This window comes from Siphateles boraxobius, unplaced genomic scaffold (genome assembly GCF_051911475.1).
Source record: "Siphateles boraxobius isolate OS27281-9 unplaced genomic scaffold, OSU_SipBor_1 19, whole genome shotgun sequence".
NCBI classification, from domain to species: Eukaryota; Metazoa; Chordata; class Actinopteri; order Cypriniformes; family Leuciscidae; genus Siphateles; species Siphateles boraxobius.
This window is the reverse complement of record NW_027508799.1, coordinates 8,612,501-8,749,684: the sequence shown is the minus strand read 5'-3', so window position 1 is coordinate 8,749,684 and position 137,184 is coordinate 8,612,501. Positions and strand designations below refer to the sequence as shown.

Here is a 137,184-nt window from a genome sequence, read left to right as displayed (position 1 = left end):
CGTGACCAAGCAAATAAATATAGTCAATAGGATAAAAAAGAAAACTATTTCAATGTTTTTGCCACAAAATTACGTTTTATTATGCATAGATAAGACACGCTCTCTCTCCCAGCCAAACGCGCACACATACGGACACACACTCACACATAAACGTGTTGTCAGCGCTGTAAAATGTAGAAACTTAAAAGCTACAAGACATTTATCCTTGGAGGAACGGCTAAACTAGAAAACCGCTGCTGCCGAACACTGTTGAAAGACACTTATCGTAGCCTACACCTCTCTCTCTATCTCTCTCTCTATTAATAACAGCATTAATCTGCTAATAATTCAACGGCCTGTCATGAATTATTCCTTACTTATTGCCGTATTCTCTGATAAAATTAGCGAGTTGAGTGAAGCGCGACAGCACCACCTGCGTCTCAATGTTGTAATTGTCACAGAGGTATATTTAAACAGCGCACGGGCCACATTAAATTGATCACCAGAATTTGTTGGCGGGCCTGATTAAAAGTCGTGGCAGGCCGTGTTTGGCCCGCGGGCCTTGTAATTGACACATGTGCCTTAGGCCAACAGAGATGTTTTGTCCCGTGTGGTCCTCGGGGAAGTAGGAAGTCTGAAGGCATTTGCGTAATATAGTGCACAGTGAGACTTTATGTACGGTTCCGTAGTGCGGCTGGACCACAGGTCGGTCGTGGATGAAAAATATTCGATCTTTCCGACTCCAAACTCTGCCTGCACCGCCTTTCTGCACTGTTCATAAAGTTCTGGGATAGCTATCTGTGAGAATAAGTTACAGGATGGGATTTGGTACCGTTTGTCTAGTACATCCAGAAGCTTCTTGATGCCTTTTTTTTCCACTGCCTGGATGGACATCATATCTTTGGCTAAATAGTACGTTAAAGCATTGGTGATTTCGGTATGTCTCTTTGAGCTTTTGTCGTACTTTGTGCCACTAGCAAAAGCACTCGCTAGGGAGGCTTGTTTGGCTAGCTGTGGTTTTTTGAGGGGTAACGTTAGTTTTTTATGCACTCATCGTAAAGTGGCTTGTGGTGGTTCTTAAGATGCGAATATAGGTTTGTTGAATTGTCTTTTGTGCGGCTTACCACCATTCTACACATTTTGCATAGTGCATTAGCCTGTGCAACATCTGTTGGCTTAAAGCCAAAGTATTTCCAAGCTACCGAGGAGGAGGCATTACTTTTGGCCACTAAAGTTTCCTGTTCAACCCCTGTTATTTCGTCTTCTCCCTGAGCAACACTCATTTTCTTACTTTTGTGTTCTTTCTTTTGCTCCCTTCGCTCTCTCTTTAGGTCCTTTCGTTTCTTTCGCTTCGTTTTGTTGTCTCTCTCTATTTCTTCACTGATTTATGTTCCCGCGGAGGCTCCACGCTATAGCTTGGCTCCGCCCTCCTACGTACTTCCGCTCAATTTTCATTTTCCTTCAGTACTCCGTCTGCATGTCGGACGGGACGCATAAAAAAAAATATTGCATAATTATTGCGAGACTTTCGATAATGACTTTCGATTATTCCTGTAGCCTCTTGGCCAGGTCATGTTTGTAAATGAGAAGTGGTTCTCAACAGGAAAAGTCTGGCAAATCCACTGTTGCCTCTGAGCCACTAATGGTGCGTTCACACCGGACGCGAATAGCGCGTCAGGCGCGAGTGATTTCAATGTTAAGTCAATGCAAAGACCCGTTACGCGTGTAAAAAATTCCTGCGGCGCGAATGAGGCGTAGAGCGCGGCGCGGTAGACGCGAATTTGCCTCATTCGCGCATCAAGTTCGCGCGAATGGCGTGAATTAAGCGTCTGGTGCGTTAAGCGCGTTACGCGTGAATGATTTAGTTAGTGCTATTTGTGCATTCACGCGTTTGACGCGAATTCGCGTCTGCCGCCCGAGGTGAAAAATCTGAACTTCTGCGTCAATTTGCGCCGCGTTAACCAATCAGGAGCCTGCTTGCTTCACGTGGCATAAAGTGACATAGCATAACAAACTCCCGCTCGAAAGTCATTCATTCCAAATGGAGAAGAAACTAATTTTAGCTGTGAGTGGTCACCCGGAGTTATTTGACTCAAGTTCTTACTTTTATAGAGACAGGAACAAAAAGGACCTCGCTTGGAAGAAGATTAGTGAGGAGATTGTACAACCTGGTACGTTGCAAAATATACAAATTTCACTTTTGAGTCATGTTATTGAGCTAACGTTACTAATCAGTTAGCAAGCTGCCGTGCTGCTAGTTTACAACTATTTTCCCGCAAATATACAACTGATTTTCAATAACAAGATAATGTGTTTATTCAGATGATGTCTGCCGTAAAAAGCGGAAAAGCCTCAGGGACACGTACCTGAAGGAGAAGAGGAAGGAGATGGAGAAGAGGAGTGGGTCAGCAGCAGGGTCTGGGAAGAGGTGGAAGTTTTCTCAGATCTTGGGATTCCTCGACCCCTTCGTCACTCCACGAGAAACGACAAGTAACATGGAGGGGGTCGAGGCCCGGATCGGAGAGGACAACCACCTCGAGGACCAGGGACAACCCGAACAATCAGAGGAGACAGTGACAGGTGTGTTTCTAATATAGACACATTACGAGGCATATATGTTGTCATGTTTACAGATGAAAAAATTTAATCTCTCTGAGTATTGTTACCAATGTGTCGTATTAACAGTTAATATTGTCTTGACAGAGCCATATCAGAGTGAGGATGGGCAAAAAACCCCATCTTCTACTCCTGTCTCCCCAGTCCCTGGTCCCTCAGCCCCTGTAGCTGAACCTCTTGGTGTGTGTAGGCAATAGTACAAACAATATTTCAACATGTTACATGCACGTTTTTTGTGATTGCAGACACAAATCCATTGCAGTGTATGCAACCAATCATCTGCATACATTTTAACTACTGTTCATTTGAATGTTTATCTACGTATATGTCTGAAGTATAACTTTAATTACTTAATATATGTTAAAGCAAGTTCAAAACAATATCACACTTGCATTTAAGCACTGCCTGTCACTCACAGGCACAGACATTATTCGCACAATATCTAGACAATTTTGTCGTTTAAATGCAATTTTTGAAACCTTCACTGTGAGAATGAAAATCAGGTATCATCTTTCTGCCTTCTCATTGCACCATGTGTTGTATTTTTTTATTTTCACAGGCCAACAGAGGAGGAGAGTTCGTCGGCGGGCCCGTGAGCGGTCACCGGATGCTCCGTCGGAGGTGGAGCAGCGACTTCTTGCGCTCCTGTCGCAACCTCCGACGCGACCTCCAACACCCCCCCACCGTCACCGCCACTGCCACTTACCACAGACGAGCACTTCCTCCTATCCCTTCTGCCTTTTGTACAGAGCATGCCGCCTCATCTTAAGGAAAATTTTAAATATAAATTATATACTTATGCAATGGAAAATAGCTATACTGTGCTAAATTTGGAACAATATGACCCCCGTCCCCCCCAGAGTAGTAAAAAAAAAAAGAGGCAGCAGGCCTGCAGGAAACGCAGAAGGCCCTCCTTCCTCTTCCCCTACATGCTGTTCCCTGGGGCTTTTCCAGCTTCCAAGCGAGGTCCTTTTTATTCCTGTTTTTACATTTTTTTTCCTGTACGTATTATTTCTTTTATATAATTGCCCTTAATAAATGATTTTACAATCTGACTAAATGCCTGTTGTGGTTCAATGCACAACAAAGCAAATCTTGTATCACATAACTTGATTTTTAATATACAAGATGTATTAATTTAGTATTTAATGTTATTTATTCCATATCTAAATATAGATTATATGAAACATCATTGTAATGTAAAGACAACCAACAACAAAAAAATAGAAAGGTTCGTTACTTTTTGGAGGCTGGCTCCATTTATTTATAAAAAAAATAAATAAATCATTTTACCTTGTATACAAACATGGAAAACCTGTAATTTTGTAAAGGTTAGTCAGAGTTTAAACTTAAAACATGTGCATGTTGTGGACCTGACAGCCTGGAACTGAGGCTGACAACCTGGAAAAAAAAAATACAAAATATTATAATGGAGGAAAACTGTTTTTAGAAAGACATGCTCTTTATAGGTTTGTGGGTGGCTCTTAAAAGAGCCGTTGTGGGGAAGTCATGAGGAGGACTTCAAATGCTACTCCGTCGGCTGCCATGGTACTGCTCCCTCCGCCGAGAAGTGTTCCATGAAGACGTCCCTCACCTGGAGTGCCTCTCTGGAGGAGTTGTTGGCTGCAACTCGACCCAGACCTGTCAGTGGCTCTTCTCCAGCATGCCCCGCGCCCCTCACAGCAGGTGCCTCTCTCCCTTCCGAATACCGCATGAAGTTGTGGAGAACACACGTCGCCTTCACACACTTCTCCGCAACTTCAGGGTGGACCTCGATGAGGCAGCGGTACATCCTCCATTGTGAGCCTGGCTCTGGAGAGGCGGTAATTGAAGACACGCCTCTCTGGAGGAAGCGTGCGTCCAGGGAAGGGCCGCATGAGGTTCCTCCGCAGCGGGAACGCCTCATCAGCCACGAAGACATGAGGCTGGGGTCCTCTGTCTTCAGCACCAGGTAGAGGGTGGTCAGGAGGCAGATGAAGAGTGCCAGCCCGGAGAGCCTGTCCAAAGGGGGAGTTTGCCAGAATCCCACCGTCACTGGTCCTGCCGTACCCCCCAACATCGATCACCCGGAAGGGATACTTCGCATCCACAACTGCAAGCAGAACGATGGAGAACGTTCCCTTGTAGTTGTGGAACTGGGATCCTGAGTTGGGGGGTGCCTTCAGCACCACATGCTTCCCATCCACCGCTCCAACGCACAGAGGGAAGTTCCAACGCTCCTGAAATCCCTCTGCGATGGACCTTCAGTCATCGGTGGTGGGCAAAGCCATGTAGTCCTCCACAAGGCAGTCCCAGATGGCAGTCACTACCTGGGCGACGATCTGGCACACTGTGGAGACACCAACCCTGTAGCTGGACGCTATCGTCCTGAATGAGTCCCCAGTGGCAAGAAACCTAGAAAACATTGTTATAAATATTATTACAAGTACACTTGTAGTTACATATTAAACTATACAATCAACAGGTATACTATTAAATGGTTTATGGTATATTAAAATGGCAATAATCAAGCATGACATATAGACAATAATCAAGAACTACATATTGCTTACAGATAGAGATATTTAATTTCTAGGTTAATGTCTTGGTTATAGCAGTTAACTCAGTATCACTAGAAAGATTACTGTTTATACAGATAAACATGACAGTATCACGTATGCCAAGAATATTTTATTGTCTAGGTTATAGCAGTTAACTCAGAATCACTATAAAGATCACTGTGTTTGTATCACATCTGCCAAGAGAATATTTTAATTTCTAGGTTCAGTATCACTAGAAAGATTACTGTGTTTATACAGAGAAACATGACAGTATCACGTATGCCAAGAATATTTTAATGTCTAGGTTATAGCAGTTAACTCAGAATCACTATAAAGATCACTGTGTTTATACAGAGAAACATGACAGTATCACGTCTGCCAAGAGAATATTTATGTCAGTTAACTGAGTATCACTAGAAAGAGCGGCAACCGTACCACAGTTTAAAAAAAACATTGATAGCATATGTTAGCATATTGAATATACTGTATTTAAAATATCATATACATTTACTAACCGAAGACAGATGGACAGGCGCTCCGCAGCCGGGATAGAGCACCTGTAGTTGGTGTCCTGGAGGGTGATCCTCGCTCCGATGCGGGACAACAGGTCATCAAACTGGGCGCGGGACAGGCGGAAGTACCGCTGAAAGCGGCCGTCATCCAGGCGTAGCTCCTGGAGCAAATGGTGAAGCTCGCCGAACTGGGTTCGCCTCCGAAGGGGTCTGGTGGACCCAAATACGGCGATGATGATCCCTATGCCGCTGTTCTGTTCTCCAGAGCAAATACAGAGCGGTGACTCTCTCGATAAATGACCGATTTTGAAACTTTCGCCTCTGACGCGCGTAAATTTCGCTTCAAACTTTAGTTTTTAACGCTCGTCAGTTTCACTCTTGACACGCGAATTAACACAAAGTGGTCAAGCGTCAAACTAGACGCGGTAGACGCGAATTTGGCGCGCTATTCGCGTCCGGTGTGAACGCACAGTAAGGCATGCAAAATTAGATTATTAGTTAATGACAAAGAATACAAATGCAATACAATAAATACAATAATGAAATGACAGATGTAGACGTTGTAGGAATTGAGGGCGAACCAAACACATATGAATCTTCCAGGTGATTTGTTCAAATATAACTCCACACAAAACTCAACATTCCAGACCCCCAGAACACCAGTCTAATCTCGGGCCATAAATGGAGTGGGCTCCAGCCAGTCCCAGCTAAGAACTTTACGACCATGAAAGTTTCAAAGAGATGTGCTCAGCTAAAGGAAGAACGTTGTCACGTTAGATAGTTTGGAAAAGACTGATTGGTTCAGAGATGGCACGGCTCGGGACCCACCAAGATAACGGAGGAGGTTGTTTGATCCCAAGTGTAACGAGTGGCACGGATTCTATATCTCACAAGTTCAGACTCAGAAGATTTCCGGATCGACTCACTGAAGCAAAACTAGCAAAAGTCAATATTATAATAAATTAACATGAGTAAATCACTCAGACTACTGTAATGCAATCTGCTAAATAAAAGGTAAGTATATTTTCTCTTTGTTGGCAATTTGAATAATTATGGAAATGAAAATAAAACAAAGCAATTAAATGACAGAAAAATACAGTACTTCAATTGAATTACATATACCAGGAAACAATGAAAATTCTCAATGTCACTTTTCGAAATCTCAGCCTCAATATTTAAATTCCAAATTCAACAATTGTATTCTCAATTTCAAAAATAAGAAATAAGAATGTTCATCGAAATGGAAAAACAGTTCAGTCCATGAGGAGAAAAAAAACTCAAATTCTTGTCTTCAGGAAAATCCAGGTAAAGTGAAAAATGGAAAAAAATACCATGTGTGTAGTTCTGTCCTACCCACTCTGAAACTTTGTTTCTCACACTCTTTTACAGGTTTCCAGGGACGAAATGATGGGATGGCTCGCCAGTCCAACCAGGAATAGAAAATCCACAGCAGGACAGAAATCAGAATCTCGGCAGCAATTCAGGAACTCTCAACAGAGAATTTACAGGAAAAATATACCAAAACAAAAAAAACCCGGCCTTGGAAACAAAGCCAAACACAATTATTAGTACATCATCCAAATAAAACTTTTTAAACAATCAATCAACATTCTCTTCAATTATTTAAATACATATGCATGCTAATCACCATGTGCTTGATTGACACACTTGAGTCTATGTACAGAGCTAGCAAAGCTAGCACCGCATGGCACACAATTTTCAATAAAGAAACACAATCTCAACAAATAATACATCTCTGCATTATTTAACGCAACTATATACCATTACATAGTATATAATGAAACATTTCCAACATTTTTTCATATAACAATCCACTTTACTGATGCATTGTTCATATTACTACTACAAAAAAAAAAACGATATTCTCATTAATTAAACACTTTTCATAAAGAAAATTGTACTCACCAAGGAGAAATATAGATCACAGAACAAAAAACAATTTTCCAAAGAAAAAATTAGAAAATTTCTCCTATCTCTTCAGTATGGGTTCAGCACGACGCGGTGAGTTTTCACAAAGCAGTTTCTCACGTGCAAGCTCTCTAAAGAACTAAAGCCTCATAAATCTACTGTGCTTCTTTATAATTTATCGCAAAATTATCACTGTTCCTTCTTTCTTAACTCATTCAATCGATTTAATATCACTTTCGTGTCGTTCAGAATCTCTTGCAATCTTTCATCTCTGGTCTCGTCTCAGCTTGATAACCGATAGATCTGGAAATTATTTTCTCAACGGTGGGCGGAGTTAACCCTTCACCTACCAATCGGAAATTCACTCAAAACGTTTTTTTTATCCTTTAATTATTTATTATGAAATAAATACATTTTATTTATAATTTTTCACTCACTATTAGTTTCATATCGATACGAATAAACCAATACTAATTATAAACACTAGTGACCCAAATTAATGTACTGGGTTACACTCTCCCTGCCTGAATATATGCAGGTCCCTCTGCATACTCACACTAAAATCATTTCTATCAGAGTCACTTCAAAGGGTCTTCCAAAGAGGTAGTTATCGCAGTACTCAGGCTTGATAGTAAAGATTGGATAACTAAACTAAGGGGATTACCCAATTGCGGGTACTGAAGTCTTTTGGGGGGTTCACATTGTCTCTTTGAACGTCGAAGACCTCCTCCAGTTTCAGTTAATCCACTCTGATTATCTTGAGAGTCACAAGGAGTGGCAGTTTCTTCTTGAGGGGAAAGGATACTTCTTTCTTTGTGGAAATTTCCAGATGATTGTCCACCCTCAGCATTAAATTTCTCACAATTCCTCACTGTTTCAATTTCTTTTCCAGACTCCTCAACTGAACTTTCGTCAAGAACTTCAACTTCAGGCAGATCTGCTCGGCTCCCTTCCACCAACTCCTCTGAAGTAGGATGATCAGCATTCTGCACATTGGAGGATTCCACATCAGGCAAGTTCCCATTTTTTCCAGCGGGTTCTTTCGGGATAAAACATCCTTCCTCCTTTTCAGCCTCATCTTCAGCTCTAGGTAAGTGGACTGTTCTCCCATCTCCAGTGAAAGATATGAATCCTGAATTTGGAAGAATCCTGGTTTCAACCTCAAAAAACCTTTCGGGAACATAATGGTCTACTGGGTCACAGTCTGACTCTGAACACTCATTTACACTCTCAAACTCTTCAGATTCTTCAGCACGTCTGGCTCTGGTTCTGGGTTTGTGAAGTACTTTCCTCTCAACAGGCTCATCAGGTGTTGACAGGAATCCACAGGGCAACAGCAGATCCCTGTGCAGAGTCCTCGGAGGTCCATTCTTTTTTTCTGGAGTCACCGTGTAAACAGGTAAGTCTCCTGCCTTCTTGATCACAAGGTAAACATCAGATTCCCACTTATCCGCTAACTTATGTTTTCCTTTCAAGCGAACATTTTTCACCAATACTCTGTCACCAACTTCCAAGGTAGAGGCAGTAACACGCTTGTCATACCTCTTCTTGTTTCGTCCTGCTACCTTTTCAGCATTTGTAATTGCCACCTTGTAGCTTTCTTCAAGTCGCTTCTTGAGACCTTGTACGTACTGAGAATGGGATTCAGATGAGCCATCAACTGGCAACCCAAAAGCCAGGTCAACCGGTAGTCGAGGTTGTCTCCCAAACATTAGTTCGTACGGGGAGAATCCAGTCACGTCACTCTTAGTGCAATTATAGGCATGGACAAGTGGTTTGACATAATCTTTCCATTTTGCCTTTTCTTTGTTGCTCAAAGTTCCCAACATTTGTAGCAGCGTTCGATTGAAACGTTCAACTGGATTACCTCTCGGGTGATATGGGGTAGTTCTAGTTTTGGATATCCCAGCACATTTACACAGTTCCTTAATTGTTCGAGACTCAAAATCAGTGCCTTGATCGCTGTGAAGCCTTTCTGGGAACCCGTAATGCACCAGAAAATTGTCCCATAAACACTTGGCCACTGTCTGAGCTTTCTGGTTCCGCGTTGGCACAGCGACAGCATATTTAGTGAAATGGTCAGTGATCACCAGGATATCTTTTGTGTTACTCAGATCAGGTTCTACTGACAGAAAATCCATGCAAACTAGCTCTAACGGTCTACTAGTCTTGATGTTCACCAATGGAGCAGCTTTTTCTGGCAGAGTCTTTCGTCGAACACAACGCTCACAGGTTTTGACCTTCTTTTCTACTGCTGCAGCCATTTTAGGCCAGAAGAACCTTGTCCGTACAAGATCGAGAGTCCGTTCGATTCCCATGTGACCCATGTCATCGTGGAGCTCCCTTAAGACAGTAGAACGAAAACAAGCAGGTAATGCTAGCTGGTATGACGAAACTCCCTGCTTTTGAATTCTCCTGAAAAGTACTCCATTTCTCAACTCCAACCAGCTCCACTCTTTGAACCATGGAATTAATTCAGGTGGGCTGGTCTTGAAACAGGGCTTGTCATTTAATTCCAACTGTCTGATAATTGCTCCAATTTCCGAGTCCATTCTCTGTCTTTTTCTCAGTTCTTCTTCAGACAAATGGGAAATCTCTGTACGTTGGGAAGTATTTTCTTGTTGGAAAGCTTGTGGTAAAGCATCCACATCTATGGCAAGGGATTCTACTAAAGTCACTGGAAGATGAAAGGATTCAGGCTGACCGTTTGATTGACCAAGATGATGACGTTCACAGATAGCTTCTACGGCTTCGGCAGAAACGACCTGCGACGTGTCTTCAGTTAAGTGTTGGTGAGTAAATTTTCTAATCCTTTCCATTTCTTTTTGTGTTTCCAGGTCGTCTGGAACTTCCTCCTGTGGTCTGCGGGATAACCCGTCTGCATCCTGGTTTCTACTCCCAGCTCTGTACTTTATCTTAAACGTGAATGTTGACAGACTTGACAACCACCTATAACTGGTGGCATCTAACTTGGCGGAAGACAAGATGTAAGTCAATGGGTTGCTGTCTGTTATCACAGTAAAAGTAGCCCCATACAAATAATCATTGAATTTCGCGGTCACAGCCCATTTCAATGCTAAAAACTCCAATTTGTGGGCGGGGTACCTTACTTCACCCCTGGTAAGTCCTCGACTTGCATATGCGATGACTCGCATCTGTCCGTCTTGCTCTTGGCATAATGCTGCACCAAGCCCGGTGGTACTGGCATCCGTGTGGAGCACATACGGGAGTTTGGGGTCGGCAAATCCCAGTACTGGAGCAGAAGTGAGTTTCGTAATGACATCATCAAAGGCCCTTTGACATTCTGGTGTCCATCTTTCGCCAAACTCTTCTTTTGGACTGAAATACTGCTTTGTTTCCTCTGTTTTTTTCTTGCGACCTTTCTGTAACGGAGGATACCCAGCAGTGAGATCTTTAAGAGGCTTCACAATTTTTGAATAATCTTGCACAAACCTTCGATAATAACCAGAGAATCCAAGGAAAGCTCTGAGCTCCTTAAGCGTTTTCGGCCTTGGCCAGGTTTTAAGGGCCTCCACTTTTGCTGGATCAGTTTCAACTCCACTCTGCGAAACTATGTGGCCTAAATACTTGACAGAGGTTTGGCAAAACTTGCACTTCTCAGGTGAAAGCTTTAGCTTGAACTCACACAACCTTTTGAGAACCTCTTTCAGACGAGCTTCGTGTTCTTCCAAAGTTCTTGAAAAAACTATTAAATCGTCAATGAACACCAGCACTTCTTTCCGATTGAGATCTCCCATACAACGTTCCATCAACCTTTGAAACGTACTAGGTGCATTTGTTATCCCTTGTGGCATCCTGTTAAACTCCCAGAATCCTAATGGGCATACAAAAGCGGTCTTATGTTTATCAGACTCTTCCATTTCAATTTGATAGTAGCCTGACTTTAGGTCGAGGACTGAAAACCATCTTGAGCCGGTCAAGACTGAAAAAGCTTCTTCCAGGTTAGGAAGGGCGTATGCATCCTTGATCGTCTGAGAGTTTAATTTCCTGAAATCTATACATAATCGCACAGAGTTGTTTTTTTTCCGTACCACAACTATGGGAGATGAGAATGGGGATTCTGATTCTCTGATAACGCCAGCTTCAAGAAGTTCTTGCAGGTGTTTCCTGACCGCATCCACGTCTTGAGGGTGAATTGGCCTGGCTCGGTGCTTGAATGGTGTCTCATCACTGAGCTTTATTCTGTGTTTCACATGGTCGGTATGTCCGTAATCCAGATCGTGTAATGCAAACACGTCAGGCATCGAATTCAGCAGTGATGTTATTCTCGCTCTCCACTCAGGCGTTAATGGAGACTCTCCAAAATCAATTGGAATCTCTGACAGAGGTGACTCAGCCTTCTCACTTCCAGTATCTGCTTTCAAAGAATCTTTTTCTATTACTCGCTGGACTGCATGGATTTCAGCTATCACAGCCTTTGAGGGAATTACAAGATCAGTTTGGGTGTCATTCTTCACTACTACTGGCAACTGAGCAAAGCGTTGCTTTGAAGGTAGGCTGTGCAGACAACTTGCCACCATAAGACCACCAGGTAAGGAAACCATGGTAGGCGGCTCCACTACCACCCATTTTTCAAAAAGTGGACCTCTCACCTGGACTAGTCCATCCAGAACAACAGTACACCCTGCCGGAACAACTTCTTGTTGATTCCCTTTCAACTTCACACATCCTACAGTTCCACTGGAAGCGTGCAATTTCCTCTTCTGCAGCACGTTTATCACTGCTTTGTAACCATAAGAAAGAGACTTGATAGCACCCGTGCCCCCTTCAGTGCAATTGGCATATAGCACGTCGAGCGAGTTGGTACCAATTAGAATCTGTGGTATGTTTGTCAGGTCTGGGACTATCAGAGCTAACGTCGGGACCTCAGCTTCGACTCCCAGGAAACTTTCTGGAAACTTCAAGTTGAGCTCGACATAACCCAAATAGGGTACAGCTTGTCCGTTGGCTCCCTCCACTTCAAGAAGATAGTCCAAGGATTTCATGGGGTGCTTACACAGGTATTTATCATAGTAGGACTTGGGAATGGTTGTCACCTGCGATCCAGTGTCCAGAAGGCAGTTCACTTCTCTCCCCTCTATTCGAATCCTGGTGGTGCACCTGGTCCCTACTAATCCGGTAGGTAATTCACGACATAGAGATTCATGTGCCTGCTGCTGCAACAGATATTCATTCTTCTTAGGGCATTGTTCTTGTCTTCCCGTCTCTGTTCGCCCTCCAACTGAGACGGATTTCAGTTTAACTGCACAGGATGAGAGAGGTTCTGCAGATCCCATTTGATTTGTCGCTCTCTTAACTCACGGCGCTTCTCTTCGACCTTGCGAGGGTTTGGGTCATTTCCGCAGTTAACAGCAAGGTGTCCATCCTCTCCACAATGGAAACAGTAACCAGGACGGGGTCTGCTGTGCGGTTGCCATGTGTGCCTTGAATTTCTATCCATCTCTGGTTCCATCGGCTTGGGTCGATACTTTTCAGGAAAAGTGCTCAAACCTGGAGACTCTCGATATTCCCTCTGCACTTTTGGGACAAGATGAGCTTGAAGTTCAGCTATCTTCTGCCTCAATTCAGAGAATTCCTCAACCGTAGGACTGATCTTTTCTTTACGAACTGGTTGTGGTTTCATCGCAGAGATCTGAGCTTGGAGTTTTGCAACCTCCTTCTTCAGGGTTTCGACTTCAGACTTTTCAGCTTTGCTTTTGGACTTGGCTGACTTCGGCTTTTCACTTGACTGGCCTGGCACCTCATCAGTGGAATCTTCAGATACATCACTGCAGCACACAACCTGTTGATGGGTCGCTGTTCGTAACTTAACTGGAACTGTAGAATGTCTGGTTAGTCCGAGATGCTTCCTCATCCTTTCTTCTTTTAAAGTCTGTTTGTCCTCTGCAGTACGAATGAGAACTACCAGCTCAGCGAAAGAAGGGGATGTGACTCTTTTTCCTTCCAGCTGCAACTCAGTGATTAGGCTGTTGTCCCAGCAACCTCTGCAAAATTGCTTGAGAAGGCAACGGTTCCGTTCAGCTTCAGCAACACCACCTCGTCTGATTGCAACACTGAGCATTACATGAAGACGGTGAAGATAGGTGGAGGATTTTTCCCCTTGATTTTGCAAGGTGCCAATGAACTTTGCAAACAATTCATCTCCATCTTCCACTGAACCATACACAGACTCCAACAGTTCCAAACACTGTAGTGGTAGGGCATATGGGCCGATGTGCTTGACAACATCCGAGGCTGGAGGCAGTAGGCTATCGAGAATCTTCCCAGTCTTGTGCAGTTCAGAGAGAGACTTGTCATTCAGTAGGAAATCCACACTTGTACGCCAGGTGTCGAAGTCTGGTTCATGGCTAGGGCGAGGGATTCTTCCTGAAAAAGATTTCAGTCGAAAAGTAGCATTCGAAGAGGACAAGGATTCACTGGTCTTTACCACATGCTCCATTACTACTCGTTGGATTCCTGGTGGACTCAGAGCACTAACAGGTAGATTCAAGGACATAGTCTTTGCAACGCTGGCGCCAGTACTCTGTATGTTATGAGAGGACTGTGCCAGGGTGCTCCCCTTGGCTGGGTTTTCAGGTTTTTGGGTTGGAACACTCAGTAGTGGTGAGATCCTTGGTGAGGACATTACTGTTGTTTCTACTTCCCTTGTTGCACATTAGCAGATGGTTGGTATTCTTGATTCAAGTGTGGAGGGGTATTCGCATGCATACTGCTGTCATCTGCAGGCTGTTCAATTTCTTGCTCAAGTCTTGTGGATTCATTTTCTTGTGGAAACATCATTGCAGAGATCTTTTGCAGCTCACATTGAAGCACTTCCTGAACGGTTATTCCACTGTCTCTGGCGATGGCCTTCAGTTCTTCCAGATACCCCTCAGTAATGTTGTCACTCGTTGCAGAAGTATACACACTCCACAAGCTGCGTACATGGAATACAACATTAGCATCTAGTGTGCTTCTGATAGTCAAGGGCAGTGAGGCTTCCAAATTGTGCATGGCAGACTCATGTGAGAATTCCACAATAGCACTGTTGTAATACTCTGACTTGGGATCGTCAATGATTAAATTGCGTTTGATGGATCCATATTTTAGCAGGCAGTCTTCTATCTCTGAATCTGGGTCAGAAAGGGTTAAACCACTTACAATGACTGCTCTCCGCACGTTAATGTCTTCACGTTTCACTACTTCCATTTTTGTCTGTTTTAACTGTTATTTTATGGAGCAAACTGGCTCAAATTGTTTTTTCTTCTTACTTTTCTCTTAAACTCTTTATTGTCTACTTGTGATTATTAAGTAGTTTTAGATGTACACTTTGCTATAATTTTGCTCCTGGCTGGCTCTGCCAAAATTTTGTGTAACGAGTGGCACGGATTCTATATCTCACAAGTTCAGACTCAGAAGATTTCCGGATCGACTCACTGAAGCAAAACTAGCAAAAGTCAATATTATAATAAATTAACATGAGTAAATCACTCAGACTACTGTAAAGCAATCTGCTAAATAAAAGGTAAGTATATTTTCTCTTTGTTGGCAATTTGAATAATTATGGAAATGAAAATAAAACAAAGCAATTAAATGACAGAAAAATACAGTACTTCAATTGAATTACATATACCAGGAAACAATGAAAATTCTCAATGTCACTTTTCGAAATCTCAGCCTCAATATTTAAATTCCAAATTCAACAATTGTATTCTCAATTTCAAAAATAAGAAATAAGAATGTTCATCAAAATGGAAAAACAGTTCAGTCCATGAGGAGAAAAAAAACTCAAATTCTTGTCTTCAGGAAAATCCAGGTAAAGTGAAAAATGGAAAAAAATACCATGTGTGTAGTTCTGTCCTACCCACTCTGAAACTTTGTTTCTCACACTCTTTTACAGGTTTCCAGGGACGAAATGATGGGATGGCTCGCCAGTCCAACCAGGAATAGAAAATCCACAGCAGGACAGAAATCAGAATCTCGGCAGCAATTCAGGAACTCTCAACAGAGAATTTACAGGAAAAATATACCAAAACAAAAAAAACCCGGCCTTGGAAACAAAGCCAAACACAATTATTAGTACATCATCCAAATAAAACTTTTTAAACAATCAATCAACATTCTCTTCAATTATTTAAATACATATGCATGCTAATCACCATGTGCTTGATTGACACACTTGAGTCTATGTACAGAGCTGGCAAATCTAGCACCGCATGGCACACAATTTTCAATAAAGAAACACAATCTCAACAAATAATACATCTCTGCATTATTTAACGCAACTATATACCATTACATAGTATATAATGAAACATTTCCAACATTTTTTCATATAACAATCCACTTTACTGATGCATTGTTCATATTACTACTACAAAAAAAAAAAAAACGATATTCTCATTAATTAAACACTTTTCATAAAGAAAATTGTACTCACCAAGGAGAAATATAGATCACAGAACAAAAAACAATTTTCCACAGAAAAAATTAGAAAATTTCTCCTATCTCTTCAGTATGGGTTCAGCACGACGCGGTGAGTTTTCACAAAGCAGTTTCTCACGTGCAAGCTCTCTAAAGAACTAAAGCCTCATAAATCTACTGTGCTTCTTTATAATTTATCGCAAAATTATCACTGTTCCTTCTTTCTTAATTCATTCAATCGATTTTATATCACTTTCGTGTCGTTCAGAATCTCTTGCAATCTTTCATCTCTGGTCTCGTCTCAGCTTGATAACCGATAGATCTGGAAATTATTTTCTCAACGGTGGGCGGAGTTAACCCTTCACCTACCAATCGGAAATTCACTCAAAACGTTTTTTTTATCCTTTAATTATTTATAATGAAATAAATACATTTTATTTATAATTTTTCACTCACTATTAGTTTCATATCGATACGAATAAACCAATACTAATTATAAACACTAGTGACCCAAATTAATGTACTGGGTTACACAAGACAGAGGATTGAAAACAGACCTCCTCCTCTGAATGACCCCATGGTTGAAATCTCTTAAAAACAGAGAGACTGAGACTTTACATATAAAATTACATAAAATCATCCCACAACAATTCTTGACAGACTTATAATCAAACATTGTTCAACTACATAATCAAACATTGTTCAACTACATAATTCTATATTGTATCTACAACCTCTGTATGTGTCTATTATGCTTAGATCACATACAAGTCATGTAATTGTTATAACTATTAGATGTTTGAATGAAAGTGTCTTGTTTCCTATCAGTACGATCATATGTTCTTAGTTCAGAAGATGGCTTGATTGAAATCTGTGTAAAATGTTTTGTGTTCTTATAATAGGAATCATGTCTAAACTGTATACTTTTGTACTCTGCTAAAGCCGGAGAGTAAAGAGATCACAGATAACGCATGATTTACGATGAAAGGTGAAGAGAATGCCACCTCTAAAATAAAGACAAAAGAACCCAAACAAGATCAGAAGAACATCCATGGGTTAAACAGCTTCATTCAAGCCATCTATAACTACTCTCGTCTCATTTTTCTTTCTGTTCTTAGCTTTATCTTTCTTTTCCGTTGAGAGTCTCGATTCTAAGTTAAGTTTTGCTGTAGAGTTTCGTTTAAACGATTCGACTGCAAAGACCGCTTTCCAACTTCAAAGACTTTTTCATCCATCGCCAACACACCATGCCATTGGCCGCCCAAGACATCTATCCAGGCACGAGGACGAGAAGACCACCAGCCAGTCGACGAACCCGGGAAACACCTTTTTACGCCGACAAAAGGAATCCCAAAAGGAATGCAAAGACAAGCAAGTAGCCTCCAGACTATTAACTGAACAGGTGCTTTGATATAACATTTAATAACCCCGCCTAAGAAACGATAGAAGGGTTAAATTAATGATTGATGGTTCGTTCAGGTCATGTCTTATAAGTGCATATAGAAACTTGGGATTTCATCATCTCACTCTTAAAACTCATGCTTTCCTCACTCTTTCTTTCTACAACTCGTATGAATGTGTGTGTGCGTTTGATTGTGTTAGATATTAGTTTTATGTGTTAGAATAATCAATAAAGTCTTCTTTGTATTTTAAAGATAATTGTTCTTGTGTTATGTGCTTACGAATTTAATGTCTTAAACTGCTGATCTAAGTTACCTTGCTAATAAATAGTGTTTCACTATAGTTTGGATATTTATATCCGCTGCAGAGGTTATAATTACGGCACGTTAGGATGAACACTGGACGAGTCATTTGCTCGGCCGTATAACTGATTCTTTTAAGATTCCCTATAAATTAATTCATAATTCATTTTGAGTTAAATTGACCTAAAGTTGGGAGGATGAGGGCGCATGCTCATGCAGCGACCAGCAGCGAGGCACAGGTTTAATGTTTATGTTTTGTTCATCGTTTTGTTTTTATTTATTTATTTCTTGAATGAAATAGAGACGACCTGAGAGAGTGAGAAGAAATATATTGACCCTATGCTGTTTTTGTTGGGACACAAGTAGTATGGAGTGGATCGCTTTGTTTTTGTTGTGGACGGCGTTCCACTTTGTGGAGACTTGCTCAATGAGTTGCTCAACCCAACGCACATTCGATACAGCAGAGAGTTTCTCTTAAAATGGAGTAACTTTCAAGTCAACAACCCTCCTTCGGATTTAAATTTCCCTAATTTAAGTTGTTTCGCCTATCAATCGAGAGGAAAGGGGGAATTTACCGATGAGCCACCCCGCAAGGTAAGCGAGGTGGCGTACTTCATGGTCTGAGAAAACAATCTCTTTCCCGGTTCCCCCTGCCTTCTATCATTCTATCAAATGCTCAATCAGTTCAAAATAAAACAGATGAGCTACAAGCCAATGTACGTTTCCAGCATGAATTTAGAGATGCGTGTTTACTGGCGATTACAGAGACATGGCTTTCAGAAAGTGATTTGAACTCGGAGTTGGTCATTGATGGTTTTGGGGCACATGTCTGTCTGGACCGAGATGCGAGTGTTACTGGAAGGTCGCGAGGTGGGGGGGTTTGCCTATAAGTGAATCAAAGATATTGTAAAAATGTACTTGTCAGAGAAAGTTTATGCACTAAGGATGTTGAACTATTGTCAGTGTCCTTGCGCCCTCCATATTTGCCCCGGGAGTTTCCCCAAATATTTGTGACAGCTGTGTATATTGATCCAAGAGCAAATGCGGATAAAGCCGCGGAGTCGATATCTCAAGTAACCCAAAAACTGCAAGGAATATCACCCGAAGCACCTGTCTTCGTTCTTGGTGATTTTAACCATTGTTCGCTGAAGAAATGTCTGAGAGACTTTCACCAACATGTTACGTGCCCGACCAGACAAAATAAGACATTGGACTTGTATTACGGTTCTATCAAAGACGCATACAAAGCTCTCCCGCTCCCCCCGCTGGGCGGGGCTGACCATAACTGCGTCCAGCTCATCCCGTCATACCGCACGGCCTTAAGGAGGGGAAAATCCCTAAACGCGTTAAGAACTGGACTGAGGAAGCAGTTATGAGTTTACAGGGTTGTTTTGATTGCACCGATTGGGGCATGTTTAAGGAGTCCTGTACCAATATAAATGATCTTACAGATGTTGTTAGTTGTTATGTCTCCTACTGTGTTGAAAATAAAATTCCTGATAAAATTGTACAGGTATATCCAAATAACAAGCCATGGGTAAGGAAATCAGTTAAGCTGTTACTAAACAAAAAGAGGCAGGCATTTAGGCAAGGGAATTGAATAAGTTGGAAAAGGAAATAAGAAGTGAAATAAGGAGGGCAAAGCAGGGTTACAAAGAAAAAATAGAGAAAGACTTTGGTGTCCACTAATTGGTGATACCACTAATTTTAGTAATGTTATTTCAGAGCAGAAATCCCATTTGACTGGAAATGGTTTTGTCCCCTTCTTTGACGAACAAGCTGTGGTCAATATGTTTAAGCACTCCAGATCAGGAAAAAGCCCTGGGCCTGACAATATAAGCAGTCGCCTGCTCATCTCTTGTGCAGAGCAGTTAGGCCCAATTTTTCATTATATTTTGCAAATGTCCCTAGAGCAACAGAGAGTGCCGAAGATATGGAAACAGTCAACAGTTATTCCAGTGGCCAAACTAAATCATCCAAAATTATTGAATGACTTTAGGCCAGTAGCTCTGACCTCCTTAGTCATGAAGAGTTTTGAAAAACTGGTTAAAAAAGTCATACTCACAAAAATAGAGAATCTCCTAGATCCACTACAGTTCGCTTATAGGGTTAAGCGAGGGGTAGATGATGCCACCACTACCTTGTTAAACTTACTATTCAAACATCTTGAAGGTAGCAAAACACACGCAAGGATTTTATTTGTTGATTTTTCATCCGCTTTTAATACAATCCAACCACACATTTTAGTTGATAAGCTCTTAAAGAACTTTGACCTTGATTTTAATATTGTGGGATGGATTCTTGATTTTTTAACCGACAGGACTCAGAGAGTGATGGTGAATGGTTGCTTGTCTGGGGAGATGTCATCATCCACTGGGTCTCCTCAGGGGTGTGTCCTTTCACCTCTCCTTTATATTCTTTATTCTGACGTCCGCCGCAGCCAGCATGAAAATAGACACATTTTAAAATTTGCAGATGATTCTGCTATTGTCAGTCTCCTCTCCAATGAGGAAAGTGATCATGGTCCTGTTATGGATGATTTTGCACTTTGGTGTGATAGGCCATTCCTTCAACTAAATGTTGAAAAGACAAAGGATATGCAGATTGATTTTAGGCGTAAGTCATCAACTCCTCAGACCACTATTATAAATGGGAAGACGGTGGAATTTGTTGAAACATATAAGTATCTAGGCAGTTTGATTGACAATAAGTTAAATTTTAATTCGAACACTGAAATGCTTTGCAAAAGAGGCCACCAAAGACTGTTTTGTGTTCACAAACTGTCAAAATTTCGTGCAGATAAGACTCTCATGACCCTTTTTTATAAATCATACATTGAGTCTGTTTTAACATTCTCATTAATTTGCTGGTATGGTAGTCTCACTGTCAAGGCCAAAACGGCTCTCTCCAATATAGTGAAGGTCAGCAGTAAAATTATAGATGTCCGGCAGAGGAGCCTCTCTGACCTGTATGATAGACAGGTAGTTAGGAAGGCCAATGCAGTTATCTCTGATAGCTCCCACCCCCTTCATTCTGAGTTCCAGATATTGCCTTCCGGGTCTCGGTACAGATTACCTCCAGTGAAGAATAACAGATACAAGCATTCATTTGTCCCGAGAGCCATCTTGTTCATTAATTCAGCCCGGAGGAGTAGACAGACTATAACTATTAAATAGTGATGGGGTTATTACTATTATGATATGTATAGAATTGCCTGTTTTTGATGATGTTGCTGCTGAAATAGCGATGGTTATGGAAATGTTGCTTTATTATGAATTGTCAGATGTTATTTTAACAATGTTTTTATTGGTCACTTTTTTTTTTTTCAATACTCTGTTTTATATCCAGGGCCTGTTTTTGTCTTGTATTTGTGCATCTGTGACTGTCCTGTGTTTATCTTGCTGCAAAACCAATTGCCCTATGGGGACAGATAAAGTCTAAATTCTTGACCTGTTTAACCCAGACAGTCAATAAAATCAAGTACAGTGTATATCAGACTTTGATATAAAAGGGTTAATTGATGAGTTTGATATTAAAAGATGATATAATATTTGACCACATGCAAATAAGGAAACATTACATTGTACTTCGCAATGCTTATCAATAACAGACTAAACAAGTGTAAAGTGGCTTGATCCTCTACTGTGTTACTTACTGGTCACTTGGCGAACGTCTGTTGCACCAGATTGAGTAGAGGACTTTGAAACAGCTTAATTGGATAGCACAAAATATTGGTACATGACAACATCTGTAAAAGTAATGTTTAGAACCAATTCTAAAGTGGTATGGCAGTAATTCAAACATTACCAAGAACAGCCTGGTGGTTGATGTTCAGCACCACTTCTGTCCCATAGACTTTTTTGAAGGCCTCTAGTCTTCTCATATTCTTCTGACTGTTGTGGTGGTCCATGATAGTTCTTATGAGGAAGGCGTGGGTTGATGGAAGGGTCATATTTAGAAAATAGTTATTTTTCTTTAATTTGCTAAAGAACTGTTCCGCAACCTGGCTATTCACTTTACAAGCAAGTTGGGCTACAAGACCAATCTTGCGGAGAGCATCCTGTTCGTCTTTTGAATTATCTTCATGAAATTTTTCATTTAGGGCATAGTGCTCTGGTGAGCTTGTAATTGGGTGGCTGTCTGGGACTTGTTTTTTATACTAAGCCATGGCAAGGAGAACTTCAGCTTTTCCTCCTTTGCCATCTTTATGTTGCCATCTGTTGGGTCAGCTAGACGACCTTCGTGTGGCGTGAAGGTTAACGTCTCTGGATAACGAAGATTGGTGTGTGTGGCCAGTCCCCTTGCGAAATCATAGATGACTACACTGGGCATGTGTTTCCATGAGAGGAGGACATCTGCAAAGTCTCTCGGACTCTCTGCGCACAAACAGCATTTGATGCTGTACACAATTCCACAAGGGCACATGACCACAGCCCATCCTCCTGGAAAAAAAACAAACAGCAGATATATAAGTATAAGGCCTACGAAGGTAAAGTTTCAGTCACAAAGATACCAAAACACAAGCATTTGTTTCTTACCAGAGGCACCCCAAATCTTTTTGAATACTTTGCCATAAGTCTGTCTAGATTTCATCTCAGAAGAAAGCCTCTCTAGAAGGTCACTTTTTGAGCCAATGGAATCAACACCACATTCCTTGCACAGTTTCCTTATCACCGATGCCTAAAAAACAAATCAAAACACAGTTACCAAAGAAACACTAAATGCTAGTCGCAGAATTTAGAAATGAAATCAATTTGACCTTTTTCTTATATAGCTCTTTTTAAGTCTATCTTCAGAGACAGTTATTTCGCAAAGCTCAGCTTCTTTAGGTTGGTGGATTTTTTGGAAGTCTGTGTTGAGGTACTGACTGGACTTGCATGTATTTCTTCCAATCCATGGTGCCCAAAGGTGGTAATTGGGGTGGACAGTGAAGGGATTGTCGCTCTGTTCTAATATAACAACAGAAAATGTACCGGCGTTACAATAACATATACCGGCGTTACGTATTCAGAATACAAATTATGAGTAACTGTATTTCATTACTGTTACAATTTAAATAGTTACATTGTTGAAATCAATGGATTACATGACGATACTTTATCAAGTTTATTCACTCTCTAAATAAATTAAGGCAACTCTATGCATTTCCCAGAAGCCCCAATATGAAAACGAAAAAATGCGCAGCTTGCGTGATCAGTCACAATGGAATTGGAAGAATAGCAGCGGGAGCTAGAGGTAGAGATGGAGCCGAAACAACAGAGCCAGGGCAAGAATGCATTTCTATCTTGGAAATTCAAATAGCATTTCACATTAAAGAAAGAGAAGGGAGAACGAAATACAACTGTGCAGTGCAACCTCTGCTTGCAAGCAACCAACCTCCTTTCAGCATCCAAAGACTCCACCTCCAATCTGAAGAAGCATCTTAAAGTTTTTTTATTTTTTATTAGCCAGGGGTAGTCATCTGCTGTAGTTTTAATGGTCACTGTCACGGGTGTGGTGCAGGCAGATCCATCTTAATATCGCCTCGAGATACCATTCAATGGTCTCACCGGGACGTCCGGGTGGAATCAGCGCATAAAATTGTGGATCCAAACCTCTCCAAAATAGATCCATCAACTGCTGATCGGTAAGGGAGGTTTGATGGCTAAACTTAATAAAGTCCTCAATGTAAGATTCAATCTTACAGCCATCTTGGTAGAGAGAGCAAAAGATCAGCCCGGCTTCGTCCATCTTTTGTTAGGTCGGTCGTTCTGTCACGGGTGTGGTGCAGGCAGATGAAGAGGCAGAATCCAAATTCCAAACAATATAACTTTACTTACAAAATATCTAGCACGGATACAGGCAGGCAGAAGGTTTTCGAACAAATGCTAACACAACGTAACATAAGACAACGACCGACAAGGACAGGCTGAACAGAAGCAAACTAAATACAAGCATGAATCAAACATAACAAGGTGAAGACAGGTGACACTGATGAAGATAACGATAAACAGGCTGGTAAGTGAGGGAGTGAGTTCAGGTGTGGAGACAAGGAGGATTCTGGGAGGTGTAGTGCAAACAAGACAAAACAGAGCAGACGAAGACTGTGACAGTCACCTTGCTATTTTATAGTTGTATCAGGTAGCTACCAGGGCTGTAACGATATGCAATATCAAACCGAAATCGTGACACTCAGATCCGGATTCCGGGCAGAATCGCGACACACCCCTTTCAACTCCCAGAGTTATCCTTCCCAACCAGATCCAATGCTACCACATCTTTAAAGTACTATTAGTATTATTTGAAGTTAATATTATAAAATACGTAGACCTAAACCACAAAACTAGTTGAGGAATAATTATTTAAAATTGAGCAATTCCAGCATTATGGACAAGACATTTGCAGTCAAAACTTGAAATATAAATTCTCAGAAAATGCATTTAATACCAATATATTGAAACGTCTCTTTATATATCCATACTCCTTTAATAAAAGAATCTAGACATTAGAAAAATATCTGTCAACACATGCATTTTATATTTAATATGAGGGATTAAACATGCGTGACATTCACAGAGACCTCAAACAGAAGCACAAAGCCTTTCTTTAAAGTGAATTTCGTTTTGTATTAATTGTATCTTAATTTGGTCCCACTTTATATTAAGTGGCAACTAGTAATTTGATACAATGGACTTATTGTGTAGATATATGTTTTTACATTGTACTTATATTTTAAAAATACCTCCATGTAATTACAGCTGTAATTAATGTATGTAATTACATTTGTAATTACACTGTTGACCCTTCCCTTACACCTTAACCTTAAACCTACTTATACCACCACACCAGCCCCTAACCTTACCCGTATTACACCTCAATAGCAGCAAAAGTTTAATCAATGTTTCATCTATCAATTGCCTGGATTTAATGAATAAGAAGTCAATATAGCAAACAATAGAATTCATGACACGGAGGCGCCGGCGCATGAACTGGAGCTCGTCTCATAAATGAACCGAAACTTACCTTATAAGGTAGCATACTTGCCTCACAGACATGTCTACTTTTAAACAGAACAATTCAAAAATGAAAGTAAACAGACTGCTCTCTGCTTATGTAATCCGTATGAAATTTGCATTTCTCTCTTGCCCGTTCACTATCCTGCTGCAAAGATCGCGAGTAAGGATCATCAATTTAATCTCTGCAGCCGACACTGACACAGAAAACACTTGTTTATTAACATACAATTAAAATATCTCCTTGCTATATTTAACATATTCATAAGCATTACTTTTGCTGATTCTTTGTGACAACTTTTAGGAACTTTATTGGCAGCACCACCCTTACATGTTACATGAAAGCATCACCACCGCATCACCGCACCGGTGACCGCAACATACCCTTATAGTCTTTGTTCTTCTATAGCAAATTATAACTTTTTATTGCACTTTCAGTGAGACATGGGCCTAACACATTCAGCCAGTTGGAACAGAAAAATACACCAGAATAGGCCTGTTTAGTGAGCAGGATTTGATGGCCGCATCCCACACTTATAAAATGCAATTCAATGTGGAAGTAATCCAAGTATTCAGAATACGTTACTCAGATTGAGTAATGTAACGGAATACATTACAAATTACATTTTTGGCCATGTATTCTGTATTCCGTAATAAAATATGTTTTAAAAGTATCCTTCCCAACACTGCTCACTAACAACATACAGAAAGCAAAAATATTAATAAGACAATCTGTATAATGGGAAACATTAGGTATAAAGCCTGCTGTGGCTAAATATGCACAAGCAGTGTCAAATCACCCATAATGTATTATTTGCTCAAAGCACAGAATATCAATATGGTCTATGCCAACACACCTACAAGACAGGTTGAATGCTCCTTTTCTGTGGAGATCCATGATGACAATGGGTGGATGATCCCCACATGTCACACAAGGCATGGAACACTGTTTTGGCTGGAGGAAACTGTTCCCCTATGGTGACCTCCAGACACTCTCCCGACAGCAGTGTGGGCCTATGATTTAAGATAACACAAAAAGTAATTACTATCCACTTCTTGAAAAACCTTGCAATGCACTACTTTTACTAGAGGTAATGGTAAATTAGGGGGCTTTTACACTGGGCTCGTTTGCTGCGGTCCGAGCCCGGGCGCGATTGTTCCCGGCGCCCCCCGCAGCGTTGGTCTGGTTTCACACTCAACTTGATTCTATCGAACTCTGGTGCATTTACGTGCATCTTACGTAATTGCAAACGTGCACGGCGCATGATAGAAAACACGACGTGGGTCAATATATTGTGTTTTTTTATTAATTTGGTGCTATTATTCATAGCTGAGTAAACAACGCAGGTTAACTGTGTGTGTGTTTCACATAGTCTGTCTTTCCGCTGCTTGCAAATGGACTCTTTTGAGGAGACAGTGGATTTCCATTAATTTGTTGCCCTGATTGCACGCACTATGCGCGAATACACTGCAGACTCACTCTTGCTCGTATCCAGGGTAAATCTTCATCCCTTACGTGTGTTTTATTTAACTTAATACATCATAATCGGCTAAAACGCATGCGCAGGACACTTTACTTCCTGAACAAGTGCGCATCCGAGTCCATGTTGTTTTCACATACACGCGAATCGCATCACGGTTCGGGAGCAACCGAACTCAGACCACCTCCTCCAGGCAGTCTCGAGTTCGATACCCCAGTGCGCACCTGGGTTCCATGACAGCGTTCACATTAGCGATTTTTCATGCGAACCGTGCCCCGTTCCGAACTAAACTGACAGTGTGAAAGTCCCCTTATTTAAGATAACCTGACTGTCATTAAAATTGTGCAGGCCATCTTTCCACTCTTTTTTTTTCCATTGTCTTTTTATTGATTTTTAACATTTTATTAACATAAGAGAGAGAAGAAAAAAAAGTAAATAATAATAATAATAAATTAAAAAAAATTAAAAATCAGTCCATGGTCACAGTTCATCCTTTGTGCGTTGTTCCAGTCTTAAAGTTTCGTTGAGGATCTGTTTAAACAGATTAAATGATGGGGGTCTTTGTTGATTCCAATTGAGCAAGATACATTTCTTTGCTATATAACACATTATGATAATCCTCTTCCTGCATGTGGTGTCCAGTGTCTTGTCCAATTTCGTACCAAAGAGGTACCGTGTTGGTGTAATGTCCAGCGGGGTTTTCACAATCTTAACAGTTAGATCATGTACCGCCTTCCAGAAGTATTTTAATTTCCTGCATTCCCAAAAAACATGCATAATTGACCCTTTACATGTTTTACAACGATGACATCTGGGGGACGAGTTAGGAAACATTTTACTTAAGCGGAGTGGAGTAAGGTACATCCTGTGCATGAATTTATAATTTTGTTCGATTATTTTATTACAGGACAGTGAGGAAAAAACATTCTGACATACTGCACGTCCCATATCCTTCTGCCATATGTTCCTAAGTGGAGTCAAGGAAGAGCTATAATGGTCCAACAAAGCACTATAAATTACAGATATTGTTCCTTTTAATGATGTTGAGATTACCAAAATCTCCTCAAGATTTGTTAGCCCCGAAGACAGGCGTTTTTCCCCTTTCAGGGTGTTTATTAAATGGCGAATTTGTAAGTATTTATAGAAGTCCTGTTTCGGAATTCCATTCTCTGACATTAGAACAGCAAAGGACTTGAGTGTATCCCCGTCAAACAATTGTTGGAATTGCTGTACACCATTTCCTCTCCACTTTGCGAACAAGGAACCACCAATAGACGGTGGCAGATCTGGGTTTAAGGATATGGGGGAAAGCCTGGAAATTTTACCAAAATTCCCACAGAACTTATTTATATCTTGCCAAGCCCGAAGAGTGTTGTAAACTACATATGTTTTTGTTATTTGATGTAGTGCATTCATATTGTTAATGAATGGTAGCAAGGTTGTAGATATAGGAGTACAACGTTCTTCTTCTATATCTATCCAGTGTGTATTATTACGTTTTTGCACCCAACTAATAAGGCCCTTTGTCTGGGCTGCCCAGTAGTACATCTGTAAGTCTGGTAATGTCAGTCCCCCTTTCTCTCTAGATTTTGTTAAAGTTTTGAAAGCTATTCTTGGTAAGGAGTTTTTCCAGATGAAAGAGGTTAACATTTTGTTTATAGATTTAAAGAATGTTTTATCCAAGTAACAGGGCAGTGACTGAAATAAATAACTAAAACGGAGCAGAACATTCATTTTAATTACATTAATTCGTCCAAGAAATGAGATGGGGAGCATTTTCCAATGTTCTAATTCCTCCTTAATCTTTTTAAGCAATGGAATGTAATTTATGGGGTAAAGATCCTTGAGTTTTAGAGCCACATTCACCCCAAGATATTTAAAGCTGTTTTGGGCCCAGGTGAACGGTAAGATTGCCCTAAGGCTATTAGAGACTGATGAGTTAATTAATAATGCATTGGATTTTGTACAATTGATTTTATAGCCTGATATTGTTCCAAATTTAGCGATAAGGTCTAATACTGCTGGGATTGATCGGTCGGGGCTAGTTAAGTATAGAATTCTATCATCAGCATAAAGTGAAATTTTGTTCTTTGTTTTCCCGATATTGATACCAGCAATCTCTTCATTAGCCCGTATGGCTTCTGCGAGTGGTTCAATTGCCAAATTAAATAAAAATGGAGATAGAGGGCATCGCTGTCGGCAGCCTCTAAACAAATCAAATTTTTCAGTGAGGTTACCATTTATACATATTTGGGCGTGTGGGTTGCTATACATAGTTCTGACCCACCCAATACATTTTTTACCAAGATTAAATTTCAAATATGACCACTCGACCCTGTCAAACGTTTTTTCTGCATCAAGCGAAAGTAGTAGGGCTGTTCTGTTGTGTAGGGCCAAGTGGTCAATTATATTTAATAGCCTCCCGATATTGTCAGATGCATAGCGTGCCTTCACAAAACCGGACTGATCAGGATTAATAATCTGGGGCAACAGGTCTTCCAGCCTGCGTGCAATTAATTTAGATAATATCTGGAAGTCAACTGGAATTAATGAAATTGGGCGAAAAGATGCGCATTCGGCAGCGTCCTTGTCCTTCTTGTGTATTAAAGATATTATTGCGGTCTTCATAGTGTCAGGAAGAATGCCCTTTTCAAAAAAATCAGTAACCATGGGCATGAAAAGTGGCTCGATTTGCACCCAGAAAGCCTTATAGAATTCTACAGAATATCCGTCCAAACCTGGAGTTTTTTAGAGGAGGGCATTGACTGGATTGCTTGTAACACCTCATCTGGGGTAAATGGAGCACTCAACTGCTCCTTCTCATCCTCTGAGATAGAGGGTAGGGATATTTTTTCCAAAAATCTGTGAATATCTGTTGCGGAGGGATTTTCTGACGCGTAGAGCTATGTATAAAAATCAAGAAATGAGGACTTAATTGATTGAGTATCATATTTCAACTGACCTGCCGCATTACGTGTACACTTTATTGTACTTTCTGCACGTTCATCTTTCCACTCTTGATACCTGTAGTGGATTCCACATTGGTGGCAACATTTTGAGTAGGTGGCAACGTCTTAAAAATACCATGTTAGAAAATTAAGCCATACAACAATACCATTTAAGACACATTCAGAACTGATCTTGACCTGGCACAAGGTCAATGCCAGGAGTTCTGCTTTACATCATATGTGACCATTATTCTTCCAAGTTGGGCATAATATGATTCATGTGGCTCATATACTGAAATGCACTTCTTTAAAGAGGGCATTGTTGCCTCTGTTGCCACAAACAAGGGTTTGTTGTCTTGGGTGGCCAAGCTTTGTCTTTCTAGGGAATCTCTCTTTCTTTCACTGCCAAACCATTTTAGCTTGACCATTTCTGTCAGAGTACTTTCTGAAAGAGTGACAGTGACCTGAGGTAATGGCATTTGTAGTGGCTTAGTCCACTCTCCGTTAGCTTGGTCTATGCAGTCAGAATAAAGGTGATGACTTGATGTAATGTCGTCCCTAGATTTTGTGTGATTCCTCTCCAGATGTTTTCTTAATTTTTTTAAAGAGTAATGTGACAATGAGGGCATTTTGTTTTAACTCTTCGGGGTCGCCGATCACGCCGGCGTGATCAAGTTACATGACCAGTTTAAGACGTCGAAGCATAAAAACAAAGTCACGTTGAGCGCTGCCGTCCACTTCTGTCGAAAGTGCTGGCTTGAAATTCTATTTTACTTTTTGTTTTGTGTTGATAGACCAAGTAAAAACGGAGATATGATCATTTAAACTTTATATAAAAAAATACTGACGCGTTCGTAAAAGAACGCAAGATGGGATGCGACAGGCGTTGCATTTATTCTAATAACTTCGTCGGTTTTTGTCATAAAACAAAACGGAGAAAAATGTGTGAATCTGCTGACTCTGCTCTTCAGGCTGCACATTTTAGGAAATGGAGGAGGAGCCAACTGAGCTAAGACGCAAAATTGAAAGGCAGAGGATTTTACGGAGTTGATAAAGAGAGACATATTTACGTTATATATATAGAGAGAGATTATTGCTAGTTTTTGGAAGAGTTTGAGTAGATTTTGAGAGTAGTTTAGGAGTAGTGTAGATAGTTTAGGTAGTTTAGGAGTAGATTTAGATAAACTGTTTTGAGGAGAGGCACAGATAAAAAATAAAAATAAAAAACACCTGATATTTGTTGTAAATAGTTGTATGTATAATTTGATTTTGTGTTCATTTTACCTTTTGTATGGTATATTTGCAGTATTGAGGAACCCCTCTTACTCAAGGAATGAAATCCCTGTAATGTAGCTATCTGTGTAATTGTACATGAAGTGTTTTGTAGAGTTTCTAAGCAAAAAGGAAAAGAAAAAACGCCTATTGCCACACCTGCTTTTTGCTGCATATAGTTTAATTTTATCTCAATTTTACATTTTTGATGTTGTATTTGCACTATTTGCGAACCCTGATACTCTGGGAACGCAAGGCCTTAAATATAGCTCTCTGAATAATTGTGTGCACAACATTTTTTAAAAAGTGGCTGAGCTAAAAAGAAAGAAAAAAAGCCTATGGCTACACCCGCTTTTTTTTTGTAAATCATATTTTTTTTGTATATAGGTTGATTATATCTGAATTGTACCTGTATATGTTGACATTTACAACTTGTGTTTACATTTTAAACCTTTTAAAATGCTTCATTGAGCATGTTTGTGTTTTTTGAAGTAGAAAAGCTATAATTTTTCTATTCGGATTTTGTGTTTTTTGTGTGATTTTGGGTCCAGTATGTTGATAGAGTACATCAAAGTGAAAAACTAATTGTCTGATCATATAAGTGATGTTGTGCTGAAAAAAATTATACCAAACATTGGTATGCTAAACATTTGTTTATGTTGCAAAATTTAAAAAAAATAAAAGTACTCAAAAACGGCCAAAATAGCCCAAGACTCCGAAGGGTTAATAACTACGCTGTTTCGTAGTTGTGATTTTATGAAGGACCTACTGGCAGTCAGGGGAGGCATATCAGGAATGGTGGTTGATGTACTGGCAGTCAGGGGAGGCACATCAGGAATGGTGGTTGATATTCTGGCAGTCAGGGGAGGCGCATCAGGAATGGTGGTTGATGTACTGGCAGTCAGGGAAGGGGTAGTGCTACGTCACACGTAGGCTCACTATTGGCCGACGCTGGTCATGTGTGTGATGCGTGTGACGTACAACACAGAAGCAGTACGCTATTACACTACGTGAACTCACTCGAGGCCCACAGAGAAGGAAATGAATAGTTGAATTAAAGTCGTTATTTTATTTATTTTTGCGCACAAAAAGTATTATCGTCATATGATAAACTTAAGTTTGAGCCACTGTAGTCACTTGGACTATTTTAATAATGTCTTTAATAACTTTTTGGGGAACAAGTTTCAATCCCTTAGAAGCCTATGGAGGACTGATCCAGCTCTTAGATTTAATCAATATTATCTTAATTTGTGTTCCGAAGATGAACGAAGGTCTTTTACGGGGTTGGAACAACATGAGGGTGAGTAAATACTGACAGAATTTTCATTTTTGCGTAAACTATCCCTTTAACATACCTCAATTTGTGTCGCTTCTAGAAGGTCTGCTGCTATAAAGTCTGTTATGATATAGGACTAGGCTCATATTCTATTTTCATTTTGTACTGATTTAATTGTAGCCTACACAGCAAAGTTGACATTTATTTGACAATAAAAATTTAAAATTTCGGTAGAATAAGATTCTACATTTTTATTTTTCCTCGCAAAGGGAAAAACACTCCATCCTACCTTGTTTTAAATAAATAAACAAACTGTCCTGACTCTTTATTTAAACCTTGAAATGTATGATAGGGTTATAATTTCATTGGTTTTTATATTTAAAGCAATACTATTTAGTTAGTTTATAATGTTTGTTGCCAAGTCAATAAATGTTGAGTCTTTTTCTGAGTTGTTTAATGTAGGCCTATGGATCTGTTTTGAAAAATTAATTTCGTTGCTATGGGTATCACTGTCAGTCATCTCAATTTCGTCAATGATTCACAAAACAATAATTTAGCAGATTAAAGACGAGCTTCATAATCTTCATTTTCTGGTGTGATTTTCTGGACTGACTATCTTCCTTCAACAGCACCTTCAGGTTTTGTCGTCTGTGCAGTGAAACAGAGGCTCTGCTGGAATCTAGCAAATTGATGTTGTATTGTGCCATTAATAATTAAAGCTGTTGTTTTGTGCCATTAATAATTAAAGCTGCAGTTTGTAACTTTTTTGGGTTAAAAATTATCCAAAATAAATTTTTGAGCAAGTACATAACCAGCCAGTGTTCAAAAATATCGGCTTGCCTTAGCTTGATTCAAAACGGTAAGCTTGTAATAATGTTTTTAACTCCAGTGGTACTGGTGGATTTCCGCGGGAAATTCAAGCATATCTTTGCGTTATTATGTCACATCTACCTCTAACTTTTCTGTCAAAGATACTAGAAAAGGCAGTATCTTCACAACTATGTTCCTCTTTAGAAAGAAATGGTATCTGTGAGAATTTTCAATCAAGTCACAAAATGATTTGCTCTTATCATCCGATCGTGATTGTATCTCTCTATTAGTGCTACTCGATCTTAGTGCTGCATTTGACACCATCGACCACAACATTATTTTAAATAGACTCGAAAATCATGTTGGCATTAGTGGAATTGCACTAGCATGGTTTAAATCATACATATCTGACCGTTTTCAGTTTGTAGCAGTAAATGAATAGATGTCTTATCTGTCAAAAGTTCAGTATGGTGTACCACAAGGCTCAGTATTAGGACCGTTGCTGTTCACTCTGTACATGCTAACCTTAGGGGATATACATTAGGAAGCATGGCATTAGTTTTCACTGTTATGCTAATGATACTCAGCTCTATATTTCTTCACGCCCTGACGAAATTTAACAATCCACAAAATGAATGGAATGTATAGCGGATATAAAAGACTGGATGACTAGTAATTTCCTACTATTTAATTCTGAAAAAAACAGAGATTCTAATTATTGGACAAAAAACTTCCTCACGTAATAACCTAGAATACTGTCTAACACTTGATGGCTGCCCTGTCAAGCCTGCGTCGTTGGTTAGGAACCTGAGTGTGCTCTTTGATAGCAAACTTTCATTTGAAAGTCACGTGTCTACTATCTGTAAAACTGCATTTTTTCATCGTAAAAATATATCTAAATTACGTCATATGCTCTCAATGAAAAATGCAGAACAATTGGTTCATGCGTTCATGACATCAAGGCTAGATTATTGTAATGCTCTACTGGGTGGTTGCCCTGCACGTTTAATACATAAACTACAACTGGTCCAAAATGCAGCCGCTAGAGTTCTTACCAGACCCAGGAAATATGACCATATTAGCCCGGTTCTGTCAACACTGCATTGGCTCCCTATTAAACATCGTATAAATTTTAAAATATTGCTGATTACTTACAAAGCACTAAATGGTTTAGCTCCCCTGTACTTGAGCGAGCTCTTAGCGCATAATAGTCCTTCAAGTCTCAAAATTCTGGCCAGTTGATAATACCTAGAATATCAAAATCAACTGCTGGCGGTAGATGCTTTTCCTATTTAGCACCAAAACTTTGGAACAATCTTCCTAACATTGTCCAGGAAGCAAACACAGTCTGTCAGTTCAAATCTAGACTAAAGACACATCTCTTTGGCCTAGCATACACATAACACATTCAATGTTGGGCTGCATAGATTAGATCAGCTAGAACCGGGAACACTTCCCATAAATCATGATGTACTTTGTACATCATAAGAAGGATGGCGTCTACGCTAACATTAGTCTCTCTGTTTATCCGGAGGTTTACCGGAGTCCGCCGGATCCAGGCCATATCTGGATCTGATGAAGGACCTGGGCCTGGACACGACGACAACACAGTCCTGAAGTGTCAACTAGTCCTGGAGTCTAATTTGCAGACACACCTCCTCTCTTCATGGACTGTGACACAAAGCAGATGTCATGGGACCTTTAATTAAGTTAATGATTCTCTAACAATGAAACAAAGAAGTGCTTTGTCCCCCCCCCCCCCCATTGTACTCCGTGTTAAACTCATTAACTCAAAAAAGACGCACACACACAGAATTCCCAGAGGAAACGCTGACTGAACTCTGATACAAACACACACACACACACACACACACACACACACACACACACACACACACACACACACACACACACACACACACACACACACACAAACACACACACACATAAGGACTTTTCTCCAATCTCCTCATTGAGAGACTTGTACTATGATATATTCAATATGATTTTATGTTTGCCCATGTTCCATTGGGGTTAGATGTGATCGTATTGTAATTCTAAATGAACAGAGGTGCCTTTAGATGCATTTTTAATGTAACTGTGTTTTCCTATAAGGTTTATATGTCGTTCGTCATACATTTAGAATCCTCTTGATCTGACAAAACCATATATATATATGGGCACAAACCGTAAAATTCATATATAGAAAAAAGAGGCCGCACTTTGCATAGACAGTTTATTTTTACACTACCAGAGTTTCCATCCACCCTCTCTTAAACGTAGTCTACCTTATAGTCAACTGCTTAGAGTGCGGCGCATTTGTAGTTATGATGAGGATTTTGAGCGACAAGCGGGGGAGTTGTGCCAAAGATTAATTGATAGGGGTTATACACACAATTTAGTGCGTGACTGTGTTGAGCGCGCGCGCAGTTTACAGCGCGCTGACTTGATGACCAAACGTACTGATCAGGTAAAATCAAACAACACTCCAGTTACCTTTGTATCGACTTATGGTCATATCTCAAAGAGTTTAAAGAACATCGTGCAACGTCATTGGCATATTCTAAGTAGCGACCCTCACATAGGACACACGTTCCAAGATCTACCGCGTTCTTGCTATAAACGAGCACCTAGCCTGAGAGATCGATTAGTGCGCTCGCACCTTCCTGCGCATCCCCAGTCGTCTTTCCCCTTCAAAATTCCTCACGGTAATTTTTAGTGCTTGAACTGTGCGGCATGTAATTTTATGCTGACAGAAAATATGTTGACACATCCAAAAACAAGCAGAACTTATAAAGTTAAGGGCAGAATCACATGTCTTTCCACCTTTATAGTTTATTTATTGACGTGTCCCTGTGGGCTCTTTTATGTGGGCAAAACGAAGCGACAACTGAAGACCCGAATTTTTGAGCATAAGTGTGCTATTAGAAAGAATGATGAGAAATCATCGGTCGCAAGATATTTTAACTCTGAGGGACATAATGCTAATATGCTCAAATTTATGGGTCTGGAGTGTGTCGGTCGGCTTTCAAGAGGGGGAGACCGTGAGAACCGCCTCCTTCAAAGGGAGGCTTGGTACATTTTTAATTTAAACACATGTATCCCCAATGGAATGAATGAGGACCTGTCTTTAAGCTGTTTCCTGTAAACATATTACGAGTATTATGCTGTATCAAATATGTGTCTTTGTCTTTCATTAATGGACTCATTGAAACATTGGTAACATGTGCATCATTTTAAAATTATTGGTTGATGTGATTATGGGTGTCAACTGGTGTGGGTATATAAGATTGGGTAAAGTATGATTCTTTGCACACTGAAGAAGGCACACGCCGAAACGCGTTTGTGTAAAATAAACTGTCTATGCAAAGTGCGGCCTCTTTTTTCTATATATGAACTCTACTCATTAGGCCAGCACTCTTAAAATTTAAGTGTAATTATTGAGTGAAACCTGCTCCATCCTCCATTCACAAACCGTAAAATGTATGTTACTATGTTTTATCATCTCTGGAGTAAAATTGAACGCATTTTTACATCACTGTCATGAAACATGCAAAGTCGGTCTCGAGGGAACAAAGGAACACTTATCCGCACACTTTTCTCCCAGCTGATTGGTGCATTCACGCCAGAGGAGGCGTGAACAGAAGTGTCTTTAAAGAAGACGCACCAAGCACCTCATCAGGCTCTTCTCTCTTACCTCCTTCGATCAGATGTAACCTTCATACTCGTGATCCCCCGCCCCCTGGGATCTTTCCTCTTCTTTTTTCCTTTTGCTTAAGTTTGTTTTCCTTTGTTCATTTACCCAGAAATGAACTTAGTCTTAATTATTTATCTGGTAATTTACGTCAAAGACCATTAAGCCTTCTTTGAAACTGCGCGCTCCAGACATTTGTGACGCAAACCACGTGACGCTCCAAAGGAACACACAGAGACTAGCCGCTCACACATGCAATAGGGCTCAGACACATGAGAACTATGCAAGTATATTTTAGTTACCAAGATTTTAGAGCATTAAGACTGTGTTTTTCCGTGTTGTCTCTTGAAGGTTCAAATGTCCAGGTGAATTTTGCCATTCTGTGATCCTACGGATCTCTCTCTTTCTCTCTCTCTCTCACTCACTCTCTCTCTCTCTCTCTCTTCACAACTCTCTCTCTCTCCCTCTCATTTTTATCTTACGCTCTCATCCTATTTTAATTCGTGTTTGTAATGTTTTTCGTTTTGTTTGTTTCGGGTGTATACACATATTTATTCTGTGTGAATTGTAGGTTGATGTATTATTAGTCCAATTATTAAAACCATTATATTCTTGATTGCTTCTGTCTAAAATGCTAAATTTTACCAAGTCAATGAGATGTTGATCCTAGCTACAAAAGCTTGTATTTTTGACTACGTTGAGTAGTCTATTTTTATAAACAAAGGAAAATTAATCTATGCAAGTGTGATTACTTTTTGTTAAAATAACCAATGTCACAGTTGTTCAGAGCAACACATTCACTATACTACTTAAAATCAATAGTATATTCCTGCACAATCGGAGGCTGCAGCTTTAGGACCCCGGTTACAGTTTACAGGTTAGTTTGTACATAAATAGTTCGAAAGACATTTAATCTCAGGAGCATTTTTATAAAATGTGTTTTTTTATTCAAAATGCATCAGAGGCATTTTGAAAAATTCAAATTTACACAAAACAAATTAAAAATGTATATCAATCTTTAAACAACTGAAAAAGTGGAGTGAGTCTTAAGTTTCTTGAATTATACTGTATATTGATTAACCTCCTTAAGTTTAACTAATTTGCTCATTATCAGGTAAAATAACGATGGAATCAGCATATGCAGTCACTAAATGATATGGCCAGATATCAGAAGGCAAAACTTGAGAATGATTCAAGCATGAATTTATTTATATATACACATGTATTTATTTGTATTATACGAAAGAACAAAATTATTTGTGCTAGAACAAAAGCACCAAAAAGATCCCCTTTTCCACCAGTTGCTGCAAGAATGGCTTCAACTCTGAGAGAGAGAGAGAGAGAGAGAGAGAGAGAGAGAGAGAGAGAGAGAGAGAGAGAGAGAGAGAGAGAGAGAAATAGAAATTTGTTTAACATGTTCAACTGAAATATATATTTCTGATTTAACACTTAACACTTATGAAATGTTGGAGTTGTAGAGAGAGAAAGTCAAATAGAATATTCATATTACTGACGTCTAATTCCAAACTCCAAATGTGTAAATGTAAGAGCAACACCCACCAATTGAATGATCTCCCTTCTTTCCTCAATTGTTTGTCAATTTGTCGGTTAAAATCTTCCACTTCACTGAAATAGTTATCAGAGAACAGTCACTGTTGTGTTAACAGAAATATCATTAACAAAAGGGTGCATTGTGCAAAAATAATTAATAATCTACTCTGACCTGCAATGATAATCCGGACCAGAAAGGAAGACCTGCTCAGCCTCCTGTAAGGAGATATCCCGGAGGACAGCCAGGGCATTTATGATGGCCTATGAAAAATGTTAATATAAATATACAATAATATCACTCATATTCTTTACAAGCAGTATAAGATTTACAGGATGTAACGTCACACATAAGCACTGAAATAATATATTTTTCATATTTACCCTTATTATAATCCAAATAACAACATGAAATTGTTGATATAATAATGCAGTTAGTATAGTATAATAGTAATAGTATACAAAACACGTTACTGATACGAAATTCACTCAGCCAAATGTAACACACAACTCAGTTAAGAGACATCACAGGGGAGTTAAATGACCAAATATGTAAGTTGAAGATTATTCATAGCTCTAAAACAACATCAAACCTTATTGATTCGAATTACATCGATATTTTGACAATTTATTACATATCGCGGGCTTTCGAGCTGATTGCCGAGCAGGCATGCTAGTCAAGTGATCAGCCGCACCGCACTGACCTCATTACAAACTATTATTAAAGTGATAAGAACTGCTTTCAACAGGTAACATCTCATTCTCATACAACTCATTCGTATTATGTTGAAAAGTGTTTATAGTAAAACCGCAAGTGTGTTTTGTGCATTTTGTTTCGCAGTTACCTTCGTCTTCTACTCTTCTCTTCTCGATGCTTCTTCCTGTTTTTAAATGTTAACGTTAATGAGAATGTGTCCAATTTGGGCATGGGCGTGGTGGCTTCTGACGTCACAGTTGGATGTGGCCGGTTGGATGTCCACCGCAGGATGCAGCGAGAGGCTACTCAACTGTCTGCACATGTTCTTAATTCTTAATTTAAAAAAAAAATTTTGAGTGAGTGAGTGAGTGTGTTAGTGGATGTGTGTGTTGTGAGTATTGTTTTATGTATTTAATTCATACTTTGTCTGTTTTTTATTATGTTTATTGTGTGCTGCTACCTTGGCCAGGGCTCACTTGTAAATGAGATCTCAATGTGATTTTCTTCCCTGGTTAAATAAAGGTATAAAAAAAAATTTAGCTGGACAATAACTTTATTCTAGAGCTGCTGTAAGGCCAAAACAATCTATGTTACTTTAATTTCATATTTTCACTGTAAAACTGCTTTGAAACAGTCCATATTGTTAAAAGTACTATATATAAATGAAGGTGACTTGACTTGGCTTGACATCTGTACACATAAAGAAGGTGTCTCGGCTAGTAGGCTATGATTGTGAGGATGTTGGAGGTGGAGATTTATAGCCTTTTCTCACAGCACTTGATATAATTAAATGTAGTAATTTGCTGGCGGACCCAGAAAGGTTCAAACGACCATCACCAGTGACAACTGGAGATTCACCCGTTGTAAAATGCAAAAGACTTTGGACTTCGGAGTGGTTACAGAAAAAAAGAGACTGCAACTGGCCCATGCGAAGACAAGGATAATATCGGAGGGGCATTAAATGTAGTCATGCAATGCTAATGTTGTTAACATGAACAATTTGAGAACAAAGTATAATTTGCACGGTTTGACGTGATATGCTAAGCGATCGTTAGATTTAATCCCCATGATTTACTGCAATGTTTTTTTCCCTTAGTTGGTCAGAACAAAAGTTGATGTTACTTACTTGTTCAGATGACATTTTCTGGTGCTTATGTTGGTCATACTTCCAAAAGGTAGAATCTGCAATTGCGAATGACAGTACCCACACCGGCGGCGACTGACAGCCGCACATTCTCCTCAAAACATTAATTCATCCGCGCTGTGCCGTGTCGAGGCACAACCCACGTAAAGTTGATAATTCCGGGTATAACTGCAATTGCAGATTTCGAACAGAGATGGCGACAAAGAGGACAAAATACGGACTGCAGCTTTAAACAAAACGCTTGACATTAATAAACTGTTATCTATTTAAGCATCAAGAACGGTAAAACATTAACGCTGTCGTCCAACATCGGTTAAAAGCATGTAGGCTTCAATGTTATCATCTAAACGCCTATTAATAAAAATGACAGACAATGAATTACAAAGCTCTGAAAAGTGTTTCAAATCAATAAATGCACATTTCAAAAGTTTTTATTTTTGACAAATATTAAACTAGAGACAAAATAAATCTGTTTATAGAGCAGAGTTTAAAACTCGGAACTATTGAAGCCCCGCGAGGAACATGTTGAAGCTTTGACCACACAGCTATCATCTGAACGCTTAACATCTTACGCTCATGCAAAGCCTTATAGATTAAAATTTTTTTTACATTTTGTGTTGAAATATTTTCATTATTTATAAAATAAAATAAGCCTATTTAATTCTTAAAATAATAAAGAATGCTAAAACAGAACTGATGCCGACTAACATCGGTTAGAAAGTCCTGACAATGTTTAAATTATTAAACAATCATTTTGTTCAGGACTAATTTATTTCACCGTTATTTTAATTTGTTAGTAGATTTATTATCTGAAACAAAGTATAATAGCCTACCTATTATATTGACGCATAACCTGAGATTCGCCTATGGAAAAACTGGGCACACAATGTTATCGTTTATCCTACTTTGCTTAAATTTGATGCAATAATAGAAGCCTACATTTGTTTCAAGTCAAGTCACCTGTAACGAGTCAGCTCAGAGGGGAAATATTAATAATCAAAAATAACTGGTTATGATTAATTATGTGTCACGTGTAGGAGAGAGGACCCAAAAGCAAAGGGCAGTTTGACAAAGTTTATTAGTTCAGGCAAAATAACACAGGTGGCACATAAGGCGAATAAATCCAACTGAAGAAAGTCTCATCCAAAGGAAAACGGAAAGTCTCTCAGTAATAGAACAGAAATGTACGGTCAGGACCGGCAACGGGAAATCCCCGGAGGATGAGACAGGCTGGGTCCGTAGAGAGCACGGGAACGCCAATCCTTGACCACTCACGTTAGCTGAAGAAGTAACAAAGCAGAGACGAGGTAACACGGTAGACAGATTGAGGCACGCACCAGACAGGACACGACACGACAGGGCTTGGTTCAGCAGGTACACAGGTACGTAACCTATGGCAATAATCTGACAAAGAACAAAGGACAGGGAAGACTAGAAATAGAGAGTCTAATCAGAGAAAGAGGGAACCAGCTGGGGAGGAGAAGAGGGAGAGTGATGAGGTGATGAGAGACAGCTGAGAGCGGCAGAGATAATGAATGGGAATGTGTGTGTGTAAATGGATGTAATAAAGAGTGTGACCAGGAGAGGGTGGTAGAGTGTAAGAGAAGGATACCGGGATCATGACAGTACCCCCCCCCTCAAGGAGCGCCTCCTGGCGCAACGGAGGAGGAGGACTGGCGGGAGCGGTAGAAGTCATCGATCAACGAGCGGTCCACGACGTCCCGGGAAGGAATCCAACTTCTCTCCTCAGGACCGTATCCCTCCCAATCAACCAGAAACTGATGACCCCGACCCCGGGGGCGCACGTCGAGAAGTTTGCGAACCCTGTAGATGGGAGCGCCTTCAACACGGATAGGGGTAGTGACAGGACGGGGAGGAACACGAGTAACGGGTTTAATACATGATACGTGAAAAACCGGGTGAACGCGTCGAAGATTGGCAGACAATTTGAGTCTGACTGAGACAGGACTGAGTATCTTAAGGACGCGGAAAGGCCCGATGAATTTAGGGGCCAGTTTACGCGAAGAGGATTGGAGAGGAAGATTAAGGGTAGACAGCCAAACCCTCTGCCCAACGGAATAACGGGGGCTTTTGACACGACGTCTATTAGCGGCCCGCCGGGTGCGAGCACGAGACTTCAATAGAGCAGACCTGACCCCTCTCCAAGTACGCTTAGCACGTTGAATGAAGGCTTGTACCGACGGCATCTTAGAGTCTGTATCTTGTGACGAAAAAAGCGGAGGCTGGTAGCCGAGACAACACTGAAAAGGGGATAGACCAGTGGCAGAAGACGGAGCGGAATTAAGTGCGTACTCCGCCCAGGGGAGCTGCTCTGACCAGGAAGCCGGATTGCGGAAAGCGAGGCTACGGAGAATGCGACCGATTATCTGGTTTGCTCGTTCGGCTTGGCCATTGGTCTGTGGGTGAAAGCCGGAGGAGAGACTAGCCGACGCTCCAATAAGGCGACAAAACTCCCTCCAGAACAGGGAAGAGAACTGGGGACCCCTATCGGAAACGACGTCGGAGGGAAGACCATGTATCTTAAAGATCTTGTCGACGACAATCTGGGCGGTCTCCCTAGCAGACGGGAGTTTAGGTAAAGGAATAAAGCGGGCGGTCTTAGAAAAACGATCAACGACAGTAAGTATCACGGTGTTCCCCTCAGAGGAGGGGAGACCCGTGATAAAGTCCATGGCGACGTGAGACCATGGGCGAGACGGTAACGGAAGGGGACGCAGCAACCCGGCCGGGGGAGAATTACCAGATTTAGTCTGAGCGCAAACGGCACACGAAGCGACGAAACGGCGAATGTCGCGCTCACGAGAGGGCCACCAGAATCTTTGGCGGACCGCGGCGAGCGTGCCCCTAACGCCGGGATGGGCAAACAGTTTGGATGAATGGCCCCACTGAAAGACCGCGAGACGAGCAGAAGGAGGAACGTACAAAAGACCCTTAGGACAAAGACGAGGAGTAACGGCGTGGGCCAGAGAGCGCTTGACCAAACGTTCTATTCCCCAGACAGCTGCGCCCACCACCACGCCCTGAGGAAGGATCTCCTCCTTATTGGGAACAACCTCTGGGGAAGCAAACTGTCGCGAAAGAGCATCAGGCTTGAGGTTCTTAGACCCGGGGCGGAAGGAGATGGAAAAATCGAAACGCGTAAAGAAAAGTGCCCAACGAGCCTGACGAGCGCAGAGCCTCTTCGCAGAACGAATGTACTCTAAATTTCTATGGTCCGTCCAGACAACGAACGGGACTGAGGCACCCTCAAGCCAGTGACGCCACTCTCCGAGAGCTAAACGGATGGCCAATAACTCGCGATTGCCAACATCATAATTTCGTTCGGCGGGCGAAAGACGATGCGAATAGTAGGCGCAGGGATGAACCTTCTCATCAGAAGATGAGCGTTGGGAGAGAATAGCTCCAACGCCCACCTCTGATGCATCAACTTCAACAATGAACTGTCTAGAGATATCAGGAGTTCGTAAGATCGGGGCGGAGGAAAAAAGGGACTTGAGGCGATCAAAAGCTGTCTGAGCTCCCTCCGACCAGGAAAATCGGACCCTGGCGGACGTGAGGGCAGATAGAGGGGCGGCGATCTGACTAAAGTTACGGATAAACCGACGATAAAAATTTGCAAAGCCTAAAAAACGTTGAAGAGCAACGCGCGACTCAGGCACTGGCCATTCCGTGACCGCACGGACCTTGGAGGAATCCATGCTAACGCCCTCAGCGGAAATTACCGAACCAAGAAATGAGATGGACTGCGCGTGGAAGGTACATTTCTCGGCCTTAACAAACAGTCGGTTCTCGAGGAGACGTTGGAGAACTTGTCGAACGTGTAGAGTGTGTACTTGGAGAGAGGGAGAGAAAATTAAAATATCGTCAAGGTAGACAAAAACGAAAATGTTCAACATGTCTCTGAGCACGTCGTTAATTAACGCCTGGAACACGGCGGGAGCGTTGACCAGCCCGAAAGGAAGAACGCGATATTCAAAGTGTCCTAAGGGGGTGTTAAACGCCGTCTTCCACTCGTCCCCCTCCCTAATGCGGACAAGGTGGTAAGCATTACGAAGATCTAGTTTAGAAAAGATCTTGGCCCCCTGCAAGATTTCGAAGGCAGAAGACATGAGAGGCAAGGGATAACGGTTCTTGACCGTGATGTCATTCAAGCCTCGATAATCTATGCAGGGGCGTAATGTACCATCCTTCTTTTTAACGAAGAAAAAACCCGCACCGGCAGGGGAGGAGGAAGACACAATGGTACCAGCTTCGAGCGAGTCAGAAAGATACTTCTCTAGAGCTTCGCGTTCGGGGGCGGAGAGAGAGTAAAGTCTACCCCGGGGAGGGGTGGTGCCAGGAAGGAGGTCGATAGCGCAGTCATACGGTCGATGGGGAGGAAGAGAAGTGGCCCTGGAACGACTGAAGACCGCTCGAAGATCATGGTACTCCCGCGGGACCCCGGACAAATCACCCGGCTCCTCCTGAAAGACAGAGACAGAAGAGACAGGAGAAACAGCAGACATCAAACACTTGACATGACACGACAAATTCCATGAAAGAATTGAACCTCTAGACCAGTTAATCTGAGGATTATGCTCGACTAACCAGGGATGTCCTAAAACAACAGGGTTAAAAGGAGAATGCAAAACTAGAAAAGAAATTGTCTCTTGATGATTACCAGAGATGGTGAGACTCACCGGAGCAGTGGCAAAGCGCACTCTAGAGAGGATACTACCATCAAGGGCGTGGACAGGGGTGGAGTCTTTACGTTCAATGAGGGCAATCCCCTGTTCTCGAGCCCAAGTCTCATCCACAAAATTTCCCTCGGCTCCCGAATCGATCAAAACCGGACAGGAGGTGGAAAACCCTGGCCAGCGGAGAAGAGCAGAGAAAGTAGTGCGTGCGCGTGACGGAGGGTCTAGGGTTGAAGCGCTCACCAGTAACCCTCTCTCTACTGGTGAGCCTTGGCTTTTACCGGGCAGGAGGCGACACGATGGGAGGCGGAAGCGCAGTACATGCAGAGACGAGCCGTTATACGGCGCTGGCGTTCGGCCGCGGAGATTCGTAAACCACCCAGCTGCATAGGCTCGGAGTCAGTGAAAGGCGGCGGTGTAGAAGAGCGAGCCGGGGTAGAGAAAAGTGCCCTCTCAAGGCTGCGGCTGCGGCGGCGCATGTCGAAGCGCCTCTCCACACGAATGGCCATATCAATAAGAGGATCCAGTCGAGTGGGTGATTCACGGGCGAGGATCTCATCCTTAATGTCAGCATTGAGCCCTTCGAGGAAACGGGCTACTAAGGCAGGCTCGTTCCAGTCACATGAAGCAGATAAGGTACGAAATTCAATCGAAAAATCTGCTGCTGACCTTCTCCCTTGACGAAGCGTAGACAAAAGACGGGAAGCCTCCGCTCCGAATGCAGAACGGTCAAAAACCCGCAGCATCTCCTCCTTGAAGGAGGAATAACGGCTGAGACAGTCAGCCTCCGAACTCCACACAGCTGTTCCCCACTCCCGCGCCCGGCCAGCCAGCAAGGAGATGACGAAGGCGATGCGAGAGCGATCCTCAGCGTATGTGGAAGTCTGTAGTGAAAAGACAACCTCACACTGAGTCAAAAAGGATCTACATTCCTTGGGCTCACCGGAATAGCACGGCGGGTTGTTCACTCTCGGCTCAGGCGTGTCACGGCTTCTAGAGGTGGAGGATTCCACTCGGAGGTGATTAAGCTGTTGTGAGATATCGGTCATGCGAGTAGCAAGAGAATCCATGGCATGGTGAGCGGCGGCCAGTTCATCCTCATGACGGCCCAGCATGGCTCCCTGGATCTCAAGTGCAGATTGAAGAGGACTCTCCCTTGCTGGGTCCATTTCTGGTCAGATTATTCTGTCACGTGTAGGAGAGAGGACCCAAAAGCAAAGGGCAGTTTGACAAAGTTTATTAGTTCAGGCAAAATAACACAGGTGGCACATAAGGCGAATAAATCCAACTGAAGAAAGTCTCATCCAAAGGAAAACGGAAAGTCTCTCAGTAATAGAACAGAAATGTACGGTCAGGACCGGCAACGGGAAATCCCCGGAGGATGAGACAGGCTGGGTCCGTAGAGAGCACGGGAACGCCAATCCTTGACCACTCACGTTAGCTGAAGAAGTAACAAAGCAGAGACGAGGTAACACGGTAGACAGATTGAGGCACGCACCAGACAGGACACGACACGACAGGGCTTGGTTCAGCAGGTACACAGGTACGTAACCTATGGCAATAATCTGACAAAGAACAAAGGACAGGGAAGACTAGAAATAGAGAGTCTAATCAGAGAAAGAGGGAACCAGCTGGGGAGGAGAAGAGGGAGAGTGATGAGGTGATGAGAGACAGCTGAGAGCGGCAGAGATAATGAATGGGAATGTGTGTGTGTAAATGGATGTAATAAAGAGTGTGACCAGGAGAGGGTGGTAGAGTGTAAGAGAAGGATACCGGGATCATGACATTATGAATATTTGGGTCAGTTAATTGTATTAACTTGATGTAGCTAACTTAATATTACAATTAATGAATCAGTTTGTCCAACAAACTCTTTTGATTATTCATTTATTCTAAGAAAAGGGTATCTTCCATGGCCATGGAAGAATAATTTTTCTTAGCATGTACAGCGCTTTGAGCATGTAACAAGATCATAAATCATATAAGAGACTTTGTTTTGCAAGCAGTGAAGTCGAACCAAATACATATTGTGCACAAGTTTTATTAACTAAATCACGAACATAACTAAACTAAACAAACATATATACATGTATACATAAATAGGTGAGTGTTAGGAGGAAATTGGAAACCGGAAATGGAACTATGGAGAAGATCCATGTAACTATGAAAAGAACCATCAGCTTATCATTTTCAAAGTACCTCATTAAATGTATATACTTGCATGGCATTTGCAGTGGACACATTTCTTGAAGAACGTGGAAAAGGATGAAGATGTTTCCTTTGAATGTCAAACATTGAAGTTGCAATCGTATTCTTCTCCGTTGGATGAAGATAAGATGAACTTGCATGGGTAGTTCGACTCAGTTCTGTATGAAGGTTTTCTCTCTCTCCGTAAAGCACATGGCTGAGCACATGCAGATCGTGGCCTGCTGGCCCTGGGCCTGAGAGGACATGCAGAGCAAATGGTTGGAGTTGCGATGGACTTCATCTGCTTTGAATGAAGACGTTAGCCAAACTCCTGAGGTTGTCCTTGATGCTGTTGTGGTTGAGAGAGTCATCTCTCCTTTGAAGGAGCACATGGCTGGTTGTGAGTCAAGGCCTGCTGCCCTGGGGCCTGGTGGGGCCCCGCAGTACAGCAACCTGAATGTACGAGAGAAGGCCAAGAGAGCATAAGTTGGGTGTAGATGCAATATAAAGCCTTAGGCATGTCCCACCCCTCAGGGTTGGCTCGGCCAATAAGAACGGTGGAAGTTCCAGGCAGGAGAATTTGGTTTATGGCTCTATGTTTCAAACGTGCTCATTTGCATGTGCACCCTGGATGCCTGGTAGCTGTGACGAACTGTGAAAGATTCTTGTAATACTTATATGTTGTTGTTGTCGACATATCATGTACACAGTCATTTCTATCTTCAAAGTACCAAGTTATAGAGATCAAACATGCCACACATATGATTTTGGTTAACCATGGTTGCAAAGTCTGAAACATTAAAGGGGTGGTAAAACACATTTTTTCGAAGGCTTGATTGTGTTTGTGGGGTGCACTGTAACATGTGTTCATGCTTCGTTTTTTAAAAATTGCATTATTTTTCATATATTTTACCTTTATTCTACACTGCTCTTCCCCTCCTTGTAAAAACGGTTTGATGGTTTCCTGGTTCTATGAAGCCAGTCCCTCAAAACTACGCAATGGGCTCAGATTGGTTAGCTGGTCCAGTGTGTTGTGATTCGCTAACCGTCTAGTGCAGGTTTTCGGAAACGTCAAGCCCCTTGCCTTTACCGGTAGTTTGCTATCATGGTAGTTTGTGCTTTGGTGTATTATAAACAATGGCGTCAGTCGGAGAATGTTAGTGAAGAGGATCGAGCAGAACCTGTTCAAGAACGGCTGTTAAACGACGTTTCAGAAAGGTTTGTTTTTTGTTGTTCTCTCACTACTTTTTAGATACGCTGTTATTTAATTGTACTAATTATTATAGAATTACAAAAAAATAAGCTTCATAAACAAGATTTTCATATAATCGATCTAACAAATTATACTACAGTCCTCAAAAGGACTTTTTTTGAGTAAAGACTGCGGATCCATAGTGATCGTTTCTGACTGTATGATCTGTATGACAGAATGGTCTAAAATTATGTCACTGTCTAAGAGTGGGGAGCCACTTAACATGACAATAGATGAGGTTTACCACTATTTTGGTGCCTGTATTTTGATGTCCTGCATCCGATACCCTACCATTAGGATGTACTGGTCCAAAGTCTTGAAAATCACTCCCATCACTGACAAATTCACACGTGCCAGATTCTTCAAACTGAGGGGAGCAATAAAAGTGGTTATTGATCATGATGTGCCAGAAGACCTGAGAATGTCGGACAAATTCTGGAAGGTGAGGCCTTTTCTGGATCGTATTCTGCGAGGCTGCTTGTCTCTGAATCGACCTGATTGCGCATCTATTGATGAGCAGATGATTCCTTGATTCCACAGGAGCCTGTCCGTGCAGACAATATCTGCCAATGAAGCCAAAACCAGTTGGCATAAAGAACTTTGTTTGTGCTACAGCAGATGGCATTGTGCTTGACTCTGAGCTGTATCAGCTCCCCCTGATACACCCCCCCCAAATGTTGACAGGTATTGTTCAAGGCAGAAATAAAGAGTTTTTCATTCTATTACACAAAGGTGACTTTATTGTGTGTTATGGAAATTGGGACCATGAATCCACATATGTGGACATCATTTTTCTCTAAAAGTACATCATATCAAAAGATGATACTTAGTTTTTATTCTAATTAGGTTCCAATAAGCCCAAATAGCAAAGAGAAATAAAAAATGCATATAAAAAAAAAAAACAGATGGGGCCTTAAGAGGTTAAAGTTATAATGGGAAAATTATGCAGGTATAACGCTTCTCTCCGGTGTGAATTCTCGTGTTTTTTAAGGTTTCCTTTTTGATTGAAACACTTTCCACACAGTTGGCAGGTGAAAGAGCTCTCTCCCGTGTGAAGTTGCATGTGCCTGTTAAGGGTTCCTTTTTGAGTGAAACTATTTCCACACTGATGACAGGTGAAAGGCTTCTTTCCAGTGTGAATTCCCATGTGTATTTTAAGGTTTCCTTTTTGAGTGAAGCTCTTTCCACACAGTTGGCAGGTGAAAGGCTTCTCTCCAGTGTGATTTCTCATGTGGGCATCAAGGGATTTTTTATATGTGAAACTCTTTCCACACTGAGTGCATGTGTAAGGCTTCTCTCCAGTGTGAAGTCTCATGTGGATTTTAAGGTTTCCTTTGTCTGGGAAACTTTTTCCACACCGATGACATACAAAACAGTTCTCTCTTGAGTGAATCTTCATGTGGTTTTTAAAGTGTTCTTTACGTGTGAATCTCTTTTCACACTGATCACATCTGAATGGCTTTTCTCCACTGTGACTGTTCATGTGATACCTAAGATTTAGTGCTACTGTGAAACTCTTTCCACACAGTCTGCAGGTATAAGGCTTCTCTCCACTGTGAATTCTCATGTGTTTTTTAAGGTTTCCTTTTTGAGCAAAACTCTTTCCACACTGTTGGCAGGTGAAAGAGCTCTCACCACTGTGAATTCTCATGTGCCTGTTAAGGCTTCCTTTTTGAGTAAATCCTTTTCCACACTGTTGGCAGGTAAAAGAGCTCTCTTCAGTGTGAATTCCCATGTGGACTCTAAGGTTTTCATGTTGATTGAAACTCCTTCCACAATGAAAGCAGGTGAAATTAGTTTCAGTTTTTTGTGAGGACATCTCAGTCTGTGAGCAACTAAATGATTTTTCTTGAGTCATGAAAGCATGATGATTCTGATACAGATCTTTTTCTTCCATTTCATTCAGTACTTCACTCTCCTCTTTCAGTGGCATCAGGTCTAAGCAAAAAAAGACAAATAAAAGTTAACCACATTTTTTTGTCACAAAAGTTTTCTGTTACATTTAGACATGTAAACTAAAGCAACAAAACCAAAAACATGTATGCTAGATCCCATAACTATTAAGCTACTGAAAAAAGGTGTTTCCTGTTATCTCAAAACAATATTGTCAAATCTTTGCTTTGTTTTGGACACATCCCAAAAACTTTAAAACTAGCAGTTATCAAACCCCTTATCCAAAAAACCTTCATGACTACAATTAACGTTGATGACAGTTAGTAGACAACAAAATGTTCAAAGGGGACCATCAAAATAAAGTGTAAAAACACACACACACACACACACACACACACACACACACACACACACACACACACACACACACACACACACACACACACACACACACACACACACACACACACACACACACACACGCACACACACACACGTCCAGGGGAACTGGTTAATTATAGACCAATCTCAAATCTGACATTCATGTCAACAATGTTAGAAAAATATTGTCCTATCAACAATAATCACTCATGCAGAGTAAAGCTATCTGTAAAAAAAAAACACACACAAAAAACCCATCAGCTAGGAATTAAACATTGTAGCACAGAAACTGTGCTTAATAAAGTTATATCTTTCATTACATCATTCATCAACACAGATCACAGCATTCTCTTGGACAGCTTGAGAATTATGTTTACATTTGTGGACAAGCATCAGCATGGTTCAGGTCCCATCTATTCGACTGTTACAACTTAGCTTGTGCAAATTAAGAGATATGTTATCAAACACAAGTATTGGTGTGCCACAGGGCTCAGTATTAGGTCCTCTGCTTTTCTCATTATTTTATGCAGATGATATTCAGTTTTAAAATCCCCCACAACCTAACAAAATGTCATAACTCTGTAGCAGAATGTATTAATGTTATAAAAGATGGGATGTCGAGTTAATTTCTTCTAATTCCTACCAAAACTGAAGAATTAATTATTCAAAAACCTCTGCACACAATATTGTAGATCTCAATGGATATACTGTTATGTGGTTTTCTAGAGTTAAGAATCCAAGTGTTGTGTTGACAGACAATTGTCCTCTGATTTCTAACATTTGTTGAACAGCCTACTTCCACCTTTAAAAAGTTGCAGGGTCAATAAATCAATGGAGAATTTAAAAAAAATCAGTTGTGTTCAGTTAAATATTAATAATAAAAGGTAAGATCCAATTTTTATCAGGCTATTATAAGGTGTCCAAGCACAAAGTGCTGAAACCCTACTGTTAATATAAGGATTTTTATTAGGGGGTTCAAGCACGAAGTGTTGAAACCCCATTGTAATTGTAAGGATTTTTATTAGGGAAACCTTATTGTCATTGTAAGGATTTTAGGGGTTCAAGCACATAGCACTAAAACCCTATTGTTATTGTTAGGATTATTATTATTATAATTTTTCTGCCTTAAACCTGATCATGCAGACCAAACTGTAAGGCCTAGAGATTTGAAACTTTACCAGATAGTAGAGCTCAATTTTGGGAGACAATGACACTATTTTAGTGCTACAGCACTAAAAAAATAAAAGTAAAAAAAAAAATGCCATAACTACTGAACCGTTAGTCACAGAATCAAGGTATACCTTTGAAATTTTTGCCTTTTTTGTCTCAGATTTCACTTATATCTCTCCAGAACACAAGGGGGGCCCAGATAGTCAAGTCAAATCACCTTCATTTATATAGCGCTTTTAACAACATAGATTGTTTCAAAGCAGCTTTACAGTGATAATAGAACATTAAATTAACATATTGTTTTGGCTTTACAGCAGCTCTAGAATAAAGTTATTGTCTAGCTAAAGTTAATTTTGATTGATTCACTAACGTCACAACGATCATTAGTTATTAACTTAGAGGACGCTAACACAACACCATTCTAACAGAAAACCCCTTAATGCGATCCGGCCGCTCATTTGCACAAAACAGTGCCTGGTGGCTAGAGAACGCAAACCATGAAATAGGTTCCAAGGTACAAGCCTTGAAAAATTACTAATACAGAATTTTTTATCGCTTCCGCGTAGCCACGTGAACCACAATTATCCCGACAACTTTAATCTGTACAGAGGTAAAGGGAAGGAGGCCTTCAAAGTGGAGAGACTAGTTGACACTTCAGGACTACTTTGTCGTCGTGTCCAGGTGCAGGTCTTTCATCAGATCCGGATACGGCCTGGATCCGACGAACTGTGTTAAACCTCGGAATAAACAGAGAGAGTACTATTAGCGTAGACGCCATCCTTCTTATGATGTAACAAGTACATCAGGATTTAAGGGAAATGTTACCAGTTCCGCTTGACCTAATCTATGCAGCCTAGCATTGAATTATAGAGGTCTATAATGTGTCATGTGTATGGTAGGCCAAAGAGATGTGTTTTTAGTCTAGATTTGAACTGACAGAGTGTGTCTGCTTCCCGGACAATGTAAGGAAGACTATTCAAAAGTTTTGGTGCTAATTAGGAAAAGGATCTACCACCAGCAGTCGATTTTGATATTCTAGGTATTATCAACTGGCCGGAATTTATGAGATCGCAATAGACGGACTATAGGACTATAATGCGTTAAGAGCTAGCTCAAGTACTGGGGAGCTAAACCATTTAGTGCTTTGTAAGTAATCAGCAATATTTTAAAATGTATACAATGTTTAATAGGGAGCCAATGCAGTGTTCACAGAACGGGGCTAATATGGTCATACTTCCTGGCTCTGGTAAGTACTCTAGCAGCTGCATTTTGAACCAGCTGTAGTTTGTTTATTAAGCGTGCAGGGTAGGGCTGGGACAACGCGTCGATGTCATCGATTACGTCGACGCAAAAATTGACGTTGACGTTGAAATATGCGATTCGTCAGACCCAAAATAAAGATGTCGGCGCCGGATAGTAGTAGCAACACGAGTGGCTCCTCAGACTATCAGAAGTGCAAGGCGGCATGATCGTTCCTCTAAAGTACACGCATACACACACACACTAGGGATGTGACGGTGAGGATATTTTCCCACCGGTTAATACCGGTATCACCGGCGGGGGCTTTTAAATCACTAATTTAAAGGCTAACGTAAAATGCGCGCGTTTGCACAGACATGCATATTGGTGCGGTTGTTCGGACCAGCACTGTTTTGTTATTGTACCCTGAATTGGCGTTCATTTGAAAACTAAACTAATTTTTTTTAACAGCGCTTATAAAAAGCTGGTGCGGCAGTGCGCACTTCACTTTAACTTTTAAATTAGCGTCAATTCATCCATCGCAGGGAGTTTGATTGAACATGCGATCTGACCAAACAAAATCCACAATTTTTGTCCGACAAAGCAGTCAGGAGTGGATTTGAACTTGGCTTTAACTGAGGTCACAACACATTAAAGAGCCACAAAACGGTAGGCATATTTATTGTTTCATTTTCTTTGACTGACCAAATTTGAAAGTTGAGACTTTGTTCCATAATATTACCTGCTTGGTCCTGTCTCTCAGCGCGTTGTCAGTGTCCTCTATTTTTCAGTGCTTGAGAACATGGGTTGAATCCGAAATCGCCGCCTAAACCCTCTTTCACTAAGTAAGGCCTATTCCCTACGTTAGTCCACTAATACTTTTCACTTGAAGGAGTGAATGAAAACGAGTGAGCGAATTCGGACAGCCGTTGAGCGTACATAAGCTGTACACTCGTTAATGTAGTGCAATGTGGGATTGAATAAGTGCACTCAATAACGTCCACTATGGTTCCTCACAAATCTCTACGTTCATTTAAGACTTATTTAAATCATTTAAGACTCTTATGAGGACACTCAACAAAACAGACATTTTGGCATAATTTGTGTGTCATGGTTTGTTCAAGACCGAAAGAGAACTCGATACTGACGCGCTTCTTTTCTGTGGGTCGTCTATGTGTGTGGGTGCGTGCAGGACTTAACAGATACTGCGTAATTGCATAAAATCTTTTTAACGCTTTAAAAAAAAATTTTTTTGGGGGGTGTCGCGGTGGGCAAGTGATGAAACCGGTGTTGCGACTGAACACAGAGTAACACCGGTAACACCGACTACCGTAGCAAGCCTAACACACACGCACAACCCACATAAAAATGTGCGTCAGTACCTTTCGGGCTTGAACGACCCATAACACAAATTTTGCCAAACTGTCCGTTTTGTCGAGTGTCCCTATAAGAGCAGTCTTAAATGAGTAAAATAAAGTATTTTATTTTAAATAGTAAATGACTCACTCAGACCCGGCGCCAGGATGATTATTATACCGGCAGCCTAATAATCATGAATGCACTCCGCTATCTTTTAACACATCTCTGGCTAACGGCTCCTTCGCGCAAAAGAAAAAACTGTCACAAAGCGCAGTGAAATGCATCGACCTATGTGGCGTTTCCTGATGGATCGAGGTTGTTCCTTAACTTCATTTTATACGTGCAATTCACACAAGCTCTAAGCTCTAAGCTCACGAGACTGCTGCAAGTATGCGCTTATAGCTATTAATGTTGTGAAAAATACATAGAGGACAACTATGTATGCAGCACTGACAACGCGCTGACAGACAGGACCAAGAAGGTAACTTTTAATAAAGTCTCAACTTTCAAATTTGGTCAAAGAAAATTAAACCATAAATAGGCCTACTATTTTGTGGCTCTTTAAAGTGTTGTGACAGATTGCACTTTTTTCAGTAAGCTAGGCCCAGGTGTTTTCAAGGCTTCAAGGTTTTATTGAATGCTACCTCTGACTAAGAATGCATGACTTTGTACTTGTTTAGTCTTTTATTTTGGAATTTTAAGGGCAATAAACATATATTTTAATGTTAAGAAATTCATGTTTTTTTCATTCAGATATGTAAATCAACATGTATAAATTGCTATTAGCCTGAAAAAATGAATCGTTAGGTTAATCGATGCATCGAAAAAATTATCGCTAGATTAATCGTTTTAAAATAATCGTTTATCCCAGCCCTAGTGCAGGGAAAACCACCCATAATAGCAATACAATAATCTAGCCCTGATGTCACGAATGCATTAACTAACTGTTCCGCATTTGTCATTGAGAGCATATGAAGTAATTAAGATATATTTTTAAGATGGAAAAATGCGGTTTTACAGATACTAGACACGTGACTTAAAATGAAACATCGGTATCAAAGAGCACACCCAGGTACCTAACCGACGACTTGACAGAGCAGCCATCAAGTGTTAGACAGTATTCTAGGTTAGTATGTAAGGAAGTTTTTTGTCCAATAATTGGAATATCTGTTTTTTCAGAATTAAGTAGTAGGAAACTAGCAGTCATCCATTTTTTCATATCAGCTATGCATTCCGTTAATTTTGTAAATCAGGGCGTGAAGAAATATAGAGCTGAGTATCATCACCATAAGAGTAAAAACCAATGTCATGCTTCTTAATGATATCTCCTATGGGTTGCATGTACAGAGTGAACAGCAACGGTCCTAGTACTGAGCCTTGTGGTACGCCATACTGAACTTTTGATTGATAAGACCAGGGTGGGAATTATGTAATTTTAGGGGCAAGGGCATTTGGCCTCCACCTTTTATTTTTTTGGGGGGGCACCAAGGCCATATGACAGGGCACAAAGGCCATTGAGTACAATTCGATGGTTTTCCCATTCAGATTGATACCATAACATGGTAATTCCCTGTGCATCATGGTGAGCCTGACTGGCCTTACTGCAATGGATTCAGAGAAATAAAATTGTGCAATTTACAAAAACACAATTGCATCGGGAAATGCACATGTGCTGATCTGCAATGTATTGTCTAATGTCTATGGAGGCCCATACGATTGTACAAATAAGAAAATTCAGCTTGAGATCAGGGCTTGTCAAATTCAGCAACCCTTGAATGTGTTGAAAGAGTTCTCTGTTTCCAAATACAACCTGTTAAAGCTGCAACCCCACTTTTGAAAAATCCCCAGAAATGGCATACCCAAACTGAAACAGATACAGTTCATGAACCCTTTGTACTAAAAGCACAAGTATGATCTCATTTGAAAGCTGACACCTGGTAGCTAATTGTAAATGTAGAATTAATTATTGTCATAAGGAAAAAAAATAGTTATAAATAGATTAAAAAAAATAAAGTTATGAGATTTTTTTATGAAACATCTTCATGAAAATAAAATTGAAGTTGACATTGTATAAATCTAGAAATGCACTGCAGCTTAAGCCACATGTCTGACCATGTTATACTTAAAATCTGAAGATGATATGTCTAAAACCCTGTATTTAGGTAAATGTTTTTCAAGATCATGTCATATGACTTTATTTATTAGCTTAGCATACCATCAATACACGACAATTTATGAGATTAAACCATGTTTGTGCTCCAAACTTACTTTATAACTCAAGTCGAGTGTTCTAAATAACCTTCTGTGATCTGATTTGGCTTCAGATAAAAAAAAAAATCTGACAATATAATATTTTATGTATAATGCAACGATGATAAAGTCTATCGATTAGCATAACATTATACATATATTATTATGAAAATGCCTGACATGGCTCGAAGAACACAGGTAAGTCAAATATCATAGCAAAAATGTTTATTGTCTTCAAAACGACATAATCTGCATGTTACCGCAATCTGTTAGCGCTGTTTGTGGTCGTGGATTTGGGATTTCCTGCATTGTCGAACGCTCTTCTTCATGTGTTTCAAATATGGACTATAATGTTCAGTAGAGCGCCTTCAGGCTGCTGGTATGAATTGAAAACACAGCACATCAGTATACAGCGCTCATAATGATTACATCGACGCATTGGCGCTTTATACATGGAACTTGGACAGGGCCAGGGCACATAGGCCACTGTGGCCGTACGATGATTTTTTTTTCACGGGGCATGAAGGCCAAAGTGTAGGGCAACAGCGGCCATGGCCGCGGTACAATTCCCACGCTGGATAAGACATCTCTTCATTTACTGCTACAAACTGATAACGGTCAGATAAGTATGATTTAAACCATGCTAATGCAATTCCACTAATGCCAACATCATTTTCGAGTCTATTTAAAAGAATGTTGTGGTCAATGGAATCAAATGCAGCACTAAGATCAAGTAACACTAATAGAGCGATACAACCACGATCGGATAAGAGCAAATAATTTGTGACTCTAATGAGAGCTGTCTCAGTACTATGATACGGTCTAAATCTCGACTGAAAATCCTCGCAGATACCATTTCTTTCTAAAAAGGAACATAGTTGTGAGTATACTGCCCTTTCTAGTATATTTGACAGAAAAGATAGATTCGAGATCGTCCTGTAATTGACTAATTCTGTAGGATCAAGTTATGTTTTTTTAACAAGCGGTTCAATCATAGCCAGCTTAAAAGCTTTTGTTCATCATTTGTTCATCATTTCATCCGTATTATATCTGCTTTTTATTTTTTGAACAATTCATTTTTTATCCTTAAATGGGTTTAGTGGGTTTTGTGTGTCCTAATTCGGGGAACAGACCCATCTCTATTTGATGATATCTAGGTGAAAGAGCCTCTATGTGATGGGATTTATCTGACCTCAGTGACGTGAGACAGCATGCAGACGGTCGGTTTAGCCAGTCTTTCTGCTTCCTGACCTGAGCCCCAGATTGTCATGTTTTAGCTCCAAGACTATGTGCCATATTACTAGAGAGAAGATCAGCACCATCCCAGGAGGGATGAATACCATCTCTTTTCAACAGGTCAGGTCTGCCCCAAACACTTTTCCAATTGTCTATGAATTCTATATTATTTTTCAGACACCACTTAGACAGCCAGCCATTGAGTGAGCACAGTCTACTAACTATCTCATCACTCCTGCGAACAGGAAGGGGGCCAGAGCAAATTACAGTGCCTGACATCGTACTGGCGAGTTCACACACCTCTTTAACGTTAATTTTGGTGATCTCCGAATGGCGAAATCGACCATCATTAGTGCCGACGTGAATAATTATCATAGAGAATTTACGATTAGCATTAGCCAAAACTTTTAAAATTGCTTTGATGTCAGATGCTCTGGGTCCCGGCAAACATGTGACTATGGTGGCTGGTGTCTCTATTTTCACGTTCCGTGTAATAGAATCGCCAATAATTAGGGCACTTTCAACAGGATTCTCAGTGGGTGTTTCACTGAGAGGGGAGAACCTGTTTAATGTTGTTATCAGAACGGAAGAGTGGTGTTTTACAATGGATTGAATACCCAATCTTTTGCCTTGCCTCTATAAAAGTTAAAAAGTACAATATTCCTATGGTAGGGGTTATGCAGGGCTCGACATAAGCAATGGCCTGATGGCCAGTAAAAGAGTATGTCGGGCAAGGTGATTGGCCAGTCACTGGCCCGCGCGGGCCAGTGACTGGCCATTAGCAAAACAAATCGCAAACGTCATATACAGTGGCGCAAAATATGTAAATGTTACTTCAGGTTAACGTGTTAAAATGTCAAAGAACTACGAGGCAGATATGAGAAAGAGGAAATTCCAAGAGTCATGGAAAACACAGTGCACCTGGGTGGAGAAAGGTGATGATGGAATGTACTGTTTCGTTTGCCAGAATTTTCCAGCAAAAGCCGACCGAGCCGGGACATTTTTCAAGGGGACCCAGAACTACAGAAAACAGGCCTTAGATGCACACGAAAAAAGCCGCCAGCATTTGCAGTGTGTGTTTGCAAAGCGGGTGGCGGACAACCCATCAGCTGGGCCACTTCATTACTGGATACAACGGGCCAACAACGACACAATCCAGCGGACGATGAAGCTAATCAACACTGCTTACCATATCGTGAAGAGTGAGCTCCCCTTTACTGCTTACGAGAGAACGGTCGCTCTTCTCAAGAAGAATGGCGAAGACGTTGTTAAGTGTAAGCTACACAAATTCGTGTTCGCTTCAGTCTTGTTATAATCAGATTCAGATTTTTCTTCATTGACAGTTTTTTAGGTCATAAATGTTAAACGAATGACAAAAATAATAAGGCAAACTACTATACTTTTTTCTAATTTCACCATTTTAAAGTGAAAATAGGCCTATGTAACGTTACTCATCATTCATGTAATGTAATAATTAGTTTACTGTCATTGTGAGGGGACAAGAAACATAAACAAAGCCGTTTTCATCATGTTAGGCACAAGATTTATAACGAATGTGTACATGTTGAGAATATAATACAATTTGTAGCCTTCAGTAAATTAAAAAAGTTCAGCTTTGGGCGGGGGGGGGTGCAAGATGAGGAGACTGAGAGAAAAAGAAAGATTGATGGAGATGAGGAGAGGGCAGGTATTGACAAATAATCTACTGCACGCTGACATGGTTTTAAAGCTATTTCTTATCCTTTTTTTGGTATTCAAAACATCTTAAAATGCTCATATGTAGATCAGAGAAATCAAAAAATAACCTTAATATTGTAGTTGTCCTAACATTTCTTTTGTTTATTTTTAGGTTTGTCGATGTTATTTATAGAGAGCTGTGGGAGGGCTGTGTTTGCAGAAAATAAAGCAGGAAATGTTTTAAGTGTTCTGTCAGACTCATCTACTGACGTGAGTGGCAGAGACCTGGAAGGGTTTTTTGTCCGTATATTGAGCTGTGGACATCCAAAGAACATCTTTATTGGTGTAGAGGAGCTCCAACATGCCACAGCACCTGGTCATTTTGCTGCAATGAGCGCTGGTAAGCCTGGCTATTGAATCTGTCTGTGTTGCTTGCTGTGTTTTCACTTGTTGAGTAACGTTACATCAATAAGTATTTCTCGGTCTACAGCATTGGATAAGGCGGACATATCCCAGTGGAAGGATAAGGTAGTGGGCTTGGGTACTGATGGAGCTGCTGTGATGGTTGGGAGAATTGGGGGTGTTGCCACACTTCTTCGTGCTGAAGTTCCCCACCTGATAAATATCCAGTGCCTAAGCCATGGCCTGGAGTTGGCTGCCATGGATGCTATGAAAGACCAAGAAAGAATAAGAAAGGCAAGTAACAAGGTAGTAAAAAGCCAACCTTCAGCAACTTCTGTATAGTAAGTAGGGACGGGACGGTATGAAAATTTCATATCACGATTATAGTGACCAAAATTATCGTGATTATCAGTATTATCACGGTTTTGTTAAAAAGAGATGAAATTGTTAAAAAAAAACATGCTCACACTGAAAACATTTCAACAAGTTTTATATTTGAAAATCAACAAACAAAATAAAACAAGCAGCTCTATGCACTTTTTAAAGCAAGATTCTGTGGCATTTCCTTCCTTATAATGACCATCGTCAATAGCTACACATTATAACACAGCCCACATCTATGTATCACAACGGACGCGCGCTCTCATTTCATTCAAATACAACTTGCCGTCTTGCCTCACCATTTTTGATTGTTTTGAAAATGAAATCGGAGTTGATTTATTGTTTACAGAGTTTCAGTTTGATAATAATGTTTTTATATATTGAATATTGAACTTTTCTTCGCGGAAGCTTCACGTTTAAGTCAAGTGAGTGAGATAAAATATTTCAACTCAAAACAACATTTTGTGCCCAATTATTTCCCAGACGTAGTTTTGGTATTGAGGTCAAACTTAACTTGCCTTGCGTTCGCTATACAACAGTGATGGTCACACAAGACGACTCGGCAGATTTGAAGTGTTTCCCCGACTTTTTTGTGCATGTTCTGCAGACAGGGTGACCATCCTCGATTAAGTTTCCCTCAGGACTTTTGTAAAAGCCAAAATATGACCACACCTAAGATTTGGTCCTCTTAAAAAGCTGAAAAATCTCCCGAGCACGGTCACTGCCTTCCGCCATTTCTTCTTGAATAAAAAAAAACCCAACATTGCGCACCTGCGTCAAACTGTTGCTGGCTGGACAGGATTTATGTTATTAAAATCGCGATAATCAAACACGGTCTTAATGATAATTGAATTTTAAACAATAATACTAACCGTCAGTACATTTTATCGTGGTTTATAGTGAAACCGGTAATTGTCCCATCCCTAATAGTAAACTGAGAAAATCATGTCCTACATAAACCCAACATGTTATGTGCTACTTAAGCTAGTTTGTATAATTATCATACTCCTATATTTCTAATTCAGGTGATGGACATACTGAAGGGGCTGTATAAACAGTATCATCACTCTCCAAAAGCGTGGAGAGAGTTGAAAGATCTTGCAGATGTGTTCAACCAAAAGGTCTGGAAGATGACCAACTTGGGAGGGACAAGGTGGCTCCCACACACGGAGAGGGCACTCAAGGTCTTGTTGAAAAACTACCCAGTATTGCTTGCCCAGATGGAAAACACAGTGGAAGCAAGGCTAGGATTACATTCCTGTTTCCTAGGTAATCATACTTCATCTCGGTCAATGTGAATTCTTTTTTGGTTGTTTACATCAAACAGATCAGCAAGTGCTGAAATGATTGGACGAGCCCAGCACTGCCTTCAGGTGTTGAAAGATTTTCAACACCTTCTCTTCATCATGCTGGTCCAAGACATCATAGAAGTCTTGAGTTGGCAAGTTTCTATTAAATTTAATCTGTCTGATCCTTTTTTTTTTAAGTTGCAGTGTAGCCTGAGTTGAGTCATGTTTTCATTCTTGTAGTCTGAGTCTGAAGCTGCAAGAGGATGGGCTTACCCTGCCAGAGGCACTCTATGCCTTTGAAACAGCAGTGTTGAGGCTGACAGCCATGGAGATAGAGGCAGGAAAGTGTGTGGAGGGCTACCTAGCTGAAACCAAGAATGGAACCTATCAAAATGTTGAGCTGTTGAGGTTCAGGGACAGCAGAGAAGAGTTTTCCAAGTATATATTTAAACAAGAAGGATGACATAATGTATTTTTAAGGTGTTAAATTCTGAGACATTATAATTAATTATTAGTATTTTTTTCTCCAGTGTGAAACGGACGCTCCTGCACAGTGTGATTGCCAGGCTACAGTCCCGATTCAAGGGGGTTGAGTCTCATCAGGTGCTGCAGGCTGCAGCAAAACTGATGGATCCTCGCGAGTGGGCTGCTGACCATCAAGAACTAGCATGCTATGGCAGGGACCACCTTGGCACGGTCTGTGATCACTTTGCTAATGTCCTTGACCGGGACAAAGCACAGCATGTGGAGTGGCCTGCTGCTAAGGTGCTGATCAAGTCCTTATCACAGAGCCTACAAAAGAATGCTTGGCAAGACTTTTTCCTGGATAATGAGCGAAGGAGTAGCTTCCCCAACCTCCTCCTCATTGTGGAGCTCATCTTGGTCTTGCCTCTGTCCACGGCAACAGTCGAGAGGGGCTTCAGTGCCATGAAGCGTACAAAGACTGACTGGAGGAACAGCTTGAGTGTTGAAATGCTGAAGAGCTTGCTCTTCATTAGCTTGGAGGGTCCCAACTTGGAGCACTTCAACCCCATGCCAATAGTGAAGAGGTGGCTCATGGAGGCGGACAGAAGAAGTTTCCAGTGAATAAAATGGACCACTGAGGGAGAGAAAGGGAGGGGCCCATGAAGATGTCACATTGTGTTGGAGGTTAGGGTTTTCTTTCAACTCTGACCTGTCCTGGTTCCTGAAGTGGGCATTCTTCTTTCAGAGTTACCATGCATAAAAATTAATTATTTTCTAAAATAACATACTTTTATGCTTACCTTATATGGGAGTTCACTTTTATTTTATTTTAACAATTTAAATGTTTGTCATTAACTGTTGGAAATGAATTATTTTAATTTCAGTAAGGCAACTGAGTTGAAAACCACATTCTCTCCATGTTGGCGAGCCTATGTTCATTGTAAGAAAATAGTTACAATGACAATTTGGTTATTTTTGCATGTCTCCAGGGGCTCTCTCTTAATTCCTGTACTCCCTTTGATGTATTGATTAATCCTTATGTATACAATAAATACAGTTAATGGAAAAGTGCTTTTCCTTATATTTCTTTCAGGGCCAGTAAAAATATAGAAGGGGCCAGCAAAACTCTGATCTACTGGCCCGGGGGGGCCAGTGGGGATTTTTTTTCATGTTTAGCCCTGGGTTATGGCCTTCGAAGTGCACGAAGCAGGCATGGAAATCAGCTACAGAAAAAAAAAAGGAAAACCCACAATCTCAACCCCTCCATAGAACCCTTCAATATGACAATAAAATAAAAATAATAGTAATAATAGTAACCAATATTATTCAAAGTATTATTTTTATTAAATTATAAAAAGTAACCAAAATCAAATAAATATTTTTCCATTGCAAAAAATACTAGCATACAGTAAAATAAAAAATTAAATTCATTATTATTAATAATGTATTTTCAGAATAACAGTTTGGTATGTTTGTTTGTTTTTACCAGCATCTATGGCTATTTGTATGGCAAGATCAATGCATTTTTAAAGAAACAAATAGTAGTAACATGCAGTACTAATGGAAAACAACAACTGACAACCAACTCACATCATTATAACAAAGACTATACGATTTTTCACTTCAATAATTGATCAAAAGAATTACGATTATTCCTGGTGAAAACTTCCATTATAGAACTTTGAGTATAAACACAGCCTAGTGGCATTTAAAGCAGTACATTCCAACAAAAAATGCTTTATAGTCAGAGTCTGACAAAATCCACTCAATAAGAAAACATGGCAAAACACATTTTTTTTTGGTGATTGGATTGACTTCATATAGCTCATTAACGCAGCAGTCCCATTCCATTTGCCAATTTTTTGTATACAATTTTAGTACAGGTTTAATATCTGATGGAGGAATTTGAAATTCTTTATTTCTAAAGGGCCGTACACACTGGGACGAATATCGGCGCGCGTTATTCGCCAGCGTTTTTCAACACGTTTTTTGTGTTCACATCCAAGCGATTTTCGCTGACGATGAGCCGAGTGAACAGGCAAATTCATTCCCTGACATTAGATGGTGTTGCAAGAGTTAAAAGTTACAAGCCTATGGACATGAAAGACAATTAAGTGAAATGAAACTCACCATCAAGGCCCATCTCCGCTGCAATACCACTCCATAACAGTTCTCTTTTATCAATATTTTTGTAGTCGCTGTCGCGTTTGTCATACAGTTCCTTATGTTCCGACACCAACGAGACCAGCTGCTCTACATTTATCTTGGCTTGCATCTTCCTCGTCTTCTTCCCGGCACTGTGTAGACACTACTTGGCGTATATCTTCTTCGCCGTTAAATATGTGTGCTCGGTTTAGCACCAATCTCATTGGTCGGATAGTTTTTGACGTGGCGCGTCAAACCAAAAAAACGAACCTGAGGCGGTTTTTAAAAAAAATTTATGCGTTTTTCGCGTCGGTGTGCACACTCACATTGGCGCCCTGTTTAATCATGAGGCGCTAAACATAGGCGAATACCGCGCGCGAAATGTCACTGTTATCACAAATACGCATTTGTATAATTCACATGAAGACAATAACAGTATAGTTTTCAAAAGCTTGCACTTAGAAACACGTTTTCAAAAGTCTGCATTTTCAAGCCCCCTAAATGCCGTTGTCATGTAAATAAATGCCCAAACGCATACGTTTTCCATTTTTAGTTGAAAGCAGTCTCATTTAAACAGCATTTAATGCCAGGAGCAATGCACAGGCTTCAGCAGAAAAATTGACCCTTCTCCTGGTATACGGATTCTAAATATATTTTGTTCAAAAAATGTCACTGCAGATACACTGTTCTGTTTTAGCCATTTTGGTACTTGAAAGTCACAAGATGGATGTTTGAGAGAAGGGAGAAGGCTTTAAGTGTCAGCCACTTATATAGATCACATATAAGCACATATGAGCCGAGTGTGTGAGGTGGCGGGTGTGTCAATTTACTTTCCAGTTTGTATAAGGCATCAAAACGTACTCGGTTACGTACGTAACCTCGGTTCTCTCTAGAAGAGGGAACGAGTATTGCGTAAGTTGCTTACGCTACGGGTAAAGTCATCTTTTCTTGAGATATTGAAGCCAAAAATTATCCTTAATTTTCCATTTATTGTCAACGCAGTGCAGCAGCCAGCAGACCTAGAACAGGCTATCTTGCGTGCTCAATGGCTGCCCTGCGGCAACTGCTGCAGCATACAACTGAGCCTCACGCTTGACGTCGCGCCCTCTACGCGTCACAGCCCGCCAAAATGGGGGTGGCTTAGCGTATAAAAGTCAGGCTCGGAGGCCGCGTCACTGGTTTCAACAGCTGAAGCGAAAATCGCCCGTGGCGCCTGCACGGTCCAGTTGTGCAATACTCGTTCCCTCTTCTAGAGAGAACCGAGGTTACGTATGTAACCAAGTACGTTCTCTTACGAGAGGTTCTCTCGTATTGCATAAGTTTCTTACGCTACGGGAACCCATTGTCAACGCCGTGCGCACCAAGCATCCACCATGAGACCCTGAACTTTCAGGGGAACCCCATAAGTGGAAAAATAAGGTGGCCAGCCACGCGGGCCATCACTTGTACATAAGCACACATGGGGAATACAGAGCAGCGCGCCGGTCTGTATAGGCACATGGCACATACCCTACTTAGTGCAGCTCAAGAATGGCCAAGCAATCACATCAAAACGATACTCGGTTACTAACGTAACCTCGGTTCTCTCTAGAGAGGGAACGAGTATTGCGTAAGTTTAGCTTACGCTACGGGAAAGATTCATCTTCTCGAGATACTGAAGCCAAAAAATTATCCTTAATTTTTTATTCCTTGTCAATGCAGTGCAGCAGATAGCAGACCTAGAGCAGGCCATCTCACGTGCTCATTGGCTGCCCTGCGGGCAACTGTTGCAGCCTACCAGTGAGCCCGGCGTGACGTCACGCCCAATGAAGGGCGCCCGCGCCTTCATAGCGTCACAGCCTGCCAGAATGGGCGTGGCTTAACGTATAAAAGTAGGGGATGTAGGCTGACTTCACTGGTATTTCGTCGACTGAAGCGAAGTTGCTCGTGGCGCGAGCACGGCCGGTTACGCAATACTCGTTCCCTCTCTAGAGAGAACTGAGGTTACGTTAGTAACAGAGTATCGTTCTCTTACGAGAGGTTCTCTCGTATTGCGTAAGTTTAGCTTACGCTACGGGAACACTTTGTCAACGCCGTGCGCGCCAAGCATCTACCATGAGACCCCGAACTTTCAGGGGAACCCCATAAGTGGAAAAATAAGGTGGCCTGCCACACGGGCCATCACTTGTACATAAACAAACATAGGGAATACATAGCAGCGCGCCGGTCTGTATAGGCACATGGCACATACCCTACTTAGTGCAGCTCAACCAGGAGAGCTGAGTCATGTGAGAGTGATCTGAGCAGGAGATCTGGGCAGAATACACCTCTCCTTCAAACTGACAACAGTTTAGCCTGCAAGGCAGGAACTTCTAGGTTCTAAAACCTGGCAAAGGTAGACGGGGAGCTCCAGCCCGTCGCTACACATATGTCATGGATAGAAATTCCACTGGACCATGCCCGAGAAGAGGCCACGCCTCTCGTGGAATGAGCCCTGATGCCCAGAGGGCATTGCAGACCTTTTGACACGTAAGCTGCTGCTATAGCGTGCACTATCCACCTGGACAGGCTCTGTTTCGAGGAGGCGAGAACCTTGGTGCGCCCACCAAACGAAACAAAAAGCTGTTCCGAACGCCTGAAGGAGGCGGAGCGCGTAATGTAAAACCTCAGCGCTCTGACAGGGCAGAGGAGATTCACATCACTTTCGCTGTCAGATGATGGGAGAGCTGACAACGAAATAACTTGCGCTCTGAATGGAGTGCCCATCACTTTAGGGACATAGCCATGTCTAGGTCTGAGGATGACTTTAGAGTCATTCTGCCCGAACTCAAGACACGGCGCGCTGATAGACAGCGCATGCAGGTCCCCCTCACGTTTTACTGACGACAGTGCAGTCAGAAAGACGGTTTTCAGTGATAGATATTTCAACCCCACGGAGTCTAGTGGTTCAAATGGAAAAGCTTTCAGGGCCTCGAGGACCAACGAAAGATCCCACATGGGAACCGATGGGGGGCACGGCGGATTCATCCTTCTAACTCCTCTAAGGAAGCGGATGACCAACTCATGTCTTCCCAGTGACTGGCCGTGCGTCGATTCTGCGACCGCTGCCACGGCCGCCACGTATACTTTGAGCGTGGATGGGGACCTTCCCTTATCCAACAGCTCTTGTAGGAAGGTGAGCAGATGCGCCACCCCGCATGTCCGCGGGTCCAGACCTCTGTCGGTGCACCATCCAGAGAACACCGACCATTTAGACGCGTAGAGCCTTCTCGTGGAAGGGGTTCTAGACTGAGTGATCGTGTTCATCACTCCTTCTGGCAGGGCAACGAGTACCCGTTGATCAACCATGCATGCAAAGACCAGCACTCTTGATGGGGATGCCAGATCGTCCCGCGAGCCTGAGAGAGGAGATCTGCCCTCACCGGAATCGGCCACGGAGCTGTATGTTACAGCCGTGCTAGTTCCGGGAACCATATCTGTTTCTCCCAACGACCGTGAGACCCAAGCTTTCCAGAGGACTGAGAAGCATTCACTATCGTCGCGGTCCGGGCTTGAAAGCGCGGGGGACGGCGAACGAATTGAAGTGTATAGCCCTGCTTTATTGTGCTCAACACCCATTCTGAAATCCCTGGGATAGTTTCCCACGCAGCTATGTGAGGCGCTAGGGGGCGAATGGCCTCCGGGTTCAGACCGCCGCCATTTGCAGGCTTGTGAAACTGAACCGGAGCCGAAAGCGCGGCGCGCGCGCTCTCGGTTCTGGGCAATGGCTGCTCGCTGACAGCCGAAACCGGCTGACTTATGTGAGATGTCCCAATCATAAGGGATGGGGAATATACTTTTACCACACTTTGACGCGCGAGCAGCGTTCCGGGTGGAAAAGCTTTCTGTAAGCGTGAGCGTGTGTACGCGGGCACGAGACTTACAACTGTATCTGACGCCCCGATATTAATGGATGGGGAGCGTTTTATTAACGCCCTGCGTTTTGTGATAACACTTAAACGCGCGGGCGGGGTCCGGGGGGAGGTTTGTGTTAGCAAGCGTGAGCGCTCTCTGGCGGGCACGAGACTTACATTCATAACCTGCTTTTTTGATCGTGTAACAGAGCGGGCAGATAGTGGGCACAGACCTGTGGACACACTTCTTACATTCAACACTCGAGCGGCTTTTCTGCGCTTTATGAGAGTGTGCTCTGTGAGTGACATGGGATTCGGAGTGTTTATGTGTAGGGGTGAACACTGGGGCGTGGGCACTTTCACTACACTCAAAACACTGACGGCGTGAGCCGGACCAGACATTGTACTCTTTTTGAGATTTCTCTGGGTCGCCGTGAAAACGGCGTTTGTGTGCAGGCGAGAGGGTGAATAAACCGGCTCGTTGGCTGCTAATTGAACCACTGCAGTAGCCTGTTTGAAGGGGACTGACAGGGAAATGAATTTTGACGGCGGTCCGGCCGCAGCGGGACACTCGCGTCTTTTCTCTCTCTCTGTTAGGAGGGCTTCGCGTGCTTAGACTTCAGCGTAGTTCTTTGCCGAGGCCCTCTGGGGGGTGGCGGTCTGTGACGACTGTCTGAGCCGTCACATCCAGGGCGGCCGCCATGACGTCGCTGCGAAGGCTGAGGCTGTTCTGGACGCTGGGTGCTGGTTCCGCACAGGAGGCTGGCTTTGTCTCTCGCGAGAGCGGCCTGTGGCGGAACTCGAGCGTCGCGGCAGGAAGAGGTTCATGGCCTGGGTGGTCTTCTGCACCTCAGAGAAGCGGTCAACGATCCCGTTCACCACTGGGCCGAAGAGACCAGTGGGGGAGAGCGGCGCGGTCAGGAAGGTGGCTCGCTCAGTTTACCTCATATCCGCGAGCGTTAACCAGAGGTGCCTCTCTGTCACAGTTAACGCGGCCATGGCTCGTCCGATGGCTTGGGCTGCAGCTTTGATGGCGCGGAGAGAGAGATCCGTCGCACTTCTCAGATCCGTAACCGCAGCTGGATCCCTGCCCTTCTCATCCCATTCACGGAGGAGGTCGGCTTGCAGGATCAGTAGTACAGCCATTGATTGTAGAGCAGACGCGGCCTGGCCGGAGGCGGCATAAGCGCGGCCGACCAAGGCGGACGTGGCTCTGCAGGCTTTAGACGGGAGGACTGACTGTGACCGCCATCTCGCAGAGGGTAGGCAAAGGTGCGCTGCGACCGCCTCTTCCACAGGGGGAATAGCCGTGTACCCCTTTCTCGGCGGCGCCGTCCACTTGGGAGAACGACGCGGAGGCCTGTCACTGAAGTCTCGAAGAAAAAGGTGTATTCCACGACTTCGTCAGCTCCGCATGAAGTTCCGGCAGGAATGGAGCGGGCCTAGTTGCAGAAGCTGCGCAGCGGCGACTCTGAAGGAAACAGCCGTCAAGCCTGTTCGGCGCGGGTTCCTTTGGCAGCGACCACTCGAGCCCGAGACGGTCAACAGCCTGTGTCAGCAGGCACATCAGTGGCGCATCAGTTCCGCATCAGCTCCAGCCCGGGTACGGGTGGATTCCTGGATCGACGAGGTGGCGGAATGAAGCGACCATTCCTCGCTGTCCGATGCCAGGATGGAACAGCAGTCTCTCGTAGCGTGTCCCTCGGCCTCATCCTCCGATGTGACGGCAGTGAGGCTCGTAAGCGGCAGCTGCGTGTCAGTGAGGAGAGGCGGGGAAGGCGAAAACAAGGCTCGAGGGAGGTTCTCCGGCGAGCGCGTCGCTGTGGCCACAGGTTCCGTCTGTCTCAGGGAACGGCGCTTCTTCCTGCGCAGTCCCACAGAGGGCTGAGAGACTGCTGCGGTGTTAAAAGCCTCGAGTCGAGCCCGCAGGGTCGACAGCGGAAGCTCCTCACAGAGCTCGCAGCCCCCGGACGCGAGGGCGAGCTCTGCATGTTCCAGGCCCAGGCAGAGAGCACAGATCAGGTGGCTGTCTCCGGCGCTGAGCGGGGCTCTACACGAGCCGCAGGAAGTGCGAGGCATCTTGAAAAAGACGCTCGCTGCTCTTTTAGAATAATTCTTTTAGCAAGGGAAAAAGGATACGTCGCCGGATAGCGTAGCTCGCAAGGATGACTGAAGGTGGCGAAGACGGCCGGCTTCCTCCGCGCTGTCCTAAGCTGGCTGTTCGCTGTTCGACGGCGGCGTACTTTTATACGCTAAGCCACACCCATTCTGGCGGGCTGTGACGCTATGAAGGCGCGTGCGCTCTTCATTGGGCGTGACGTCACGCCGGGCTCACTGGTAGGCTGCAGCAGTTGCCCGCAGGGCAGCCAATGAGCACGCGAGATGGCCTGTTCTAGGTCTGCTAGCTGCTGCACTGCGTTGACAAGGAATACAAAATTAAGGATAATTTTTTGGCTTTAGTATCTCGAGAAGATGCAATACGAGAGAACCTCTCGTAAGAGAACCAAACAGCAGTCGACTGAGGAAAGATAGCTGTCCATCACCGCATTCACGATAGGGTTGTGCCGATAGACGATAGTATCGTGTATCGACTATAGTCAGAGATATCGCTGATGGCAGCTGCCTTTGACGATATTGTAAGACTGAAAAAGACTGTAATAGAGGATTATTCTCTAAAAGAACAAAGGAAATTACCATTTGAACTCACTCTTGTGCACCATTCGAGACGCAAATCTCACCCCAGAATCATTCTAATCTACATCTTTTACCTTGACACCCCCCATTCTCACCACACTTCTTTTCCCTCATGCTGATATCATCTGAAATTCATGCAAAATATATAGGGTTTTAATGTGAACAATTATCATGCAGTTTTATACATGTTTAGTATCATTATAAATGTCTCAGTGCGACTGGTACAAATGTCTCTGTGGCGAGAGGGGCGTGGTTTCGCAAAGTATGTACCGAGAGAGGAATCAGCGAGCTGTGCAGTAAGTAGGTCAAGTGCAGATGATGAACACCTGTGTCTGATTGCAGTGATTGCCGTGGAGAGACCGCATATAAGCCGCTAAGAATGAGAGAGCGGCTGAGAGAGAAGGACTTGGGACTCGCACGCGACCCGCATTGAAAGCTGTCACATCGGGAAGAGTTTTTGATTTACATGGACTGAGTGTTGCTGAAGTGGAAAGAGTGTTCGTCTGACTGAACTGAGAGAGCTGGAGATATACAGCGAGAGCTGGTACAGCGGAAAGAGTGGTTTATAACTATTGCTGTAGTGTGAATACAGTGAAGGCGCACGAGCGCACCTTTCGTTTTCTTTTGATTTAACTGTAAATAAAGTGCGAGTCCCAGTCCCGACGACCCTGTCTTCTTCTTCCTACATACAAACAACCTTGAACCTCATCACAGTCTCATCCCCGAAGAAGTAAACCAAAAGGTAATAAAGTTCTTAATAGTTTAGAAATATCTTGCACACAGAAGGGTGTGTCTGCTAGGCAAATGGCCCTCTGCTCTCAGAAGGTGTTAACAGTGTCCCACTGTTAGCAAATGGTTACCCCCAGTAGGTCTGGGACAGTAAGGTAAATTTCCACAGTGAACTCATGTTTACATTTGAAATGAGTTCTGTCTGTGTAATGAAATGCAACGTGAGCTCAGGGCCTTTTCTGTACCTCAGATCAGCCCTCGAGGCTGAGAGCTGCGAAACTCTCAGCTCCATATATTTCCTTATGTCGGGTTTGCATCTTTCCTCTTTATTCCAGAGCATTTGATGTTATTGTATTGATCATATTTGAACTGATTATGAAATTGGCATGATACATTTACCTGACATAATAAATTATTACATTTGATTATTCTAATTAACTTTGACATTATTTTCATTCAAGTTAAAATGAATAGTCAAACATTCGCTCACATTTAATGATGCACGGATATCATTAAAACCTTTTAATTTATGGAGTCAGATGAAATAATGCATTAATACATAGGAGGAAATTTACTGAATTTAATCTTGAATGTTGCGGAAAAGGAAAGACTTGTAACACTCCCTTCACCCGCTGATCAGAAGACCCTCATTGGCCTGATCCAGTGCGGGTTTACAATATCAATATTGTTTTACCATTATTGTATTAAATTATTATTATTATAAAGCTAGTATTGTTATTTAATTAATATTAGGAGCTACAATTAATTTGCCTTGCCTAAATTCATAACGACATCACCACATAACACTTACGACAACACCGACTCGCTTATGAGGACTCCTCTAAGAAAATGTTTTTAAAACAGACTAAAAAACTACATTCCACATCAAAATTCAATTGCAAGGTGATCCATTCACAAATTGTCAAGAGTGCTTGTTTAACAGACGCATCATTCTTATATAGATCCTAGATGAAAATGACATTGTTGTTCGTCAGTTGGCTATTTTGTTTCGATAGCACATTAACAAAACGTTTAATGACACACTAATGACACTAAAAACAAAACAATTACTAAATATTAGCTAATAATAATATCACTTAAATGATATAGGCCTAATAACAGCCTTTAGTTCACGAACACAGCACAACTCAGCCATCTGTGAAAATCAAAAGCAGCTTCAAACATTTAATCTAATCAATTTTTTTTTCCTGTCATTAATGTAGGTCCACAAGAGAAATATTAAGCCAGTAAATTAAGATAGGCTAGTCGCTATACCGTTATATCCATCGTCGTCTTTGAGAGAATGTGGTGTTAATGCAGCGACGGATGCCGAAAGCTCAGTCCGTTTATACTTTCATTTCAGGAAATGAGCGCGTTTACATGTGCGTTCTTAACCCGATTATGCTGAATAAACTGACAATGCATGTGGTCATTTAAACGCATTAACCCGTTTTCCTTTATCGGAGTCAAGTTTAAGTATGAACGATCGACTCAGCTAGATTTTTGCCCCTTACTCTGATTTCTCCCGGCATTTAAAACACATTAACCCGTGTTCTTTGGGCTTATTAAAGTGTGCATATGTGAAGAGCATCCAGACAGAGAGAGCACTGGTAGGAGGATATATCGCAAACTCCGACTCTTTCTTGACCCGAGAAATTATTAAAACGTGTTCTCATCTCGTGCAGAAGTACAGTCAAAATGCTGCATCTGTAATGGCATGAGAGGATAATGTGTCTCCGTAAATTTCCCGCTGACATCTTATAATACTCTGACTCAGATACAAAAATGATTAGGATCTTTCTTTACCTCACTATACCGGGAAATAACCTGATCTAGCCTATTAATAAACACTCCACCTTTGCTCGCAAAATAGAAAAAGATTCTCATATATAAAACAAAGTAATAAAACAAGCAAATTAGTCAGTAAATAAGCAAGTTAATAATCAAATAAGTAACCCCCGCCCCCCTCACGATAATATCATGTTGCCGATCTCACAGGCTGACGATATGAAAATGGAGCATATCGCCCAACACTAATTCACGACTGCAGGTAAACTTAGCTGTACCCAATTGAGTGAGATGATAACTTAACTGATAACAAAATGATTTTGAGACATATGCTTCCTTTAAGTTTCATCAAGGAAGACAGGTTTAATAACAGAAAACGCAAAGTACTGTTAGAAGCGTTGTTATCTGTCACTGTCCCTGCAACGTCTGTCAGCGGCAGTGCGTTTTCTACTTGAGCATGTGGACATTATTATTTTTCTCAACATGAAACTGAAACAATATAAACACAATAAATATTATGCTGACTCGAGTGTAAACCTGCGTTCTGTAGGCTACGATAAGTGACACGGTCTGTTTTATTAGTTTTTTTACACATATTGTTTAATGTTTTCAACTAAAAGAAAACCTTAAGATGTAACGTAAGTCTTTTCAGAATCAGAATCAGAATCAGAATCAGAAAGAGCTTTATTGCCAAGTGTGCTTGCACACACAAGGAATTTGTTTTGGTACTGAGGCTTCCAGTGGACTATACAAATACAAATATAACATGAAACATAATACTACAAATTATAAGAATAAAAAAAATAAAAATATAAATATAAATATATGAGAATAAAACTATCACAGTTTGGTTTAGTCAGAATAGACATTTTCAGATTTACAGATTATGAACCTATTTACAGTGTTTTGAATATTATAAATAAATAAATCTACATATAAGTATCACCTGAGTTGTAGGATATTGCACTAAACAGTGGGAGTATTGCACTTACAGGCATATGCCTTGGGAGGAGTGTTAACTGTTCAGGAGGGAAATGGCCTGTGGGAAGAAACTGTTCCTGTGCCAAGATGTTCTTGTGGCCAGTGATCTGAGTCTCCGTCTTGACGGTAACAGTTCAAACAGGTGGTGTCCAGGGTGAGTGGAGTCTGTGATGATTTTACCTGCTCTCTTCCTCACTCTGGAAGAGTACAGGTCCTGGAGGTTTGGCAGGGGGGCACCAATGATCCTCTCCGCAGTCCGGACTGTCCGTTGTAGTCTCCTGATGTCTGATTTGGTAGCTGAACCAAACCAGACAGTGATGGAAGTGCACAAGACAGACTCAATGACGGCTGAGTAGAACTGAATCAGCAGATCCTGTGGCAGGTTGAACTTCCTCAGCTGGCGAAGGAAGTACAGTCTCTGCTGGGCCTTTTTCACAGTGGAGTCAATGTGATTGTCCCACTTCAGGTCCTGAGAGATGATAGTGCCCAGGAACCTGAATGACTCCACTGCTTCCACAGTGCTGTTCATGATGGTGAGTGGGGGGAGTGCTGGGCTGTTCCTCCTGAAATCCATGATCATCTCCACTGTTTTGAGCGTCAAGGTTGTTATAACTGCACCAGGCAGTTATAACAACCTTGAGCTGAACACGCTCAAAACAGTGGAGATGATCGTGGACTTCAGGAGGAACAGCCCAGCACTCCCAATTTGTGTATATTTGTGTATATTGCATTTCCCCATTAGTCAACGATGTTGTTTAACAACCGTGCATAAAGGAACATGTGCCCTATCACGCAGCAGTGCAGTCAGTCAGTGAGCGCAGTAACAGATGTTGTCATATCTAGCAGGATTCCATAAATAAACTACACAGCCCACTACCCAGCAAACAATGGACGTCCCCCGGTCTTTTCAAACGTCCCCTTAGGTCCGCTTTGGAACGTTCCCGAGCTGACGTCCGCACTTGGTCCCCTTTGTAACGTTCGCTGACGGCCATTCCGATGATGTTCGCATTTGGTCCGCTTTGTAACGTTCGCTGACGGACATTCCGATGACGTTCGCATTTAGTCGGCTTTTTAACGTTGAGGACATTTGTTCGGGCCAGTTTGCGAACGTCCCTAACTAAAATATAAATGTAAATATTTGCATTAATAGTTAAATAAAGTTTGCGCAAAAAATTTTAGGGTTTTAATGTTAAGATAACTTTTATGTTACTTCATGTAAATTCTATCACTAATAAAAGATGTAATAAAATCACGAGTCTGTTTTCACCCGTTATAATTTAAACATCAAAAACATGATAATTGATTCAATTGAATATGAGCTACAATTTATAAAGGCTATTCCACATGCTCGAAGAGGTTGAATCCCAGGAGCTCTAAAAGAATGCATCGACTTCAAATGATGAATGCAGCCAAGGAAAACGTGAAGAATGGAAAAATTGCTGGAAAGAAAGTGGAAAATAAGATAGGTAAGACAAATAAAAATATCCTAAACATTTACCTGTCAAACTGTTGGTCAGGCGAAGGTGCCTGGTTTTATTAAAAATAATTTATTTTAGGAAAAATATTGTTCTAATTATTGCACTTAAGACTGATAGCACATGCAGATCAAATAACAAAAAAAAATGGAGAAACAAGCAAGTGACGATCAAATCATAGGATCAAATGCACCTAAGCGAGTGACGTCATTCCTTATTGTACGCGGTTTGTATCCATGGCAAGTTAACGGTCCTCCTCATAAGCAGCCTTGTGTTTTCTCTTTCGTCTGTCTAAAAGGTATTTTTAATTTTTAGATTATTATACATTAGTTACCATAACCACTGTCCATCTTTAAATTATATGAAAATGTTACCTTTTAAAACGTTTGCTGAAGTTGTACGCAATGTACCGCTGATAACCGTTATGCTAACACTACAAAGCTAACGCTATATGTTAAGCTGAAATGAGACAACGTTATATTTCACATATGGATATATAGACATATAAAATCATAACACTACTAAATATGTTCATTTTGTTGTTTTAGGTAGATGCCAAAGGGGGAGAATTGCCATCGGATTAACTGTACGTTCACACCGCCGCCGACTTGAGCTTCCAAAGCGGCCGGAAGTCATTCATTTTCAATGGAAGCTGGCTTCTCTCAGCTGCAAGGAGCGTCAAATCACTCGGCGCCGCATTTTGGGCGTTTTGAGCGTCAATCATAAAGTTGAAAGAAGCTCAACTTTATGGTAATGAGCTATGACGCGGTTCAGCGGCAAAACGCCAGAAACCAATCAGAATAAAGACGTCCTTCACTCTGGCTGATTCCGGAGAAACATACGATGTGAACTTTCGTTCCTACCAAAACATTAGTTCCGAGAAAATGGAGGAGAAGCTGATAATCGCTGTTGCTGGGTGTCCTATCATATATGATATGACGTTGTTTGCTTACAGGGACCAGTTATAAAAAGAACGAGGCATGGTATAAAATAGCAGCACCAAACACAACAACTTCGCGATTTTCCATAATGATCCAGTGATACACATTTGAGAATGAGCGCAACTTTTATTTTAAATATTTACGAACGCTCGTTTTAAGCGGGAATGCAATTCATTTGCTCACGGTGACAACGATTTGACCAATTGCACTAAGGCAAATAATAATAATAGCTAATTATTATTTTTTCCCCGACCAAATGTGACCAAAACGGTTATAAAAATGCTGTCATTATAAAAGGTTTCTTCAATGTATTGCTTGTTTTTTTTGTTTATTACATTTCATGCAACACTTCTCTTCTCCCTGCTACGTCAGAGCGTCCAAAGCGTCAACGAGCTTCCCCGTGCTTTTTGACAAGCGTCCTTGACAGAGCGCCCAGAGCTTCTTTGACGCTCAAGTCGGCGGCGGTGTGAACGTACAGTAACCGCACAGCTGGTCGACCGACAAACACACACACACACCGCTGCCAGCGCATTTGAAGACACACACACACACACATGAAAATAGCACAACACCTTTACAATTGTTTAAATAAATAATTTACTTTGTTCCTTACACCGTGTCTGTTTTCTTTGTTTAGCCAGAAGTAAAATAAAATAAAATTCAGGGGACTAAACGCGAAGGTCCCAAGTAGTTATTAGCCTACACCTTGTGTCAAAATGATTTATGACCCTATGATTGACAGGTGGGCGTGGCTTTCCTTCGATCTTCCCCCGCCCCTTCCGGTTCCTCCCCTTCCTGCCCCGCCCCTTCCGGTTCCTCCCCTTCCTGTTACCTTTGACCCAGTCCCGCCCCTTCCTGTTACCTTTGACCTAGTTTCCGCCCCTTCCGGTTACACTTTCTGTCAAAATGATGGATGGTTACCTTTGACCTAGTTCCGCCCCTTGCGGTTACACTTTCTGTCAAAATGATGGATGTGTGACAGTTAGTTTGATTGTTTGATCAAGAAAAGGGAGGTATTGGCCTTGTTAACATAAGCTTTGATGTTACAGTTACAAAGTGATGTGACAGTTAGTTTGAGATGTGATTGTTTGAAGTTGGTGTTTTGGTCACCGCATCCCTGAGCTTTATCAAGGGGAGCTGTGAAAGTGATAAGAAAAAAATGTACAACTATTCACTGGACCAAGCATTATGTTCATTTAAATAAAATGGTGAAAGTTTATCTGTTCTGTAAAAAAGAATATAAAATAAAATCTCACACAAAAAGTTGAAATAAATGTACAACTATTCACTGAACCAAGCATTTCAGTTTAAATAAAATGGAGCCACAAAAATAAAAAATGTACAACTATTCACTGAACCAAGCATTTCAGTTTAAATAAAATGGTGAAAGTTTATCTGTTCTTTAAAAGAATATAAAATAAAACCTCACACAAAAAGTTTAAATAAAATGGAGTCACAAAAATATTCCAAACAGTTAAAAAATGTATTAGAGAGTTGAAGAAAAAACATACAGCTTATGTAAAACCTCACACAAAAAGTTTAAATAAAATGGAGCCACAAAAGTATTGCAAACAATCCAATGTATGAATGATCTGACTCTGTCTCAAAAACATAGGGAGCACGCGCGTCTATGTGTGTGTGTGTGTGTGTCAAAGCAGGAATTCCCCCCCCCCCCCCCCCCTCCGCATTGCTGAGGACCTTGAAAGTTTATCTCACACAGAAGTTGAAAAAGCATTATGTTCATTTAAATGAAATGATTATAAAATTTACATTTAGTCATTCACAAATATTTGACACTGACTCAAGTTGAAAAACCATGCTGTTCAATTAAAAGTATATAAATTAAACAAAAATAAAATCATCTTACTGTTTCACCATGGTTGAAAAAAACCCACAAGTGTTTCCCCTGAAGTCTTTTCTCTCTGTCACACCAGTGTGTGGCTGGCCTGGTATCTGTTTTTGTGACACGTTCCTGAGCCCATTGAAAAGCATTGTGTTCCTTTAGAAGTGTATAAATTAAAATATATCATATATAAAATAAATAGTTTACTAATTGTTGTTCATTTAAAATCTTACTAAATTACTGAAGTTGAAAATCATGCCGTTCATTAAAAAACCGTACTAAATTAATGAAGTTGAAAAGCATTCTGTTTATTTAAAATAAATATTTTACAAATTTACTGTAGCAATTATGTTAGATTTAGATAAAAATAAAATCATCTTACATTTTCACCAGGGTTGAAGTAGCTCCTATCACATAGATGTCCATATTGACCATTTAAAGTTGAAAAGAACCCCAGAGTATTTCTCTCTTTCTCTCTCTCTCACACCAGCGTTTGACAGTCAGAGGGCTGTGTTCAGTGATCAGAATGAGACTGTGAATGTTTGCTAAATTTATTTCATAGTGTATAAGCATTAAAAGTTTGAAATAGTTTCAAACTTATTCAATAAAAACATAAAAAACAATTATGCTATATCGATGGTATCTGGGGAAAACTTGACTATATTTTTTTATTTATCAGGGTGCATGTAAAGAACTTTGAAATTTGCGGCTCTCACAAGTTATCTCACACATTGTGTGAAATGTTTAATAATTCCTCAAGTAGTATCTGTGAGAAAATCCTCACATAGGCCTATCTGTAGTGAGAGAGCAACAATGAAGACTTTTAGAATCTGTGATGCCTCAGGCCGAGCCCCATTGATAGCCTGCTTATAAGCTCCTTCCGATCACCAGCACATCTTCAGAGAAATACGTTACTTTACAATAATGTTAGCTTCAGGATATAGGGTGACAGAGCAGATGAGCCTCTGTGCATCACGTAATGTTAGTCTGCTAACGCCTTTCCAGAGCCAAAGTTTTGTTCGTACTAAATTTATTTCAAAGCATAATCGTAAAAGTTTAAATATGATCTTTTAAAAATGAAAAGATTGTTTAAATGAAATCTTTACATCTTTACAATCTTTTTTTTTTAACGGTGACCCAAAGTATAATTGTTATTAATATAACCATAATGATTTTTGTACTGTAACAGCATACCCCGTACACCTAAACACGACCATCACAGAAAACTGCATTTTTACATTGTTTTTTACATACTGTTTTGCACTCTCACACACTAAGTTGGTTCCATAAACTCAAATAAAGTATATAACTCAATGTATAATGACAAAATGTATTCAAACAATTTAACCTTAGTTTTAGCTAAATAATATATATAAAAATTATATATATATATACAAATATAAAATATAAAAACTCCTTACATTTTCATAGAACTGAAGAAGTAGTAGAAACTAACAATAAAAAAACAAATAGTTTAAGATGTCATAAACAAAAACCCTCCCAGATCCTTCAGGGATAAACTACAGGGTGAGATGAAGCTTCACACCCTCACAGAGACGAGAGGAGTGACAGGCCAGATGAGCCTCTGGGGTCACAATGCCCCAGCATATGCAAAGTTCGTCTGCTTTCCACTGTTTTATTCATATTAAACTTGTTTAATTAAAAGCATAATCTTAAAATTTTAAATGAGATCTTTTCAAATTAAAAGACCGTTTAAATCAAATCTGTAAAGTTTTATTAAAATCGTATCTTCTATTTATCTTCTACTTCTGTATTATATAAATGAATTTCATAAATTTAACCTAAGGTATTATTTTTTTACTAAACATCGTTTGTTCAAAAAATTGAATACATTTTTTTATAAATCAAGAATTGTGCTTTGGCGTCTTAGATCTTATTTCAAACAGTATTTTTGTCCATGCGACATGAAACATGTTGTCACAATGTTTTTGTTGTTTTAAAAGAAATCCCAGGACTCTACATTGCTCTTATTTAGATTAAATTGTATCATTTAGAAAATCACCACACATGTTCAGAGACGCGATGTGCCTCTGTGGTCCATGAGTAATAAGTAAAGTTTGTCTTGAGCGAATATATAATTTTACTCGTCTTAATTCAAAGCATGATCTTACTTTTTCTACGGTAGCTATGATCTATTGTACGTATAAGATCATTTTTACTTTTCTTGTATCTCCCAAACTATCCTTATTCATTGTGGAAACACACAGGGTGAACCCCTTTACTGAGAGTATACTATCGGTTATCTACTCAAAATATATGTAGAATTTTAAAATGTTAGCCTTTGTTGATGCGACAGGCCACATGAACAGACTTTGGAGAGAGCTGATGATACTATAGCGGGAAGCATGCCCCTTTGACCTCCTCCATTTTTGGAGGCTTTTTGTTAAATACCCTATAGCTTAGTCCTTAATGGTACGCTGTGTAGAAATTTCCCCATCTAGCGGTGATATTGTATTTTGCATTCAAACGCATAGTGCTCTCTAGCGCTTCGCTTTTTCAAATGCGTATTGCAACTACGGTAACCGCTATGTGCCAAGAAGCTACGCCCTGTCGTCCAATTGCACTTCATCGAGTTTAACTATACACGTTTTACCGTTATGTTGCCTATATAATGAATTACACAACCACGGAATGAAAAAGCTTGTAATTTAGACCATAACACTGACTTAACTGTCGAGGAGAAAGCAGGACTTCGGTGTCCCTTTCAAAGTCTTTTCTCCTTCATTAGCTCTATCCACCTGGGAAAAGCCACCCCCATATTTACCCTCGTTTTAAATTTGCCGGTCGCGTTTCCTTTTAGATTAAATTTTTAAGCTTCATCATGGCAACGAGGATTGCATTATGAAGTGCCGTGCAATCTTTCAAGCGCCTCTCACTGACCGCTTCAGTGGTTTCAGTCAGCCGGCTCTGAACGAAAAGGTTGGCTAGTTGAGCTAGGCTAGTGCTTTTTGTCCCTCTCTGCTATTATAGTTTTTCAAGATGGCGGAACGACATGGAGGCCTCCATGGACTTACCCGTACCATGTAAATAAAGATAAGAAATTCTTTGCTTACGAGGATAAGTCAGTTCGTTGGCAAAGGTAATTTTACACCAACGAGAAAATATTTATGAATAAAGACATTGATTTTAGCTAATACAATACTTTATAAAAAAACTACCATGAGTTTAATTTCAGATGTGTAAATTACGAAACTCAATTTTTTAACCGAGTGAATCTACGCATGAGAGATCTTCATAAGTCATAACTTCAAACCAAAAGATTAAAAACCAAAGATTAAGCTAAATGACACTAGGTTCCAGCGTACCTAAAAAGTTAAAATCATGCATACGTGTTGTGTTCTGACACAAGGCCATTAGCTGATTCTTTTTGTTTTATAAATTTACTTTACTGATTTCTACAAATATCAGCCTGATAATATGTACTTAATACACGATGAAACAAGATAATCATGCTACCAATTACGTCTGACACAATGTTTTTAAGAAAAGTAGAGTTTTAAAATGCAACTAAACCAGATGATTTTTCTTTTGACAAACCTACAGAAATGCATGTCGATTACTAAGTTTCAGGCATAGTGCAAACATGCAATGTTCGAGAAAGTGTAATCTTTGCGAGGTCTCACCCACAAACGCAAAACTTTGTGTTGGGAAAATATTATGGAAGTAATTTTCAAACCGTAATTATATTACATTTATATTTTATTACTATTATGGTTTCATGTTGATTTAAAGTATTTGTTATTAATTAATACCTTTATTTTTATCTAACAATTCAATATCCAGCTCAAAATTTTGTTCAAAAATTGATCTCTGATCCCAAATAATTAGATAATGTAATGCTCACAAGCCACAGATATTCTCCTGCATAGTATGTGTGTAAATAGTAGTGCTTAAATCTTTCGCTGTATTTTGTCACCCTCATGCTGATCCATGCATAGCTTTTTACTAAAAGAAAATATTATGGAAGTCATTATCAAACTTGAATTAAACCATATTTTATTTATTAATATTAGGCTTTCGTGCTGATTTAAAGTTTTTTATTTGTTATTAACTAATACCTTTTTTTTTTTTTTTTTACATCCACCACAAATTTTTTTTCAAAAATTGTTCTCTGACCCCAAATAAACAGATAATGGAATCTTCACAAGCTACAGTTAGATATTATTCTGCTTAGTATGTGTGTAAATAGTTGTGCTTAAATGTTTCGATGTATTTTTACACGCCAACATATTCTGTCACACCGTAGTGATGTAAAGTTCCACACTCTTGTAAAGACTATGGTCTAACTTTAAAACATAATCTTTATACATGAATTCAAAAGACCAAATCACTAAGAAAAGTACCATTTAAAATAATAAATACACAAAAGTTCACAAGTGATGGTTTTATTACTATTACTATTCAGATAGCAGACGACACTGGTTCACATTTTGAATGTGTGTCTGTTTTAGGTGAAGACTTTTCTTTGAGAGCCGTCGACATTCATTGTTTATAGGAATAAATGACCATTGATAATTTAAGTGTTTGTACTCTGAAGTATTTCTGTTTGAGAATGTTTGACCAAATTGCAACTTTCCCTCTATCTACGATGTGGAATCACACAAAGTATTAACGCAAAAAGTATGTGCATGCTGTTTTACACGTTACAACAGAATCACATATGACTATTGCACTGAGAGAGGCGTATTCATTAAGACTGTTAAACAAATCGGTTTAAACCTGCAGATAACATTGCACAAAGTAAATTCTAGTGATCAACTTTCTAAAAAGCAAATACAACATGAGCCATACAGAAAAGCCACTTGTGATCAGTTTTGTATGTTTGTAATTGACATCATGTTTCTTTTTGTACAGTTTGCAAAAACTATAGTCTCCGAGCGTGGTCAAACATATAGGAATTTATGAAAAACATGAACAGATATTTCTACATGAGATATTTATTTTAGAACATCTTTCAGCTATGTCTACGAAACATCGACATGAAAGATGAGTATTGCTGTTTTTCTGTTACCTATAAAACTATTATACTTCAAACTCGTCTAGCTATTGCCCATTTCACAGCACAGTCGGTTATTTTTTCTACGTGGCTAAACAACGGTTAAGCTAATGAATTACCGTTGAAAGGCGGGATGATTCATTTTTTATTCCGTCTACACCGATACTTTGACACAAGAGTTTTAGTCAGGGGGGTCTTTTAGGCCTGATCCAGAAAACAGACATTGTGTTTTATGTCTTAATAATCGTTCTTCTTTTTATGAAAAGTAAGCAGTTTTTGGCCTCATCATCAAAAATGTTTAAACATATTGTAAATATCAATTGTTATATAAATTATATGTGAAACACGCTCAGTCGCATTAGAGTCGGATTCTTGTTTATATTGAAGTTTGTTATTGAACCGCTAGTGTTCTTAAATTCTTTACCACGGTTTCATTTTTAACAACACAATCGTAACACTTTTCGTATTTTGTACGATGTTTTCTTTACACTCTCACCCCATGGATATCGGTTTCCTACAGTTAGCTGTAATGTTGGTGAACTCTAGGCCTTCTCTTTTTCATATACGACAGTATTTGCATGAATTGGCTTGATTTAATAAAATGATGGTTTAAACCACATTATATTATTATACCATTTTTAAATTGCGCTTAAATGTATATTTTATATTTTAACCCTTTATGCAAATATAGAATAGGCCTACCGCACAAGGATCTCTGAAATATTTTTTTCGTGTAAAACATCTATGTAGATCTATGTTTTTAAAAATACAAAGACATCTTTCTACCAGCGACCCTCAAAATCTGGGCATACAACAAAACACAGTGCATCCGTGTAGCTACGATGATTGATCAGAAAATTACTTTTGTCGCTTTGTTTGAAGAAACACTTTAATCAGCTGGTGCTTGATAACTATTAAACAACCCTCAATTCGGTAATGATGCGATATTGATATCGCGTTTTAATTTCAACTCAATGCGCTAAAGGTCTATAACTGAACTTTAACGTCTTAATATTTGGTAAAAGTTAACTTAAAGCCTTACTTTCTAAACGCTTTTTACGGAACTTGTTGCGAACATTCACTCAGCCATATGTTTAAAATATATATATATTGGTGTAATTAATAGAATTCTCTCTGGCGGTATATGCATAACTTCTCCATGACTTATGATTCAATGAGGCTTTAATCCTACGTAACAGTTTACGATGTCATGACGATGACACCCCTATACAACTCCTCCTACGGGCGGGTGAGCACTATCAGTTGTCCTGATAAACTCTACACAGAGCCCAGCCTCAGTTATCGCACGCAAGCCGGTTTCTCCTAACTGTTTGTGTGTGTGTGTGGTGGTAACGCTGCTAAACCTGGTTTCGACGCTACAGACGGTTGCTTCAAATGGATTCAAAATCGTAAAAACGCTGACTGTTGGGTCTACTGCTACATCTCATTAATCAGAAGTTGAAGGAACATTTGGAAGGAACCGTGGTAAACATTTGGTTGGCCTGCTAAAGCTTGCTTCGACATTCCTGTTTGTTTGAACCTACCGCAAACTAGTCTTCTACGACTCATCATAGCATTTGTCCTAAACAGGTGCGGGTTAAAATCACAGCCTGAGACTATTCAAGGAACACTCGGGGCTATTCTGCGCGAATTAAAAGACGAGCCATTCATCGGTACTAAACTACAAGAAATCAGAGACGAGCTTTTGGACAAATCCAGCAAGGAGATCGTCTCCGACGTCGTCGACCTCTGGCTAGGTTTCTCAATCGTGAATGGAGAGTGACCAAACCCCCACCAGCATGGCTGCTGCCTTTAGCCGAAAGAGTTACATGGAATTCATGTTTAAAGGACATTACAGAACCCAGCTGATTTCATTAATGGAAAGAGTCATCGAGTATTCAAGTGAATCGGATGATGATGATGATGATGATGATGATGATGACGACGTTAATGTTGAAACCAAGCGTGTAAGAAATCTCAAGAAACATATGAGATTGATAAGAGGTACGCCTGATTCTTGGGGTGAATTATCAAACATATGTGTCAACGGTATTGAGCCGCCGTCTGTACTTGTAAAAGATGCTCTGGTTATGATGCTTGAATGCAGCTGTGAGTTTGAAATCCCCGATGTACTCTGTATGTGTACGTATGTGGCCGATGTATGTAAGCTAATGATACCAAAACTAAAAGACAATGACGAGGATGACACGTCCAGAGTTATCGAAATGTTTGTCAATTACATCATAGATCGTAACATGATGGATTGCAGAAATTTCATCTACTGGTTAGACTATCAATGATGTTATTGTTACCCCTTTTTTCACTAGCCTCTAATGTCATTATATCATTTAGAGTTTTGTACGACCATTATTTATTTTATTAATTCTTTTATTATATTACTTATAACATGTAGTCATTATCTATCCTGTTTTTACTGATTGTAATATTAGATGTGTCATTTTAATAAAAAGGTTGAACCACTATGCATATGTGTGTGTGTTATTTCTTTTACAGAGGTCGAAACGAGAACATGTCGGAGCTTTTGAAAAAGCTTATTATAGACCGTCTAACCCTGAGTCTTTAGGCGGTTAAAAACGTTTAAAAGACGCAGTCTTAAAGGATAATGGAGTTCGACTAAGTGATAAGAGGTTTCGGATCGGTTGTTTTCAGGAATTCTATTAATTACACCAATATATATATTTTTTAAACATATGGCTGAGTGAATGTTCGCAACAAGTTCCGTAGAAAGCGTTTAGAAAGTAAGGCTTTAAGTTAACTTTTACCAAATATTAAGACGTTAAAGTTCAGTTATAGACCTTTAGCGCATTGAGTTGAAATTAAAACGCGATATCAATATCGCATCATTACCGAATTGAGGGTTGTTTAATAGTTATCAAGCACCAGCTGATTAAAGTGTTTCTTCAAACAAAGCGACAAAAGTAATTTTCTGATCAATCATCGTAGCTACACGGATGCACTGTGTTTTGTTGTATGCCCAGATTTTGAGGGTCGCTGGTAGAAAGATGTCTTTGTATTTTTAAAAACATAGATCTACATAGATGTTTTACACGAAAAAAATATTTCAGAGATCCTTGTGCGGTAGGCCTATTCTATATTTGCATAAAGGGTTAAAATATAAAATATACATTTAAGCGCAATTTAAAAATGGTATAATAATATAATGTGGTTTAAACCATCATTTTATTAAATCAAGCCAATTCATGCAAATACTGTCGTATATGAAAAAGAGAAGGCCTAGAGTTCAGCAACATTACAGCTAACTGTAGGAAACCGATATCCATGGGGTGAGAGTGTAAAGAAAACATCGTACAAAATACGAAAAGTGTTACGATTGTGTTGTTAAAAATGAAACCGTGGTAAAGAATTTAAGAACACTAGCGGTTCAATAACAAACTTCAATATAAACAAGAATCCGACTCTAATGCGACTGAGCGTGTTTCACATATAATTTATATAACAATTGAAATTTACAATATGTTTAAACATTTTTGATGATGAGGCCAAAAACTGCTTACTTTTCATAAAAAGAAGAACGATTATTAAGACATAAAACACAATGTCTGTTTTCTGGATCAGGCCTAAAAGACCCCCCTGACTAAAACTCTTGTGTCAAAGTATCGGTGTAGACGGAATAAAAAATGAATCATCCCGCCTTTCAACGGTAATTCATTAGCTTAACCGTTGTTTAGCCACGTAGAAAAAATAACCGACTGTGCTGTGAAATGGGCAATAGCTAGACGAGTTTGAAGTATAATAGTTTTATAGGTAACAGAAAAACAGCAATACTCATCTTTCATGTCGATGTTTCGTAGACATAGCTGAAAGATGTTCTAAAATAAATATCTCATGTAGAAATATCTGTTCATGTTTTTCATAAATTCCTATATGTTTGACCACGCTCGGAGACTATAGTTTTTGCAAACTGTACAAAAAGAAACATGATGTCAATTACAAACATACAAAACTGATCACAAGTGGCTCCTCTGTATGGCTCATGTTGTATTTACTTTTTAGAAAGTTGATCACTAGAATTTACTTTGTGCAATGTTATCTGCAGGTTTAAACCGATTTGTTTAACAGTCTTAATGAATACGCCTCTCTCAGTGCAATAGTCATATGTGATTCTGTTGTAACGTGTAAAACAGCATGCACATACTTTTTGCGTTAATACTTTGTGTGATTCCACATCGTAGATAGAGGGAAAGTTGCAATTTAGTCAAACATTCTCAAACAGAAATACTTCAGAGTACAAACACTTAAATTATCAATGGTCATTTATTCCTATAAACAATGAATGTCGACGGCTCTCAAAGAAAAGTCTTCACCTAAAACAGACACACATTCAAAATGTGAACCAGTGTCGTCTGCTATCTGAATAGTAATAGTAATAAAACCATCACTTGTGAACTTTTGTGTATTTATTATTTTAAACGGTACTTTTCTTAGTGATTTGGTCTTTTGAATTCATGTATAAAGATTATGTTTTAAAGTTAGACCATAGTCTTTACAAGAGTGTGGAACTTTACATCACTACGGTGTGACAGAATATGTTGGCGTGTCAAAATACATCGAAACATTTAAGCACAACTATTTACACACATACTAAGCAGAATAATATCTAACTGTAGCTTGTGAAGATTCCATTATCTGTTTATTTGGGGTCAGAGAACAATTTTTGAAAAAAAATTTGTGGTGGATGTAAAAAAAAAAAAAAAAAGATATTAGTTAATAACAAATAAAAAACTTTAAATCAGCACGAAAGCCTAATATTAATAAATAAAATATGGTTTAATTCAAGTTTGATAATGACTTCCATAATATTTTCTTTTAGTAAAAAGCTATGCATGGATCAGCATGAGGGTGACAAAATACAGCGAAAGATTTAAGCACTACTATTTACACACATACTATGCAGGAGAATATCTGTGGCTTGTGAGCATTACATTATCTAATTATTTGGGATCAGAGATCAATTTTTGAACAAAATTTTGAGCTGGATATTGAATTGTTAGATAAAAATAAAGGTATTAATTAATAACAAATACTTTAAATCAACATGAAACCATAATAGTAATAAAATATAAATGTAATATAATTACGGTTTGAAAATTACTTCCATAATATTTTCCCAACACAAAGTTTTGCGTTTGTGGGTGAGACCTCGCAAAGATTACACTTTCTCGAACATTGCATGTTTGCACTATGCCTGAAACTTAGTAATCGACATGCATTTCTGTAGGTTTGTCAAAAGAAAAATCATCTGGTTTAGTTGCATTTTAAAACTCTACTTTTCTTAAAAACATTGTGTCAGACGTAATTGGTAGCATGATTATCTTGTTTCATCGTGTATTAAGTACATATTATCAGGCTGATATTTGTAGAAATCAGTAAAGTAAATTTATAAAACAAAAAGAATCAGCTAATGGCCTTGTGTCAGAACACAACACGTATGCATGATTTTAACTTTTTAGGTACGCTGGAACCTAGTGTCATTTAGCTTAATCTTTGGTTTTTAATCTTTTGGTTTGAAGTTATGACTTATGAAGATCTCTCATGCGTAGATTCACTCGGTTAAAAAATTGAGTTTCGTAATTTACACATCTGAAATTAAACTCATGGTAGTTTTTTTATAAAGTATTGTATTAGCTAAAATCAATGTCTTTATTCATAAATATTTTCTCGTTGGTGTAAAATTACCTTTGCCAACGAACTGACTTATCCTCGTAAGCAAAGAATTTCTTATCTTTATTTACATGGTACGGGTAAGTCCATGGAGGCCTCCATGTCGTTCCGCCATCTTGAAAAACTATAATAGCAGAGAGGGACAAAAAGCACTAGCCTAGCTCAACTAGCCAACCTTTTCGTTCAGAGCCGGCTGACTGAAACCACTGAAGCGGTCAGTGAGAGGCGCTTGAAAGATTGCACGGCACTTCATAATGCAATCCTCGTTGCCATGATGAAGCTTAAAAATTTAATCTAAAAGGAAACGCGACCGGCAAATTTAAAACGAGGGTAAATATGGGGGTGGCTTTTCCCAGGTGGATAGAGCTAATGAAGGAGAAAAGACTTTGAAAGGGACACCGAAGTCCTGCTTTCTCCTCGACAGTTAAGTCAGTGTTATGGTCTAAATTACAAGCTTTTTCATTCCGTGGTTGTGTAATTCATTATATAGGCAACATAACGGTAAAACGTGTATAGTTAAACTCGATGAAGTGCAATTGGACGACAGGGCGTAGCTTCTTGGCACATAGCGGTTACCGTAGTTGCAATACGCATTTGAAAAAGCGAAGCGCTAGAGAGCACTATGCGTTTGAATGCAAAATACAATATCACCGCTAGATGGGGAAATTTCTACACAGCGTACCATTAAGGACTAAGCTATAGGGTATTTAACAAAAAGCCTCCAAAAATGGAGGAGGTCAAAGGGGCATGCTTCCCGCTATAGTATCATCAGCTCTCTCCAAAGTCTGTTCATGTGGCCTGTCGCATCAACAAAGGCTAACATTTTAAAATTCTACATATATTTTGAGTAGATAACCGATAGTATACTCTCAGTAAAGGGGTTCACCCTGTGTGTTTCCACAATGAATAAGGATAGTTTGGGAGATACAAGAAAAGTAAAAATGATCTTATACGTACAATAGATCATAGCTACCGTAGAAAAAGTAAGATCATGCTTTGAATTAAGACGAGTAAAATTATATATTCGCTCAAGACAAACTTTACTTATTACTCATGGACCACAGAGGCACATCGCGTCTCTGAACATGTGTGGTGATTTTCTAAATGATACAATTTAATCTAAATAAGAGCAATGTAGAGTCCTGGGATTTCTTTTAAAACAACAAAAACATTGTGACAACATGTTTCATGTCGCATGGACAAAAATACTGTTTGAAATAAGATCTAAGACGCCAAAGCACAATTCTTGATTTATAAAAAAATGTATTCAATTTTTTGAACAAACGATGTTTAGTAAAAAAATAATACCTTAGGTTAAATTTATGAAATTCATTTATATAATACAGAAGTAGAAGATAAATAGAAGATACGATTTTAATAAAACTTTACAGATTTGATTTAAACGGTCTTTTAATTTGAAAAGATCTCATTTAAAATTTTAAGATTATGCTTTTAATTAAACAAGTTTAATATGAATAAAACAGTGGAAAGCAGACGAACTTTGCATATGCTGGGGCATTGTGACCCCAGAGGCTCATCTGGCCTGTCACTCCTCTCGTCTCTGTGAGGGTGTGAAGCTTCATCTCACCCTGTAGTTTATCCCTGAAGGATCTGGGAGGGTTTTTGTTTATGACATCTTAAACTATTTGTTTTTTTATTGTTAGTTTCTACTACTTCTTCAGTTCTATGAAAATGTAAGGAGTTTTTATATTTTATATTTGTATATATATATATAATTTTTATATATATTATTTAGCTAAAACTAAGGTTAAATTGTTTGAATACATTTTGTCATTATACATTGAGTTATATACTTTATTTGAGTTTATGGAACCAACTTAGTGTGTGAGAGTGCAAAACAGTATGTAAAAAACAATGTAAAAATGCAGTTTTCTGTGATGGTCGTGTTTAGGTGTACGGGGTATGCTGTTACAGTACAAAAATCATTATGGTTATATTAATAACAATTATACTTTGGGTCACCGTTAAAAAAAAAAGATTGTAAAGATGTAAAGATTTCATTTAAACAATCTTTTCATTTTTAAAAGATCATATTTAAACTTTTACGATTATGCTTTGAAATAAATTTAGTACGAACAAAACTTTGGCTCTGGAAAGGCGTTAGCAGACTAACATTACGTGATGCACAGAGGCTCATCTGCTCTGTCACCCTATATCCTGAAGCTAACATTATTGTAAAGTAACGTATTTCTCTGAAGATGTGCTGGTGATCGGAAGGAGCTTATAAGCAGGCTATCAATGGGGCTCGGCCTGAGGCATCACAGATTCTAAAAGTCTTCATTGTTGCTCTCTCACTACAGATAGGCCTATGTGAGGATTTTCTCACAGATACTACTTGAGGAATTATTAAACATTTCACACAATGTGTGAGATAACTTGTGAGAGCCGCAAATTTCAAAGTTCTTTACATGCACCCTGATAAATAAAAAAATATAGTCAAGTTTTCCCCAGATACCATCGATATAGCATAATTGTTTTTTATGTTTTTATTGAATAAGTTTGAAACTATTTCAAACTTTTAATGCTTATACACTATGAAATAAATTTAGCAAACATTCACAGTCTCATTCTGATCACTGAACACAGCCCTCTGACTGTCAAACGCTGGTGTGAGAGAGAGAGAAAGAGAGAAATACTCTGGGGTTCTTTTCAACTTTAAATGGTCAATATGGACATCTATGTGATAGGAGCTACTTCAACCCTGGTGAAAATGTAAGATGATTTTATTTTTATCTAAATCTAACATAATTGCTACAGTAAATTTGTAAAATATTTATTTTAAATAAACAGAATGCTTTTCAACTTCATTAATTTAGTACGGTTTTTTAATGAACGGCATGATTTTCAACTTCAGTAATTTAGTAAGATTTTAAATGAACAACAATTAGTAAACTATTTATTTTATATATGATATATTTTAATTTATACACTTCTAAAGGAACACAATGCTTTTCAATGGGCTCAGGAACGTGTCACAAAAACAGATACCAGGCCAGCCACACACTGGTGTGACAGAGAGAAAAGACTTCAGGGGAAACACTTGTGGGTTTTTTTCAACCATGGTGAAACAGTAAGATGATTTTATTTTTGTTTAATTTATATACTTTTAATTGAACAGCATGGTTTTTCAACTTGAGTCAGTGTCAAATATTTGTGAATGACTAAATGTAAATTTTATAATCATTTCATTTAAATGAACATAATGCTTTTTCAACTTCTGTGTGAGATAAACTTTCAAGGTCCTCAGCAATGCGGAGGGGGGGGGGGGGGGGGGGAATTCCTGCTTTGACACACACACACACACATAGACGCGCGTGCTCCCTATGTTTTTGAGACAGAGTCAGATCATTCATACATTGGATTGTTTGCAATACTTTTGTGGCTCCATTTTATTTAAACTTTTTGTGTGAGGTTTTACATAAGCTGTATGTTTTTTCTTCAACTCTCTAATACATTTTTTAACTGTTTGGAATATTTTTGTGACTCCATTTTATTTAAACTTTTTGTGTGAGGTTTTATTTTATATTCTTTTAAAGAACAGATAAACTTTCACCATTTTATTTAAACTGAAATGCTTGGTTCAGTGAATAGTTGTACATTTTTTATTTTTGTGGCTCCATTTTATTTAAACTGAAATGCTTGGTTCAGTGAATAGTTGTACATTTATTTCAACTTTTTGTGTGAGATTTTATTTTATATTCTTTTTTACAGAACAGATAAACTTTCACCATTTTATTTAAATGAACATAATGCTTGGTCCAGTGAATAGTTGTACATTTTTTTCTTATCACTTTCACAGCTCCCCTTGATAAAGCTCAGGGATGCGGTGACCAAAACACCAACTTCAAACAATCACATCTCAAACTAACTGTCACATCACTTTGTAACTGTAACATCAAAGCTTATGTTAACAAGGCCAATACCTCCCTTTTCTTGATCAAACAATCAAACTAACTGTCACACATCCATCATTTTGACAGAAAGTGTAACCGCAAGGGGCGGAACTAGGTCAAAGGTAACCATCCATCATTTTGACAGAAAGTGTAACCGGAAGGGGCGGAAACTAGGTCAAAGGTAACAGGAAGGGGCGGGACTGGGTCAAAGGTAACAGGAAGGGGAGGAACCGGAAGGGGCGGGACAGGAAGGGGAGGAACCGGAAGGGGCGGGGGAAGATCAAAGGAAAGCCACGCCCACCTGTCAATCATAGGGTCATAAATCATTTTGACACAAGGTGTAGGCTAATAACTACTGTCCCATAAACGTCCCGAATGACTGGTGGTGGTCCTGGGAACGTCCTCTTGAACGTCCGGAGGACGTCTTCGTGAAGGTCCGCGGGACATCATGCGGACCCTACACGGGGACGTTCGGGGGGACGTTCGCACAGGCCATTTGAAAAAATTTGCAGACGCAATGATTAAATTCAGCCATACAACCTCTTTGGACAAATATACATAACGAAAAGATGATACAATATTTAATACCTTGGAAAATGGTATTTAAGACTTTTTAATACTTTTTAAGGGCCTTAATTTTCTCTAAAGATTTATCAACTTTTATACTTTTTAAGAACCCGCGGACCCCCTGAGTATGTGACAAAAGAAGTATGTCCAAATTCACAGTACTCATAATAGAGTAGGCAAAAAGTACCTGGATGACGACTTCTGGCGAGATTCTGAAGTGTGCTTACGATGGACACTTTACTATCCCATGAGGCCACAGCAGAGGATTTGTGAATTGCAGTGAAGCGACGTAACTGATGCTGGTATTAGTAATGACAGCATGGCGAATGTAGTACTTCCGGATTACATTCATACACACTCATGATATATAGAATATACTTTGTTAGCAGTCGTTAAGTAATTACTTTTTTTAAATAAGTACCTAGTCAAGAGAGTATGCAGACTTGGTCTTGGATGCCCGAAATAGAGGTGTTGCAAATATGACTGCCGAGTTAACAGACCTTCCTTGAAAGGAACTTTGATATAGTGTTAATAATAATTTTTTAGGCTACATTTATATCAGGCTTCCTGCGATAGTCTGTGTTAACAGTGTTCAGCCGCAACACCAGTTCCATCACTTGCCCACTGTGGCACCACCCTTTTGATTTCTTATAGTAACATCATTTAGTTCAGTTAGACATCAGACACTGCAATTAAAAACTGAATGAATGTGTCTGCTCAATGCAGGAGTTGACTTGTGTCTTTCCACTTGCTGTGTTTTTCATTAAGAATAATAATGAAGCCACCATTCAAGCAAATGCCGCCCCGACTTATAAAATGCGCACGGACATATTCCTTAGTGTCTACTGGCACGGACCGTATTCAGTTTATTCGTATGGAAGAACAACTTCCATAGGAATTAATTGAAACGCTCGCTCTGCACCATTAGCAATGCCTGTGTGGCGGTAGGAATTTTACTTTCGCCTTTGAATTAGCGATTTAAAGGTGAGATGCAAAAGTGGTAAAAACTAACCACCAACCCCAGTCATACCGGTGTCGTAACACGTCATTTAAGCAGTGGGAAAATTCTCACTTTCACATCCCTAATTCATATTACTTTTTTCTAATTTAATGTGTAACATGCATAATAACTGTTGCTCAACTTCGAGTGACCTGTTCCATATCAAATAAAATAACTTGAATTAGGACACTCGCATGGCATTCTCCAAAAATATAATTCATTTCTGTTGACGTCAACCTTTTAAATGGCTGAGTTCAGCTTTGAAAATGAAACCAACCTGTTTGTTCTTCTGTATCTTCTTGTTTCACACTGAATGTTTCTTCAATCTTCACGTCTTCACTCTCTTCTTTAATAAACTCCATCTTTATAATAGTGTCACGTGGATCTCAGCTGCTTCACCAGGAGATTTTCTGTGTTTGGACGCTCTGTCGTGTTTAAGATAAGAATAATTAACAGAAATAAATAACTCCAAACTAAATCTCTGTGTGCGTCTCAGTCAGCTCCTTAGTTCAGTACACTGGTACTGTCAGTCAGAGGGAATGGCCTTAAAGAGTTAGTTCACCCAAAAATGAAAATTCTGTCATGAATTACTCAGCGTATTCTCCTACGCTGTTGACGTAGTGTAAACAGTGCAGACGTAGAACCCAGAAGCGCTGCACTGTTTACACTACGTCAACAGCGTAGGAAAATGATGTGGAAGAGAAGAGAATTTTGAATAAAGTCGTTATTTTAGTTTTTTTTGCGCACAAAAAGTATCGCTTCATAACATTAAAGTTGAACCACTGTAGTTACATGTATTTTAACAATGTTTTTACTACCTTTCGGGGCCTTAAAAGTTGCAATGACATTGCAGTCTATGGGGGACAGAAAGCTCTCAGATTTCATCAAAAATATCTTCATTTGTGTTACGAAGATGAACGAAGGTCTTACGGGTTTGAAACAACATGAGTGTGAGTAATTAATGACAGAACTTAAATTTTTTGGTGAACTAACCCTTTAATCCTTTATACCCTAAGTGTATCGCCGGCGGTTCAACACCCCATGAAAAAAAGAAAAGAAATCAATCAAATTACTAAGCAACCACGGCATGGAATAACACATATGTTAGGGATGCACGATATTATCAGCACGACATCCGAATCGGCGGATAAAGGCTAAAAAATATAATTGTCACTGACCAATATGAAAAAATGATGCCTATTTGATAACGTGCTGATATGCGCCTGCAATAACTCATCCGTGCAAGGAGTGCTAGAGATAAGATCACGTCAGCAGTGTGGTCATTCTTGAAGTGAACTTTTGTATGGTGATTATATGTAGTTTTCAATTGCTACTTTGATTTTGTGAATGCAAGTACAGAAGGACCTGTCCGTTTCCATTAACCATTACCCGTCAACAGTCACACTCTACTCTGTAGCACGCAGAAGCCTCCTCCAGGTCCTAGCCAGTAGAATGTATTTATTTAGGGGGTGGATGTTGTTACACTAATAACTTTAAGTTACTTCGGTTTCTGAATAAATAAAGCAGTAATTGATGTCATAAATCACAAGAATGACACTTGTAAATTAAATAATTTTAAATTCAGCTCACATGTCAGGGAACATGACCAAAAATAGATGTGTCCTCCTACCTTATTTCCTCCGAGTTATTGCATGAAAAAGAAAAAAGATGTGTAAAATATGTTATTTAAAAAAAAAGTATTTTCTCACTATGAGAATGTCCAGATACAATTACTTTTTTTCTAAAAGGTTTTCTATCAATAACGTTACCAATCTTTTGACTCTCCTTACTATAGTTGTGTGTATGTCACTCAGAAAGAAAGAAAAAACAACTCGAAAAAATGTCTTGGGCTTAAATGGACCGATTTGCCCCGCTAAACAAACAATACCCCTCAAAACTAGCACAATAAACTAATATAGAACACACAAATTATACAGACATTTCATATTTAGTTGTTTTTAATGAATTGTAGGTTTCAAAACATTTGCAACTGGTTAATACATGTTGTCATTGTTTGTGTTCTCGTCATTTATACCAACATGTTTCTTCAGCATGCGATGAAACGAGCGCTTTAAATCACTGAATCATTATGAACCTTGTTTGGTTAATTTGCCGTGGAGTTTTGAAAAGCTTTTTCGTCATAATTAAATGCCAATGCCAAAATTCGTGTTTATGATAAACTGATTCATAGGGAGCAAAATGAGAAGCACCTTTCATGTTACTCATGTATGGATGCGCTTTACTCACAAAAATAACGTTCATTAATGTTAGACAATCAATATGATATACAAGTGAATAATAATTCAGTCATTTTACATCGTTGGTAAAGGCTATAAATGTAATTGAACGATTTGTATCGATTTAAACGCTTAAAATGTTTACAAACACAAACCTTTCTTCAGCCAGAATCACAACAGACGCGGGATGCGGCGCCGCCTTATGACGTCACATCACAGACCAAAATAAAAGTTCTGAGTAATATAGCTCTTAGTGCCTCTGAGTTGTAGTATTTCGTTTCTTTCTCCTTTTTTCAAAAAAAAGAATGAATGTTTAGTTTGGCAAGCATCAATAAAGAAAGAATAATCATTTACGCAATCTTAATTCATTTGTTCATGTTATAGAAACAAAACAACACATCTTTAAGCAGTAATCTAAAAGCAAATTTCAGTTAATACGTTTAACAAAATCAATATATAATAATTGGGACAATCCCAAAAATATATAAAGTGCTGTTTCACTAGGGGTTCCACAAAAAGACCAGCTTGTGTCTATATCTTATTTAAACATGTTTTAAGTATGCTTTGGTTATGTAATTATTTAAATGTTACTTCCCTTACTTTGTTAGTTATTAATGTCACATAGTAGCAATGGACATTTAAAGATGTAAAGCATTAAATCCAACAACATGCATGCTAGATCTATACCCACAAAGCTCCTGAAAGAGGTGTAACCTGTGACCTCAGAACCTTTGTCAATATTGTTTACTCTCCCATCCCAAATACTTTCAAGTTGGTATCTTCAAACCCCTCATCAACCCCACAGTAGAGGACTGCACTGTGATTGGGATCCCACAAGACCCAACACAAATCTCATGGGAGCAGGCGTTTTTACCTTTGCTGCAGGTGGTAGTTAAGTCTGTGCGATATGTAAAAAAAGATATATCTTATTGATAATTTCCTTTAAAATATTGCAATATCCGATTATATAGTCTACCCTAGGGTTGGATGATTAATCGAAAAGTATGAAGGTATTTTTGGTGCAAAACAACTGAATGCCTGTGACAGTGAAATTTATAGTTGTAGAGATTAGCCACACATGTGTATCAGTAAATTTGAAGAAACAGAGACAAATGTTTTAAGAGTTGCAAACTTGTAGACTTTTTTTTCTCTCCCACAAACACAACACAACAGTTACACCTTCTCAAATTCTTTATTGCAGGTGCACAAATCCTATTCTACAAATCACAAAATAATAAACTCGTGCGCTCACATTTTTGCTACAGTTGCTGCAGTGAATATGGTGCGAAACGCATTTAAACACCCGCATCAAAAAATTTGAAGTCACGGAGAAATTTTGCTCATCCGCAAATCAGTATGTGAATTCATCCAATGACAGTTGCACACTTGTAGAATATTTTCTCGCAAATATCTTGTATATTTTTCTAGCACAAACACAAGTACATAACTACAGCTGCTTGAATATGACTTGAATTCTGACTTGAACTCTTGAAAAATTAAACCTTTAAACTTTGTTGGATCGATGTTAAAACATGACATTCACATCATTTTCATCACTTAAGATTTGCATGACAAAAGTTTGGAATCACTATGATTTTTTTAAAAAGTATACTTTTATAGCAATTGATCACAAATGACAGCAAAGACACTTATAATGTGTTTACAAAAAAAACTTTTGATCTTGCTATTCATAAACAATCCTGGAAATATATGCTCCATAACTATTTCCACACTTCATAAAGCAGCACCACCATTTTCAACTGTGATCATAATCAGAAATGTTTCTTGAGCAGCAAATCAGTATTAAAATGATTTCTGAAGGGTCGTGTGACACTGAAATCTAGAGTAATGAGCTCTGCCATCACAATAAATTTTTTTTTAAACATTTAAATAGAAAACTTTCACATATTTATAATATTTCACAATATTACTGTTTTTCAGATAAATGTGGTCTAGGTACCCTTCCTAGAACCTTACTAATACCAAACTTTTGAACAGTAGTGCATATATTATTATATCAAAGCCAGCACAAGCACACCTTGCAACCAAAACATTAGAAAAAGAGTCTTACATTATTTTGCCAGTATGTATATTTGTAAATATAATTATTTTAGAACATCAAATCTGTTGCTTACTATATTCCGTAAAAGAATGGTAAGTGTTTTTTCCCCCCTCATTTACAGTAACCTAGTTGTACCAAATGTAATTTATCAACTTTTCTCCATACAATTTTGTTTAATCCAAATTGTACTTAAGTATTAAGGCAACACATTCATGCTTCTGTGTGGTCTTAAATTATTTGGCTTATTTAAATGAACAAGAATTTAACCCTCAATCAGTGTTCAAAAAGGATAACGCTTATAGTGTTTGGGGTCTGATTAAGTGAAAAATCACTTAAATGACTTCTTAATTAATCTTAATTAAATCTAAATTGTTTTAGGACATTGCTCTATGTGTTAGGGATAGAATACTGCCATCTGCAGGTTTGTGGAAAAACTTTAGAAATTATAATTAAAGTGCGATGGCGACATATCTCCAATAGAGGTCCATATAGGACTTTTTCACTTCATTTTTCTTGATGCTTTAACTTCTCACAACTTTATGATATATATTTTGTGAATATGTATTTAAACATTCTGAAATACATAAAAAAAATATATTTTTGTCAAATTTATTTAGAATTTGTTGTCGTTGTCTGATATATTTTGAATTATCTGCTTTTGCAAATTATTATACATACATTTGCAGAAACATTACAAGTCACATTTTCCCTCTCTGTCTGTGTGTGTGTGTGTGTGTGTGTGTGTGTGTGTGTGTGTGTGTGTGTGTGTGTGTGTGTGTGTGTGTGTGTGTGTGAGTGAGTGAGGGAACATGCTTGTTCCATGTTGCATTTGTGAAATTTTGTCGGGTTTATGCCAGTTTAGTTGTTTTTGTTTTTTTGCCAAATTCTATAATAATGCTCTCTGTTGCAGTCACATACATGTGTGTGTTTGTGTTTTTGTGTGTTTGTGTGTGTATGAGATAGAAAGTTCGTTCCACTTTTTATTTATGCTATAGGACCAGTCCTTGGTTTATATGTAGAAATTTTCAGATTTATAATGGATTTGCTTTTATTTTTTCCCATTCATTTTCAATGTGGGGTCATTTTGACCCCAAACACCTTAAACGGTAATTTTTGTTTACACACCTTTAGAACAACCAATTCAAGCCCAGTTTTTTGTGCATGTTTAAATAGATTATTTCACAGAGTTTAAGTCACAGAGTTTCATGCCCCTGAGATGAAGGTAACACTTTTAAAAAATGAAGGAAAAGTCCAGTGGGGTCCGCTGGTACCCCAAACACTGATTTTTAAGAACAATCACACTAGGATATATTTGTAAAAAAAAAAAAACCAAGTGTTAGCTCACAGATACATTTATGAGGGTTTATTTAATTTATTGCAATCAACAAATGATAACAATTAGTAAAATACACAGTTTTAAAGCTTTGCAAGGTGCAATTTATACGACGAGTTGAAGTTTGCTGTACTTTATATAGTTCTACACGAAGTGAATGCCTGCAATCATTCAGTCATTGACGAATGCACAAAACGTCGGACTAATAAAAACATTATGAACTTTACGAAACGATACACAATTGTAGTTTACAATTATATAGCTGAAACTATATTTACCTTTTTTGAAATAACCCATTAAACCTGCTGAGAAACGAGGAGAGAACCTCTGAGTGAACTAAAATGAGCAGTTCCACGAGCATGCCCGGGAAACTCATGAATATTCATGTAGGCTCCGCCCACTGCCTCTACAGATGCACAAGTCAGTTTTGCTCCACATTTCACGAGATATATGGTACAAAAGGGAGAGCGCGCGAAACTTGTCACTTGAAAGCGAAAAACAGTGTTTGAGATTCGTCGCAGCAGATTCAAGCAGCTGTAGTTATGTACTTGTGTTTGTGCTAGAAAAATATACAAGATATTTGCGAGAAAATATTCTACAAGTGTGCAACTCTCATTGGATGAATTCACATACTGATTTGCGGATGAGCAAAATTTCTCCGTGACTTCAAATTTTTTGCTGCGGGTGTTTAAATGCGTTTCGCACCATATTCACTGCAGCAACTGTAGCAAAAATGTGAGCGCACGAGTTTATTAATTTGTGATTTGTAGAATAGGATTTGTGCACCACCTGCAATGAAGAATTTGAGAAGGTGTAACTGTTGTGTTGTGTTTGTGGGAGAGAAAAAAAGTCTACAATTTCGCAACTCTTAAAACATTTGTCTCTGTGACTTCAAATTTACTGATACACATGTGTGGCTAATCTCTACAACTATAAATTTCACTGTCACAGGCATTCAGTTGTTTTGCACCAAAAATACCTTCATAGAAAAGTAATCGAAACCGAAATTCAGAAACCGAAATTCAGAGACTATAACCGACGTAATTTTACCATGTCTGTTATTTCGGGTTTTTAACCCTATTAAATTTTCCACCCACTGTGTGTTAATGTACTTTCCCCTTAAAACATATTACTGTGTGTGTAGTCACGTGACTCCACCCTGTCCAGTCTGGGACATTGAAGCAACAGGAGCCACTTTCACACAGCACGTTGATCGCGGGAAATTGCCAGAACACCTGTGTGAACGCAAACACGACCCGAGATCGATGCCGGGTTGGGAACCTAGTAACATTGCCGTGTTCAGTCCCGGAACACGTGCTGTGTGAACAAAAGCCGTAATCAATGCCGCGTCGTAATGATGGCGCTGAAGCCGGGATCGTTCGCCAGCGTGAAATGGTACGTAACGCACTAGTTTATGATCGAATCAGAGAAAAAAATGCACAAGTGTGGTTTCGCAGCTCATAAGCAACTATAGACACTGCTGAGACATTACATGTCACATCGATGTCACATGCCTTTACGGGATTTTTACGGGTTGTGTGTGAACGCACTCTCTGATTCCGGAAAATCACTGGCAGTGTGAATGAACCAAAGTCAAACGAACCCAGGTCAAATCCCGGGTCACTTTATCCGTGTATGTTCCGGAATCTCTGTGTGAAAGGGGCTATGGAGGGGAACTCAAACACAGAGTCAACTTAGCAACAGGAGCCGCTTGTACCAAAGAAACACGCAGTGTTCGTCGTTTGGACACATTTTGGCTTCATTAAAGACAACACCGAACAAACTCAAGTCAAATGCAAGCACTGCAGAAAAACTGTTATAGCGACCAAAAGGTAATACCAGCAATCTGTTTCCACACTTGGAGCACAATCACATTACCGAATATGAACAGTGCATGGCTCAAAAAAATACTTGCCTCCACAAAGCAGGTGTTGATAACACAAGCATTTACAAATGCTACACAATTGAAAATGATTAGTTTTTTAGTTTTAAACAAGTTATATTTACTTTTAAGATGGCAATATTTACAATAATTTATTTTGTTTACAAAAAGATCTATTTTTAAAAGTTCTTTATTTTCTACATTTTTAGGAAACTTTCTTTTTACATTAAAACTTAAATGACTTTCTTATAAGATGTTTTTATTTCAAGCATTGTATGCTTTGTTTGATTCAATTGTTTGAAATATTTAATAAATAAGCATTAACAGCTATCTGTGTGTTTCCTTATTTTAGAATCACAAAGATAGGATTATGCACTCTTTCATTAGAAAAATTAACTGTGAACATATTTACAGTATAAGTCTTGCCAGTGACATATGAGTAAGAATTTTCTTTTAAATAATCGTTCAATAATCGCAATCGAGGTAACTTGTTCGATTAATCGCAATTATGATTTTAGCCAAAATCGTCCAGCGCTAGTCTACCCTGTCCCCGTCCCCGTCCCCAAAACACATCACCCGACCCTGCCCCACCAGAGACAATACTGACGACATACACCGTAAACACACATCATGTTCAGTTTTTTTCTACTTTATCTAATACAGTTTTTCTGAATTGCTAAAACACATTTCTTGAAACCATCACTCAGTTTCTCCAAACCTTAAACACAAAACCAAATTTTCAATCTACATTCAGAGAACCACTGACTCTTCTGTCAAAATCAAACAATTGCCTCAAAACCATTTTACCCGTGTTCAAAATCAAACAATGCTTTCACATCATACACACAGTGAGTCAATATTATAAACACTACGGATCATTAATTAGTCACTACATCAAGAAATGGAAGAACACAAGAATCCAAAGCATACAGTTACAGAAAAAAGTATATTGTAACAAAGTAAACAAATTTTGCAATTACGTAAAAAAGTATAGTAATGACAACTCGTTGAAGGGGCTATGTGTAGCTTTTTACTTAAAAAAATCTTTAAGATAGAGTTTTCATTTGTACATTTATGAGCCAACCATAATGTAATAGAAAGAATGACACCGTACAGTTTTTGCCCATTGCTTACACACTAAAACCGAATGCTTAGACCAAAGCCTCAATACCTAAACTTATTGTAGCATACCTTAAACGCAGTGTAACCATAGCTTAAACACATTGTCAACTTTACACTTTGTTTGCAATTCTGTAACACACTAATTGAAAAACACTACACACATTTTCTTACATTAGACACTTTGTTAAAAAATGAAATCACCTGTTATCATTGGTAAAACACAAAATGCAAAACTCATCTGGCAATTGTAGGCACTTACATACAGACCTGAAAACACTTTCAAAGAAAACAGAACACCAATCGGTCTGAGCCTTAGCACTACAAATAGGCCTCAGGTAAGCCATTTTCAGAACATTGCAATCATAGAGGCAATGCGAATCAGAGTAAGAGGAGGACAAAGAGAGAGAGGAGTCAGACTTGGAAGAGGATGAGGACAAAGAGGAGGACCAGTGGGGAGACGTGTATCAGATGACATCAGGGCTACTCTGGTGGACCATGTGATAAATCGTGGACTGTCCATGAGGGAGGCTGGGCAAAGAGTCCACTCAAACCTCAGTCACTACACAGGGATACAATTGTGATGTTACAGTACTTTGTACAGTTTGAAAGAACAGTATGTGAAAAAGAACCTAACCAATGACATCTTGTGGTGGCATTTTCTACAGAATGTTTGGACGACCTCCTCAAGGTGGAACGGACCGGTTCTTCACTCACCAACAAGAGCTTGCCATCATTGAAATAGTGTGAGAAAATAATGCAATCCGACTTTGTGAGTTGCAACAACGCATAATTGCAAATAGAAATGTGTTCAACAATATCAACAGGGTCAGCATTTCTGCACTAAGTCGCATCCTACAGAAACATAACTTCAGAATGAAGCAGCTGTACAGGGTGCCATTTGAGAGGAACAGTGTCAGGGTCAAGAATCTGCGCTGCAATGATTATGTGCAGTAATGTGTCTATGTTTAGTACTTTACGTACTATATATTGTGATGTGGGAATGAGGGTTTATTCTGCCAACTGCCCTGCATGTAGCTTGTAGTTTTTGTCTATACTGACCCAACCCAGCTCCTACTTGTGTGTAAATATGGACATTGAAGTTACTGTATGTGTTTTCAATAACACTATTCAATATTCTCTGTTACAGACGGTTCTGGATTTTGATGCCGCCGATTTGCCAAATGAGTTATCCCTTTCATCGGGGCTGCAAGGGGGCAGGTATAGAAGTGTGAAATGGTAATGGTTGTTGAACCAATCAGCCAGGACATCGCCTGTGATGTTGACAAGGTCTTGTGGCCATATCCGAACAGAAGGCGGGATCCATAAGCCACCGAACCCAGCCCCGCCCCTCGCCACACACACACACACACACACACACACACACACACACACACACACACACACACACACACACACACACACACACACACACACACACACACACACACAAAACAAGTGTATGTTTTTCCCCCCAATAGCAATTTATCCAGTAATTTTTTTTTTTTTTTTTACTTTTGTTGCTAAATTTGCTGTTTTTTTGTTAGAATGTTTGAAGAATGTTTGTTTTTTGTAGAAACTCTTGTTTGATTACTGCAGAAATTATACTTTTATAGTTTATAGTTTTTATAGTTTTACAGAAGACTGAGTCTGAGAAAATGGCAATAAAAATAGAAACACAAAGACTGTGGTGTTTTATATAAAGCCCATTAGTGTGTTGCTGGTGATATGACAGAGTAATTCAAATGGTGCTTGTGTGTATGGTTTTGTTGCAAGAATTTCATTTTTAGAAAGGAGTGTTAAGTTTTGATTGCAGTGTTTCATTTTGGCATAGATGTATGTTGTTAATCTCCAAGTGCTATGTCTAATTTGCTTGTGTGTAGAGTTTTGACATAATGAGCCAAATTCTGCAAAAGGTGTGTAAGCAATAGGCAAACACTGTAATGTCCACCATGATTGCCTCTATCAGCCTGTAGGCTCAATTGTGTGGGGAGGATTCGGGTTCAAATTGGCGCGAAAATTCACAAAATGTGACGTCATGCGCGTTCTCGTCTACTTGGGCTTACATCCGTACGGCAGCCATTAGTAAGCAGCGGCAATCGCTAGCAGTAACGTTAGTGTTTCAAATGGAAGTAAAAGAAAAAAAGCCTTATCTAGTGCGGCCAAAATAGAGAGTGACCGGCGTCGGGCAAAGACAAGAGTCAACATCGTAGCGGCATTTGATTCTTGGAGGGAGCACCGGTCAGCGCTGGGTATAAAAACAGACCCCGAGCTGGCTTTCTTTTTACTGCAAATGTAAGACATAGTTACAACTCTCTGGTTGCTGTGGTCGTGCTCGTACGAGTTTGCGCACCGAGAACGAGCATGAGACTGGCTGCAGTTTCTCTAACGGCTACTGGTGTCAGTAACGGTTAGAAATTTCAGAACTCCTTTAACAGTATATGAGTAAATATAAAGTAAATTATAATAAATTGTGTACTGTATGCACTGCAAGTACAGTATTGCACTGAATATTGTATTTTGTATTGAATGTCTGTATATATTTACTGTAACACTTGTATACTGTGAAAATAGAAGAGTTGTGCAACTGCAAAATCAAGGTCAGTGAGAGAGATTTTATTCTTCTTCAGCATCATATCTTCATGTTGCTCCGGCCGGAGGACTTTCTCCACATCACAGACAATGTCATCTCTGCAGGCAAAGGGAAAAACCCTAAAGCAGATCCAGACTTGACAACATTCTCCACACCTTGCTCTTTGTCGTCCTCATCCTCCTTTTTCACCACCTCTTATTAAAATATAATAAGTTTATATTGTTTCCCTCCATTGTTGGTATCAACATTCAGTGCAACATTTTGAGTCAATTTTGGAACTCTGAACTGACTTGTATTCGTACAGTTGGTTTGGTCAGATTTTTAGAAATAAGTGTGAACAATTTTGAGTCGTTGTGTGTAAACGATGACAACTGCCTGTCTGTGTTTAGCGTTTTGAAAAATAAGTGCAAAGAGTTTTGCAAAAAGAGCGCATGAGATTTGCAAACAGTGTTTTAACTACCTTGTTTAATGTTTTACAGAAAGAGTGATTTATTCGAGAAATTGGTTTAGGCTTTTGAGAATTTGGTTCAGAGAATAGGGTTTAGTGTTTTAGCAATTCAGAAAAAACTGAATTGCTCTCCTTTCATCTTTGAAAACATGAGGATTCAAGATGGCTCCGGTGTGGTTGGTCGGCTGTCTGTGTTGTTTCTGTTGCCCCAAAATAGTTGCACACTTTTGTTTTACGATCGACAAACAATGCTGGACATTCGAACATCCGTTCTTGCCTCCAGCAAGGGCTACGTGGAATGTTTTATAAACAAAACATGTGGCTTTTTTCCATTAGATATACCGGACTGTATATGCCGATGGCCTGTCGATCGTACACGGAGAAAACTCAGGAGGAAACATGGGAAACGGGCTGGGGCGATGCGTCTGTTGGCTGGAGTTCGCTGGATTTGCCCTGCTGCTGGCTTCTCCCTATTCTTCCTGTCTGCTCGTCTCCAAGCCCACAGTTCGGTACTGCCCGCATCGTCTTTTGCGCTCGACAAGAAGGAGTAAATCAAGCTAATCTTCATCTCCTGAGAAGATCCCTGTTCTCTCCCAGCTTCATCACTCCACCTAAAATGGCCTTAATCAACGCTTTTTCCATGGCAAACAAGACCTTTCTGCTGAACCACTTTTTCTCCTTTCACAAGCTGGATTTTACATTTACAACTGAATCTTGGACACAGGTAGGAGATTTAAGTCCCTTTTCTGATCTGGTTCCAAATGACTGCTTGTTTTTTTAACTCTTTTCAACTAAAAGTATGGTTCTATCTTTTAACCTACATATTCAAAACATTATGATTGATGAGCTTGTTTTTTCTGACCATAAGCCTGTGTTTTTTAACATTTATTTTTATAAGACTGTGAAGACATCATTGCCTGAAATGAAATGCGTCAGGAAAATTACCCCCCAGACTAGCATAGAGTTTTCTGGGCTATATAGAGACAGGTGGGAGGCCAATCTCTCTGAAACACTCGTGATGGACATAAGTATAAATGATCAGTTGAAACATTTTTATGCTGCCTGTTGCATCTCTCAAAACTATAAGAATCAAACCTACATCTTCGCCATGGAGAAACGAAACTACTTATGCTCTTAGACAAATTGCTCGACAAGCTGAGAGGACGTGGAAGAAACATATATTACAGGTCCATTATGAGATATTTAGGGAATCCTTTGTAAACTTCCAGAAGGCTTCCAAAGATGCTAAGCATAAATATGTAGCGTATCTGGACAGTCTCACATGACTTTACCATTCTGAGTTTTGGGAAAGCTTTTAACCCTTTGAGTTTTGTCCTATAACTCACTAGCGAGCGCCAAAAAGTCTGCATCTAAAGGCGTCCAAATTACCCATTGACACCTTTATAGCTTGAGAGTGTTTACACAAACATCAATAAACCAGAATTCGTGAGCTTCAAACGAATTCCTATTGTCCCCAACACCCCTCTTTACGGCGAGGAAGAATTCCAACGAAGGCGACCCAATACACACACACACACACACACACACACACACACACACACACACACACACACACACATTTTAATATAGTTATGACTTCTCTAGATGTTTTAGGTAAACTCTAACTGCCTATATTCATGCATATGAACGTAACTTTGTTTTCCTTTTTGTTTACATGACTTTCTTGGTATCATTTTAATCCTCTCGGTTTGCCTTAGCTAAATATATATAAGAGGTTACGTTAAAATGTATTTTTACTATGTTTTACCATCTTGGAAGTGAAATGACCAAACTGATGATGGCCTCATAAACCATGCAAGCTAAGCTTTCAGAAGAGAAAACGTCTCGGTTGCGTATGTAACCCTCGTTCCCTGAGTAGGGAACGGAGACGTTACGTCGGATGACGACGAATGGGGTTTCGCTTAGAACACCTATCGACTTCCAGTATTACAAAACGAGCCAATGGCAAAGAAATGCCATGGGTCTGCGGAATTTGCATAGCGTATCTCCGCCTTACCTCGTGGGTATAAAAGGAGGACGCCGGCAACAGGCAGATATGTTTCTTCGCTGAGGAGCCAAGACTGAGCTCAGGCGATCCCCGCGGTACAGCGGAAAGTGGCAGGAAGACATAACGTCTCCGTTCCCTACTCAGGGAACGAGGGTTACATACGTAACCGAGACGTTCCCTTTCGTTGTCACTCCGAGTTACGTCGGATGACGACGAATGGGGTTACCAGTCTAATCACGCCACCTTCTCAGCTGTCTTCCAGTGCCCTGCGTAAATCTGAGATCCCTGTCGTGAGACTGGCACGGACGAAGGACTCCTATTTAGCACAGGAATACCAAGGTACACTGGGGAGCATATCCCAAAGTTTAGGGGAAATATGCAATTACTGCCAACCCAGAGGGGGGGACTTAGAGAAAACACATATGACCCGAAGGATACATATGGAGAACACTGGGGTGTCCAGCCGCAGGTGGAATATTTCAACCCCAGGGGTGGCAAGGTGGCTTGCCAAGGGAAAGACACATGCTCAAAGAGGCTTACAGTGGAAATACACATGTGGGGGTCGCTCAGAGGAGGGACCATGCACACGGGAGGCACCTAGCCGACACGCAGGCAATAGACACTGGCGCCGACGTCAGGAGTGCTGGAGGAGCTCAGGGCTTTCGGGAAGCTCACCTGAGGAGAATATCGCACGTATCCAGTCCGTGGAGTGGAATGGCGAGCAAGCGAAGACACCTGAGCGGGTCCGGTACTAGCTGGTTGAAGCGAGTACACGAGAGGACACTGGCTCCACTCGGAGATTATAGAATCTGGCGAATGTGTTAGGTGTCGCCCAGCCTGCAGCTCTGCAGATGTCTGTTAGCGAGGCGCCATGCGCTAGAGCCCAAGAGGATGCCACACTCCGGGTGGAGTGGGCAGTCACACCAAGGGGGCACGGTCGACCTTGCTGCTGGTATGCCAAAGCAATGGCGTCCACTATCCAGTGAGACAACCTTTGCTTTGAGAGAGCCTTTCCCTTCAGCTTCCCACCATAACAGACAAAGAGCTGGTCTGAGGTCCTGAAACACTGCGTCCTGTCTACATAGGCGCGGAGAGCGCGTACTGGACAGAGCAGTGCAAGGCTGGGTCTGCCTCCTCCAGGGGCAGCGCTTGCAGGTTCACCACCTGGTCCCGGAAGGGAGTGGTAGGAACCTTGGGCACGTATCCAGGCCGGGGTCTCAGGATCACGTGAGAGTAAGCCGGCCCGGACTCCAGGCATGCTTCGTCAACGGAGAATGCGTGCAGGTCCCCTACCCTCTTGATGGAGGCCAGTGCAACCAGGAGCGCTGTCTTCATAGACAGGAATTTAAGCTCGACTGATTGCAGGGGCTCAAATGGAGCTCTCTTCAGGGCAGTTAGAACCACTGAGAGGTCCGAAGAGGGAACGAGAGGAGGGGGGCGGATTTAGTCTCCTCGCTCCTCTCAGGAACCTGATAACCAGGTCGTGCTTCCCCACCGACTTACCTTCGATGAGGTCATGGTGTGCGGCAATAGCGGCAACGTAGACCTTCAGGGTGGAGGGAGACAGCCTTCGCTCCAGCCCCTGTTGAAGGAAGGAAGGCACAACGCTGATCGAGCATCTCCGGGGGTCTTCTCGGTGAGAAGAGCACCAGCTGACGAAGAGGTTCCACTTCAACGCATAGACGTGTCACGTGGACGACGCCCTAGCGGAAGTGATGGTAGCCACCACCGCTGGTGGTAGGGTACTCAAACCTGCCTCGTCCCATCGAGGAGCCACACGTGGAGGTTCCAGAGATCGGGACGAGGGTGCCATAGGTGGCCCCGTCCCTGAGGAAGAAGGTTCTTCCTCAGAGGGATCGGCCAGGGAGGTGCTGTCGCGAGGAGTACTAGTTCGGAGAACCAGGTCTGGGCGGGCCAGTACGGCGCGATCAGAATGACCTGCTCCGCGTCCTCCCTGACCTTGCGCAAGGTCTGCGCAAGAAGGCTCACTGGGGGAAACGCATACTTGCGGCCCTGCGGCCAGCTGTGCGCCAGAGCATCCGTGCCGAGCGTGCCCTCGGTCAGGGAATAAAACTGGGCGCAATGGGTCGAGTCGTGGGAGGCAAACAGATCTATCTGTGCGTCCCCGAACTGGTCCCAAATCAGCTGAACCGACTGGGGATGGAGTCGCCAATCTCCCGGGAGGGGCTGAAGCCGTGAGAGCTCGTCGGCTGCACAGTTCAGGGCTCCGGGGATATAAATGGCATGAAGCGACCTCAGATGCTTCTGACTCCATATGAGGAGGTGGCGGGCGAGTCGCGACATACGGCGGGAGCGTAGACCACCTTGATGGTTGATGTACGCTACAGAGGCGGTATAGTCTGAACGGACTAGTACGTGTTGGTTCTTGAGCACGGCCCGGAAGCGGCGCAAAGCAAGACGTACGGCCAGCAACTCGAGGCAATTGACGTGCCAGAGGCGTCTGGGTCCTGTCCAGGAGCCCGCGGCAGCACGTCCATTGCACATGGCACCCCAGCCCGTGGAGGAGGCATCTGTCGTTACAACAATATGCCGCGAAGCTCGTTCCAGGGGCACTCCGGCCCGTAGAAAACTGAGGTTCGACCACGGGGTGAAGGTCTGACGGCAGGTCGGAGTAACTGGTACTCGGAGGGTGCCGTGTTGCCATGCCCACCTCGGGACTCGGTCGTGGAGCCAAAGCTGAAGCGGTCTCATTTGAAGCAATCTGAGCGGCGAACCGCGGCTGCAGATGCCATATGCCCCAGGAGCCTCTGAAGAAACTTCAGTGGAACCGCACTCTTGCGCTTGATAGTCTCAGGCAAGTCAGCAATGGCTGAGTGGAGAAGGCGACCAAGTCCATACCGAGAAAAGAGCTCCTCTGCACGGGGCAAAGTTTACTCCTTCCCCGGCCCAGACGAGCTAGGTGCCGGAGCACTGGGTCCCTGTATTCGCAAACCTGGTCTCAGGAGTGAGCTTAAGACAGCCAGTCACCGAGATAGTTCAGGATGCGAACCCGGTGTTCCCATGGAGGAACAAAGGCAGCCTCAACAACCTTGTGACGGCGCGAAGAGACAGGGCTAGCCCGAATGGGAAAACAGCGTACTGATATGCGCGCGCCCTGACAGCAAACTGTAGGTATGGTCTGAGTCGAGGGTGAACGGAGACATAAGGGTAGGCGTTCTTCAGGTCGATCGCTGCAAACCAATCCTGTGGCCGCACACATCCAGAAATGCGTTTGGCCAGGAGCATCTTGAACGGCAGCCTGTGAAGGGAGCGGTTCGGACCAGGATTGGCCGTAACCCACCAGACTTCTCCGGGACAATGAGGTAGGGGCTGTACCCCTGGACCTCCTTTCAGCTGGAGGGCCAGTCTCAATCGCACCCTTCGCCAGTAGGGTAGCAACCTCTGCTCTCATGATAGGGCATAGCCATCGACCAAAGTGGAGCGGACTCCCCTGAAGTGGGGAGGAGACCGTGCGAACTGAATCGCATAGCCGAGCCGATGGTTCGCGCGACCCAGCGGAACAGAAGGGAAGCTCTAGGCAGGCTCCCAACTGTGCCAGCGGCGTCGAGAACCACAGACGTCCCCCCGGTGGTGCAGCGAAGCGGAATGACCGGCCCAGACGTGGACGGCATAGCGGCCCGGTGTGGGGGCAAGGTCAAAACCGCACCCTGACAGAGGAGGCCAGGGAAGGACCAGCGTTCCACGGGGGCCTGCTCTGTCAAGGGTCTGGCGACAGAGGGGGACAGGGGCGAAGCGGTCGTGGACGGCACGCCGTGTCAACCACCTCCGGGACAGAGGGGGACGAGGAGAGCACGGCATGTGGGCGGCGCTCTGTGACGTCCGAACTCTCTGTGCTCAGAGACGGGAGAATCAGTTCTTTGGAGAATAAGGATTCTTCCCCGGCCCCCGGGGAAAGGAGTGGTCCTGCTACCAGCTCCTGGAAAGAACTGAGGCCCATCTCTGAGGAGCCCATCCCAAGAGCGCCGCTTAACCCGGCGTGTAGCGGGGGGCGGGGCTGGAGAGGACTGTTTTGGCGTCCGACCGCGGCCTCCAGAGCCGGCCCGGCTGAGCGGGCGGGGTGGGAGCCGCGGAGGGGCGCCCACGGCGGTGGGCAGACCGAGGGACCTGAGCGGACGCCAGGGCTGTTCGGGACAGAGTCAACCTCAGTCTGCTCCATCCCCGAGGAGCCCGTCTCAGGAGCGCCGCTTAACCCGGCGTGTAGCGGGGGGCGGGGCTGGAGAGGGGCTGTGGCGTCCGCCCGCGGCCCCCAGAGCCGGCCCGGGTGAACGAGCGGCGGGCAGACCGAGGGACCTGGGCGGACGGCGGGGCCGTCGGGACAGAATCGACGTCAGTCTGCTCATGAGCGGCTGAGAGCTGTTGGTCAAGCCCTCAACCGCACCACCGGAGAGGCCGACCTGGGATATGGGAATGTCGGACAGACGGGTCCGCGACATCCAGCACATCAGACAGGTTCAGCCACAGAATGGTGAGCATCACCTGACCCAGGGAGCGTACGGCCACTTTCGTCGCTCGGAGAGCAAGGTCAGTGACGGCGCGCAGCTCAGTGAAGAGCCCTGGGTCAGTCCCGCCCTCGTGCAGGTCCATGAGCATCTGGGTCAGGTGGACCAGCAGAATGACCATGGCATGCAGTGAGGCGGCTGCCAGTCCCGTGGCACTATAGGATCTCGCCACAAGCGTAGACGAAAAACTACAGGCCACGGGCGGGTGCTTAGGATTGCGCCGAGAAGAAGCACTCTGAGGACACATAGCATCGCAACAGAGCGTTCAGCCGGGGGAACCCCAGTGTACCCAAGGGCAGCGGCCCCATCGAGGGGAGGAAAGGCGGATGAGATCAGCGAGCGGTCCTGAGAAGACAAGGGGGTCTTCTAGGACTTCGAGATCTCATCATGCACGTCCGGGGAGAGAGGTATTGGGGTTTGCCGCGGACGAGGGTCGGTGGCCTTACCCAAAACCAATCGTCCCAGGAAAGCATGGCCGTCATCTCCGGATCAGACTCAGGCACAGCCGTATGCACACCGGAAGGTGGCAGCTGTGACGAGCCCTCACTTCCAGAAGACTCAAGCCCACCTAGTGATGCTGCAACAGACATGGCATCTTCCTCTGTAGCTTCAACTGAAACACACGGGCCACCAGAGGGTAGACTCGCGGGAATCAGCAGTTCACTAGCGGGCACCGTCATTGAAGAGGGGGGCTGGGGTCACGGACACATAGTCGGCGCCTTGTTCCAGACCGTAACCCTCAGGTCACCCTGGCCACCAGCCGAAGATCGGGGGTGGATGAGGGGACTCTCACTCTTGCGAGTTCACCGAGTCTCGACCTATATATGACGCGATGATCACGTTCCCTTGCGAGAACATGAGTCACCCACGAGCGCTGTTCAAGCATGATCAAACACACTAGACAGCGCTCCTGCCCATCAGAGTCCGATACCAGTCCGCTGCAACCAGAAATGCACGGGCGAGCCGTCTTTAAAAAGACGTGCCGCGTGCGAGCTCTTTTATGAGAGGAGAGAAAAAACTCCGCGATGTTGAAGCGCACAGGGAGACACACACACACTGGCAGATTACTGCACAGATCAGCAGGCACTGTGAGCTCGCTGCAGATCGCCGTCACACCAACACCGGAGAGAGAAGCTCGTCTCGTAGAGCGAAGTCAGAGATGACTGTGGAGTGAAGAAATACTCTTGGCTCCGAAGCGAAAACATATCTGCCTGTTGCCGCCGTCCTCCTTTTATACCCACGAGGTAAGGCGGAGATACGCTATGCAAATTCCGCAGACCCATGGCATTTCTTTGCCATTGGCTCGTTTTGTAATACTCGAAGTCGATAGGTGTTCTAAGCGAAACCCCATTCGTCGTCATCCGACGTAACTCGGAGTGACAACGAAAGGGAAAGAGATCTTCTCCCGCCAAAGATTGCTGAATGTCATTGGTCAGGTCGCTCCGAAAGAGGTGTGGACTATCTTCCTTAAAGGATGTTGACGCTGGAGCATCTGTGCTTTTTGTCTTGTCTTCTTGGTGCTTTTTGTCTTGTCTTCTTGGCGCTTTTTGTCTTGTCTTCTTGTTCTCTCGTTTTACTTTTCGTTTTGCGTTTATCTCAGTCTTTTATTTTCACTCTCGCTTGCTTTTTCGTGTTTGGTAGAAGTCCGGTCCTACAAGGGAAACAAACTCTTCCTTATAGCTTTCAAGAAAACGTACTGTCAATTAGTTTTGAATTTCCTGCGAGCGAAACGAGCTCCAGAACCCTTCCAGCTCAAGAACGCACGAGGACCACACACCAACGCAGCCTTGTTTCAGTGACACAAAGTTCTATAATGCAAGTAGCCTATTTATTTCCATCAAAATCTAAATGTGTTTAGAGCTGTTTATCCCTGCTTTAAAACCACTCTAACTCTGCAACATATTTTGAATTTTTTTGATAATTTGGCATATCTGAATTTAAAAGAGCGTCCTACCCACATACATTGGAGTAAATGGATAAAAATGGTCTCATTTTACAGAAAACACTCTAACCTTTAACACAGTGGTGGAATATTGCATATATTGTTTTGTATTTATTCACAATTTTATGATAAACACACATAAAAAGTCATATTTTTATATATATTTTAATTATCTTTTAATTTGAAAATCTGTAATTTTGGACCTGTTTTGCCTATAGCTCTTCTGCCAGTTTCTATTGGATCCTCTATGGAGCAGTAAACATGGACAAAAATAATTTTCTTGATATCACCTTCTAAAAAAAAGTTATTGATATTTAACTGAAAGGAGTCACTGGTGTCTCCAAGTGTACTTTTACAGTCTCCATTTTGATTGCTAAAAGAATTGGGCATATCTGAATTTAAAAGAGCGCCCTAACCATATACATTGGAGTAAATGGATGAAAATGGTCTCATTTTACAGAAAACACTCTAAACCTTAACACAGTGGTGGAATATTGCATTTATTGTATTGTATTTATTCACAATGTTATGATAAACTATGATAAAAAGTCAGATATTGTTTATTTTTTTATTAATTTATTATTTGAGAGTCTGTAATTTAGGACATGTTTGGTGCATTTCCCTGCCAAAGGTTTCTTTTGAATCCTCTATGTGGCTGTGAATAGAGAAAAAATATATCCTTCTATCACCTTCTTAACAAAAGTTATTGAGCTTTAATTGAAGTGAGGCAATGTCATCTCTGAAGTCTCCACGTTTACTCCATAAACCCAAATTATTCAAAGTGCAAAAATAGGCTTATTATCTGAAAAATACTATTTTTACCATGTTACACTTGACAAGAGAATAAACAATTAATCACCTAACGTAACCCATGTTATGTAATATATTAGAAAAATGAGCGAGGTATGAGAAATTTGCAGTTCTTGTATTTTATTACACACAGATATAATAAACAACACACCAAGACATTATATACTTGAGTGTCCATCAGTGTGCCATTTTCTGAAACAGTTTCTAGATAGCACCAAGCACAAGGGTACATTGCACTTCATACAGTACATAGGAGTCTTTACTTTGAACTCTCCTCCCACTTGCGGCATCTGACCCAAAGTTCTCCGGACAACACTGCTCACCTGCTGCTGTGGCCGATGCAGATGGCTCTGCGGCATGAGATGTGGATGGCTCTGGGGCATGAAATGTGAATGGCTCTGGGGCATGAGATGTGGCCAGCTCAGACACAAGTCTCTCTCTGAATTCCTTCTGGCTGAGAGGAATTTTGTTCTGAGATTTGCAGAGGTGCTGATAAACAAGAAAACCGTTCACCACCGCAATGTCAACAAAATGAAAAAAAAAAGTCTTGTATCATTTCATCTTTTTGTGCAGGACATTATAGTACCCAATGAGGGCATCTGACAGGTCCACACCTCCCATATATTTGTTGTAGTCTTTCACTGCCGCTGGAATCGGGACTCTGTGCCTTTCCCATACACCCTCGGAATTCTTGACACGCCTGAGGACCTCATCACCGTCATATGCCTTGTGCATTGTTGAACACATTGTCACCTCTTGTGTGTCCATCCACTTTACAAAGACAAGCTTCCCGTCTCGGAGCCATCGAATGGTTCCCCTTTGGGCTCTGCGGCTAATGTCATTTGCCTTGGTTTTGGGGAAGCCCCGCCGGTTGGTGCGTATTGTGCCACACGCCAGAGTCTTCTGGGAGAGCAAGTCCATAAAAAGGCATGGCCTTGTGTAGAAATTGTCCATAAAAAGCTGGTAGCCTTTGCCGAGAAGTGACAGATCCAGGAGCTGCATGACAGAATCATAACTGAGCCCTTTTCCAGTGGCCAGGGAAGGCTTGCCTTCATAGACGAAGAACTTCCATGTGTAACGACAGGCAGAATCAGCCAGCACGTAGAGTTTGTAGCCCCACTTGGTCGGCTTGTCTTTCATGTCCTGCTTGATGCTGATTTGCGCCCTTGAAGCCACCATCCTCTCATCCACTGCTAGCTGTCTGTCTGGATGGAAATACATTTTGCATGCCGAGACGATGTCGTTGTACAGGGGCTTGATCTTGAAAAGTCTGTCGTGGACTTCAGTCCCCTTTTCCTCGAGTTGTCTCGATCATCCTCAGGATCACAAAGATGCAGGTTCCAAGAAGGAGGTGTTCAGTAAGTCTCGGGCTGCTTCTCTCCCTCCTCATCGTCCCTATGACTGTGCCATAGAGTTATTGCCAGGTACGTCTCCGCCTAAAAGCAAGTTATATTCACTCTCTGTTCCAGAGAGGGAGGCCATGGAGAAATATATTTCTGAAGCTCTAGCAACTGAGTTCAACTGCCTTTCCTCTTCTCCAGCGGGGGCGGGATTCTTTTTTGTGGGGAAGAAGGATGGATCTCTGCGACCTTGCATTGATTACCGGGGGCTGAACAGCATCACGGTAAAGAATACTTATCCTTTGCCGTTGATGTCTTCAGCTTTCGAGAGGTTGCAGGGAGCATCTATCTTCACGAAATTGGATTTACGAAAGGCTTATCATTTGGTCCGCATCAGGGAGGGGGATGAATGGAAGACCGCTTTTAACACCCCCAGGGGGCACTTTGAATACTTGGTCATGCCGTTCGGCCTTTCCAACTCCCCAGCGGTCTTCCAGGCACTTGTCAATGACGTGCTGCTGCGAGACATGATCGATCAGTTCATATATGTCTACCTGGATGACATTGATTTTTTCTTCTTCTCTCCAGGAACATGTGCAGCACGTCCGACAAGTACTTCAGAGGTTGCTAGAGAATGGGCTTTTTTTCAAGGCGGAGAAATGCGCTTTTCATGCACAGTCTGTGCCTTTTCTAGGATACATCGTGTCGGTTGAGGGAATGCGCATGGATCCTGAGAAGATCAAGGCTGTGGTGGATTGGACAAGGCCAGATTCCCATAAGGCCCTACTGAGGTTTCTGGGGTTCGCCAATTTCTACCAGCGTATCATTCGCAACTTCAGCCAACTAGCCACACCTCTGACTCCCTTGACCTCTCCCAGAACGATGTTCAGGTGGTTAGACACAGCTGAGGCGGTGTTTACCAAACTGAAAGGCTGCTTCGTTTCAGCCCCAATCCTGATAACCCCTGATCTGTAACGTCAGTTCGTGGTAGAGGTCGATGCGTCAGAGGTTGTTGATCCCTCTGCTTTCCAGTCTCATACCTTCTTTGTTCCTGTTCGTGTTCCTGTGGATGTTATCTGGATTTGTCGTGTTTGTTCAGCGCTCCTCATCACTTCACGCACCGGATTCATCTGACCATCGGAGTTCCTGCGCTGCTAGCCTGTCTCACCTGGACTGTTCACTACCTCTACATCTTCTATTAATAAACTGAGTTCACTTTCACTTGCTTCTGAGTTTCATTTCGTGACAGTATGATCAGTTATTGATTATGAATTATGAATTATTGATTATACATTCCCCTCACCTGAGCTGAGACCCTACAAATATTACTCTTGAGATCATTTCTTATAATGCAAATGACCCTAAAATACTATTTACAACTATAAATTCTATTATTAATCCTCCTCAAAATAGGTATCCGGATCCTGATATTTTAAAGTGCAAAGACTTACGATTTTTAATGGGAAAATCGTCGATTTGCAGGCAAAAATACCGCGACTGACAAAAACTGTGCAGCCAAGCCTAAATTCGACCTGTAGTACAGAATGGAGAGAGTTTAAACTTATTACACTTCCAGCATTAGTGAATTTAGTCGCACATCTCAAACCATCTTCTTCTAAAGGCGATGTCATGCCTCCTCATCTTTTTAAGCAGACGTTTGACAGTTTATCGACAGCTGTGCCTTTGCCCTGCTGATTTTAAGCACACCACAGTTACCCCACTTCTAAAGAGGCCAAACATGGCAACTGACGATCCCCAAATATTCAGACAGATATCAAATTTACCCTTCTTAACCTAGGTTTTAGAAAAAGTGGTTTGTAAACAGCTGCAAACTTATATTACATTAAATTCAATAGTGGAACCTCTTCAATCAGGATTTAAGTCATATCATAGTACAGAGAAAGTGTTAGTCAAGGTACTAAATGACATTTTTCTATCCTTGGGTAATGGAGAAAATGTTATCTTGATCTCACTAGATCTCAGCACAGCTTTTGATATGGTGGACCATGAGATTTTAATGAATCGGTTAGAATATTGGGTTGGTTTAAAGGAAAATGTCCTGAAGTGGTTTAAATCCTACCTCACCGACAGATCTTTTTTAGTGAGCATGGGGAACTGCTTTTCAACAAAACTACCTCTGTCTAGAGGTGTCCCGCAGGGATCGATTCTTGCTCTATGACTTTTTTCGCTGTATATGCTACCTTTGGGGGCTTTTCATCCCTCTTGGCTCTCAACAAAGGCGGTCGCATTTTCTCTCCCTCTCCCTCCCCTGACCTCTCCTGCTTTGCTTCTTTCGTCACGTCTAGTCAAGTCAAGTCAAGTCAAGTCAAATATATTTATATAGCGCTTTTCACAATACAGATTGTATCAAAGCTGCTTCACAGTATCAATCAAAACAACTTAATGTTTGTTTATTACTGGAAAAAAGACATCCAAGTTTGGTAGAGCTGATCAATGGTATGATTGGTTAATTAATTTGAATATCCCCAACTGAGCAAGCCAAAGGCAACAGTGGCAAGGAACCGAAAAACTCCATCCAGTGACCTAATGGTGTCCTAACACCCCATCAGGTGACCCAATGGAGAAAAAAAACCTTGGGAGAACCCAGGCTCAGTCGGGGGCCAGTTCTCCTCTGGCGTTTATGAACTAGAGGCCGAATTTACAGTAACTGTAAGATAAAAAATTTATATGAATGCCTGGCTAAATAGATGCGTCTTCAGTCTAGTTTTAAACTGGGAGAGCGAGTCTGAGCAACGAACAATATCAGGAAGGCTATTCCAGAGCTTCGGAGCTAAATGTGAAAATGCTCTGCCTCCTTTGGTGGATCTGGATATCCTAGGAATGACCAGAAACCTCGAATCTAGTGATCTTAAAGAGCGCGATGGATTGTAAGGCGATAGAAGATCCGTTAAATAGACTGGAGCTAAACCATTTAGAGCTTTATAAGTCAAAAGCAATACCTTGTAATTAATACGGAACTTTATAGGTAACCAATGAAGTGATGATAAAATCGGTGTTATATGATCATATTTTCTTAATCTAGTAAGAACTCTAGCGGCTGCATTTTGGACTAACTGTAGCTTGTTTATTGAAGATGCAGGACAACCAGCTAATAAAGCATTACAGTAATCTAGTCTCGAGGTCATGAATGCATGAACTAACTTTTCTGCATCAGAGACTGATAGCATATTACGTAACTTAGCAATGTTTCTAAGGTGGAAAAAGGCTGTTTTTGTAACATATGAAATATGCTTTTCAAAAGACAGGTTGCAGTCTAATGTAACACCCAGGTCTTTTACTGTAGCGGATAGAGTAACAGGGCATCCTACTATGTTAAAGTCGTGCTGTGAAAGGTTTTGTGGACGGTTTTTAGAACCGATAAGTATTACCTCTGTCTTGTCTGGATTTAATAAAAGAAAATTATGCGTCATCCAATCTTTTATATCTTTAACACAATCTGTCAATTTGGATAATTTAGCGTATTCATCTGGCCGTGAGGAAATATATATTTGAGTGTCATCAGCATAACAATGGAAACTAATTCCATGTTTCCTTAGAATATTACCAAGTGGCAGCATATATATTGAGAATAATAAAGGGCCTAACACAGATCCCTGCGGCACTCCATAGTTTGCCGAAGTTATAATCGATTTTTCTCCATTTAAGTAGACGAAATGGTAGCGGTCAGATAAGTATGACCTGAACCAGCTTAATGCTTGTCCTTGAACACCAGTGTAATTTTGCAGTCGATCTAAGAGTATTGTGTGATCTATAGTATCGAACGCAGCACTAAGATCAAGTAAAACTAGTACTGAGATACAGCCTTGGTCCGAAGCTAAAAGTAAATCATTTGTGATTCTAACAAGCGCAGTTTCAGTGCTATGATGTGGCCTGAATCCAGACTGAAACTTTTCATAGATGTCGTTTTCTTGCAAGAAAGAGCCGAGTTGAGCGGACACAACTTTTTCTAATATTTTTGACATAAATGGAAGATTCGAAATGGGTCTGTAATTTGCTAGGTTATTTGGATCTAATTGTGGTTTCTTAATAAGAGGTTTTATAACTGCCAGCTTGAACGTTCTTGGAACATGACCTAAAGATAAAGATGAGTTAATAATATTGAGAAGAGGCTCTTCCACTACAGGTAACACTTCTTTCAGTAGTTCAGTTGGTATAGGATCTAATAAACATGTTGTTGTTTTAGATGAAGTGATAAGTTTATTTAACTCTTTTTGTTCTATGGTTGTAAAGCATTGTAATTGTTCTTGCGGGGTAATAATTGCGTCCGAATTATAAGGCGCGAGCAAAGATCGAACGTTTACGATTTTGATTCTGATGCTTTCAATTTTCTCGGTGAAGAAGTTCATGAAATCATTACTACTAAACTGTAACGAGGTATTTTGTTCAGACGACGTCTGTTTATTTGTTAGTCTAGCCACGGTATTAAATAAAAACCTTGGATTATTTCGGTTGTTTTCTATTAATTTGCTGAGGTGCTCAGCCCTGGCCGTTTTAAGTGCCTTTTTATAAAGTGACATACTGTCTTTCCACGCGATTCTAAAGACCTCTAAATTAGTTTTTTTCCATTTACGCTCTAAATTACGGGTTTCTCTCTTTAAAACATACGTAGTATTATTGTACCATGGTGCTATACTTTTTTCTCTGACCTTTTTTAATCTAATGGGTGCAACAATATCCAATGTTCTAGAGAGAATGTTGCTCATAGTGCTAGTTAGTTCGTCTAATTCATCTGTTTGTTTGGGTTCAGGCAGCAGCTGGGACAGATCAGATAAGCTATTTGAGAAATGATCTATGGTGGATGGACGAATTGTTCTACCTGGTCGATAACGTGGCGCAGCATGACATATTACAGCAGTGCGTAATATGCAAGTTACCAAGTAGTGGTCAGTGACATCATCACTTTGTGGAATGATATCTATATCGGTTGGATCGGTTCCATATGATATAATTAAATCGAGTGTATGATTAAGACGATGAGTTGGTCCGGTGACGTTTTGCTTGACCCCGAAGGAGTTTAATAAATCTGTAAACGCAGCCCCTAACGCATCATTTAAATTATCTACGTGTATGTTAAAATCTCCAACAATTAATGCTTTATCGACGTTGACCAAAAGATCTGATAGAAAGTCAGCAAACTCTTTTAGGAAATTGGCGTAAGGCCCTGGAGGTCTATATACGGTAGCCAATGCTAGAGATAATAGGGATTTTTTTTCTTACATCTAAGAGCGTAACATTTAGCACAAGCACTTCAAACGAATTAAACCTATGACGAGTTTTCTGAGTAACATTAAGGATATCTCTGTAGATTGTTGCAACACCGCCGCCACGACCGATCAGACGGGGCTCATGCTTATAACAGTATCCTGGCGGAGTAGACTCATTTAGACCGAAATAATCATTTGGTTTAAGCCAGGTTTCAGTAAGGCACAGAACATCGAAATTATTATCTGTGACCATTTCATTTACAATAACCGCCTTAGGTGTGAGCGATCTAATGTTTAGAAGACCTAGCTTTAGAAATTGTTTTTGTTCACTAATAGCGAGATTTTTTGTTTTAATAACAATTAGATTTTTTCTAGATCCTGCAGTAGATTTATTATTTGATCTTAGTAAACGAGGAATAGACACAGTTTCTATGCAATGTTCTACACTAGTATTAATATCAATTAAATTGGTGCAGTAGAGACTGTGATTTGGATTTTTGGTTACTAGTCAAATGGTATTTAACATCTTGGAGATGTTATCCGACAGAAGATCTGCCCCGATTCTACTTGGGTGTAAGCCATCAGCGCGGAAGAGCCTTGGTCGCTCCCAAAACAGATTCCAATTATTTACAAAAATCAATTTCTGCTCATTGCACCATGACAATAACCATTCATTTAGCGCGAATAATCTACTGAACTTTTCATGCCCTCGTCGGTACGTAGGAAGCGGTCCAGACACAATAATCGATGTTTCAGGCGATGTGCTGCGTACCGTATCGATAAGGCTCCTGAAGTCTTTCTTCAGAACCTCCGTCTGTCGCAGCCTAGTGTCGTTAGCTCCCGCATGCAGCACAACAGCTCCGACGCGCTCGTCACCGTTCAAGATCTCAGTTACCCGCGCAGTGATATCGAGAACACGAGCACCAGGAAAGCAGTGACTGTGCACCTTACTTTTACCTAACGTAGCGTGGACGTGTCGGACGGTGGAATCGCCGATGATCACAGCATCGCGTTCCGTTTCGCGAAGAGGGGAGAAGCGGTTCTGAGTGGAGATCTCGAAAACCGGGAGGGGCGAAAAGATTCTTGTCCTGGCTCGCGGCTTCCGCGGAACCACCCAGGCTTCGTGGTGGTGTGTTGGAGCCGGAGTGAATGAAATCATGGCTGATCGTGACCTGGACGCTCGGGACCAATGCTGAGAAACGCACGGAGTAGACGAGGTCAGCGTCAGCGGGTTACTAACGTTAATCACTGATCCGTGTGCATCAGCGCGTGATGTTTCAAGAGCTAAACGCCGGTCTCTCAGCTCAGCTTGTCTCTCTAGAAGGTCACGGATCTGCTTTTCTACAGCTTCTAATTCAGACTGCACCGCAAGCAATTCAGATTTGTTCTCATCTGCACCAAGAGGTAGATAACATACACCTGATATATTCGCCATTTTAACAGATGGACAGTAAGTTAGCAATGATGCAACCAGTGATGCTATTAATATTTATACTAATTTATGACTCAAGTCTTGGGTATAACCGTCTTTTTAGTGGTATGGGTGTAATATAGACGCAGGATAGACGGGAAAACAAACAAACTCACAGCAGGCAACGAGGCTGACAAAAGCAGTCGATCGCAGGGCGAGCAGCAGTGAAGCGGTGTCTCGCTCTACGACCAACAATCAATGTTCAAACCGTATTTGCGCAAACAAACAAACGCAAACAAACAGACTCACAGCGGGTAACGAGGCTGACAAAAGCAGTCGATCGCAGGGCGAGCAGCAGTGAAGCGGTGTCTCGCTCTACGACCAACAACCAACGTTCAAACCGTATTTGCGCAAACAAACAAACGCAAACAAACAAACTCACAGCGGGTAACGAGGCTGACAAAAACAGTCTAGTCTACTGTCTTGTACTTTGAGAGACTCTCGCAGCACTGCTCTCCAACCAAGAAATTATGGATTTGATCAACTCTGCCCTACAAAGGCTAAGAGCAGTATCTTAAATTTTGCCAAAAAATTTTTTTTGCACAAATAAAAAGTGCAGGATCTGCTCTACAATCCGTTAACATTTCATATGGCTTCCTAATAAATTGCTTATATAAATTTACATTTTTAGTTGCAGTATTGTATAGAAAAGTAGAGTGAAACCAAGGCAGAATGCAGTATCTGCCCGTACTGCAGTCTGCCCTGGTTTCACTATGATACTGCAGTTTGACTTTGTGTGGCATGAGTCAGGTTTTATAGCATACTGTAAATGTATGCTATAAAACAATTTTGTATGCTATAAAACTTCTAAGGAACTGTCAAAATGGCTTCACTTTTACGGGGAAAAATGCTGGTGAAACTTGCCTTAAACAACAAGGAACAAGTTTTAAACCCTTTTTTTTTTTGTCAATTTTGTCTGTTTAGCTCTTTCTAGCTAGCATTAGCTTTTTTACAACATAATGGGATAGATACTTGGGGAATACCTTAGAGAAATTACCTAAAAGGTAAAAATTAATGAGTACTAATGACAGCTAGTGTTTAATTCAAATTCAAAATAGTGGAGAGAGTCTCCCCCGCCCCCTCCTCCACAGACTCACGGGATTCACCAGAAGTTCACGGAGGTTGTCAGGCTGAGACCGCGGCAGCATCCATAACAATGTTGCAAGACGCTAGTCTCACAAAGCCAGACATTACTTCGCTGCACAGTCAGCTCCAGCTACCGTTCTGATGCTGGCTATATTGACAGTCATAAAAGCCCAACTGTTACCCAACTGACAGACACACTTTTTCGGCTTAGAATTACAGTAAGAACCGCCAAAAACTCCACAACCTCGCCGTCCTCTCCACACGCCAAGCAGGCACACTTCCTCGGCTTAGAATTACAATAGGAACCGCTAAAAATACCACTAATTTGCCGACTGAACACACTTGGCTTAGAATTACGGCAACAATCGCTAAACACATTGCAAACTCAGTCTTCTCTTCCCGATGTACAGCCCCCCTCAGACTCATGGGCTTAAAATAACTCACTTGTCGGCTCCGGCCGCTGAACTACACTTTGTAAACAAGCTGCTAGCCCTGGTAACGTTATCAGGTTGGCGTTAGCCAGGACCAGTCAGGTTCACTTTACTGGCTGTGTCTCAATTGTTGTTGCAAGTAACCAACTCGGGTACTCTGGCTATATAATTAAATGAAATGATAAAAAATGCTCGTCCCTAGTAGCCGTGATAAATTAGCCTGAAGCTAATGCTTACCTGTTCAGGAGGAAATAAGCCATGCGTCTGTCTCCATCTTTCAAATACATCTCTGATATTTACCAGGGGTTTGTCACGTCTCTGGTCATGCAACTGTTAGAAACATTCTGTTTTTATTTTTTATTTTTAGGGCAGGTAGAATCTATCTCCGTGATCCCGTTCGTTTGTTTGCTGATTTCAAGGCTGTACTGATGTTACAACACTGGGTTTACGTTTTTACAGGTATATCTGGCAACCTGTCCTGGCTGTCAAACTGGGCAGTTGATATTAACACACAGGCCAAAACATAAACATAAATTCCGTCACAGAATGTAAATTTCAAAAAGAAAATAAGAAAATAGAAAATACTGACTAGATGATTAGCATTGATCAGAAAAGATAGTATTTCAGCTTAACATGTTCCCTTAATATCTGATGAGGAATTAGTGTCATTTTTTGATTTATTACAGTAGGCTACATAGCTTATATTAAATATTTGACCTTTAAGTATGTTTTTTATGTTTTGATTTTTATGTGATTGGACATATTCAAACATTACAGTCATAGTTTTGTGAGTTTAGAGAAAAAAAATATGCCATGCATACAGTGTGTGTGTGTGTGTGTGTGTGTGTGTGTGTGTGTGTGTGTGTGTGTGTGTGTGTGTGTTACGTTCCCTATGTATTTGTGTGTGTTTCTGTTCTGTGTCTCCGTTCATTGCTTTCAGGTGGTGATCGGGCATTGGCTGTTTGCGGGCACGTGTCGTCATTGTGGAGGCGTCATCATCTGTTCAACCAATCCACTGCTGTGTCTTGGATTCAAAAGGCCCATCCACAAACATGAAGACAGATCCTCGCCAGATCTCACCCAACTTGCGCGTTCTGAGCATGTTGTCGAAACCACTATCACTACTCACGCTTATAATTTTATTGTTGATGATTTAGGTAAGCACTTTTGCCTGACCTGAGATTTTGATAAACATTGAGAGATGCCTAGCTAATCTGATTACATTTAGAGCACTGAGTTTAATCTATTGCGAAAACACAAGACGGGAGGTAGGAATCATTGTTGTGTTAGGCAGGCGTGGAGTGTTTGCCACCATTGTACTTCTGTTTTTTATTTAGTATAGATTAATTAAGGCGGCGTACCCGCTGAAGATCTCGGTTTTGTTTCTATTTTTCTTTATGGTGGCAGTTAGTTCAGCTGGTACGGATAAGATTAGATATCAGTTATGTTTTGCTTATTTCAATGATTTGGCGACACTCTTGTTTGTCTAAATTTTCTTGTGTATTACTTTTTTTGTTTTCACGAACTTATTCAAATTCAATTGAACATGTCTCGAATCTTTCATTCTCAGAAAATAAACGTTTTCCTTAACGTTTGATTGATGTTTCTTGGTTGTCTTGTTTGCATCCCCACACAGCAACAGTGTCTCACATAAATGTTATGTAATCATCCCTTTAAACATCTTTTAAACACGTAACATTTGGTGGTTGCAGCGGTGGGATATACCTTTAAACAGATATCTTATTTTCTTGGGATGAGTTTGTGAGCGCTGTTGCTTGTGTGTGGGTTGGGGGCAGCAACCTTGAAGGAGGTATTGTCTGAATGAAAGATCTTAAGAGGCTTCTGTGGATTTTAGCGTTTGTGGTGGTAAGTTTAGTCAGAATGGCTGATTTTGATCTGGATAGTTTTGTGAATGCACCAACGGTCGAACAATTAAGTACATGTAGGAAAGATGATTTATTGAGAGTTGCCGAACATTATAAAATTAGAGTTACTAGACAGCAGCTTGTGCGGGACATTAGAAGAATGTTAGTACAGCAGCTAAGGAAGTTGGAGGTGTTGAAACCGGTTGATAAATCTGAGGAGATTCTGAGTTCTGGAGCTGGTCTTTTAGGTGAGGAGGAAGCGAAGGGACTGATGAGGCGGAGGGTTCCGAAGCCAAAGCGGTCTTGCCGCCCCTTGAACCTTTTTCTCCGTCTGTAGCGGGAGATGAATCGCGTCTCAAAGTACGTTTGGCGAAAGTCCAACGGGAAGAGCGCGAGAGGGTAGAGGACCGTAGAGCTCAGTTAGATTTGCAACTCCACATCCGTCGTCTGGAAATAGAGGCGGATACGCAAGTAAAGTTGCGTGAGTTAGACCTGAGAATAGCCAGAGAGACATCGGTTCCACCTAGACTTCCTGGATCAGCTGCTCAACCTGCGCAGCCGGGTGCTGCCGCGGCGCCTGCGAGTCCAAAGTTTGATGTGAGTAAACACATTTCTCTTGTTCCACAGTTCAGAGAGGCTGAGGTTGACTCATAATGTATTTAATGTATTCGAACGAGTTGCTTCTATGCTTAACTGGCCTAGAGATGTGTGGTCGTTATTGCTTCAGTGTAAGTTGTCGGGAAAAGCTCAGGAAGTATGTGCTGCACTATCTTTACAGGATAGCTTAGATTATGACGTTATTAAAACGTCAATTTTGAGGGCTTATGAGCTCGTACTGGAGGCGTATAGACAGCGATTTAGGAATCACAAAAAAGTTTCAAATCAGACGTTCGTTGAGTACGCTAGGGAGAAGAGTTTGTTGTTTGACCGGTGGTGCACATCAAATAAAGTAGCAGATTTTAATGCTCTCCGTGAGTTGGTTTTGTTAGAGGTGTTCAAAAGTTGTATTCCTGATCGTATTGTTGTATATCTAAATGAGCAGAAGGTGACGTCAGTGTCACAGGCGTCTGTTTGTGCGGATGAGTTCGCACTTACGCATAAGAATGTTTTTACTCTTGCTCGGACTGAAAACGTTTTGCATGTTCCTGCTGTCTTGAGAGATCAGTGGCGTTCGAAAAATGTTCCAAAAGCTAAAGAAGGCAGAGAATGTTTCTACTGTCGCAAACCGGGACACCTCATTTAGGGGTGGGAATCTCTAGGCACCTCACGATTCGATTCGATTACGGTTCAGAGGCCTGCGATTCGATTCTAAAGCGATTATACGAATCTTTGTGTGTGTGTGAATATAAATACTTTGCTTTAAATGTACAAAGTAATGCCACATAAAGAATTAACGTACAATATATTTTATTAACATTGCAAAGAACCAACAGGGAAATAAATGTGTGCCTGAACTAGCAGCATGAGCATACTTGTAGTAAATTAATAATATAACAACAACAGCTGTTCTGACGATTCATGCTACCCACTGAGATGTGCTACTTACTGGTTATCCTTGCTGTGGAGACTTGTAGGAAACTTTGACAGGTCAAAGATGAATATTTGATGATAATTTTTACTTTTCACACCGTTTTAAAAATAAAAACAGTACATTATACTGTACTCTTAACTTCGAATTTTATTATAATTTTAGTTCATATAATAATATCATTTTTACTTGTTATATCAAATGTGATAATTGCTAGTTCATTTAAAATATCCAAATATGCTCCCCATACACTTACCCTGATTAAAATGAAATAACAATGTCATAATATTGTGAGATTTACACCATTATGGAAACAATAGAGAATGAATCAACATTATCTATGATCGATTCGCGTTTGGGTAGCATTTTTCGACAAGGCAGCAGAAATCGTCTGAACACCGGTACAGCCCAGAGCCATAGAGAGAAACGGCTCCGGTACAGCCGAGTGTTTTTCCTCCTCTGGGTGGAAACGTGTCATATGGCTTCTCATATTTGTCGTGTTGCCGAAATATTTTAGTTTTATTCTACAAAGCTTACAACTAGTGTGGCTCTTGTCCAGCTCCTTTCCCCCTTCAACTTCATAGAAGCCAAAATATTTCCACATGTCAGCTTTTAACGAGGAGGGTGTTTGGATTTCGCGCTCAGCCATCGCGTCTCTGTTATGTGCGCACGCCACAGACAGACGGTCCGGGCACTGCACTTCCGCGCTTCAGAGTTCCGTCTTTTGCGTTCCGTCAATATTACGTCATTATAAATAGGCTACATATCTAAAAAAAAGTTTTTAGATTTTTTTTTTTGAAAATCGATTTTTGACATTTGTGAATCGATTCAGAATCGTCCACGTCCGCATCGCGATGCATCTAAGAATCGATTTTTTCCCCCACCCCTAGCCCTTATGTTGTTGAAGTTTGTTTATTTAAGAAATTCATAATGAATAATAATAAAGCAAGATACCAGGGCCGGATTCAGCCAGCCCCACTAGGGGGTGCAGGTAGAATATCAGGGGGGGCAAGTCATTTAACAGAACATTTAAATTTGACAAATATAGTGATTTGATTTATATTGTGATATATATCAATATGGCCAGAAATGAAAAAATATATTGTGAAATGAAAAAATCCTATATCGCCCAGCTCAAAGCTATCAGCTATCAGCATTTGATTTGTCTTATAGGTTTTATGTTGGATGCCCTTCCTGACACTACCCTCTGCATTTACCCGGGCTTAGGACCGGCACAAATAGGACACTGGCTTGTGCCCTGTTGAGGCTTCATTTATATATATTTTTTTTCTCTTTTTTTTTTCTGTCTGTCTGTCTTGTCTGTCCTTTCGTTTTTTATTTCAATATTTTTTATTTCTTTTTTGTTTTGTTTTTTGTTTTCATTTCTTTAGCTCTGTACACAGCATGGCTTATATAAGTCATTATAGCATCAGTCGTCTGCTTTTCTGTGCAAAAGTCCTAACAAATGCGTCCATATCTAGACCTGTTGTTATGGCCTTCTCGTGAGCCAGAATAACTAAATTTCGGAAGGGGGTAAGAACACGAGACAAAGTGGAGAAAGAGCTCTCGCATGATGCAGATGATATTCCAATCACAAGTGAGGTCACATACATGCGATGGAGCTGAGGAAAGGCATTCTTATACCCGTGTAGATATGTGCAAATGGTGGAGAGGTCTACAAACTCTACGTTTTCATCATCATTAGTCTTTTTGAATTCTTTTTCCAACATAATTTTTGCGACAAGAATCTCATTGGAAAGTTTGTCACTGTCACAGTGTGTGTCTGCGTGCTCCGGTCTGCAGTGACTGACTGAGACGTGAAGCTCAGCAGGTTCACCACAAGCCGGAGAAGCGGCCATGCCCTCCCTATGCATCTACCACAGGGTTCCTGCACACTTTTTAAAGTCAAATTTAAGGCTTTTTAAGACCTTTTTAAGACTTGAAGAAATCAAAATTAAGACCGTACATTAGGGGTGTGCAATATTGACAAAAATATATCTCGATATTTTAAACGTTTTGTTGATAATAATTAGATGATATTTTACTGATTGTGTTTTTGTGCTGGTGCAATGGCTGGTTTAGGCCTGTTGTTGACAGCAGACTCACGAAGATATTCATATTTTTCATATTCTATGCAGTGGTCAGTTCACAGCAGTGACAGAAATTATTAATTAACGTGCAATATTTGCCACCTTAAATTGATTTCCAGGGGCATTTTCACCTATATATGGACATTTTTTCTAAACTTATTTAGAGTTCTGCATCACCTTTTATGTCAAATACTAACATTCAAATTATTCAAATTAAATTATACAGTAATTATACTTATTTATACAATAATACTTAATTACACAATAATTATACAGTACCACCGTTACCAGTCAAATTAAATCATTCAATCAAAATCCATCTTTGCAGTTCAGAGGTGACACAGAAGCAGCATCAGAAGAGGCATTAATATTTACACTCCATTTACAATTGCATAAATAAAGCTATGAGATTAGTTTTAAAAAAAATCCATATTCAATATTTAAATATGAAATGATTTCTAATTTTAAAGTTTTAATTAAAGGGTCACCACTCCTCACTACTCCTAAAACATAAAAACATAATACAACGATTTGGAAATCATTTTCAACCTATATTAAATTGAATACTCTACAAAGACAAGACAAGACAAAGACAAGACATTTAATCTTTAAACTGAAAAACTTTAGTTTTTTAGTTAATATCAACTCATTTTGAATTTGAGGCCTGCAACATACTCCTAAAAACCTGGGACAGGATAAATACTGGGAATGTTTGGAACATTCCACAGGTGAACAGGTTCATTAAAAACACGTGAGTGTCATGATTGGGCATTAAAGGGGCATCCCGGGATTCATTCACAAGCAAGTCATCCTTGGTGGTGAATGACTGAGCCTTCTGGGGATGCTATGTGACGGTGGGAATCTATAACTATAAAGTATATTAACATGGGCTCAGGAACACCTTGGAAAACGATTGTCAGTTAACACAGTTTGTTGCTACTAAAAGTGCTATGAGTGCTGTACACATTTAAAATACTTTATGGAAATCATGGACGTCGTGTTCCTCGGAATAAAGAGGAAATTGACCTCCCAGATTGTTATCAGCGCTAAGTTCAAAACTCATAGGGTTGTGTTAGTGCCCATGGCATACCCATGCTCCATGACATTCAAAATGAGTTTATCTTTGCAAACAAACATTAAAGCTTTTCAGTTTGAACATTAAACATCTTGTCTTCGTTGTATATTCATTGAATATAGGAACATCACTGGAATAGGGGTTTGTATGATCCTCAGGGGCCTAATTTAGACTGAAGTGAATTCTATACAGCAAAGAATGAGGCACCAAACACCTGCAGCAGACTTTGGATGTGCAACAGTGCTCTCCATCATCATCAGTTCCTACATACATTGAAGCTGTTCTGGTTGCACATTGTGGCCGATACCACCTCAGTAATTCACTTGCCAAACATTTTTGCTTCAACATCTGTCAATCATCCTGTCAGAATTTTGAAACGTTATATTTCCCTTTAGTAATATTTGAAAGGCAAGTTATCCAGACCTACATATTACAGTAGTTACTGGTATAACACCTCAAAAGTCACCTCACACTAATCAGTCACTTATGAATATATATATTTTTTTTCAAATTTAAATACATTTCTTCATTTAGAGTATTATTTCAGTTTAAGAAGGAGAGACATATTAAATGTTTAACATGGTTATCATGTATATCCTGATTAAACAACATATGAAAAAGAAACATGACTAGCAATTTAATCATGATTTATATGCTATTTGAAAATATCAGCAGAACTTACTGTGTTTCTGCTGAGGTGGTTCTGTGATGGGTAGGATGGGAGGACTGGTGGTGGGCTGGATGGTGGACTGGATGGTGGGAGGACTGGTGGTGGGCTGGATGAGGGACTGGGTGGGAGGAGGACTGGTGGTGGGCTGGATGGTGGACTGGATGAGGGACTGGATGGGAGGAGGACTGGTGGTGGACTGAATGGTGGACTGGACGGGAGGACTGGTGGTGGAATGGATGGGAGGAGGACTGGTGGTGGACTGAATGGTGGACTGGATGGGAGGACTGGTGGTGGACTGGATGGGAGGAGGACTGGTGGTGGACTGAATGGTGGACTGGATGGTGGACTGGATGGGAGGAGGACTGGTGGTGGACTGGATGGGAGGAGGACTGGTGGTGGACTGGATGGTGGACTGGATGGGAGGACTGGTGGTGGACTGGATGGAAAGAGGACTGGTGGTGGACTGGAAGGAAAGAGGACTGGTGGTGGGCTGGATGGGAGGAGGACTGGTGGTGGGCTGGATGGAAAGAGGACTTGTGGTGGGCTGGATGGGAGGAGGACTGGTGTTGGGCTGGATGGTGGGCTGGATAGGAGGAGGACTGGTGGTGGGCTGGATGGAAAGAGGACTGGTGGTGGGCTGGATGTTGGACTGGATGGGAGGAGGACTGGTGGTGGGCTGGATGGGAGGATGACTGGTGGTGGGCTGGATGGTGGGCTGGATGGGAGGAGGACTGGTGGTGGGCTGGATGGGAGGATGACTGGTGGTGGGCTGGATGGGAGGAGGACTGGTGGTGGTCTGGATGGAAAGAGGACTGGTGGTGGGCTGGATGGGAGGAGGACTGGTGGTGGACTGGATAGAAAGAGGACTGGTGGTGGGCTGGATGGTGGACTGGATGGGAGGAGGACTGGTGGTGGGCTGGATGGTGGGCTGGATGGGAGGAGGACTGGTGGTGGACTGTATGGAAAGAGGACTGGTGGTGGGCTGGATGGTGGACTGGATGGGAGGAGGACTGGTGGTGGGCTGGATGGGAGGAGGACTGGTGGTGGGCTGGATGGTGGGCTGGATGGGAGGAGGACTGGTGGTGGACTGGATGGAAAGAGGACTGGTGGTGGGCTGGATGGTGGACTGGATGGGAGGAGGACTGGTGGTGGGCTGGATGGTGGGCTGGATGGGAGGAGGACTGGTGGTGGACTGTATGGAAAGAGGACTGGTGGTGGGCTGGATGGTGGACTGGATGGGAGGAGGACTGGTGGTGGGCTGGATGGTGGGCTGGATGGGAGGAGGACTGGTGTTGGACTGTATGGAAAGAGGACTGGTGGTGGGCTGGATGGTGGACTGGATGGGAGGAGGACTGGTGGTGGGCTGGATGGGAGGAGGACTGGTGGTGGACTGGATGGAAAGAGGACTGGTGGTGGGCTGGATGGTGGACTGGATGGGAGGAGGACTTGTGGTGGACTGCTGGTTAGTACAACCTGTACAAATGGTACAAAAAGAGGAAATTATTTACCTCCTGTAATAAGAACAAATGTCCCCTTTTTTCAAGCAGTAACTGTGCTCCATAAGTTAACATCCAGTACATGGACTCTATGCTCTCTATCGAACTGAGGCGAGGGTGATTTTGTACTCTGGTGCAAATTGTACGATCTCATTACCCCATGTGAGGTATGTGTTTATAGTTTTTTGAAGTTGAATTGAGCAATGCATCTTGCTGTTGACTCTTTTGCTATGTATGGCAGACAATCAGTGAGCTATGTGGCTCTGCAAATAACGATTATTTTCATAATCTAAAAGATGATGTATGAATATATATATATATATATATATATATATTCAAATGTAAGACTCTGAAAGCAGAGCATTTGTTATTAATCAATTATCAAAGTTGTTGGTGATTAATTGTATAATTGATTAATAATCTCAAATATCAATTCATTGTTGCAGCTCTAAAAGAAAAATCTTTATAACACTTTATAATAATGGTCTGTCATTAATAAGTAACTATGCAGGAAGTAATGCAGGACTAATGAGTAGTACTACATTAACACTTCAGCTACTACTATTAACTAATATAGAAACAAGCTTAACTTATCAGTAAGTAATATCAAATTTAGGAGATAGTTCATTATTAGGTTATCAATAATTACTTAATGAGATAATTAAGAACTAATAGGTAATTATGACAAATTATAAAGAATAACTAATTAAATGAATTACTAATCACAACATTAACGCGTCTGAGACGTTAGCAATTGTCTTTTTTTACTCTCAACGTGGTCATAAAATGCATCACTAAAACTCAAGGGTTACCTAGTCACTCTTCAAGGACTACTAGTGATCTGGGGCCTCATTTATAAACGTTGCGTACGCACAAAAGAAGGCGTACGCCGCTCTCTACGCAATAATTGGTATTTATAAAAAGCAAACTTGACGGGAAAATGTGCGGTCCTTCACGCAAGCTCTGACCCAGGCGTACGCACAAAAACGGGTGAAATGAGAAATGGCGACACCGTCGGCAGATGGAAGAAACACGTGAAAGTGTGTGAAACTGTAGACCGTTGTGTAAAATAAATGGCAATACTCTCATAAATAACACGAAGACTTCACAAAGCAAGTCTTACAATTAACAGCCTACACGAACACCCGTTTGATCGATCTGCAACAGAAATGCAAATTAACACATATTTGCAAAAAGAAAAGTGAAATATGTTCTGCAATAATATTGGCATGTTATACAATTCATCCTCATAAATAAGATGGTAAACAGAACGAAATAATGTACAAAACTGATATTCTCGCCAATGTGTCCGTCTGGCGGATCAGATATAGATGCAATTAGATAGTCAGTCAGATAGTCAGTCAGATAGATAGATAGATAGATAGATAGATAGATAGATTTGTCCACTATTTGTCCACTGGGGAAAGTTGTTTTCATAGTAAAAATGTCTTCATCAGCTACGGAATCATGATATTCATGCATATGCCTTTAGTTTGTTTTATTGTAGATAAAATAACGTATGACGTATGTCTCACCCATTCAGAAAGCTGCTAGAAATTACATTTGCGCTTAACTATTTCCCATTTCCAAGTAGATTATAACCGACATCTGTAGCTTGTCAGATGCAATTAAATGGATGGAAATAAAATGCCCCGTCACAATGCGTAATGACGCACAATGGCTGATCTTGCGCTCTTAGAAGATGTGGAAAATGGCAGGATTCGGAGTGAACGCATCTTCAGATGGCAAGAAAACTTGCTGGCAAATGAGGCAAATGTCTGACCATTTCTTTTTTATTTCGGCCACAGTCCGAGGTTGTGAGGCTACAGCATTTACGGCGTCTGCAACCTTTTGCCACTCAAGTGGCTTTTTGGCATTAGTAATGCCCACACTGTGCCCTCCAAACAACATTTTTCTCCTCTTTTCCACCTCGCCAACAATAACTTCTACTTCACATTAAGTGAAGTTACGTTTTTTTGATTTCCTCTCTGTGTTTGCCATGATTTCGCAATCGATGAATATTAACTTGTGGGCGTTTCATGGACTATTTATGGGCAATTATGGGCGTGACATGAAGCCGCAAAAGCTGCGCTACATTTGGAATTGATTGTGATTTATTAAGGGAAAAATGCGTAGGATGTGCGTGCGCACGGTTTTATAAATCCGAATATTTCTGTGCGTACGCACGTCCTATGTTTCATCCGTACGCCACTTCTGACGCAAATCCTACGCAAAGTTTTATAAATGAGGCCCCAGGACCATTATTTTAAAGTAAAAAAATAAGTTTTTCACTTTAAAATAATGGTCCAGATCACTAGTAGTTCCTGCATAGTGACTAGGTAACCCTTGAGTATTTATTGATGCATTTTATGACTACATTCAGAATAAAAAATTTGACTGATTATGTCTCAGACACACGATAATGTTCTTTATAATTAGACAGTTAGTTAACAGTTAATTATGAGGCTTATCTCATTAAGTAATTATTGATTACCTAATAAGGAACTATCTTCTAAATTTGATATTACTTACTGATTAGTTAAGCTTGTTTCTATATTAGTTAATATTAGTAGCTGAAGTGTTAATGTAGTAATACTCATTAGTCCTGCATTACTTCCTGCATAGTTACCTATTAATGATGGACCATTATTCTAAAGTGTTACCGAAAAACCTATTGGATAAAGCAAAGACCAAATTTGATGAACAGGTGAATAGCTATTTTTGGTCCACTGTGGTTTGCCCTGTGGCAGCGCTACCAAGACAATTCCCAACTGTAATTGCTGTGTCTGTGCCACATTTATTTTTAAGTTGACTTTAAGTTGATTTTAAATAATCGCACACACTTACTATTAATTAAAACTTCATAGAGAGCCTTCATCCTGTCAAGGCATTTTTCAGAATGGTCTGACAGCTGCCATTTTGGCTGGAGGACTTGTGCGGACCAGGTTTTTTGCTTCTTTGTTTTCTTTCCAATGAAGACTATGGCCTTGTACCCCAATGTGTTTAACTTTTCGACCTGAAAATAAAGATATATATTATATAATATATACAAAAATATAAGCAATTATAAATGTCTTAAATGTCTGAAACATTGTGGGCTGTAATTATGTAAATAATAACTACAGACGCTAAACACATACCAAGACAGATGCCTCATCAATAACATGAGAGGTGGTTTGGTTTTTGTTTTGGTTTTTCAGCCACGTCTCCTTTCTGGCCTCAAATTTCTGGAGTTTTTTTGCCAGTCTTTGCTTTCTTGGCTGTACTGACTGGCAATATTTGCAGGTCTTGGTGGCCACACCAATAGCTGCTTTGCAGCTCATGCAGGTTGTTATTGTTGACCCTCTTGGCATCTTAAAACTAAAATATAAAACAATAAACATTTAATGACAACCAAAGTGACAAAGGCACTGCATTATTTAAGTGTTACATTACAAATGTGTGTAATTTGGCCTACTTCAGCATTATGAGTAGTGTCAGACAACACTTCATGTGCGTTTCATATTTGCAAACGCGATACAGCAAGAGATATCGTTAATATCGATATAGTTTATTTTGCTTTTAAATTACTATACATTTCTGCCCTTGAGCCGCCAATTCGTTTTTATGACCTGTGTGTCAGCTGTTGCAGTGCATTGTGGGATTTGTAGTATGAGTGAGCGGTGGGAGTGCGAATTTACCGCGGGCCATTAATGATAGACGTATGAAATTATCCGACCACGGAAAAAATATCGATATATGACTTTTAATCCACATCGCACAGCCCTACTACATATTCTATGCAACAATAACCCATACTCCATAGTTGATTTCTATTTTCATCTAGGTATTGGAGTAAATA

The 137,184-nt window shown here is 40.9% G+C and overlaps 1 protein-coding gene and 1 long non-coding RNA gene across 3 annotated transcripts; both read right to left on the bottom strand.

Annotated features, from left to right (window-relative positions):
• Nucleotides 1-37,421: 37,421 nt before the first annotated feature.
• Nucleotides 37,422-38,724, bottom strand: LOC143742536 (uncharacterized). Its single transcript, XR_013205450.1, has 4 exons — nucleotides 38,570-38,724; nucleotides 37,900-37,988; nucleotides 37,737-37,802; nucleotides 37,422-37,500 (listed from the first exon to the last, which is right to left on the bottom strand). It is a non-coding gene; the product is annotated as an uncharacterized LOC143742536 (long non-coding RNA).
• A 9,687-nt stretch (nucleotides 38,725-48,411) lies between these two features.
• Nucleotides 48,412-96,566, bottom strand: LOC143742478 (uncharacterized). Of its 2 annotated transcripts, XM_077235353.1 has the most exons (3): nucleotides 96,505-96,566; nucleotides 94,390-94,537; nucleotides 48,412-49,639 (listed from the first exon to the last, which is right to left on the bottom strand). In XM_077235353.1, exons 2-3 carry the CDS (start codon nucleotides 94,472-94,474, stop codon nucleotides 48,615-48,617), a joined length of 1,110 nt encoding a protein of 369 aa, XP_077091468.1. In that variant the 5' UTR covers nucleotides 94,475-94,537; nucleotides 96,505-96,566; the 3' UTR covers nucleotides 48,412-48,614. The 2 variants fall into 2 exon arrangements, with proteins under 2 accessions (XP_077091468.1, XP_077091469.1); XM_077235354.1 differs by lacking the exons at nucleotides 94,390-94,537; nucleotides 96,505-96,566 and adding an exon at nucleotides 70,168-70,365.
• Between the last annotated feature and the right edge of the window lie 40,618 nt (nucleotides 96,567-137,184).

Bases quoted from the DNA above. Each gene is read 5' to 3' on its own strand.
- LOC143742478 (XM_077235353.1), bottom strand. From the start codon at position 94,474: ATGGAGTTTATTAAAGAAGAGAGTGAAGACGTGAAGATTGAAGAAACA. The intron at 49,640-94,389 runs GTTGGTTTCATT...TTTTTTGCTTAG, and splicing joins AGATACAGAAGAACAAACAG to ACCTGATGCCACTGAAAGAG.